Below are 144,179 nucleotides of genomic sequence, written 5' to 3'. Positions count from 1 at the left end.
CATAGAGGCAACTATTTTAAAGATTACATTTCAGATTTAAGGTGTACTTGTGCCTGGAGGTCACGTCATCTCTTCAAATACATCCTAACATGAACAGATTTTCAAATTCTCGGTGTCAGCCCTTAAATAACACTTTTCATTTTGTGCTGCATGTGTTGGTCTAGAATGAATGATTCTAATGATTTATTAGACTTGAAAAGGTGCAATTTCATAAAATAAACTTCATTTGGCTACAGAACAGTAATTACACTGTCTTGTAATCTGTGCTGTTCTTGTGAGAGTGATTATATACAGTTTGTGCATTAGGGTTTGCCGTGTCCCCCAGTCTGCTAGACTCTGGCTTTAGTAGCCAAATTTAGAGATGAAGGAGCATGGAAAAAGGTCATTAGGGTAACAGCAACTTGAAGCATGCACACAGGCAACTTGCTTTCCTGCTTCTCACTACTTATTTAACCACTGAAATGGTAAGGGAGGCTTTAGGTATGTGGGAAGATCCTGCAAGAGGCAAAGTGCATAACCCTAGAAACAGACAATGAGCTGGAAGGGATGCAGCTGGAGACTCTGAAACTATGGGTTCTTTGAGGGAAGGAGCCATCTTTTTCTCTGATGTTGTACAACACAAACACTGTCAAAATTAGGATAACAATAATAATGATATACTCATTATTTCACCACATTTTGCTCTTTCAAACTGCAAGCTAGATTTAATCCAGTGACAGTAACTCCCACACTGCTGAAATAAGCGCAGAACAGTCGTTTAAATAAAGAAAACCAAAGGGAAAAAAACAAAGAAACCTCACATCAGAAACAGGACTATAATATTGCCAAATACAAAAAAACTCTATTTCTTTCCAGATATATACTAAGTATAAGAGGTATTTTCTAAACTCTGCTTAAGGCAGCACTTGTGTAACTTGTTTGACGACGCCAGGTAGGTTTGTGCAAACCAATCTTTGTAAAAGCCTAGCTGGTGCCAGGATGTGGAAAGTATTAAAAAAATCAGCTGCAGAGGGAAGACATTGTGGTTCCATTTTCTGTGAATGGTGAGAATTTGATCCTTCAAATCACGCTGATTTAACACTTTCACTGTCTTCCGTGGTAACAACAGTGAAAAACCCTGTAATCATTTCCAGAGACCTGATGGGAACTCCACTGCTTAAGCCATCACATGCAGTTGCAGAGCTTTGAGCTGAGAAAGTTTTCACGGTTTTGCCCTTGACTTTGACCTTTGGGGACTGTAGTAAAACCAGGTTTGTCTGAATTTTTAACTCATACAAAGACGCATTTGAAGATATTACGAATTATCATGTCAGTATTTGAGACCTTTTGAAATATAAATGCTACATAGTTTTGAGATGGAAGAACAGTTGTCAAAATATCTTGACTGCCCACCTGCTGTGTTAATTGAATTCAGAGGATGGGGAATATAGCATTATTTCCAGAGCATTATTAAATTGCCCTTTCAAATAAGAGTATATCAAGCAAACAGATATTAGAAGGCAGATTGTCAGTGATGTCATATAGCTTTCTAGATAATATATATCTCTCTGCAATAGTCAGGAATATGCATCATTTCTGTCCACAAATGGAGGGGCTTGCAACATGCTGGAACACATGGCAGAAAATGTAAGTGAACATGAGCCTGTTCATAAAAACATTTTCAAAGCTTCAAGGATTAGAATACATCAAAACGATTTTTAAAATATAAAATAAATACACACAAAGATTATTTGGAATTGCAAAGATTATCAGGTCTCAAGTTTCATTTTGTTTAGAGAAGTTTGATGGAACTCCAGGTTATAGCACAGGGTGACTGACAGAAGCACCTATAGGAGTTTGGGACTGCAGTGAATTTCTTGTGCTTCAGACTTGCAACTTTCAAATTCTGGAGAACATTAATTCCAGTATATGAGCAATGAATTGCACATGTTTACTAAGTTGTAAAGAAGCCATGATGGGGGAATTCCTCAGCAGACCCTCTTTCCAAACTTCTTTTGTTCTCATTTCCCACAGTCAACCCCATCTGACAATTTTGTGGTACCCATAAAAACTTCAGCTGTTTCATCTTCTTGAATAACTGAATTCTCAGTCACTGTGATCAAAGTTAGCTGTTAATCATCTCGGGACTCTAATACCCTATGCCTGCAGCCTGGCCACCAGCCCAACCAGTGTGCTTCTTGTTCTCATGTAAAATCTGAAATCTTATGAAAATCTCACAATACTTCTTCAGCAGGTGGTATCCATATTCAGTCCTCATGACTTCCCTGTGGTAAACTTTATTGTAAGTTTTATTGCATAATATTTTCTCTAGCCATACTTCCGTTGTAATTCTTACAATCAAGAAAAAAATAGAAGAAAATCTTGGCTTCACTCAAAAATACTTGGCTTTTTCTTTTCTGCCTCTACTGGTAAAGTCTATTTACTGAGAAGTTTTTGTTCTGTTTCTTGTAAAACAGCCTATGTGTATTTATACTGCTTGTGGGGTAAAGTTCTGATATATGCTCTTTTTAAAAATGCTGCAACAAAACACTGATTTCTCCAAACTTTTTCTCATAATAAATGGGGCTTGTGTTAAGCATAAACTTTAAAAAAAACTGTGAACGGGAATAGTGTCTGTTTTCAATTTCTAGAAAACAACATCTTTTAGTAGACACACTGGAGTGCAAATAATGCACTCTACCAAACTATGCCATTTTCTTTTAAAAAAAAAAATTTAATTCCCTGTTCCATCTTGTGAAACCACGGAGAGGGAGAACTCTACTTGAGGCAGGGTGCTCCTGGGCACAGGGGAAGGGGGCCCATGGTTGTGCATGGAGGAAATGTGGGGCAGCCAAGGCCATGCCATGCTGGCATGTGTTCCCATGCATGGGAAGCATGGGAAGACCCATCCTCGTGCAGGAAACACAGGCTGCAGTGTTGCTGGACAGATGGAGGATCAGAAGATGAAAATTAGTGTGTTTTACCTTCCATGGATCTTTAAGCTTCAGAGGAAATAAAAACGGGAAAGCAATTGCAAGCATCATTAACTGTGCTGGCATTGCAGTCACTGAAATGTGCTTTCCTCAGTGTTTTCTTTCTGTGGGATGCAAATTTTGCATTGTAGAGGGTCTTATAAAGAGCAAATAAAAATCTCTTTTTTCATATTCTGACATTTTTGCTGTATTGTGAATATAAAGGATTTTTAAAGAGATGTTATTATTGGTGTATATCCACATAGAGTTTGCAGCAACTTGCCTCCTTCTCTCTCCTCCATGTATCAGACATTCTGAAGAAAGCCAGAGAAAAAAGAGAGGGAGACAGAGCATCTTTAAAATTCTTGTAATCTAAGTGCTGAGTTTTTATGTGATGGTATTAGTATGCTTGGTAGCTTGCACTGAGTAGAAAACCAATGCCTATTAAAACATGCCGGAGAGAGAAGAAGTGTCTACAATTTTTCATCCACGTGAGCACTGTGTGTTTTGCCAGTGCTTGTTAAGTTGCATCTGGCCTTACTGGAGGAAGTTATATGAGAATATGCCTTCTGCAGATTTGGGGTTTTTTTGAGAAAGAAAATTAGTACTTGCTTTTGCATATAAGATTTCTTATCTTATGAAGCATATAAAATCTTCATTCTCTGAAAAGGAAGATTTTATACAACACAACTTTTGTTGTGTTGACATATAAGATATGTCAAGAGTTTATTTTTCTTCCTCATTATCCTCTGTCTTTTGTCTGCACCCTGGCCTGTACACAACCTGCAGACCCATCTCATCTCCCCATCTCTGCCTTCCCTTCCCCACACTATGATTTAGGAGAGATCCAGTTGCAAATCAGTTGGGGAAAACTGCACCAGGAGATGTGAGGGTACAATACAAATTGCAGCCTGACCCAAATGAGCAAGTCACACCTTGCCAGCAAGCATTCACTGGTTCTCTGACCTTGCAAAGCCACAAGCACACCCAAAGGTCTCAGGCTGCTGAGTCCGGCCTCTTGTGAAGGGGAAGCATTTGTAGGGAGCAATCTGCATGATAGAGCAGTGTACCATTATTTGAGAATAACTGTATCCTTTACCTTCAAAATCAGAAAACATGAGTCTAACCTTCAGCAAGTTTATAAAATGCACAGCAAAGACCTCAAGCTCAGAGAAGCAGCCTGAAATTCTCACATTTCATAAGTCTGTCAATGCACACTGTGGTTGCTGCCATGATCAAGATAAAGACACACGCTGGGGGCTGGTGATAAAAATATGAACTCCAGTTTCTGCTGCAAAATGTGGATGAGACCAAATAGAGCCATCAGGTAGAAGCAAGGCAAGTTCTTCCTTCAGAAAGAAACTGTAAAAGTTGCAAGTATATTACTTTGATACTCTCTAGGAGAAAGTCACCTTCTGTTTCAAAATTATTTCAGTTAGAAACTTTATGTAATCCTTTACAGAAAGTACAAAAGGTGAAAGATGTACAAAACTTTTAAAGCTAATATATTTCAATTCATGATGTTTTAAAATTCCTTCATCAATTCACTGGGTTTTGGATGGAGGGGAACTTATCTTTAATAAGAAATAAATTCTATATGAGGCAGGTGGGCCTGTGCTGCAGGATGATCCTTGGGAACAGAGCCAGGCAAGTTTAAAACTGAGAGATCCTTAAAAGAGAAAGTGGGGCTTTGCAGCTTACATTCAAAGGCAGGACTGGCATTTTATGGGGCTGGCTGCTGGACGTAGGTGCTGACCTGAAAAATTCACTCCTCTAGGAGGGCTGGTAAGCAGAACTGTGAAAGACAGCTCATACACTGAGGTAGATGGAGATGTCTGTCCATCTGTCTGTTGCCTCAGCACATCCTGTACAATATCAAAACCATTAGCTGTGTGATTGGCATTCACCATATTTTGGATGAAAGACCAGTAGGTTAACCCAAGGTTTTAGCAGTGTGCTGGGCAATCTTCTTTCTAACCTTAGCACACTTGCAGGGCCACCATGGGGGGAGGTAAATCCCCGTTTCCAGAGCCTGCAGTGCAGACCCAGCCTGCTTGGATCAGATCACCCTGAGTGTGAATCAGCACACTCTGACTGATGCCCACAGCCACAGCAGCTTATTCAGATCAAGGTCTGCTTCTTTTAATCCAGCATCTGCTGGCCTAGATAGACATGTGCATCAATGGTTCACCACAGGGCTTGGGGTGGCACTGCAAACCAGCAAGTCAGGGGAATGCAAATGGTCTCCAGAAGCAAAGGCATCCCAGAGAAGTTTTGATTTATTTTTGATAAGAGAATCTGTTAAAATTTGAGAGTCTTAGAGAGACTAACAGAGAACTAAGCTTGAGAGCATTTTGTTTATCAGCTACATTGCTGCACTGGTAACTTGGGTAACCTGGGCACTGGGGAGAGCCTCCTCTCCCCTTCCTGCTCCATCAAAATAGTTCTGTGCTAGCACTTGTTCATCTCTGCTGCTGGCGTGTGCCCTTCTAAGACACCCATAAGAAATGACAGGTCCTTGTCCTGTCCGGGGTCACTGGAAATGCTCACGGCAGACACAGCCCCTAAGTACCCCTTGGTCTTCAAAGATGCCAGGCACTGGTCACACTTGGGCTCGTGGGTCTGGCTGGTTGTGCACAGAACACCCGTGCTGAAGGCGTCTGTGCACCTCTGCTGGGAGCAGGCACCACAGAGCCTCCGCCAGCCACAGCCGCTGCTGAATCACGTAGCAAACCCCAGCGAGGGCGGCAGCAGCTCACACTTCTTGGAAGTCCTCGCCTCAGTTCAGGGGAAGTCTTAAAGAGGAATCACAGGCCAGCCACTGCCTCTGCACTGGGGTGGGGATGTGAAGCTTGCCAGCAGCCCAGAGCTGAGCCCTAGCCACGTATGGACAGCAGTGCCTGGCCTTTGCCCACTCCCTCTGAGGCTGCCCTGGTTTTGGGGGCTGCGTGGGGGCTTGGCACCCATCCTGCAGCGCACTCTGTGCCAGACATCCTCCCCATGCTCTGCTCCCTGGCCCCTCAGCATCACATCTTGCTGTGGAGGCTGCTGTGGAGGTAGTAGCAAGTTTGCAAAGGCTTTTGGTGTGAGTGGGCATGAGCCTCATACAGGCTGATGTATTCTAATTTTCATACATCCATGCATCCTCCAGTTTGGCTACATGTGGGGAAAAAGTTTCCCCTTTTGGTTGTAATTGGCCTCCTGCTGAAAATCTTCACAGAGCTGTTCTTGGGACTTGAACCCATCAGGGGGGTGAAGGGAGGGTGTTGGTGCTCTTCACTTTTCCAGAGTCAGAGAAGCATTGGGGGTTATTTTCCTTCTTTTAAATGTGCATAGGCCTTCCTCCTGGGGAGGAGCACACAGTGCTGCTCTGTGCCACGGGTGATGATCACAGGGCTCCAACAGGCAGCTGAGCATGTTCCAGAGAGAGTAAGAGGTACCACCAGGGGTGGTGGGAGAATGCATCTAAGCAGGTACAGCCATGGCCCTCGCCCATCCCGTGCACACCTGGAAACCCAGGCTGTGCCACAGCCTATGTCAGCAGGGAGCTGTGCAGCACAGCCTCCAAGTTTCCCTGTGAACCAGGCTCTTCAATAAGCAGAGCGTGAAGAACCCCATCACCAAGGGTCCTCTGCCACACTAAGCGTGGGCCAGGCCGTGCCCTGTGGGCTGCCAGTGCCCCACAGCACAATGAATCTGCACTGACCTGAAACAGCATTAAAAATAGATCCCAAGATACAAGGCTGGGGAGAGCGGAAAGGCAAAGCATGAGCTCATGCTTTTGCTGCTGCTGGCTTTTGCATTTGAAAAGATTTTCTTAAGCAGTAAAGAAGCAGCTAACATCTGGTTAGACTTTTGTTATGGAGTCCATGTTTTAGCACCATAATTACTGTTGCATTCAGAGTTTTCCTGATTTCCCTTATTTTACATCTCATGTAGCTTAATGAAAGTGGCTAAGAGATTGAGCTGAAAATGCTTGTGCAATATTGATTAGGAAGATAATTTTAGGAAGGCTTGGTAACTAGAACATTTCATTAAAAGAACTCCTTTTTCTAAAAAATGTTACATAGTGTCTTGTGATTTTGTGACCTACCTTCTCAGCTAAAGATTAAACATGATTTTTTTCAAACTAAAGGTGTTGGAGAGTAAAAGAAACTAACTGTACCATGATAATAATGAGGAGAGGCTGTGAGAGCAGTGTGAAGGCTGTTGACTTCTAGTTGCCTCGAAACAGATTTACAAACAGCTCAAAGAATAAATTTAAGTACACATGAATAACAAGTGCATTAGTCACATTAGGGCTTAATGAAGTGTTTATGAAAAGCCGCCTTGTAGCACTGTCCTTCAGAAGTAATTCACTAAGATGGGTCTGATAACATGTTCTGGATTTAATTTGTCCAGTGTTAAGGTCTATTAGGAAGGGAGACAAGGATAGGATACCCAACATTGTTTCAGGATTAACAATCAATTGGAGAAAGTCAGAAATTCTCTGGGAGTGTCTGTGCTTTATCACATTGAACTTCATGTGTTGTAAGTTCATAGACGCCATTAAAATCAAGAGCAGAACCTACACCGAGCTCTGATTTTCACAGAGCTCTTGGTAGGAACAGGGCAAGAAATGGGGAGTTGAAGAGAGATTCTGTTCACAACAAAAAGAGGCTGCCAATCACCATTTAATTGCCTCAGTGCAAGGCAAAGCACTGCCTTTTCTGCCCCACCTTGGACACTTGCCCATGCTGGTTTTGTCCTGGGGATGACCTGTGGCCAGGGAGTCTGAGATTGTAATGCTGCCATCTATGCCATAACCTCTGTGGTCCTTATGGAAACAGGGAACTTGCTGTGCTCCCACTGCAGCTGCAGCAAGTTCCTCCAGCTACCCCAGGGTCATACAGGAATTGAGGAGTCAAGTGCTTCTCCTTGGCTGTTGTAGAAGCCCAGTGTGACAGCTCATCAGCAAACCTGGTGTCTGAATTCACAGACAGTGTCAGAGACACAGCAAGCCAGAGCAGGAGCTGGTTTGTCTTTGGTTTTGGTGTCATTATGACCCCATGTAGTCTGCAAGGGTGGAGCAGGCTCTGCATAGGATGCTGAGGTGGGACCAGAGTTAGCATTTGAATGAATTAGCTGCCTCAATACCACCGAAGTGGATATTTAGATTTAATAGTTGAAGTGCTTTGCTGCTTCTGAAAATACTGACAGCAGCTTTAAAGTCTTGTCTGAGCTGTTCTGTATGCCCTTTTCCAAGCTCTGGAGGGTATAAATATAGCTCTTCCCTAATATTGTAACGAATACATGAAAACTGGTGTCCTCTGCTGCTGAGGTAATGGGAAGACCCTGCTTTACTTCAGACTGAGTAGGTCTATTGATTACAGCATTTCTGAGAACTATAAACTCAGAAAAGAAAGAAGAGTAGTTGGCTGCAGAGGTTAAGTCCAAGGGTACTATAGATCTATCACTAGTGTCACATACTTCTTTGTATTAATGCAAAAAAAAAAAAAAACCTGCAATGGCCTGGACGCTGAGAGCATCAAGGATCTGCTCTGGTTTGATTTTCTAGGGAATTCAGGATTAAGGCCATGTTTGAAGAATAGCTTGGATCAAATAGGTACGTGCAACAGAAGTAATCAGATGAGACTGTGTTTGCTACACTGAAAGAAAGCTGCTGCCCCAAAAAATCATTCTGTGACTTCAATAACTCTCAGGGCATGGAAATATTGACTGATAGATGCATGACTTCTCCTGAATTATCACTTGCCTATGTGTACTAATGTAGAAAATACAGACAGTGCCTATTCTTTGCCAATGACTGGAAAAATAATTCATGCTCTAGGTTACCTTTGTGGTTTTCAACAATAAAGGTTGGACGAGCTTTATGCTTTCATTAAGGAATAAATCCAGCACAGACAAAAAAGGGTGTTGGATACGTCAGCCCCTGCACTGTTACGTGCCAATTTAGCCAATATCATGTAGTGCAATCTCTCTGCAGCATGAGAAAATGAAAGAATTTAGAGCAGGTTCTTTTCCTCAGAGTCTTTCACAAAGTACATTTCCAAATCTTTGCTATTCGACCTATTATGAAGAAAAAGAAGAAGTAATTATGTGTTTATGTGGTTTATTCTTGCAGGTTGTTTATTATTTTTACATAAAAGTGCTGAACTTTATTTGAATTCAGTAGTTCATTTAATTTATGGGAGAGGAAGGTTCCTGGGGAAAAAAATTAGTTGTAGAAGTCTGAGCAGAACAAATATGGTATGCTTCATGTTTGAATCTGGAAACCAAGACTTCTCCTTTTAGAAAGTGTGGGAAAGAATACCAATGAACCCTCACACGTGGGATGACTTTAAATAATCTTTCTTCATCTGGGAAGCTCTAACATTAACAGAGGACCTAGTATCTTTGGGGAGCATAAGCAGGCCTTTATGGAAGGATGAAGGCACTTTGGACAAGGATGACCTGTCCAAGATCAAAAACCAAACATTGGTTTGAAACATTTTGGCAGTTGCTGAATTTTAACTTGTTCCCTTTGTATGTAATGAAAACCATCATTAAAACAATAAATAACCAGCTTGGAATGTTTATCTGGCCTTAAATAAGATTTTACTATCATGGTATTTGAAAGTCACCATGGTCATAGAGAGGAACTGTTCCTTAAGTTTTGCTTTGGAAAGGAAATCCCTCAGTGTGCCTTTGGTAAAGTAAGTTTTAAGAAGCAAAGACCTTACTGTAAGATGCTGACATTTCCAAGCTGGTCTTTTACAATGATTTTCCTCCATATCTGAACATCTTAGGGAGTGAGATCCCTAATGGACCTCCCTATCTCCTCTTACCTGTCTTCTTACAGTAAAAGACAGAACTCAGCACTGGGCATAAATATTACTCTGTTGGCACTGATTTACACTTCTTTTGTGGAGTGGGAGGAATGGGAAGACACCTTTTATGATGGAGAGGAATTTTCCTGGCGTTGCTGTAGTTCTTAGAGAAGAGAGCTGTGTCCAAGAGCATCAACGAAAACATCCTTTGAGGATCAGGGCTGGAGTTTACCTCACCCTTAGATATCTGTTTTGAAGCTCCAAACTATGAAAATGGAATTGCAATTAACATACTGTTTTTCCCAATTCTTTTCTTCAATATCTTCATTGTTTTTATTGTTATTAGTGTCTCTTACAAAATACCCAGTGTGACTACTAAGGGTTGAATGAAGCCCTTGCCTTGCAGATCATATGATAAATAACACAGATCAGGGTACTTTTAGTGGAGAAAATGTCACCTGCTCACAGTGTCCTTCAGGAAGCGGGGAGATGTTCTTGCATGTTATCTTTCTGTATTTCCTGTAAGGCTCAGCCTGCTGGTTGGAGTAAACAAGGGTACACCCAGATCAGTGCTGCAGGTTGTTATGGGTTGAAATGGCAGGTAGCTCATGTTACTTGTGTACAAAGTTTCAGTTCTTTAATATCATTGCAAATCTTGAAGCTAGGCTTACACACTTCTGTGGTACGTGGGAAGAATGCCTGTTTCTCTAGGCTTTGATTATAAATTCTGTACATTGAATAATTTATGTTAACCAGGATCCTCAAATAAAACCAGTGAAAATGCAAATAATGCTTCTTCCTTTTTATGAGAGAACTTCTAAGAGCATATAAATATTTTGTTAGAAGCTCCATTTCAGCTAGCAGACCTCCAGAAATTAGGGCACTGAGCTGTAAACTTCACATCCTGTTTTTTCCTTAATACCATCTGGGGAAAATAATGGAATCTAGGCTTTACTGTCTTTCCACAGACCCTACACAAGCAAAAAGGCTATCGCTTGCTCTGTTGTGTTGAGACTGTCACCATTCATGTGAAGCCTAAACCTCAGATTAATCTCTGAACCATGATGGCTTTCTTTTCAAAGCAGCAAGCTTGACTTAAAAGCTCTGTGTGACTTGTGGCTCTGGCTGCCCGAGGCTGCTCTGGTCTCTAGGTCTCCTTTTAGTGGCCATATCTCATATCCAACTCCTCCCTAAAAGGTGTTAACACTGACTCACTGCCCTGGGAGGAGAAACAGAGTTGGAAAACTGACTCTTGATTTTCTCCTTCCCCAACATTGAATTTTTTTTTTTTTTTTTTTTTTAGATCTTTTGTAGATCTTGTGTGTGTTTTATTGATAAGTAGGGATATTTCATCTAGACTCTCCTCAGATTATCAACAGCCAGCAGCCAAGGAGCTGCATTTCCCAACCTCTGCAATACAGTCATTGCAGCATTGTCACAGAAAGAGGAGACCCATCAAGGCTCTTCTTGCCACAAAGGATCTAGATTTCATGCTGAGGAAACAGCAATCCTGTCTGTTTTGTTGCCTAATTCTTCACCCTTCAGAAAGAAAAAGAACTTCTGGTTCTTTCAAAAATTCGGCAAAGTGATTCATGATCTCCATCTTGATCTGTGTTTTCAGAAGCCTCCCAGATGATTCCTGTTAAGGACCTGAGTCTTCTTTCTTACATTTAATGTAACAGGAATAATATTAATGGGGTTTGGGTGTTTGTTTGCTCATTAAGCAGTCAGCAGGAGCTCACTTAATGGAGCTCAAACTCACAGTTATTATATTATCACTTAGTTATTCAGCACTGACATCACTGCATCTTCGCAGCAGGCAGCTGCACAACTTGAAAAGGGGTGTGTTTCACTTCAGCCTTGTACATCTTGATGAAAACAGGGTAACAGGAGTGGCTGGAGGCAGCTCTGTGCCAGACTGGTCCTGCCTTACTTCATGCAGCCTTTCAAGCAAACCAGGCCCTCATCACAGAGCAAAAGCCATGGGAAGTTATTCTGAAATAGGGCAGCTACAGGGAAGAGTAATCAGAGGAAAGGAGCTGCCAGTAAAAATGTCACATTGCTGTACAACTGTGCTTGCTGAAATATTTTTGGGTTGTTTAACAGAGAGGAAGGGGATGGATGGATGCTTCTGCAGTGGTTAAAAGTGTTCACCTAAGTTTCCTGAAATCTCAATTCCTTAGTAATCCATGGGTGAAACAAATTTAACACCATGAAGCTTCTGTTTCTCTGTGAGTTAATTTCTGGTGCAGACTTCCCTGTAGTCCTTGAGGAGTTAATTGTTTCTTGTGTCTTTCCCAAACACAATCTAGACAATTGGCCAGGCAATACAAGCTAAGATTATCCCACCACTCCACAAAGCTGTGTTACAGGGGGATGCTGTAGAGTTTTTGTTCTCATGGTGGTGTTTTAATCACTTTTCTTGCAAACATACAGCTCAGCAAAGGCCAGATGCCAGGCAGTGTAAGGTCTCAGCTGAGTCTCTTTGTACAACAGCTACACTGCCAGAGTCAGTCATTGTTCAGGTGGCAAAACTGGGGTGAGTCAATGGTGCTCAGCTTTGCAAGGCCATGCACCAGCTCACCACAGAAAGTGTGGAAAAGCAGCAAGGAAAAGAGGCAGGAATACTCTGCAAAAGGGCTTGTGGGGTTTTTTCATTGTTCTGTGCAGAAGAATATGTTCTCTTAGTGCTTTCTCAGGGGAAAAGAAAAATCTCTCTGGGCAGAATTGTCTCTAACAAAAATGATTGGCAGACTCATGCAGAAGCACATTCCTGCAGATAAGTGATTGCTTCTTATATAAGGGAACATCTTTTTCAGGAAGTCCTGAATGCACAACTTTTGAACATCTTGTATTCAGTGTTGAGAACACGTGACACAGGAATTTGTATTCACCACAGTGAGAGACCTGTGAAGTTTCTGGCAATGGCTTTATAGATTATGTTTGTTGCTGTGTCATTCTGAGATTTAGAGGTGATTTTAAAGGGTGATGTGCAAAGGCAGAAATGGTTTTGTTCCACTGGCATTATAAAGGTGCCTACCTTTTTGTTGAGTCTGTGGATCAGGGTCTGGGAATATGCAGCCACAGTGGGATCTCTTCAACCCATTCCCTTCTTTGTTTAATTTTGTGTCTGTTACTTTGTTTTTAGCAAGACAAAACAAAGGAAAAATTCTTAAAGTCTTGGTTTGTTTAGCAGAAATTACTAATTTTCTATTACCAGAAAATTCCCTGAGGAGAGGAAGCCAAGAATGTTGAGGGGAAATACAGACAAACTACAGGTAACACCTGAGGCTTAAGGAAATGGCTCAAATGACCTGTGGAATATTGAATATTAGAGAGGAGTAATCCCATATCTGTAGATATAGTTTAATATCTACCTGCTGAAGTGGTTACTGTCTGGTATGATTTCACTAACTGAGTTTTTTGGATCTTTGGGGTGTTTTGAGTAGACTTTAGAAACGTTTTCAGTGTCTCACTACATGGATGCATACACAGGAGGTATATAAAGTCACTGATATATTACTGTATAGTCTGCATATTTTTCTATGGAAAGCTTATGGAATTTTCATGAGGAAAATGTCCTCTGTATGCAATACAGGAAAGGCAGCAGGTCTGGCAGAAGCTGGGCGGCAGAAGCTGGGCAGCAGGAGCCCTGAAGTCTGCTGCATGCAGATGGGGTTATGAACCCCACAGAAGTTTTCTTCAAAGAGATGCCTTTGTTGTATGTTTAACCTAGGTAATGGCATTTGTGAGTAAGCATCCCCCAAACAGACAAATATAAGTAAATTCCAGTGTAAGGAACTGAACTGGCAAACTAGAATGCAGGCTGGAATCACATTCAGTCTTTTGGGGCTTAGAGCATTCTGCAGCCACAGTATCATTTTAACATTGAACAAATGACTCAAAGTCATCCTGTGACTTCTTTTCCTGCCCCTACAATGTTGCAGGGAGAGTTGACAAAATTCTTCAGCCACATAGGCAAAGCATGATCCTAATTCAATTATTTATTCAATAAAAATTTTCTGACTTTCAGTCTATAGCTTTGTTCCAGTGGAAAATAGCTATAAACATCCAAGGATAGTGACAATTTGAACTAGTGTCTGGCATCAAGACAAATCTATTTTTGAGAGAAAAAGGAGGTGCCTAATAAACCCAGGACTTACTTGGACAGTCCCTGTGGCCAGGTGCCCATTACCTTGAGAAGTCTGAGAAGCTGCAGCCCTAGAAGGGCTTTGCCAGCTCTGCTCTGCTCCAAGGAGGCCAGGTTTCCCAGACATCAGGTGTTAGCTGTGCCGCAGCAGGATAGACCTACAGACAAAAGGTTCAGCAACACCTCAGTGTTTCTGATGCTGATGCAGTTCAGGAGTCTGTATGTGTTACCCGTGTCAGGGAAGCCAGCTACAAGGAGAACAGTGTTTAAAAATGAAAGTGCAAGAGTGACACCAGGAGAGGTATTTTTCTGACTTTCAAGTCTCCCAGAATAAGAAGAATACCTCTGGTTCATGCTTTATTTTTGTCACTTCACTCTGCCTTCCACCTAAAAAGTGAACTTTTTATTCTCCCTTTGTTTGTTTTGCTGTGCTGTCAGTCCGAGTAGTGACTTTAAGGGCTGTGACCAGTGTTTCCTGACTGTACATTAGCCCAAGATAGTTCATGCATTGTTTGACAGCAGAGAGATGAAACAAGTAGCAGTAAGTTAATTGCAAACATGACTCTTGCAAGCTCTGCCTTGGAAGCACTCTACCTTGGGAATTCATCTGCTTCTTTAACTTGATACAGAGAAAGTCTCGTCCTCAATTCTTAGAAGTGTGCAAAGAGATGGCTAATTGAGCTGTTGTCATCTTTGCTGCAAATGAGACCAGCATGCTGGAGCTGAAGTCTCAAGAGCACTATTAATCATCTTAGAGTGTCCTTTTTTCTGCAAGCCCAGAGTAATGTAGATTGATTAAGGAGCTGGGGGAGAAATGTGTGAAAACAATGCATGTGACAGATGTGCCTATGGCCACTGGATTAAGGAGGAAGGAAAACTTGCTTTCTCTGGATTTGTATTTAGAGCTATTAAATGTTTAAAGAAAATAATGTAGCTACCTAAAGTATTCAAATGCAAGTAGCTCCCCTCAGATAGATGGAGCTGCCTCTAAAATACCCCTGTGAATTGGAGCAGGGACGTCCAGGATGGTGGCCCTTCCTCCTGAAGAATGAAGTGCAGCCCACTCTGATGTTCTCACTGTTTCTCCTTGCTTTGTCCCTCTAATTTATTCCTGAGAGGCTGGGGCTAACAGGGGAGTGATAATTATGTGCTGACTGCTCTTGTGAACCTTCAGTGACCTACTCCTGTTGCTTTGCTGGCAGGAGCCCCCCTCCCCACATTAGAGGGAAGTGACAGAGGTGCTGCTGGTGCCCCAGTGGGTGGCTGCAGTCTCACACCTGAGTGCAGCCATCTGTGCTCCCTGTCGATCCAACACGTGTAAAATACAGCATTAACATGATGAAGGCATCTGGGGGCAGGTTAATGTGAAGCTGGAGAGAGACTTTTTCATCCCCTGTTCTTTTATTCTACTACATTGTTTCACCATGATCCTTTAAAGGGTTTTTATCTGCTGGATATTGATGTTTCTGAAAAGTTCTCAGCTGCTTGCTGAGAAAGCTCTGCAAGATGTGACTCTTCAGGGTATTTAATTTTGATCTCATGTATGCCAATCTACAAAGGTATTACTAACAGGAATTACTGCATCGTGGTTCTCATCATCTGCACTTCTAGAGAGTCTGGGATGAATCCCACAGAGAATTTAGGAGCTGCTTTCCAAATAGTTATGGCTGGAACAGAGAAGCAAGGAGCTGCCAGCATGGCTGGCACTTCCCATTTCAGCAGAGAAAGGACAAGGTACATCCCTCGTCTCCACCAAAGGATGCCCTTCGGAGTCCACTGGCAAAGGGCTGGTCCTGATCTTTGCCCTAAGGAGGAAAAGCACAGTTCAGATGCCCTGCTAGGCAGAAGAGGTGGGTGCTGCAATCTGTTCCCAGCCTTTTGTGGCATCTGTGGGGAAAGCAAGGACATTATATCTTTTTCCTTCAATCTCCTACAACAATTGCTGTCATGACCAGCTAGATCACTTTTTTCATGCCTTTTGTTTTCTGCACAGAAGCCTTTCCACATGAAACCAGGCAGGATTAATCATTACAAGCTCTCAGTGGTTGCTTTAGCTTTCAACTCCCTTTTGCCCTGCCTGAGTTGATTGTCCATAAAAGATGGTTTTATTTATTGAGCTTCCACTCAAGCCATGACGTGAGGGTGCATCTGGACAGCACAGCGCAGTGCAGAGTCCTTCCAGCCTTGCACCAAGCAGATCATGTCCATGGCTGGAAGCAGGACATAATTACCAGGGCTAGCTTCTCCTCTCTCCCAAAAATATCCCTGAGATTGCCAGCTGAGCGCCAGGAAGCAGCACACTCCCAGCAGATGTGCAGTAACAAGGAGCAATTTAAACAATGTTCTTGGCTGTGCTGTTCAGGACCCTCAGTACATTGTGGGACCTGCACAGGAATGTGCAGGAAGGTGGCAGCTTATCCTCAAGAGTGCCTCTGTTGAACACTTGCATTCTGCTCATGAATTGTCTTTGGATATGTAGTATATGATAGAGATAATTCATGATTTGTAGCTGTTTAAAAATTATAAAGATCCAACCATGCCTCTGACCCCCATGGCCACAAACAGGGCTTTCCCTTCTATTCAAAAGATATCCCGGACTCGCCCAGATAAAATCATGGCTATTAACAAATGAATGAGTCCTTCCTGGGTGATCATCGACCATTTCTCAGGAATGTCCAGAACATTCACAGAATGTACCTGGAAGAGATTACATCGAGGAACGAGGAACCGGGTGAAGTCCTGGCTACAGCTGAAAGGAAGACAATTTCGAGGAGCCCAGACAGCCATCCAAACCTATGGACTGACTTTTGTCCAGGACTGCATCTGTATAGTTCCCAATATACATATGTAGGAACTTACAGAAATCTTAGGTCATTTCTGCTCCAGGCAAAATAAACTGTATATAAGCTGGCTACCTGGAGCAGTTGGTGTGACACTCTGGGGAGATGCTGACACTATGTCAGTCTGTCCCAAGTTCACCCAGCGTCAAAGTCCGGGGCTGACGCTGTCTTGGCTGTGGCGGTTTTATAATATCCTATTTTTTGGTTGTTGATCTAATAAGTTTATAAAAAAATTTTTATAAATGGCTGCCGATTTGATCATTTGCAACAGATACATATGATGGTTTACATTAAGTCATTTTCTTACATGATTGGCCATATTAACTGAATTCACCAGTCTTGTTCCCACCAACACATGTGTTTGCTGCACTTGAATCGCAAACTTTGGGGGTCTCAGCAAAGGATGCTGAGTTACATTTACAAATTGGCACAGAAAAAGAGTAGTTTTATCTCCAAGCAGGATTTTACTTCCAGGAGGGTTAGTGAGTGAGTGTATTGGGAATTCATTTTTTTGAGTCTTTGTTTCTTCTGTTTATTTTGATATCCACATTTTTATTTTCAGCAGAGCAGGGATGCACTTAGTCAACTTGGCTGTCTCTTCATGGGATCCACTTCTAAAAAGGAAAAAAAAAAAGATCCATAGAAATGCAATCTGGAGCTGCTTTCATAACACAGATAATCCCACCATATCCCCAAACCCCAGATTACTAATTTTGCTCAGCCATGAGGCACAGAGAAGAGAAGAAAGATAAAGGTATCTTTGACAGGGAACTTGAAGCAAACAGGGACTAAAAAATGAATTAATAACTCAGTTTACTCTTATTTAAGCAACGTTGGCAGGAGTCCTTTGACTGACCTCCACAAAGCTTTGCTGAAGCATCCTTTTATACTCTTCTAGAAGATTAAAGCTACCTTTCTTAGCCTTAAATCTCCTCTTTCATAGATGCCATATGTTATCATCCTTGATATGCATAAAAGAGAGCTGATTAGAGAGCCACCTTGAAGACATGACTTTACATCCAATGCTGGAGACACATAAATTGTTGCTGGTTTTTGGGCATTTCTCCTGAAAGGGTGAATGAACTGATTAAGCTGGAGCTGTTGTTGGCTTTTTCTTGCCCAAAGAACCAGGCACTGCCTCTAGTGAGATGACAGAGAAGAAATGCTGCGGGCAGCTATTTCAACAGCTCTTTACCAAACAGATTATGCACAATTTGTCTGGCATTGAATCACTGGCTTGTGTAAACACCAGATGCAAGTGAAATGCAATGTCTTAACTAAAATGCTGTGTTTTAGCCTGTGAAAGCAATAGATTATTAAAGTTAATGCTACGGTTACCTATGTTTATTATGTGATACATTGTGTGATTTTATTATCCTCCCTGTCTCCCTGACTGTGCCAGGGGCTGCTCTCACACGCAGAAGCTGCCAGGAAAGGGTGAGACCCCCATGTGTGCTTTGCACTTGGGGTGGGCTCAGAGGGAATGTTTCCTGATGCCTCCAGAAATCAAGTCTTGCTGTTTGATGCCCTGAAGAAGGACCTGAGCAACCTTCCTGCTCTTGTTCCAGTGCCTGCACCTCTGTCCCTAGGGGCGTGCTGAATCTAAGATCCCCAGGGAGGGGCAGGCACAGAACCTTTTCCTGGCCAGAGGGAAGATGGGACCATAGCCTGCTGGGGTAAATGTGGGGGAAGAGACATCTGCAAACATTTAAACTGCATAGACACAGCCCATGGGGTTGATGCCTGCCTTTCTGTCCTCCAATGGCTCCAAGAAAATCTGCACAGAGATGCAGGGAAAGCACTGTTGTCACGGGTCTCCTGCCTTCCCAGCCCAGTCTCCTCTGCAGCAGTGCTGGCCACGGTTCCAGGGAGTGTGTCCAGGTAAGTGCAGGACAAGGGTCTGTGCAGCAGAGCTCTTGCTGGGTGCTCAAAGGAGCTGGAGGTAGGTGTCCCACCTGAAGGGCACTCCTGGGACATCTCCCCACAGCCCTCCACAAACATGCATCTCATCGAGCAGCACGTGTGCAGATGTAGTGGTTCAGGGTGCTCAGCCCTGAAACAGCAAAGCATTCAAGTGCTGAGTGGCAAACATGGAGCCAGCAGGGTTTTGTAGCTGTTTATATAAACACAGCCCTGGGGATGAAGAGGATATCCATGAAGATGATATATATTCATGTGTGTACATGTACACACACAGTCTACACCCCACCAAACTTTTCATAGTCTCACAGCAACCACGTTCCTGAACCTAGAACCACACCTGCTCTTGCAAGACCTTGCCTTGAATTTTATTTTCTAGGTGGGCAACAAAACATTTGATTTCCTTCCTTTCAGCTCTGAGAAGAACTGCATTATCAAAGCTGCCTACAGATCTGGAGAAGAGAATGGGGAAAGCTGTATGCAAAAGGACAGCCAATGATGGTAGTTCACTGCATATCTGCTGTGATGGGGGGATCCAAGGCTGCCAATAAGAGTTGCTGGTTTACCTGAATGGTGTGGCCAACTGAGCAACAGCAGAATTAATCAATACAGTTTGCTTTACAAACAAACAATTACATAACTACATAGCATATATTCAAGTATGAAGGCTGGTGTTACAAGCATTAGGTGGTGCAGAGGCTGAACTGGCAGGGCATTAATGATATATGACAGACTGAGGAATTTAATCACAGACACAAAGAGACTTCTGGAAACTGATCTAGTTCTGCATCTTACATAGTGCCTGGCTAGGGTGGAGTATCTTGTCCTGTCCAGCTCTGCAGTTACCACAGCCAGCGAGGCAGTGGGGGACTTCTTGGTTTCTCCTTCCAGTGGCCAGATGTGGCTCCTCAGCTGGCAGGGAAGGAGGAGGAGTAGCTCATGCTCAGCATTATGCCTGCTTTGTGCACAAAGTAGCAATTGAGGACAAGGTCTGAGGTTTTCCAGTACTGTTCTGCCATAAGAAAAATAATTCAATTATCTGACAAAAAATATGACTTAGAGGTGCTGAAATGTGTTCCTTCTTGGTGAAAACACATAATTATGGAAAGTCATTAACCTTGCTACAGAAGAGCTGTATCTTGATGCTTCAGTAATCCAAAGACAAAATGTGAAGTACCTGTTTCAAGTTCTCAGCTTTACTTAAGCCATCTGGGATCTGCACAAGCCATCTGATAACAGGTTTGCACCACTGGTCTGTTAAATGAACTTCATTAACCTCCCACTCTATAACAGTGCATAGCTTTGTGCAGCTTTCTTTTTCTGTCCTGCAATTCATCGAATTACCAAATATCCCAGAAAACCAGCATTCTCTGGGGCTGGGAATGGACAGAAACTATAGTTTTGATCACAGTGATCTTGGGTCTGAACTTCTTAAATCAATCCCCTGTTCCTTCTGACCTCTTTACCAGCAAAAGGTTTGCAACCTTCTTTTTTATTGCTGTGGCACCACATAGCGAGGAGTGAGCTAGCTTTTCCATTACAAAGCACTTTTTCATTTCTCAGCATGCTGAAGCCTGGCACACAATGCTAACCCAAGATGCAGCAAGGTTTTTCAGCAGCTTAAAGTGAATTAAGTTGTCTTTGAGTTTTGGGAGCAAACAGGGTTGTTTGTTTCTGAGAGGAAAAACTGGGTGGTTTTAGCTGGCAAAATTGTGCACAAATAGAGCCAGGAAAACCAAGTTGTTTCTCAGGCTCTAAATATACTCTCTCCCCTTACTCTGACAGAGATTTTATTTTTAAAAACAGACAAGATTCCAGCAATCTTAGTTCTTGCTTTGAATAAGTTCCCTCTTTCGTTCATGTAATGCGATTGCCTTTTTTTGTTTTCCTTATTTTGCCTTGCCAGTCCAACACTGAATAGAGCCATCCCCTGTCCTAGATTTATCTGCACAGGAAATCCATCCTGTTTCCACTGCAAGCAGCTTCTTTGGGTCACCCTTAGCACAACACTCTGTGGGCAAGGTGATCACAAACAACATACACATCTCATCCCTGCATGCTTTCCGGGCAATGCAGAGAAGGCTCAGGCTGGTCTTGCAGTAACTTTACCAAAACACAATCCTGGCCTGAGAAACAATGTCAGTGTGATGAACATGCAGGGCAAGTATTGACGAGTCCAGTTTCCTTCTTAGATCCCCCCCAACTTGAGATGTAGCTCTCATTCCCCAAAGAGGGAGTAGGCTTTTCTCTCCTCCATCACTTCTGTTGAGAAAATGTTAATAACACCTCTGGTAATATCATGTGCTTTACAGTCAGTTGCCTCTGTTTTATTTGTAAAGTATTCTGAGATGCTTGAATAAGTCCAAAATACCCTCCAGCCATAAGCCATGCCAGAGGAAAATTGATTGAGTAAGCTGAAGTCATTAGAGGAAGTAAACAGTGTTAAGCAAGATACATGAATGTATACATCTACACTGCTGCTTTGTCCACTTGAAGATCACTGTGTAGTATAGATCTCTGATCTCTAGATTAATTTTGACTTTACTTGGTTTCCGACTGTATTGGATGTTATTTTCTTACTAAAATTATGTTTTACAAAGAACTGGATTTTAAAAGCCGGTGTCCATCTAGTTCCCCTTAAATCACACACAACATCTGCAGAGACATGGGTTGTTTTCACTTTTATAACACCAGTACAATAGAAGAAATGTCCAGTGTGTGCTGCCATTTATGTTCTGCCTCGTCCTAAAGGCAAAATTGTCTGTGTGGCTATGTGCAGTGAGCATGATGAACACTCTCCTAATGTAGATCCACCCTCAAAAACTAATCTGAGACAAAATCTAAATGGAAAACTATTAAAAATAAACATCCCTTCTCACTAAAACTACAACACGGAAAAAAAGTCACCCTTCTATAAAGTTAAGCCTTTTGTGCTCCTTGGAGCCTGTAGCTCCCAAAGTTATGTGCCCAGGGGGAGTTTTCATCAGTATGTCCTTCATCCTCCTGTAGCAGAGGGAGGAAGCTGATGGAGCCAGTCTGTTTCACTTTTGAGGCAGAGAGCTAAGGAAGCTGATTTGCCCGGCGTAATTTGACGCGCTGAACGACAGCGCCAGGAAGGGAGCTCAGGTCTCGTGTGTGCACCACTCTGCTCTCACTGCCTGAGATCAAAGCAGCCCCTTTCCTTTGGTGCATCTGTCACAGACAAGGAGCTACATAAATAGCCTTGCAGCAGCGCTTGTGCTCTGACAAGCACATGATTCAATCCCTCAGAAGAAAGCGATGCTGAGCGTAGTTACGGTTGTAGTTAGTGGAAATGTCCCATAGGAGAAATAGTGTCCAGGGCACAACTTCCCAATTTTCAGTCCCAAAAACTTTAAGCTTCAGTACCATTCTTTTGGCTAATGGCACCATATTTCCTACATGAAGAACCTCTTGTGACATCACTTCTGACTCTTGTCAATAGTGCTTGTGTCCCTAAAACCACATTGAGCATACAACAGCAACAGAAAAATAAGTGTGTGGGGGTTTTTTCCCTAATTTTTATGACCAGACTTTCTTTTTGGTGCAAACAGAAAGCTTTCCATTGGGGCCATAGCACAGAAGTCAGGTAGAAGTCACATTGTGCCATTGCCTCTCTTGGTGGCAGCCAGCTTTGCTGGGACACCACCTCTATGAGCTATCTGCTGTATGCATCTCTAAAAGAAATTTAGCTGAATGCTGTGGAGGTGGTGAAAGAAAGGACTTGAATAAAACCTTAAAAAAAACCCTATAAAGCTGGTTTCTCATTTTAATAAAAGCTGTAATTCTCTTTCCTTATTACATGAAGTAACTTTCTAGCTCTAACAGCCAAGGAAAGAAACCAAATTAAATAAAAACCACTTTAATTGTATGATACAGGGAATGGAATAATTTTAATGTCCTTAACAGTTTCAAATTCCCATTTAATAAATGAACAAGAAACAATGGTGTGCTTTGGTATATTACCCATTGTAGCATTCAGGCTTGCAGACATAGCAAAAAAAATAAAGCCCAATCTTTGAGTCAAGGCACCTGCTAGAAATTAGTTCAATAGATCCAGGTACAAGGATCCAAATGAAAACAGTATGTGAATTCATAGTGAAAATTCTCCAAATTAATTTCATCCAAATATTCCCTGCCTAATGGGATCCCTGAACACCAGTTTAGCACTGACCTGAACTTTCCTTTAATTTTCCTTTTTCAGTATTGGCAGCCCATGCTCAGAGACCCTTTATAGGGCACGGTGTACCCCATGTCATATTGATGGAGATTTTAAAGAACAGTATCAAGTGGGGATGACAGATACCTGCCTCAAACAAGCTAAGGGTGATCTGCAACATGGTACAAAATTCACCAAAACCCAAATGTACTGTGATATTTCAGACTTGCTCTTGTTGTAGCCCAAGTCTTGTTGTTACCTATTACCTCATGTGAGTTTTTTTTCCCTGTGTACTTCTCCAAAGTGGTGAAATCCTTGTGCAGAGCTGGCACTTGTCCACCGAGGAGAAGGGGCTCTGCAGCAGACTCTGCTCCAGCCTGACAGCTTGAGAACTGCAGTGGTGAAAGATCAGGCTGGGAAGTACAACAGAGAAAGCAGCCATCCTTGCTCCAAGCAAGAGGATTTTTCCCACAAAAGCAGGAGTTAACAAAGATAAGCTTTTTACCAGTGAGGTCAGGCTGTGCAGAGAGGAAGACAGAGGCATCTCTGTGGCCACATCCTCAGGACACCCAGAGCCAGCAGAGGAAAGGAGCTGAGCCAGTGAAAAGAGGTGAAACCCAGCCACACCAAGGTGTTACACACCCTTTTCTCAGAGAAGATGACCAGGCATCCTAATCAGACTAAGCACAAGAAAAATCTCCTTCTGGCTGCTACAGATGCCTCCATTTTCAGAGGCCCCTAGAGCCATCAGAAGGACACATAGGTTTGGTCACTCCATGGGCACAGTTTTGTCCTGCCTGCAGGAAGTCACCTCTGAACTTGCCTAGAGCTTGCTTAGACCAGGGACATCAGCATTTCCTCACCACTGAGGACTGAGGGGCTCCTTCTTGTAGGGACAGAGGAATGCTCAGTCCTCCAGGACTTCTGAGCTCACTGGGAATTCTGCAGGCGAAACAATGCCATTTGAGAATTGTGTTTAAAAAAAACCAAAAAAGCCTCCTCCACATCCTGCTTATTAAAGCCTTAAGGCTGGCAAAAGTCATCAGATGAGCTTTCCCTACCTCTTCCTCCAGTGACATTTATCCTCTTGTCAGGCCTTCTTGTATCCAAACAATAACAAATATGCCAGCAGTTTAAAGCTCATTTCCCCAGCCTGCCTAGGAACCACTCCAAGTCCTGACATTTACCCAACCCAGAAACTGTTTTATTTTGCCAAGGTTTCTCCAGACCCCACACGCCACATTCAAAACCTTTTCTTCTCAACTTGCACCATACCTAGATAGTAGCTGCTATTCTTAAAGGCAAACTCGTCAAGGCACAGCAGGTATTAATAAACAGCTGCTGCTTTTCTTCTCAAGGAAAGCAATGAGAAGCTGCTGAAAATCTGTTTACATGATTCTTAAAAAGCAAAGTTCTTCTTTCTCCCCAGAAGCATTATTGATTTAATTGAAGAACTCCCCTGGGGGAGGGGGTTGCCTGCAGAAAGGTTACAGCCTGTTAAGAAAAAATTATCTCCATCAATTGTCAGCTCTTTAACCTAATGATGACAATCTTGAATAGCTTGCTCTACTCTGCAAAATTACATACAGCACTTAATTAGATTAATTAGCAAAATAGAGTTATCATAAAGAGTCTGTCTCTCTATTTCAGTGCCAGAAAGGAAGGAGGGGGAAAAAAGGCATAAAAAAATGCACCTTGGTCTGAATGAAACCTGTCAGTCATTAAATACTAACTGGTAACTGCTGTGGTTTGATCGCTGAAAATTTGTTTTCATGTCTATTCTGAAATCAGAAAAATAAGCTTTAAAAACTTCTCCTTTTCTGATGGATACTTGCAATGAATGCAGCTTAGGATTGCTTGTTGCTGTCCTTCCAAAGGATAGTGTTTCAGAGGAATGCCTCCATCCTTAAACAAGCAGAGATGTGCTGTAAAAGGAGGTAGCATGGGGCAATGAGGGGGCTCTGACAGCTTTCTCAGCATCATAGCCCTGTGCCAGCAGAAGCTTTACCGATTTCTTCAGAAAACACATTCTTCAAAAAATGAAAGAAGTGCATGAATTGGTGGTCTTTGCCAAGCCTGAGACGTGTGAGACTCAAAGAATAATGTCTTGTGGGTTTGCAGTACACACCAAAGTGAGTCAATGTTATGTTTCATATTTCCTGCTGGGGAGCATCAACACTCACATGATGTTCTGCAGCAAAACCCAAGCCCTGGTCTGTGCTCTGTTTATTGAGCATAAACTCCTGTTCCACACTGAAGATGCCATCTGCTCTCACTGTGCCAATCGATGTTTCTGAGTCGTACAACATTACTTCAACCAAATGTTTATTACTAAAGGAGTGGTACCCTTTAGGTAAGAAGGATGGATTTGGATCTCTTTCTTCGTGTAGAAATATTACAAGAATTGTTCAGAAACTTTCTGAACATTTAACTTTGTTTCTGACTAAGTGTGGTAAGCTGAGGAAGTTCCCAGGAGCAAAAAGCCAGAAGACCTGTAGTACTCCAAAGGAGTAAACATAGAAATTTTCATTATCTGGGCCTTCATGGAAAAAAACATAATGTGTTATTTATGTTGGACAGCTGGGTAGGGGTAGAGAGGGGCAATCAAAGAGCGACAACTTACTAGATTTCAATTAAAGTTATCTTATCAAGCAAAATGCCAAGTAAGCTTTCCTTCTTCTTTGATACAATTTTCACTTGGTAATTTTGTACTATGCTCCATGCCATGCCTGATATCTTCAATTTTAAAATAATTCAAACTATCTGAAATTAGTTTAATGATATTGATGTGTAATTAGCTTCAAATGGCTAGACACCACCCAGGAGTGTGTGTGGATGAGTGCCATGTAGCGCCTGATGGCTGCTTTCAGTTTCTATATACTGATTTGAAAAAAAATAAAATCAAATATTCAATTTACAGAGAAGACATATAACTGTGTAAATAAGTGTAAATGGAAGTGAGGTGAAATCCTTTGTACAGATGGATTTGCATCACTTGACTACATGACACCACTAAACACATCTAGGAAAGGAAAAACCTTGTGACCAGTAATGGAAGCTCATGTGAGATATCACTGGCAGGGATCATGACTCTGTCGTTCCTGAAAACATTTTCATGGTGTCAACACCAAAATTTATGCTGAGAGGTCAAAAAGGATACATAATGAGAGCAAAAGAGTAACTTGAGGCATTGACAATGCACTTCAGTGAGATGCTTCAATCTGACATAATACATGTTCCATCATGGTTAGACTACAGGAAAGATTTTGGATTATAGGGGGATGTGTGGTCTTGGTGGATGAGTGAAAGCTCAAGGCAGAAAAACTCAATCTCAAAGTTATACCATGAGAAAAACTAGCCTTTGAAAAACATAACCTACAAAAATTCTTTAGGTTTTACTTTTAATCACTTCAGAGCTCTGAGCAAGGAAGGGATGTAGATTTAAAAACTGCTGCAGGTGAAGAATCTAGGCAGGAGAACTAGGTGAACTGGCATTTATATGTGGTGTTAGGCAGACTAAATCACCTGAAATGTTTCAACCTTAATTTCTGAATACCTCTTTTTCTCATGTATTGAAAGGATATTTGCCAGAAATTTTCAGAAAGTGGGTGTGAGACCAACTTAAGCCTGCACAGTGGCATCCCCCATGCTGAGGAGATGGAGCTGTGATGTTTTCTTTCCTTTTCTGCAGAGGTGCAGAGTAAACAGTGGCTGGTCAGATCATAAATTTAGCTGTATGGCAACTTTCAGGAAAGGAGGCAAGAGTGTATAAATAGGGGCAGGCAAACCAACTGAGATAAATTTAGAAATAACCTCAGCCTGGACTACAGACTAATATTTACACAAAATGTGTGGTAAAATTGGAATATAAATAGCTGTCAGTGGCTAAAGTCAGGATGTTTTACATGAATGAAGCACCCCAGGGAAGACAGCTAATGGCTATTTGCATCATGATTTGACAATTTCAAAGATGGGGTCCCAGAAGTGTAGCCCCACAAACCCTGATTTTCAGTGGTGCTTCTCCATTTGGATAATTTTTGGTCTGTGTGCAGCCATTCCCAACAGCAGTGATGACATCTATCTGGCCCAGCTTTTGCTCACCTTGAGCTGAGCTCCTTCTAAATAGCACATGAGATGTCTCAGTGAGTGAGGAACTTGTTTCGTTTTGTTAAGTATGCTCAGGGAGACAATCCTGAGAATTGTCTGCCAAAGGGTAGCCATAAATAGATTGTGGTGTGCCCCAAGTAACATGTTACACATAAATCATACACAGCCTTCCTGCCACATGCCAGGATGCCAGCACACCTATACTCAGTCCACAGACACTCAGTCATGTGTTCAGCTGGGCTCAACAACACAGTACGGTTTAAGGTCTACAAATATATATTTCTTTCTCAAAATATTCTGGGCCAGACCAGCCTCAGCTCAGTCTCCAAACACCCCTGAGGTCTCATTTCTCCTCTCAATTACAGGCACTAAACAACTCTTTCTCTACGTGTGACTGGCTTCCTCAGGGAAGCAATCTGGAGGCTGAGCTCGGCAAGCACAAAATTTACACTACTTGGAAAAAGATGAAATTCTGTTTCTTAGAAGGGTGTTGGCCACTCTTTATGAGACAAAGCCATTTGATTTCAGAGTTTTCCTGGCTCAGTAACAGGACAAGCAATAAACCACTGCAAGCATTTGAAGGTCTCTGGAGACAGACAGCTCTGCAATGAGCTGGCACACACGGAAGCTAGGAAAAGCCCATAGTGGATTTCACCTGAAAATGTCTCTGATATGTGCAAGACCCATGCATGAGGTTTGCCCACACCCTGTTGCAGTTCTGGATGATGACAATTTTAGACTTTCTGTGCTGACAGACTCCCAGGAGAGCACTGCATTTGACCTGAGGCTGTGGAAAAGGCTTCCAAAATTGATTGACAGCTCTGGCATTATGGGTGTATCATTTGATTGGAGTATGTAATATCGCAGGCTGGAAAACTTGGAGTTTAAGGTTTTAGAACACAGCAATACATATGGGGCAAGATGGAGGTTTTAGGGTGGTGGCTGGTTGCTCTTCTTCACCTTCTTCTTCATGGGTTTAGGTGGCATTTTGTAATTGGACAAAAAAGTCTGCATTGTGGGCTTTGGGTTATTGGGTTAAAAGGGAAAATAATTTAGGTGTCATTTCTTAATTGGATAGTTTAGCCTTGAAAGGCCTTGAAGAGAAAGATTGTTAGCCATTTTGCAGCTTGTTAGTAGAATGTTGGAGAACTCATGACTTGTAATATAGATAAGAAATAATAAACATCTAAGCCTGAACACGAAATAACCATCTCAAGTGCCTTCAATCCTGACCTTGACAGAGACAAGAAAAAGAAGCTGAAAACAGGGAATACCCATCTCATGTTCTTATATATTTGCACATATTTATATATTAGAAGCTTCTTTAATTAGGGTCAGGCCTCCCTAATGCTCCAGCAAGACTCAACATCCTCTCCTTCATCAGTGCTGCGTGCCAGCATCCAGCTTGGCAGAGCAAACACAAGGAAAGCACCCAAATAACAAAGACAACCACGAAAGCACCCAAATAACAAAGCCAACCATTGCTGTGACTCTTTTGAATTCATTGCACTTTCTATTAACTGCTCCTCCTTTACTGGGTCCTCTCTGTAAGGCTGCAAGGTTGAGGTGCAGCACAGGAGGGATGAGGTGGTTGGTCACAGTCCTCCCTGCCTAAGAGCCTAGAAGCCCTGGTGGAAGACAAGCCATGCACGTGAGTTGCTGACAGCACTAAGCCAAAGGCTGTGGGCTTGGTGGGGAGTGTGTTCACACCTCATGTGTGGAGCCAGAGAGAGAACAGTGACTTGCAAAGTGCCCAATCCCTTTCCCCTACCAAAGGGGAAACCTGACCACTCTCCTGCCCTGTTCTGCCCTCTCTCCGTGCACGTGTGGGATGCAGAGGCAGCTGCTGTGCTGGGGCTGGGCTTTGGGTTCCTTGCCCACCTGCCCACTGCTGTGACATTGGAATTTGAAGCACTGCAGGGAAAGCAGTTAATAAAATCAGTCCACTCTGTTTCTCAGTCGTTTAAACTATTTTCATATGTGTCAGGTTTCATTTCACAAACCCCTCATGTTGTGCCTGAAACCAGTTGGCAGTTTGAAGCTTTTGAGAACAGTTTCACAATGGATCATATAGTATGTGGTAATATGGCTTTATGGTACCAAGTGTTTTGTATTTCTGCCCTTTAGGCCTTCCAGCTGAATGTAAATTTAACTTCGTTTTCAGCATAAGCATCCTTCCAACTCCAGATCACCTCAGCATGCTTCAAACCTCTGGAGAAGCCTGAGCTTTCAGCTTATGTTTGCAGTTCAGCTGACTACAACAATTTGCATGAGAAACAGTTGGCAATCCATCCTATTTTGTCATCTTCCCTGCTTCGTCTGCAATGTCTTTGGCTCTTTCAGTCCTAGAAGAGCTGCGTGCATGAGAAGAGCAAAGTCCTACTGATGAGATATTTAAATGCCATAAAATGTCACTACATCAGATAAACTTCAAGATCTTAAAAAAGGATTAAAAGAGAGTTTATTGGATGCTGACATGCAGTTAATAGCACTTTTGCATGCAATGACTTCACACACTGTTTCTATGAAGTTTTAAATGTCATGTAAGTGTATAAATTCCATTCAAATATAACCTTTATTATGAGGCCATCAATAACAGAAAAATCTAATTAAAGAATGAAAGGCTTGCTGGAAACATAACCTTTTTCATATCGAATTGGTAATGAATTCTTAGAGCTCAATGAAGGATATTATTTCAGAGGAGACTGACAAGCACAGAGAAAACCCTGCTTTCCACCACATGGTTTAGTGGAAGTTCCTCTCTCTCCAGCAGCCCATCCTCTCCCTTTGTAATCCTGAGTGAATTATTATTCAAAATGGCTGCATCAAAATGCATTAAAACAGCAGCTGCACCTTTGAAATCTCCCTGTTTTTTTCGGCTCAAATTATCTGCACTGGGACACTTGTCACCTTGCCACAGTCTATTACACCCAAGCCTTTGGCTGATGAATTACAGCTCTGTGAATCATCCTGCTTAGCAAATTGCCAGCATATGAGAAGGAACCAAATATCACTACCAGCATTGCAGAACACCATGGACAATGGAATGGCAGCCTATATTTCCCTTGGTCAGTGCTTACCCCAGAAAAGTAGGCCATGGTGTCCTTCAAACCATAATGAGAATTACTATATAGAGGACTGTCAATCCACATAACAGAAGAAATGAGGCTTGACAGTTCAGAAAATTGGGGATAAGTACAGTAGCAGAACCAATTACTGCAAAAGGATTCGTTATTTTCTCCATGCTCAGTCTAAAACAGCTAGAAATTACCCAGGCCAAAGTTGTTGCCTGATTTTCACAAAACATGCTTATCTGTTTCTAGCTATTGATTTTGCCTGGAAAAACAGAATACGATAAAGTTCTGTTTATGGTCTGTATCTCCCCAAACCATAGGTAAGTCCAAGCTATGAACGTGCCACATCACACTGCAAATGTATGAACAGGATTCCTCTCATCCCTTTCTGGTTTTTTTATTATATCCTTATAGGAACATCATAAATATAAATATGGAGATATATAAAATAATTTTTATTTTGTTCTTTGCATTGCCAAACATCACTTGTTTTTCTTCTGTACTGATTATTCAAAAATTATTACTCTTCCCTCCAGATTAACAAAGATATCACAAGCCACTCGATCCATGCTGTAGACTGACACTGAGAAGAAGGTTCAGAAGGGCATCTGAAGAGCACTAGACTTCATGTGCCTTTCTCTCTGACCCTCTGCTCCCTCATACTGCAGGGTACCCTCACTCCTGTCTCAGAAGTGCTTTCAATGTCAGTCCCCAGCCCCTTTCTTTCTCAGGTCTAGCAGAACAGTCCATCCTGCAGAACCTTTGGGGTTGAATGGGACCTCTAGTCCAACACCCCTGCTAAGCAGGTTCACCTAGAGCACTTTGGACAGGATCATGTTGAGATAGCTTTTGAATATCTCCAGAGGAGGAGATTCCACAGCCTCTACTGCCAGTCTGTCCCAGTGCACCATTACCTTCACAAGAAAGAAATCCTTCCTTATGTTCAGATGGAATTTTCCATGTTCCAGTTTGTGCCCATTGTGCCTTGTCCTATCAGAGGAACCGCTGCAGAGATGACATCCAGGACGAGCAGCTCCATCACCTTTCCAGGGATTGAGGTGAAGTGACTGGCCTGAAGTTTTCTTTGTCCTTCTTACTCTTTTTGAAGACTGGGCTGGCACTGCTTTTCCTCCAGCCCTCAGGCATTTCTCCAGTTCTCCATGAGCCCTCAAAGGTGAAGGACAGCAGTTTAACAATAACATCTAGCTTCCTTAGCACTCATGTGTGCATCCCATCAGGGTCCCATGGATTTGTGAGATCAAGTTTGCCTGAATGATCTCTAATCTAATCCTCCTCAACCAAGGAAAAGTCCTCCTTTCTCCAGATTTTCTCTCTTGCCTCCAGGGCCTTGGGATAAAGCTGCAGTTGCTGGGCCCCGCAGTTTGGCAGCAGCTCATAAAAAAAGAAAAAACATAGTTCATCTCTGCAACTCAAAAACTGCTCTACCCTGCCTCAAAACTGCTCTGCAGAGTGTTTTGAGCTCTGCTGCAGCCAACTCCAGGTCAGTGGTAGTTGCTGGAGGAAGGAACAGTAACCACAATGGAAACGGCAGCTTTGGAAGCTGCTGGTACTGGGGAAAATAAGAATGTGACCAAGTTGTGTTTCTGAGCTCCCTGAGAAGAGTCTGTAAAGCACAGAGCAGCCATCAGCAGCCCTACCAAGCTAAAGATGTCTTGATGTCAGGTCTTTCACAGATGCTTTGCTACACCACTGGGAAACTCACTTAGATACACAACCTGGTCTCCGAATTCCAATGTACAGGCAGGGCTCCTGGGACTGAGTGTGATCATGTGCTTCTGAAAAGATCTGAAACCTGTGGGAACTCCCACCTACTGTCACTAATGCTGGAGGAGGGACCCTTGTTTTCAACATGTTTATGGTACAATAATTGCAAGTTATGTGCCCTAAACGTGACGCAGAAATACCTTTACGGAAAACAGAAGATCTCCTGCAGGGGATCTGGCTGGCATTGGCCCTTGATTTGTACCAGTTGATTCAGTAGATAGCCTAAAGTTCTCTCCAAGATGATGAAATAGAGATTGTTTAAGGCCCTGTTGCATGACATCTAATCATTCTTTATTTAGTGCAACACACTATAACTCTGTTATTCTGTATAAATTGCGTGGTATCCTTGTTGAGCTTGCTAAGCCTCAATGAAATCCTGTGGCTTGTGACTACCAGCTACTATGGAGAAATCCTTTATGGATTTCAGCATTTTGCAGCCTTTTATTTCATTAACATGTTTCACCATTTACTTACTTTATCTGTATCTGCAACAGCTCAGTAGAACCTATGAAACAGCAATATTGAATATCAAATACAGCAATTCTTACAGCGTTATAGGTACTATTACTTGCAGCACAAATCATAAGATAATTTTAATCTGGCTCCCTTAATGAACAGTTTGTGAACAGAATCTTAAATGTGAGGGTCTAATTTTCAGAGATTCAGCACTTGGGGGAATTGCACCAATGTCATTTGCATATTATACACTCAGGCAATTTACAAAAGCTGCAATTCCAGCTTTCTTATTACAGTGTTATTTATTAACTATTTTCTAGTTTGTGACTATACATGGAAGTAAGTACATGGTAAATATGGCACTGCTGGAAACTGGGTTGAGGTTGGCTTTTTCTGTGTGGATTATGAAAACTGTGGAGGTGATAGATTTTAGAGTATATAGTGCTCCCACCTATCACGTGCATCTCCACCATTATAGGTGCAAGTTTTCTTTTCAGGGTCCTACTCTTGGATCATTCTTCTTTTGGTAATGTAGCTATGGTAGGCAAAGTACATCACTGATTAGCTTGAAACACTCTGTTCATATTTAATCATTGTTCTTGTAGTTTTCCTCTGGGCTTTGAGCTGTGGCAGATCTTTTATGTAGGTAGAAAATGCCATTTTTCTTTTGCTAGAATTCTTCTGGGGAGATGCTGTCAGAGTGCTCCATCACATGTGACAGATCATCACTTACAGAGAATTATCTCCAATACAAAATTGAGTTTTTATCTTGAACTGTCGTGTCTGAGAAGTCTTGGCTGTGACACGGGGTAGTGGAAGGAGCTGAATTTAGTAGCTGATTCCTCTTCCAGGACTGAACACGTCCTATCTCTCATAGCCAGTTCTCTCCTTAATCTCATAACAGCTGCCACCTCCCCCTCATGGGCCAACAGGTCTCCTCAGTTAATACTATCTCCAGTGCAGCCTCCCTGAGCTTTAGACTGTGCTCACATTAGAGTGACCAGATTTTCAGTCCAGAACTATCTGTTGTCACAGTGTTGACATCACCAGCGCTCTTCATGCACTCTGGCTCTCACTATTTATAAGCTATTAGCTGTTAAAATCATGTTGGATATAGTGGTGTAAAAATAGTTAGCAAATCAATCCGACATTCTCCAAGCAAATAAACTTTAAATACTGGCTCAAAAAAAAAAAAAAAAGAGTGAGGTGTATGCTTCTGTACAACTGTGTGCCCATAAATGTAAGCACAATATATTGTACTCTAGAGATTGATGTTTGTGAAATTCTGTTTCCAGTCCTGCTTGCTGATTGCTCCTTGCCAGAGCCATGGGGCTCTGAACTGCAGCAGCAGCCATCACTCTCCTGGGAAATTTGCTACTCACCTCCACAATTACAGATTCCTGGTCTAAGATGGGATCTTTATTTCTCCATCCAACAAAATTGCTTTTTTTCAGTAATCCTGGCACAAGTGACAGCATCAGTAATAGAAAAAATATTTGAGCATTTTGTTAAATATTAATAGTTGAAAAATTTAATCATTATTTGGCTGAGAACATACCCAATTCACAGCAGTTCTCAAATTCAGAACAGAGAAAGAGACAGCTGAATCCTAAGGCTTTTTCTAAGATTTTTGTGAGGTTTTGGGTTTTTCTAATCTGGAGGATAACACATCTGAGAATAAAAGAAGTGCTCATGCCGTGAGCCACAGCATCAAGTCTGTATTATAAGGGTAAAACAAATTCTTTTTTACTCTCTTATTAGACAGGAAAAATATTGGAACTCTCCAGGACCTGGGATCCCACACAGACTTGTAATCAACTGATAGGATTTGTATTTCAAAACCCTCTTCACCAATCAGTAGCACGTTTAAGAATGCCATGGAACAGCTGGGTAGGCACTAGAGCACTCTGTTAGCCAGGATCTAGGAAAACCTGGTGTACAAGGCATTCCAACACAGAGCGCTGCCTTCCCGCCAAGCACTTATTTATATGTCAGTTTATTTCGCTCCCAGCCACCTCCTGAGGGGGTTGGGGTTTTTTTCTGCCATTACACTGTACGTTTCTCCTGCTACTTTAAAAAGTGGTAGATGTCATTTCCTCCAATTTATCGATGGAGGAAGCCAAGGGCCGGAGAACAAAGCGCAGGGCTTTGAGTTCCCGCATTGTTTCCTGGCTGTGCTGCTTGCCTCTCCCAAACAGTCCCCAACGCACAGGCCAAGGCTGCAGCCAGCCAAGAAGAGCCTCTGCTCCCCCACATTTATCTCCATGGAAAAGAGGTAACTAATTAAACACCCAAGCTTACTCAGAAAGCTCTTTCACAGACTGCAGACAGCTTAAGGAGGCCGGATTGCTCTTGACAAACAGGAGAGGTTCATGGCAGCTGAATCACTCTGGTTGTGCTACTCCCCCTCCAGCTCAAGCTGCCTCCTTTCATACCACCCTCCCATGCCACCTCTTGAACACTCTTCCCCTGCTCACAGACACACACATCCTCCTGCCTCTCAACTCTGCTGTGCCCAAGTGGCGCTCAGTGATAAGTCCTACGAGCTCAAGTGGCCAAAGTATGAACCTCAAAAGCAGTGCATGCATCTAGGCTCAAAAAGAGAAATTAACAGTTTGGTGTTTGTACCTGACCACTCTCCCAGCATCACTGCTGTCCTTACCACACTAGATGATACTGTAAAAGGAAGAAACACTATCTTTTGTCTCAAAGTACCAGTAAACAATGGGAAACATTAAGGATCCATCAGGATGGCACTGGGACCACACCATCCTCTGGCTACCCACACTTCTGGGCTAACTTTTGTTTTAATATCCAATTCTGCTTGTTTTTCTCTTCCTCAACGCTGCCTTTCAATTCTTAAGTGCCATTCAGCTTGGTTGACTACAATGGATGCTCCCCCAAGCCTGTGAGGACTTGTTGTTTTCTTGTATACTAGGTCCTCTTTCTAATCTTTCTGCTGTACTCCTTTTTGCTACCCTGTGTTTCCTCAGCCACCCACAGAAGAGGTGATGAGTCAGAAAGGGAAGCTTAATAGGGTCCTAAAACAGAAATAACCAGAAAACCTCAGGAGTTTTACTTAGGCAGTTTACTGCCTTTTTCTTATTGAGAGCAAACAAGTTGTAATGACTAAAGAACATCACACAGATTAGTTTTGAAAACTCTCAGACTGATCTGTCCCACATAAGCTGCTTTCATAATACTGAGAGCAACAGGAATCAGGGAGTGTTCAGAGTGGTGGAGGGTTTGATTGAAGTATTTACAGGAGCTCAAAAGACTGAAGGTCCTTATAGGATACATGCAGATCTGTTAATCTTTAAACCAAGTTCTTAGATTCTCCATTTAGAAAGTTTAATTGGTCAGAATAAGTAGGTGTGAATAGAGAAAAAAGATGTGGTAAAGTCCTCCACGCATTACCGTCAAAAGAAGCTAGCTGGGGACATCACCAGTACCAGAATTCTGCTCATGGTATCAAAACCCCATGGGCTCATCATCCTTCAGCAGCAGCACTCCAGCTTTTGGCTAAATAAGCATAAAATGATTTCACAGTGAAGAACATGCCTTTGCAAGGGCACATGATTATGGCTGTATGATTACCTTTCTTGCAAATATCACTCTTTGTATTAGTTTTTACCCTTCAATTAACACAAATGCAAACCTAGGTAGGCTAAAACTAATTTGAAGATTATTACACTGTGCACAGGACACTCAGGTGCTTCCTTGATCTGTGCAGCAAATTAATATAGCAAGAAGAAATCAGCATTACTTTTAAAATCCATGCCAGGGAAAACTCTATCAGGAAATCATATAAATGGAAGGGATACTCAATCACTGAAAGAGCAAAGGATTGGGTCCTTTCAGATTAGTTTATTTGATTAGTAGACCAGTGTTAAAATTTTTGAAACTCACTTCCATTTTTCATGCTGGCAACTCTGAATCATCTCTCTCTGCTGTTTCAACTTCAAAACAGGAGAAAGTGAATACAGTAACCGGCCATGGAGCCTTATAAAATTATTGTTGTGTTGTACAAAGTAGCTGAAAAAATGGTTGACTCAGACAGCACCTTCACCATGCCTGTATGGCTTGTGAAATTGTGCAGGACACCATTCTAGCACTCTTTGCTGCAGCTACAGAACAACATGAAGGTATAAAAGGAAAGGACCAGAGAAAAAGGGGAAATTTTGCAGCACTGCACTTAAATCCCAGTCCTACTGACTTGAGGAGAAGACTACCATTGACACCAGAAAGGCCACAGCTTCAACAGTGCAGCCTGGCCCTCACCTCTGCCTTGAGGGTTTTGCTGTTTTGGTGGCTTCACTAGGCTCAGGAGTGCCCCTTGGTAACTGCTGCTGGGGGAATTCCTGGAGAACAGAGTGCCTGCTAGAGCTGGCTAGTGCATCCAGAGGATGTAAGGCATGGTCCTGGCTCTGTGGTTGAATGTATGCTATGTACCACACCAAGCAAAACCAATGAGGAAGGGAGGAAGAATGCAGATGAGGTTTAGAGGTGCTCCTTTTTTCAAACAGGCACTGTTTAAACTTTTTCTTGTCTTCAAAAAAAAAGAATTAACAGTTAGTGTCTATATGGTTAATCTGTATGTGAAATTTTCCTTTCCCAATTACCCTTTAATTCTAAATTGAGCAATATATTGACATATACCTGTACTCACTCAAAGATTACTGGAGCCAAAGAAAAGCTAAAAAGGCAGACAGATAAGCAGTCACTCATATTTTGGATCAATCTTCCACAGTTAAAGACTATGTAAACAGTTAACTGCATTATAGCACATTTAAGAAAATTAAGGCCCCAAAAAAAAGCAAAGTCAACCTGTGATTAATTTTATTTTGAATATTTTTCAGGGTCTTGGGTGCATCTTTTTATATAACCTAAAATAAATAATGTAAAAAAAAGGACTAATAATATGGATGCAAAGAATGCTTTAAGAAAATACAACTGAAAAAATAGACTAATACATTTGAAAATCATCATCACTGGGCTGACAACAGAGCCAGATACTTTGCTCACAAGTGGTTATCCTCAACTCTTTTAACATGCAACATGCAAACTTCCTGAAGCATTTTTAGCTACACATCATCTTTCAGAGTGAAAGATGATGACTCAGCTAATTTTAAGACTTTATGGTACATATAGTTTTAGACCGAGCATGAATAATGCAGAAAAGTGACTTCCATTTTAAGGAATCAGCACTAAAATCAGATGCTAGCATATTTAAAGTGTCAGCTAGCTAAATGCACGTATTTTAACTTTTTTAAAAGATATATTATGTATCTATATTACTCAAAAAATATTATCTTCCTTTTTAACAAAGTAGAACAGGATCAGTTCTGTAACCAACAATTCCATATATTGTAAGAGTGGATCATGTGAAATCTCTCAGGCCTAGTCTATGTGATCATCAATTTTCACTTACTTTTTTTTTGCCTTAAAACAAAGGAAAAACCATTAAACTGTGTGGAACCCTTTCAACGTTCCCTCACCTCTGTTCAGGTTGTAATGTGCTAAACAGAAATACATAAATGCTAAGAATGCCCAAGGCATCAGTTCTGATAACCTGGTTGGAGGAAAAGACTCTACGGAAATGCTTCATTTGTGATATAAATCATGTTGCTCTGTGCCATGCAAACAGTGCTGGGGCAGGACTGCAAAAGGAGCCTTACTGGCTTTTAGGTCTCTCTGAAGCATAATGCGAACAGTGATGACATTTTCCCACAGCCTACATCTTTCAATTAGGACTAAAAGTCAGAAATAAAATTCCAGCAGCCTAAGTTTTGGGATTTCTGATAAAGTGAACCTGATCTTGCATATTTATGGTGCAGATGGATCTTGATCTAACACAGTTGTTTTGCTGCAGATAAATTTAAATCTAACTCTAAATCAGATTTAGATGTGACAGATTTGACCCTGGAAGACTAATTTCACAGTGGCTCAGAATGCAGTTAACAACATGAGTTTCAAGTCGCTTCCCATCCACTTCAGGTTCCATCAGGAGACTTTCAGCTGCCAACACAGAAAAGGAGTGCCTAAAAAGCAACACTCTCAGGTGTTTACCACAGCTTAAATGCTTCATTTTGTACAACACAGAATAGAACTCACTCCTAGCAAGATCCTAACAGTAGGGCACACAGTCTGTAACTAGACACTGAAAGAGCTTAGCACCTTCTAAAACTGCACCTAACCCATGAAGTTTGACATTTAAAAGGGCAAGCTCAAGATGTGACATTTGCTATGCAAACTGTTTTTATCCTGCCCCATCCCCACTTTGATTTTATAATGCCTAGCAAACAAATTAAGTCCCTAATAATGCAATGAAGTGCAAGTGTAACGGCGTCCTTGTTCAGAGCTCTATTGACTTTTACGGGATGTTCTACGTACATAGATTTCATTGTCCTCAGTGCAGAAAGAGCATCTTGAACTGGTTAAAACAAAAATCCATGTAGAATGCATGTCTTGAAGACTTAAAACAATGCTTTTCCACAGCCATCCCCGTCTTCTCTATTTCCCCGCAACGGAACAAAAAGCACATTTTGATCTCTGGAGGATTTCACTTGTTTTTCTTCAAATTTATTAGCTTCTGTAATTATATAGTCCATTTTATTGTTAAATCAGAAACAGTAAGAGAACACTCTAGGTTGGTATAGTCATTTTACAATGAGCATATCAGCTACAATATCTTTACCTAATGTTGTCAGAAAACCAAAAAAGATCAGAACAGCAATTGATTTATTTTTTTGACAAACCTGCTTATTGAGATATCACCTATTCTGTAAGGAAGAAAATACTCAAAAAATAAAAAAGTTAAAATTTAGTTAAAAGCTTTACTTGTTTGGGAGCAATCTCATAAAACTCTTTTTAATATGAGCACTTCACTTCACAAAATGAAAAACTATTTACACCGTTTTGCTTGCGGTTTGGTCACATTATCTACACACATTTGCAGAAGATCTTAGGCAAAATAGGTATGTATCTTCTTCTGACATAGGCTATCAGATTGATTGCACATTTTCCTTTTACATAATGGCTCTCCTATAGTGCACTGAAGTCAGTGATCACTGTCTAATTACATTCTCATTTTAATTTATGGCTCAACAATAAAATCAATACCACTTCAAACCCAAATATCCAAGCGGCTGAACTACATATAGTGTAAAACATGTGGATTCCACTTTTTTAGACCTGATTTTCAAAAGAATGATATATCTCACCAGCACAATCAACAAACTGTGCAAAGAAAGAAACAACCTTTGCATCAAATTGGTTTGAAAATCAAGGCATCTTGCCAAATTCTGTCAACTGATTTCCTGCTAGTTACATCTCATTTAAAAAATGTTCATTTCCCGATGGCACTACAATGAACTTTTCAGCACGCAGTTACTGAATTACAGTATCTTTTACATACATATGCTATATTTAGGCCAATAATGTAATTTCCATGTTGCACAAAATCATTGCCTTCACAAGCAGAGTTGCTACATACATTCACAGTTTCAATAGATTGTAATTAGCTTCTCCAGTTGTGCTTTAAAAATTCCGAATATTTTCCAACAGTAAGTGCAAAGCAAATGTCCTATGCAGCTACAATTGGTCACAGAGTTATAAACTCCAAAATTACGAGAAGAGCCTTCTCTCATTCTCCGTTTTCATCACCTGCTTTTTCAGGTATGACCTCCAGACTTCTACGAGGCTTTGAGATTTCTGCATTTTCAGTGCCTGGCTTATTAAGTCCACATGAAAGAGTGGCATAATGGATTTGCTTCAGATTCTCCAGTGCTTCATTTTTAGCATATTTGAGAAGATCAGCTTGTCCCTGTAAGGAAAAAAAATGCAGTTAGAATACACATTTGATAACAGCATTCTCTTCTCTTTTACCCTTCTGCTTGTTTTGGATTAAAAATATAGCTGTCCTGATAAAAACAAAATCCAAAATAACCAAAAGAGAGACCAAAAAACAAACCAACCAATGAAGCAAACAAAAAACTCCTCAAAAACCATAACAAAACTCAAATACAGATTATTTAGTGTTAGAAAGAATCAAGCTCTTTGCTTTCTCTTTAGCCAATCAGTGGCATCAACAATGGGGTAGGAGTAATTTCTGCCTAACAGTTTTCAAGCAAGTAATCTGTGCTGTATTTTTAATCCATGGGGACTATAAATGTTTCTGCATAATAAAAACTGTGAGGATTGATTTTAATACCTCAGGGAGCCGTTTAAAACTTTCCTGGTTTTTTGGTTCCTCAGGATTTTTTCCTTAGCAATGTGATTCACTCAATAGCAGGACGGTAAAGGACCAATGCTTGTCAATGCGTGAAATATGAAAACACAGACTGGTGAGCAACACATAAAAAGGACAGTGATGACAAAGACTTCACAGGGCTGTCTGCAGTTCAGCACCATCACTGTCCCTCCTCAGAATTACAGAACCATTTAGGTTGAAAAAACCCTTTAAGACCATCAGGTCCAACCATTAACCTAACACTGCCAAGTCCACCACTAAAGCACGTCCTTAAGAGCCACATCAATCTTCCTCTTCATAGCAATTAAGTTATAAGCAAAGCTGGAAGAGAAATTGTCCCAGGCTTAGGTCATTTGGCTCTTGTTCTACAGTCCTCCATCTCTCTGTATTGATTAAAGCCCTCCAACAGCAACAGCTCTTACTGGGAGACTGTGGACAGCCTTCCCTGCAGCCTGGTTTTTGCCTACCCTGCCCACTTGCAGCAAATGAGCAAGGCTGTAGCACATGGAGAGCATGTCTCTCTTACTGCTGGGCACAGAGAAGTTCAAAAACAAGAGCAGCAAGTCCGCAAGGGCCAAAGGGATTGCGCTGTGCTTGCCTTCCTGAGGTGGAACTGCTCCACAGCTCACAGGAAAATACCTGAAGGAGACAAATTCATACCTGGAGGGGGGAAATACACACAGACACACACACAAAATCCAGGCACTGAAGTTCCCTGAGACTGCCAGTAGCAATGTCCAATGAGGTATGAACACTGACTGCACCTTCTCCTGCCATGTCTGTCCATCCTGGGTAAATTCTGTCTCCTGACAGACATTTTTCTTGAAGACATACTAGTATCTCTTCCAAAGATAACATGTTGCCTCTCCTCTGCCAAATAAGTTTGAAATGCATCTTTACCTCTGGATTTTAAAAATGCAGGAGTAGAGAGAATAGCAGTCAGACAAAAATGTGTGCACTCATGGAGTGATACTTCTGATGCTTCTTTAGCAACTCAGAACATAAATACTATCCAATTAAGTGAGCAGACTTATGTCTTTGAGACCCACAAATTGAAAACAAATTTTACTTTCTTCAAAGAAACAATTTCCCCCCCCATCCCTGCCACGCAAGACGATAATAGTTAAAGTCTTTTTTCTGATCACCAGAAAGGAAAAAATCTAGAATGTCATCAATCACAGCACAAGCTTCAGTAATATTTTCTTCTAAAGGGCTACTTTTTATAAAAATCACATACTTTGTTCCAAACTAACAAACAACTAAAAGCTAATTTAAAACACTCCAGCACACTAAATGAGTCATATCTGGAGTGCATCTGTTTCTAGCCCAAGTTCTGTTTTACATGGATAAGTAGAATATAGTTCTGGAATTTTAATCAAGTTGTTTATTATAGGCAGAGCTGCTAGCAAGCAGTCTATTAATAAGATTGCCCAAAACTTCTCAGTTAAAAAAACACCCCTGCTTTCAGTTACTTATATGCTTGCCAAACTTTAACTACTTAAGCTGATACTTTCCTTGCAGGATTTTTGCCATTGGCAGATTTTATTATTATTATTTCTGTTTAATATTATTCTTTAACCTCATCCATATGGTTCATTCAGTCCTGAGAATAAAGATGGGGAAATGCCATCAGAAGTTTGCTAACAATCGTCTATACTTCCTGCCCTACTCTCACTTAGGGTAGGGACTGGTAATTGGAATGACTACAGGGCAGTAGATCCAAGTCATGAGCTTTTAATAAACAAAAATCAGATTTTGAATGTGGTTAGTACAATCACTGAGGATTCCACTCTTGATCGTCCTTCATCTCTTGACAGCTCCAGCAATGTGGTAAGAGAATGTGTATTCCATTCCCACAGAATAATGAATGTGCAATAGGAAAAAAGTTGGGTTTTTTCCTGGATGGCTTCTCCAAGCCACCAACATTGGGTTGCCAAGGCAAGCAGGCCAAAAGCCAGACTAGAAGGGAGGAAGGAAGAGCCTGAGACAAACTCTGGAGAAGAGGTAGATGGGGAAAAGGAGGGTGCAAGAGCAATCTCTGGGACTGACCTGGCAAGAAGCCTAGGGCTGCTGAAAGGGAAGCCAGAGTGCATTATACAAGGTGGATGCTAGACCTTACTGCAAGAGGAGATGGTGAAACACAAACACAGTGCAACAGCAATAACTTTGGATCTGACAGGTGAGCAGAGAAAGGGAAAGACTGAGTCAACATTTGGGAGTGGAATACAGAAAGAAAACAGATCGACAAAATTCACCACATTGAAAGAAGACTGAAAATTATATACAAGTAGAACTAACAACTCAAAAAGAGTGAGAGATTGGGAATGAGAATAAAAGCTGGTGAGAAAGAAAAACAAAAACACTGAGCAGGGAGAAGACTGCTGAATGCAATAAATCGGGTAAGGTGATGAGAAAATGAAAATTAACACTCATTGGGAAGGATCTCTAGAGGTGGCAAGGAGGAAGAAGAAAATATTAGGCACTAAGTGGGAACAGAATAGTGGATGTAGGAAAGCAGGAAAGAAGAAATCAGGGGTTAGCAGGAATGGCTGGTTTTCAGCAGGGAACTGTGAGTGTCTGGACAATTCCAATAAGGGAAGATGAACTTTGATGACAAAAGAGGATCTAGGATAAAGCCTGGATTATTGCAGACACTGTGTTCAGACTTAACACATTTGACCAAGTGGCAACATGTTCAGACCAGGGCGAAATAGAAAAATGCATCAGTGCTCCTTACTCTTCTCCAGTGCTCAGAATTTATTTCTGAATCCCATTGAACTCAGAAAAATGTTTGTGAAACCATCTGTGTTGCCATTATCTGCTGGTATGTCTTGATCTCAAGATAAAACAAGAGCTAACCACAACTACCAAAAATGCCATGAGCTCAAGTGAGAGAGCTCTGCACAATTCATGTGAAGTGCCTATTTCTGTTGATATTCCATCATGAAGATGTAGGCTGGGGAAATGAAAGAGCATGCACCTCAAAGATTCAAGCTGTAGACACAGTGAACACCATTGAAAAGTAATACAACACATCAGAAAAGCAGAAAACTTAACAGTTCATCCAGATCTGGAAAAAAACTTCCATCACACTCTCAATTAAACAATCGCAAAGACTTTCTTTCTAGTTAGGTATCAAATGTCTCTCCTCCAAGGGCTCTCAAGGTTCAGTTTCAATTCTTTTTATTTTATGCATCCTGATTTTCACAGTAGGTGCTGTTGACTTAAAAGCAAAGTCAGTTGACTGCAAGCTGGAACATGGGAATCTCTCAGATCTGTGGACAGGGGTCTTCCACCTTCTTAGCAGATCCAAATGACTGTAGCAACTTGCTCTGATAAAAATGCATATTATAAAGTCAATAAAAGAGACCTACCAATAACTCAAAGTTTAGGCAAGCAGATTTATCCTGAGTCCCAAAAAACCCACATTCCAAGAAATAAGTTGGTTTGCACAGAGAACTCAATGCTAGGATCTGAAGCAGTTATAGAAGCAAACCAGTGTGTTTCTTGCTCTGTGGAAGGGCTGTCTTCATCAGGCTTTCATCTCAGATTAAGTCAAAATGTCCTTAATTTAGTCCTTAGTGTTGTCTGGCAACTGTGGTTAACAGGCAGCTTATGGTAATTCCCAATTGGGAGCAGGATGGATCTAGGCCTTGCAGAGCACTGGGAGAGCACTCTCTTCTCAGCAGCACAAGGCAGCCACTGCTCCCTTTCCTTGACCATTGTTTAAATTCACTTACAGAACTGTGTAACTTGAATATTTCATGTTTACAGGCTTCAGAAAAAGTTGTTTTCTAGGTAGATGTGAAAAAAGAACAAAACGGATATTCATTCAAAAGCTTTTAGTAAACAGTAGCAATAAAGAATATGGATTAATTTGGAAGCCCAATTCAGAGCCCTTTAAACCTCTCTGGCCCAATATGTCCATGTCATCTAGTCTGATTTATTTTTTCTTAAATCAGTGTTAAAAACATTCTGCTTGTTTTGAAACTTTTGGCTAATGGGCAGTGTTTTTATATCATAGTACCATAACAGTAACAGAAAACAAACCCAAAATGCTTCCTATCAGTTCTTGTACATCCAAAATGAGGCACCATTTCAGAGTCAGTCAGATTTAGAATCAACTAGAATGTCTCAGCACAGCTACCTTCATAAGCTGTTATGTATTTACTTATGATATTTGATTAACTGGTTCTTGAACCTGAAAGTAAAATTGTACAGATGACATTTAAAATAACTGCATGAGCACCCTTTCCCAAAAAAATCCCAAGAAACTCTATCATTAATGACTGGTCTTTAGCTCAGGATCTGGAACCCAAAGCTCCTATCAGGCAATGCAAGAAGCCACAATCCCTTCTCAAAGTGCTCCTCAGAGTACAACAGAACATTGCTTTGAGCACCCTGCTGGAGAGGGAGGTGTCCCTGCCAATGGCAGCAGGGTTGAAACTGCTGATCTTTAAGGATCTTTCCAACCCCAGCCATTCTATTATTCTGTGACACATGACAATGTTCCGTGCTCTGAGTGAAGTTTTGGAATCAGGACAAAAGGCCTTAACTTCCTAACTTCTAAATAAGGGGTTAATTAGGAGACAAAATCCCATCAGTCCAGCAACATCAAGAGACTAGTAGCTTCAGATATTTAAATTGAACTGGAATGTCTTCTGAGGACCTTTAGGACCAGGCAGCAACTATCAGAGGCTTTATGAATGCTCCGTGGCTGCTGGAATTCACTTGGAGATTTGGTTGAAAAAGTTCAGATTATTTAAAAAGAAGTAAGAAGCTGCAGTCCTGTAAGTGCCTTGAATGTTCCATTTATAAATACGTTTTTAAAATACTGTAGGTGCAGAACTAATGCTATTACAGAGATAACAGATGCCAAGGACAGCATGCCTTGCAAGAGAAAGTAATTAATATCATATAATGTGACATGCCTAAAAGCTCATAGCCAACAAGAAACATCCAACAAATGCTGAAGACTTAGGAGTCCCACCTTCATTCCAAATATTTCCATTGACCTCTCCCTTTGTCTTTAGAACAGCTCTTCTTTAGAACTTTAGAACAGCTCTTCTTTAGAACTGTATATTGCCAAGACTAATTTACAGTTGCTCTTATGTTCTTCCTGTGGGCATCTCAAATTCTGAGCCTTATAGAGGGTTTTTCTCAAAGTTTTTCTATGCCAGACAAGTCCACAAATTTTTACAATAGATTGTAGGATTCTGCTGCAACAGCCCTTAAGAGTGTTTTTCCTTCTTCAACAGTGTACTTTGAGCAGCAAATGTCATTATCTCTGTTTAGAAAATATGAATTCTATCAGCCTGAGTAGCAACAATAAATAAATTACTAGCAAATAACTGTCTATTTGAAAGAGATTAATATTCTAGCAGTTTACAATCTCTGAATCAGGCAAAAGACCAAATTTACTCCAAGTGGTGTTGTGAAGTTAAATCCCTGTGTACATATACAGGGTGAATAAGAATGGGCATGTGTGCATATACACAAGCACAAATTGGATGGAATTTCACCTGAATTCAAACATACTATACAACTAATAAATTTGGCCACATGGCTTCAAATTAAGAAAAATTAAATCCTTTAAACCAGAAACTGTAATGCATGTGCATGCAAAACACATAGATATACTTAATAACTGCATCAGACGTTCTAAACAAAGTTTCCCTAGAATTAAGCTGTCAGTTTAGCTATTTTATCAAACTTTCCATTGCATCAACTGCAGTCAAAATGTCCCAACTGAAAGAGAACAATCAATATGTATCTTGAGGGTAAAATGCAGCTTGATCAGTTTGGAAAATACATTAGCCACACCATGTGAGCATGCCACGAGTCCTCTGTGCAGGAGCTGAGGATGGCACTCATGTAGCATTATTTAGTAAGGCTTTTCAGAGCCCCACAATAATTCCTGTATCATAGCTAAGAGTCCACATATTTATTGTGTATTTCCATGTTCATTTTTGTACTGTTTGAGAAGGAAGTTAATTTGAAGAATGCAGGGAATTCAACACATAAAATAAATTCTTTTTCTCCAGACAGGAAAGGTAGTGTCTCAGAAACTGTTTAACTTCTGTTTAATGATATGATATGAAAGTATGGTTATAGCCCACAGTTAAAAGAGTTTGGAGTGGAAAACCTCAGGGTGTCGCTTCAAACAAATCTCAGCCTTTAACTTTCTGTACATCTAAATGTGAGCAACAGCACTTAGCAGATGCCTGTCTGAACTGCAGTACCTGTAAATGACTTTAAAGATGTTCTGTAATGCCTCCTGTTAAAGTTTCAACAACAGGCTGATTAAAATCTCACAATTTTTTTTTCTAACTGAAGTATTAATTATGGGACAAATTGTACCTTCCAAAAGAAAGGATCTTATTCTCTGACTAGAAAAATACCACCCAATCAATGTCAAAGAGATTTTCTCAATGATCTCTTCAAAAAAGAAGGAATTTTAACTTCACAACTATGTTATAATCCTAAGGACATGTACACAAGCCTTTCAGTGCTCCTCGGAGCCAGACCTACCATGTGGCTCCTCCAATTCCTGGCGAACGCAGAAATCACGACTTCACATTTCAGTCACTCACCAACTGCAAACCTCCCCCCCACCAACCCTTATGTTAAGAATGTAAAGCAGAGATGAAGCAAAGGTACTGCAGTTTCAGGAAGCATAAAAATAGATTTGCCTATCCAAGCTGGAATCTGACACCTTTGACAGAAAAAAAGGGATAGGAATTTATTTCTTTGACATTCACCCAAAGCCACTGAACTAACTCTATCCTCTCGGAAGCACAGGACTGATACATTACACATCCCATACCCTGTCTTTAGGAAACTCTGTTCTGATACAGGAAATGTGATATTCTGGTCCTTTACCTATAAGCATGCATATTTTTAGGATGCATTAACTGTACATGCTGTAGCAATTTTCACCACTTTTTGCTTCTCCTCCGCATTGAATTTGTGCAGTGTAACACAAGAGGGACTGGAGCACCCAGCGACCTCATGAAAAGCTGAACAGTTCAAACCAGCATGGAAATTTGGAGAAATACATATGCATTACTGCTTTGCTGTCATAGTTCACTGTAAGAAGAGGCGGTATGAAACTGTATTTTCAAGAAGAACTAAAAATAAAACTAGGTGGGAGAAAATAATTTTCTTTATAATTAAAACAGACTTTATAGTTTAATGTAGTGAAGAAGTATTTGATTGAGTGGGAGAGAAGAACCCATTAGTGGATGTAAACACCAAACTTGAATAGTTTGAGCTAGAGTCAAGGGAATAAATTAAGGGAGGCAGTTTTGCTATCTCTACAAATTTTGATATACTCTGCTGAGATCAAAGATCGCCAATAGGAAACATGAACTGTTCCACATTCTAGTTTCCTGAGGGTCTCTGGCTGAAAGGTTTTCTTATACTTCACCATTTAGCCTTTTGTCAAAATGTAAGCAAATGTGCTCGACAAAATGTAAAGAGAGTCTCCAGCTCATACACTCAATTTATCCCAGCCTGGATTACGAACACAATTTGCTTCTACCATTAATCACCATGCATCACCAACTGCAGCAGTAACAGCTTCCCTTTTGTTTTTCAGTAACTGCATTAACCTGAACACTTATTCCCCTTCAAATCACAAAACAGCTTTTAAACAATGGCATAGCTGCCTTCCAGCCTGAGCCACTTTGCAGAAGCCAAGAGTCATTGTTTCAGCCAGGTATTAAAGGATCCAGCCAGTGTTAAAAGATTTCAAGAAGAAAATGTCAGACAAACTAAATGAAATAAGCTTCCATAACACTACATGAGAATAAAAAGTCACATTGAGACTCTGCTGTGTTTCAGGTTAAATAAATCAAACTGACTATGATTATAGAAGTGAATAAAGCCAGTTGAACTGTGACACAGAGTAATGACCAGTAACAATATCAGAATGACAGCTTTGAACAAAAAAATACAGTAACTAACCAAAGGAAAACACATTACCTTTAAAATTGTAATGTTCCACGTAAAACTTTCTACTGATTTTTGCAGCTTTCTTTCTTTTAGGCCTTCTCTTGCTCCTATGTTGTGCAGGTTTTCATGAAACTCCATTGCTGTAGAGAATAAAAGAGGGAAAAAATATAGTATCTTTTTAGTGCATTTTTGTGATCAAAGAGATAGCAGCTTGAAACGAATAAGGCAAAAAGACAGTAAAAAAGCTTCAGAAATTTTATTCTTCAAGCACAAATCTATCTGATGTAGTAAGATGCAATGTTATACAACATGCCAATATATACAAATCTCTATAAGTCAAAATCCATGGGAGCACCTGTTAGGTCATTGCTATACAAAGATGGAGCCCAGCAATTATATCACTTAGAAATATGATCTCTAAGCACAACTGAATGTGTAGCACCACATGTAACAACCTTTTTGTAGTTGCTATAGGATGGAAATAGTAATTTCATTAACTACTCTAGCCCAATAAATTTATTTTGTGCCTTGCTCTTTTATGCATTTACATCACAGTTGTCTACCTTACAGATTATACGGTGGAGTCTGCTCAGAAAATAAACACTTTACCTTATCCCTGAGCATAACGGAGTGACTGTGAAGGAGGAATGCCAAGTGAACTTGCCAAGGAATGCCAAGGATATTTTACCACACCATGTAAACTACTGTGTCCACAAAACCTGCATCTAACAAACTCCAAATCAAAATTTTTTTGGTAAAATTTAGATTAGCTTGATCTAAGCACAGAACCGACCAAACAAAGTTGTTTTAACACTGCACAGACAGCAGAAACATAATTTGCTTTCCATGCTGCTGTTACAAGCCATATAAAAATAAAATAAATAAAAATGTTATATATATATATATATATATATATATTCACACGGAAGAAGTCAAATGTTCTTCCATGGCTACACAGAGCCACTAACATGGATTACAGCTACACTCCTATGAAGGTCATAGCTCAGTTGTGCTCTCAGGACCTCCATCTAATAACGTACAGAGTATTTTGAGGTCAAAAGTTGTCAAGTGGTTGTGACATACACCTATGAACATAATAGTTAAAGCACAAATTACACTTTTAACTATGTTGGTTGCAATCTTCTATTTGCCCAGTGAGTGTGTGTACTTCAAAATTCACATGTATTTATTACCATGAATAAGCACATGAACTTGGGTTGGCTGTCAATCTGAGAGAAGACTGACTTTTAAGGACATTATCTCTTCTTCATAATTTCTTTATCCTACACTCATGTCTCATTAAAAGAAAGAGAGATGACTGAATGTTTCCATTGTACACTCCCTTACCTTACTCCCACATACACACACACATATTTTAAAAAGTATTCATAGATTCATTTGAAAGGCAAAATTGTTCTTTCTACCTTTTCTCACCATTTTAAATTTTGCAACAAGAAAAATAAATGGCAAATATTTTCCCTGAATTAACATAGTGTATCATTTTTATTTCAATCACTTCTCTATAGCTCTGCCTCTGCTGTCTCAAATATAATGTTTATCTTATATTTCCCCAAAACAGATTCCTAAACAGGTGAGAAATTTAAGTTCATAAACCCATCATTGTTCTAAGTATCCATTTCCCATTCATATCAACTAAAATAATAAACTCCCAATATGATTATGAAAAGATTATACACAGACCCCTATTTACAATATTACACTTCTAGAGCCATCACAACAGTACAGATTTTCTGATCTCTGCCATGAATTCTGAGACATACTGGCAAACTTTTGAAGTTCTGCACCTCATTTCCATCTTAACAATTATTGCTTTTTAAGTCAGCGGACAGCAGCAATCGATAATAACTTGAACTGAAACCACTCAAAAGATATTAAGAATAATGCTGACCACCTGCATGTTAAAAGTGGAATTGTTGCTTTGTAGATTTCAAATTATTTTGATGTATACAAAGTTCCTGATATCACAGACATGGACACAATGGTGACTATGTATTCTGCCAGCCAGAAAAGCTCCTTCATGTTCACCAACAACCTTCTGTGGTGATTGATGCTCTTCCCAGTCTACACTCATACTATGATACATTTCTGACCTGCCAAAGCCATTCCACCCCAGCTAAGTACACTTGGAAGTTGCCAGGAACATCATCACCCTTCTTTGGAAAACGAAGCAGTCAGATCATCCTACCAGGGCACACACATGTAAACTCCCAGCTAACAGGTCCCTCCTGCTTAAATAGCACTGACACTGATACACTGATACTGATAGGGGCATCCTCAACATCTCTCACAGACTGGGCAACTTCTCATCATCATGCTACACACTAAACCTAAACACACAAGCAGGAACAAGCAGATTTGAATTTTACTTCCGCTCCCATTACTAGCTCTTGCCCGATTAATTGAAACAAATTATTTCATCTCTTTGTCTCAGTTTTTCCATCTGCTGAAAGGAATGAATTGTATTTGCTACACAAATAGAAATACAAATATAGGGATAATTAAATTTTAGAGCATGAATGCAGCACAACATTTAACTATTGACTGTGTCTCTCTTGGCATTCATCTCGTATGTTCTCCCTTGGTTTTCTTGCACTTTGCCTTGGAATTATTTCACGCTTTAACTATGACAAAGGAATAACACAAGTGGTAAATCCCAAAATTAAACTTATTACAAGATAACAGAAAAAGGAAAAAAGAGGAAAGACATTCTCATTTACAGCTAAATTAATAAAATAATTTACACGTCCGTACAAATCCATGTAAACATGCCTTTAGGATGTGCTTACAAAGAAAACTCAAGGTTAAATTACTTTTTTGTATAAACAATTTTCTGTCTACTTGCAAATAAAAATTCAGCTCTCACTCTCATTAAGATATAATAAACAAGTCACTTTTATGAGACTTAATTACTTCTAGATTTATTAATCAATTAGTCATTTTGAACTGCCTGAGAGCTCTTGAATGATAACAGGCATACCATTAACCTGATGTATCACCCATTATATTTTTGCACATACCACCTCAATCAGAGAAAGAACAAGTTAGTCATATTTTCCATTTATTGTGGCAGATGTTAAGGAAGATATAATTCACAACTTTCTGAGAGACCACGAAGAATATATAGGATGTGTGCTCCTCTGTTTGGATTGTATTTTCTGTGGTTTAATTTTTGCCCACTGCAAAAATTTATTTATCTACAATGAAATTATTACTGGTTGTTGCCTTGAGCCAGAAAGCTCAAATCTAAAAAGCTCTTTTGACTGGAAACTCTTTACTAAAATCCTTATTTGCATGGAATCACTGAGGTTAAAAGGCAGCTCTGGTCCAACCCCATTGCTCAAAACCAGGATCAGAGAGAACAGGTGGCCCAGGACGGTGCTGAAGTGGCTGTTCAATATCACCAAGGATATTCCCCGCTTTGTGGGATTGAAGTGAGGCTGACTGGCTTAGTCCTACTTTCTAGCTTTCTTTAACTTGTTTGCCTACTGCTTATAACAGTGTGATGAGGTTTCAAACATCACTATTTGGTCTCCTTCTGAGTTTCTGCTAGGGGGTTCTGAGGGCTCTTAGTTTGCATAACCTGCATTAAGAAGGTTGGTCATTGCTGCATAAGTAAGGGTGAGCTGACAGAAGCCATACAATTTCCTAAGCATTTGCAAAATGAAAATGGATTCAAGTATTTCACATTAAAAAGAGCAGCCTTCCAGTGAAACATTCACCCCAACTATTGCAAGGCATGTAAATACACTGTAATATATGTAACAAAACAGCAATGGCTTGAGTCAACAGCAGGTTTGTAGAGTGAACAAAAAACTGCTGACAAATTTTCCTAATCATAACCAGCGATTTCACAGCATATTCTTCTCCTCTGCAGTACACTTGCTTATTCTAAAGCATTCTCATAAGCAGTCTTTCAGTACTTCCAAATAATATTTTCCCCATCAGTGCTGAATCTCTTTCTGGCTCCCCAGTGAATGTGGGTTGGTTTAAATTTCATGATTGTCTCAGCTTTTCCCTCTCTCTCAGACCCATTCCCACAGCCTTGGAATGCATTAGATGGCTTTAACTTTTTCATTCCTCCAGGAATACCTTACAGTCAAGATGCTACTCTGAAATTTTACACACAATCCTCTTCTCCCATTTTCAATAACCTAAAGGGCACGAAGAAAAGAGAAACACTATAAGGCTACTTGATGCAGTAGGAACCATGTATCATTGAGGAGACTAGCAAAAATTTGCTTGGCTAGTCTTGCAAAAAGGAAACCAAAAGAGGAGCAATTGCTCTCTAAATACTCTAGAGCAGTCAGGTAAGACCTCAGACCTCAAAGGATCACTGCAGCTAAAGGACAATATTAGGATGGATGTCGACCAGCAAAATCAGAACTTAAGTAAAATTTATTACCATTGCAGATGTGGGTCTGTGATCAGTTTTAAAAAGAGAAAATTACTCAGATTAAAAACTTATATTCAATTTAAAATACAGCTTGACATGATCAATTTTCAGAGGTGTACTGGGAGGCAGACTTAAAGACCCTACAGCCCTGTGTTTCCTCAGCCAGCTGCAGGATGACCTACAGGGTTACATGCATAGGATGTCAAACCTGTATTAACCCATGCTTGCCATATTCTGATGGAACATTTATGTTTATAATCTCAACAAGAACTAAATGACAGTAGAGAGAGCAATGTGTCTTATTGCTATGACATGCTTTAATAACAAGAATTTTTCCCAAAAAAAGCATACAAGGCAATATAATTGTCTTGACAGGACGATAATTTTGAGTCATCCCCTGTCAGAATAGCTTCCAGACTGGAGTTCAGCTTTGCTTATTTGGATTCTTAGTGTTTAATTTTTCACAAATATGTTCAGTAGATACAAAACCATTCAGTACTTTCAACATTCATATGAGCTTAAAATGTGTGATATTGTTCTACTGATGCTTGAAATGCTAGAACAAAGATGCCCTGCATGTTGCTGTAATCCCAACATTGTATTTTCAGTGATATACCTCAAAAGCAACATTTGTGATACTAATAAAACACACTCATCTTCAACTGTATTTAGCTTGAAAAAATACTTCCTTCCTTTCTTTAAAATGAAGCTACTTCAAATGAAATTTATTGTCTTTAATTACTAAGTAGAAACGACACCTGTTGGAAGCTGGTTAGCAATTCCTCCCACTACTGGGCTCTCACTATAATTCCAAAGTACCATATTTAAGATATTAATTAAAATGTGCTATATAAAGCAGCATAAGTGATTCTGCTATTTTTAAACTAGCTAAGAAGCATATATTAAAAACTAAAATGGCCTTAGGTCACTGAGCTGCATGTAACTGTGGTTTTACATACAATAGATGTATATTTGTTTGAACTGTCTGATGATAATTGCACTTTAATAAAAATCAAGATGTGAAAAGAAACTGAAACATGGAAAACTGCATGGTACAAGTACAGGGACGTTTGGAACTCTGAGATTTGTTTGCTTTTGTAAGAGCTCCTATCACAAAGCCCTGGCACACAATCTCAGTTTATAGCAAAAAGATTCACACCTTTTCTTTAACTGAGACTCAAGATACTAATTTTTCAAGGAATCTTTAGCAAAACAGCCAGCACAACACTTACTTAGCTGTATTTCTAAAGCCAAGTCTTTCCCTGACATGCTCATTTGTTTTCTTTGATGAAAGCTTTCTTGCCAAGAGATGATTTACAACCTAGCTGAGACATGACTACACAGCAGGTGGGCTCATCCTGCTGTTTTTCCTCTTAACAAAGAACTTTATCAGTGAAACAGGACAGCAGTGAAACTCTGGCAATAAATGCATTTCACTGCCTAATGTGAAATGAGTAACAAACAAAATTTGACTGTGTCTATATGAAATAAACACTGGTAATACTCCAGGTATGAAGCACTTAAATTCAGTCAAGCCAAATATAGTTTATTTCATTTTTGGTAGAGCTCCTTGATTTAAAATCAAATTAAATACTTTTCAAAAGAGTTATAAATACAAAATAAATGTCAATAAACATTAAAAATTTTTAAATGTAAAGAAAATACCTCACAACTTTTGATTAGATTACCACATCTTGCAGGTCTACCACTATGCAGATTCAACTCAAACATGTACAAAGATGCTATGAATAATTTGCATACACAGATTTCTTCTTTACAAAAATAAAAATCCAATAAATCAGTTTATATATTCAAATATTTCTTCCTCCACTGTGTAGACTAAATGGTAATAAAGGAAATGAAAAATTCTAGGAAAGTATTTAGGCTGTAAGTATTCATTTCCACATATAAATATTTAATTTGCTTATACAGCTGTTACTCTTGGCCACATCTTTGAAAGCGACAGCTTTAATTTTTTACAGCATTAAATATGTTCCTAATGTTTTTATTTTAGATTAGATTCCTTAAACAGTCAGCTATTTCAGCCTCACAAACAATTTCCTCTCAAAATTAATTTTATCAGAAAAAGAGATTGGGAAAAGAGTCTGGCTACCAGACCATACCAACAATAAATCAAATCCATCATGTTAGAGAAGCAGTAGAAGTCACCATACTTGTAAATTCTCATATATTTTGCTTACAAAACACTCTTCACACAAAGATTTATAATGAACCTTCATAAACTAATGCTTAGCATACCTCTGTATTTTTTAAAAGTCATTACTAACTGCAAAAATGTTCTTAGCAGGAGCAAAGATTAGATGCTGAAGTACTTCCAAACACTTAGCTCCCACTGAAGACACTGAAAAAATGTTATGCCATAACTAGAGAATCACAATTTCTTGGCAGATTCAAAAAATATTTTGATTTAAGATGCTCACAGCATGAATTATTTGCATTCAATACATTCAGAAAATAACCTGACAAAATAATACAGTACCTTAATAAGTTGTTTAGTATTTTTTAATTAATTTTTTAATTTCAACTTCTTTGGCACTGTGCAGTACCTCTGTAGCAAGTGGAAATGTTCCTCAGACACAGACAGACATGTAGGTACTGCCTCAACTTAGGTGGGTAAAAACTCTTTTGGTGCCCAGTGCCCTATTATTCTTGAAAAACAGTAAAGACAAATTGCATGCTTAAGAGAACTTTCTTATTCCAGCATCCCAAACAACAGTGGCATCACAGCCTGCTGAGCACCATCCTTTCCTTTAAATTAGTATTTAGTCTTCTAGTCCAGACTCACACAGTCCCGTGTGCAATCACAGTAATCCAGTTCTCCATAGAAGAAACTTTCTTGAATGCTGGGGAGCCACTGAGGACTTTAAGATGCTCACTAAATTTTTTAAGAAACACCACCAGAACAGATTCAAAGTAGTTGCAGTACCAAGCTTATGCTGGTAAGAAGATGAAAAGAGGAAATGTGTATATGTCTATGCTACAACTTCCGAGGGTTAAGTAACCAGTTCCACCCTTCCAAACACTTTCAAGAACAATCCTATGTAAAATTACCCTTCTAGACACCAAAGTCAACAAAAAGAATATCAACTGACAAAACTCATAAAACCCACACCAACACTTTTTCTCTTCCTCCAAAACAACACTTCTACAAAATTCACAGAGAAACAGACCTTGACATAATAAAACAGTTGTTCTGGAAAACTGACTCATGGTATTCCACCCCCGATGTACAGAAAACTTTATCCCACAAATACATTCCTCTGTGAAGACAGACAAGATTTCTGAATGGGGGTCAAGTTCAGCCACTACATGTATGAGAATAATTAAGACTGTCAATAAAGGGCATAAACACAAGAGAGGTACAAAGGAGAGTGTTTTTTTTCCACAGACTGCTGTTTCCATCTCTTTTTTATCAGTCTTGATACTCAAGAGAGACCAATGGGATTTTATTGAAAAGTTTCTGATCTTATTAGATGTTAGAATGCAGACTTAATAAAGATACTGATTTATGGCACACTGTAATTTTTCCCAGTGTTCAGATCAGGCTGAGCCTACATTGTTTCACTGGCAATAGTCATCAATCTCTTACACTTCCACAGAAATCTAACTTCTTTCTTTTCTGGCATTACATTTACAGGAGGGGGAAAGAAGGCTTCATGTGAAGGGGCAAACTCAAGAGAGTAATGCAAAAGTCTGTGCTGGTCAAGTACCAATGAGTGAGATCATTAAGAAGTATATGAGATGTCTCCTAGGAATCATCCACCCATTTGCAAAATATATCAGATTCACAAAAAAGCCCAATACCATCCAAGGTATTACAGGGAGCTATATATGAGAAGTAATACAGGAAAAATGTGGTGCATGACTGCTGTGAATAACTATGGTGACAAACATGTGAGCATAAAGAAAAATGACTCATCACCTATTCACTAATACTATTTAAGTTGATCTAAGTGCAATTCTTCACTTCCCCTCCTCCCCAGTAGAATGTGCTTTCAAGAATATTCAAGGCACAGGAGAAGAACAGGTTTACAGAGCCAGGGAGTACAAGCAAAGACAGTACAATCTCAGCTGCTGTGAGCTGTACCTGGAGAGAGAGGCTTAGTGGAGTTATTTGGAGAGGAAGGACAAACAGGAAGAAAAAAAGAAAAAAAAAAAAGAAGACAGGATGAAGAGCAAACAAGGAAAAAAAAAACAGGTAGAAATGATAGAATACAGAAAATTTAGAAACATAAATAAAGGGAATAACTTGAAAACACATTTTTTTCCCTTAACTATCAGCAAAAGCCTATTGTGCCAATACACATTGAAAATTATGTTGTGACAAGTGTAGAGGAAGGAATTAAAACGATGAAACATAGCAAAAACAAGGAAGAGCAGGTATTTAAAAAGCATGCAGACTGGCTGAGAGGGGTCTCCAAATACTGTTATAGCCATAGCAGGTGGTGTTGGAGTTTATGTGATGGTGATAAGTATTATAGGCAGCCTTCTTTTGACAGTGAACCTCATGAAAAATACAGTAATGGATCCAATTCTAAGATGCAACTTAAAGATCAGCATGTCCTACTGATGGCAGCCAAAAAAGTGAAACATTCTCAGGTGCAAAGTCCAATGATAACAGACAGAGCAGCATTCCTTCACTCCCTAGTTACAAAACAGTAGTTTAAATGCAATGGCTTCAAACCAAGAGTCAAAACCTGCTGATGATGGGCAGTATTTCAGAAGACATGGATTAACATGTTCTGCTGAACTCCACAGTACCCAAACCATAAAAACCATAAATTCTCTTTCAAGTCAGAGATAACTGCAGAAATATTGGGAACCTAGTCATTGCCTTTCACACTTTAAATAAAAACTCAATTGCCCACCTATATACCAAGTCAAAAGTGCTCCTCAGTAGTTAAGTATATAAATTTCTCTTGTTCTGTATCTAATCTGCCTGAATATTACTTTTCCTTACATGTTTTATTTTGGTGAACCTGAGTCAAAAAACAACTTAGAATACAAATAACCTGAACAAACAGTAAAGGAAAAAAGTTCAGCAGCTCAGAGGAAGTGTCATTTTGCTGGAAAGCTTAAGTAGTAACATTGGGGAAGTAAGAGTTCCAACTATTCAAACAAAATTGATTTTATTCCTTTAATTTTCAACTACCAGAAGCATTTGAAGTGTTTGTATGGCCATCATCCTAGCATTTCTCTGCATGCAGCTCAGATTAACCTTTTCCCAACAGATACTGTGTACTGTGTTTATCTTTAAGGGCATCCAGAGTGGCTGGATACTTCCTTTCCTGAAACCATATCCTGTTACTGATGCTGCTGAAGGGCTGCTTTGAAGTACACGTTAGAAAATACACTCCTTCTATGTCCTTCATTACTTGCATTATTAAATAAAGTCAGTCACTGCATGGATGGGATAAATAAGGCAGACTCTGCTCCAACAACTCAGAATCAAAGTATGAGGAAGAAAGAGAACAGATGGATACTGGAAGAGTGGGGAGTACAATGAAAACTATTTTGGTTAAGGTGGTAGGAGGACATGTGTCAATCTAGCTATAATTGTGGGATAATTTTAAAAACAAATTCAAAGGAAGTAGCCTGGTAGATGTTTACAGAGAGCCTGTGGGACAACAGGACAAGGACTGAAAATGCAGCAGGCAGTGGAAACTCTTGCTACCAAATGAGCAAACAAAAGAAAAGTGAAATCAGCTCAGTCCTGACGCAAAATGAGGAAAAAAAACCATAAAAATCCATCCAGGGACAGACATCATCAAAACGACAGCCAGGAAAATGACGTGCATACGGCAAAACTAGGATGGTCAAATGGAGAGGAAGATTAGTGTAGCTGAGAGCCCAGAAAATAGGAATCTGAAAAAGAATTCTGGCTGCACATATGCCTAGGGAAGGCTATGCTTATAAAAAAAACATATGGAAAGAAATATGTATGTTTTTTATGAATCTGAATTCTTAAAAATGGATTCATCCTTAGTTTGAGCAAACAGTGCTGAAATACACATTGATGCATCATATTAACACTAAATTGACACTGCTAGAACTCTATACAATAACTTCATTTACTGAATTAGAACAGAAACCTCAGAGACCATTCCTTGCTGGTATTGTCAAGGTAAGATTTTCCCCAACACTCATAAATTTACCCTTACTGATTTTATATTTCCCAAGATTATAGAATCAGACAGTGGTTTGAGGTTCAAAGGGACCTTAAAGATCATCTACATCCAAACCCTCTGCCAGGTGAAGGAACACCTTCAACCACACCAGGTTACTCAAAAATACTCCATTCATATTTGCATTTGATCAAGTCCAGTATTCTTTGTCACCAGCAAGCCGTGTTTAGCAATTATCACTCCCCATAATTTAATGAATATTTGGAACATCCTTCTGAGCTTCCATTGCTGAACACCAAAATGAATTCCTAAGTCATGATTCTCTCTTTTAACCAGGGATGAGCTCAGACAGTGTTTGAATTATAAAGCAAAACATGCAACAGAAGATTCAAAAGAGGAGTTCAGGAATTATGTGATTTGAGTACAAAGGAGGCTATAAATAAAGGGGTGGGGTGACCTGGACATTCAAATTCTTTACTCTAGCAAAGCTACAGGAGCATTTTAGGACTCTAAGAGATTCAGAGAATGGACCAGATTATTTTCAAATTCCCTTTAGCACCTAGATTCTATTTTCTTCTAGCATCTTTAACTGGCTTAATAACAACGAAACAAATGGCTCTGCAGTCATCTTGAAGTTATGTGGATTTTATTTAATTCTGAAAAGAATAGAAGTACACTGGGAAGCAAAGCAATATCATGTTCCCATATCTTTTCATTATTCATGTATCTAAAATACTTTCAGTAGCTACTTAACTAATAACAATGTGTTGAGCTAAAATTAATATGTTGATATGAAGAAAACAGAGAGGTTTTTAATATGATTTTATTTTAAAGAACCAAAATGAGGAGAGGTGTTTATAGTTAAATGTTGTTGTGGTTTGAGAGAATACTAATAGAAAAAAACCTGAATTCTGAAAATAGCCATCTCAGTAATTGTATCTTTGCTTATCCAGAAGGCTATCAACCAAGGAAATAATACTGCATTTATTTCCAAATGAGGTCTGAATTCTATAGGAGGCCAAAAGTCCTATTATTAAACTTAAGATAGAAAACAGTTCAACAGAGTTTTTGCCTATTTAACAAAATTCTTTTATAAGCCTGGTTATGACAACAAAAATTTACTGCTTATTGGCAGTTCATGTACTTCTTATTTTAGCAGCTTTTTCATTCTTTGAGCCACAGAAGAAAAAAGGCCAGACAAAGGCATGATTTTGTTTTCTCCTTATCCAGAAACTACCTAGGAAAATGTATAATCTTTTACTCGTAATTCAAGTAGCATCTACTGAGATCATGAGATCAATAAGATAATCTTCCAAACCCATTGATACTAAAAGTTAATTCAGTTCAGTTCATTCATCTTAAAAAAATGCCTCGACCCTGCAGGGCTAAAGCTGCCCTAAATAGCAGGATCTATTACATAATCCATACTCAGGCTTATGTCACCACACTGGAGGGCTCTCATTTGAAGGAGATCAAAGTCTCCACTGTTTAGCAGAGACTTTAAGTCTTTAGCACCTTAAGCAAAGGATTCCTGGACTCAACTGTCCCTCATGTAAAATAAGGCAGTAAGACTCAAGAAAGTCAGATATATGGAAGTTTACAAGAATCCACATAAGTAAGTAGAAAGCAATCTTTTCTGAAGAGCAACAATTCTAAAATAAAAAAAAAATCAGGCAACCAGCTTTTGCCTTGTCTCTAACCAAGGATCTAAACTGCTTAAGACACTGGTGACACTAAAAATTTTAAGCACACTATCACCACATAATTGGGAGATGATTTAAGAAGCAAGCACACATGTCTGCCAGGCCACAGTGTCCTTAGGACAGCACAATACAGTTTGTGTTTGGTACTGCAGTGGTTTAACCCCAGCCAGCAACCAAGTGCTGCACATTTGCTTACTCCAGCTGGGTGGGATGGGGGAGGGAAGCAGAAGAGTAAAAGTGAGAAAACTTGTGGGTTGTGATAAAGACACTTTAATGGGTAAAGCAAAAGCCGTGCACACAAGCAAAGCAAAACATCATCCTGTGCAAGCACTGCTCAGCAGCAACAAAAAACATCTCTGCATTATCAGCCCCATTTTAAAGCACTCTGTAACACAGTACCATACCTGCTACTAGGAAGAAAAATAACTATCCCAGCCAAAACCACCACAGTATTTAAGATAAATCTCGGTATCCATCAATAAGATATGTGAAGCAATATTTTGTCACTCATGGTATTTATGTTTGACAACTTCAAGTAAATTGGGCAACTTGAAATTTTCAGGTATTTTGACAGTCCTACGGTTTGACTAAAATTCACAGTGTCTGAGGAGTACATGCTGTGAATCAAGGGGAGAGCTAGAAATTCCAAGTGGGTAAGCCTTCCTTGCTGCTGACATGAAAGCCACTGTTAATAGGAGGGAGTTTGTAAGGGAAGGCTGAGGGTGTAAGAGCATTATTTTTTTCTTTTTGGGAAAAAGGAACAAAACAAAGCAACTGGAATTTGTAGGAGAGCAGAGAAGCAAATCAAAGAATGGAACAAAATCATGGAAGATAACAGGAGCTACAAGATGCTAAATATCAGGCAGATAAAAATGTATTTGTATATAAAAAGCTTTTGTTTTAATTGAGTCATGCAAAACATGTCTGTAAATGCTTTGGCTGAGTCTTTGGCAGCATTCCTGTTTCTGATGCATCACTTTGGGCAAATTTGTAACATTATTTATAAAACAGTTAAAAGTTCAAAAGAAAACAAGCACATTTAAACAACAAGGTCAAACATGCTATCAAAACAAGCAGGAAACCTTCAAAACTCAGTTGTGCCCAAATGGCAAAACTGTTACAAAATATCATATTAAAAAAGGGTCAGTTTGTGAAGGGGTCAAGATGTACTTGTACCATCTATTTCAAATATATATCAGACCCAGGCAACATTTCAGAGAACTTGTGGGAACAACACAGAACCAGAGGGCATCCACCCAACAGACCTAAAGAAATACAGGAGCCAAACATCTGAACTACTGTCACAAAACTATCAGAAGGCAATGTTCTCCTGATAATTCAAGTCTGACCAAGGCTCTTGAAGACACTGGGCTACCCCATCAAAAGAAGAAAAGTTCTCATATAGAGAAAGAGCAGGAAATGGTTAAAAAATTTCAGTGTGAAGGAAGATCATTCTCTTTGTTTCCTGTAACCTTGGTGTTTGCATTTGTGGAAATGACTATAATGGCAACCTACTGTCCATGTATAAAATACCTGTAATTTCCAAATTCAAGATGTAATTCTATGAATCTTTGCTTCCTATGATTTGAAATGTCTTTTCACTCTTAGGATGTGCCTATATTACAGTAATCTTTTTTTGTATTTTTGGGTTTTTGTTCTTTCGTTGTTGGTTTTTGCTTGTTGGGGAGGTTTTTTGCTACAGTTGAATATTGTTATAAGTTTTGGAAAATACAAAAAAATTGCAGCAAGTTCTGTATAGTATTTTTAAAAGCAGCTTGTACTTACCTGCTTTCTGACACTGCACTATCTTCTCATATAAGCTATCTGTGTTTTCAACCAGAGTCCTGATGGTGTGAATCATCTGTAGAGAAAATAAATTGAAATATACAGAATATCAGTAAAATTAAATTTTTACTTACAATTTTTTATCTGTAAATGATGCTTAAAATAGAACTCAAATTGATTAACTAATACTTATTGTTAACATAGTGAATACAGTCCTTTTCCTGGTCATAATGAAGCAGCAAAGTGCCCTAGATGTAGGGCATAAAGGCATGAAAAATACAACCATTTTGGGCTGGGATCTGTGAATACTGAAGCAAAATGTCTACTCCATAGTTCACTGCCTATCAAAGCAACTGGAAGTGATAGAACCAGGCAATTCACTTTTGGTGGGTTGGTAGAGATAACCAGGATGCAATTTTCCTCACCCTTGTACACTCCAAAATTCAGGATGATGATCACTCATGACCCAGTGCATCCTTTTTCCTAGGCATCATTCCACTGCTTTCCAGATTTTTCCCTCTACATTTTCCCTTTTGTGCCTAGACCTGCACTTATGTATGAGACAATGCTTCGTGGAAGAAAACAAACTACTTGAGGCTGGTAGTGCAGGATAAGAAAAATAAATTATTCCCTTAGCTGATCTTTCTAAACAAAAAGCCTTTCAGGGAATCCCAGCTGAATGCTCCAAGATGGAACCATGCAGAATTTTCAGCCTAGGGCATGTACTGAGAAGTAACAATTTTGCTTCACACCTTCCCCACTGACGTCTCTGGTTTCCACTCAAGCAGACAATTTTCTCTCCACTAAAACAATGACTAAATTTTTGACATCTTACTTATGTGGGTGTTCATGTGGAACTTGCTTTTCCTTAGGAGACCACAATTTGCTTTTATGAGGAGGAACATTCCTCCTCATAAAAGCATGTTACAGGGAAAAAGGAATGTTACAGGGGGAAAAAAAAGCCCAAACCTTTCTAACACTGTTCCTCAGAGAAAAATTACTGTGAGAGGCATGACTCCCTCACACATATTAGAAGGAGCCTTCTCCAGCTGAATGATATTGAGGCTGTTTTTCTGAACATTGCTCCAAGTAAGGCATAAATCAGTTTTGAGAAGCAGGCAAGCAAGTCTCAGATTTTTGATTGTGACAAGTGTGCAAGCAAGTGAGGAGGAAAAACACCTGCACAGACAAACTACTCTACAGGCTTCTGTAACTGTCAGCTGCACAAAAATCTGGTTTAAACAAATGACTAAGCATTTTAAAATAATTCTAGTTCTATTTCTATTATTTCGGTTTGAGCCAATAAAGAAGATGATGCAAACCCTGAATTTTTACTTGCTACACACAAACAGCATGTGAAAAAGCAACTTCAGAGTATGTGGAGGTCATCATACTGGATAATTTAATTTAATCCTCACATCCCAATTAATCTCTATTTAAAGTATCTACTTAGCCTGATTTATATTATGCCAGTTGTTGGGCTTGCTTTAAATAAACATAAATTATAATATATGAAGTAAAAATAACTTGATCAGGTTGCTAAGCTGCAAATGAAAAACTTTAGCTTACCACAGTTTAAACTGGATTGTGCTTTGAATATAAATATCAATTTTCACTCAAGCAAAAACTACCCATAATTAGAATTATGCTGATTACTATCCAAGTGTAACAAATTGAAGACAATTTAAGTAAGAGAATACCATATTTCACCCACATAGGAAGAGCTGCAAACTGACTATTCCTAATCAGTCAAGGAGAAAGCCCCATTTCACTGTGCTTCATTACTATTCAGTCTCTAAAACAGAATTCACAAATTGAAATAAGATCACTGTAAATTTGCTTGACAGGCAAGGATTTACCTGTTTCAATATGTATGTCACATAATAAATTTGTTTTTGCAAAGAACTTGAATGGAGAGAACCAAAACACAGCTGATGGCAGCTGTATACTTCCAATAGCTGATGTTATTTTGCTTAACAGCTGAAAGGAAACTGTAAAGCAGGTTTTTCTGAATTGAAAATCACCTTGAAAAATGAAATGCTGAGCACATATGACTCTTGGGCTTTTCTGGGACGCTCACACACAATACTAAGGACTAGAGAGGGATCCCTATCAATATGAGTCCTTTCACCCAAGCACTCTTTTGACTGGAGTTCATAAAAAAAAGAGAACAACTCTGCTGCTCATTCAAGGTATTTGTCTTGAAGGAATTGTAAGAAATATAACAACTGCCCTACTCTGTTTTCCTGACCCCATGTGTTTAATAACATAATTTCTAAGTCATCTCAGTTAGGTCCTCTCCCAGACTCAGAACATATCTATCTGCTCTGCTTCCTTCATACAACCTACATGAACATCAGATAATTTAGAAGCAGTGGAGAACAAGTCTCAGCTGATTAGAAAACTTACTCTGAGACACTGCACTGATTTTCAGAAATAAGAGAACTCTAAGAAGAATAAAAATGCTTACATTACTGCTTTTTCTGTTTACTTTCTGTATTGACAAATGAAGAAAGTTTTACTAGTTCTGCAGATGACAGGAAAAGAAACTAATCGCTGTATTAGTGTCCTTTCATCATGGTCAGGCTAACGCTGAACAATTTATAATAACATGCCAATTTCATATTTCACAGTTCCAGAATGGAAAGCTGCTTCAGATCAAAAGGAATACCCTCTTTGTAACTTCTGAAGAAAAATGGCAATGCATTTCATGTGGCAGAAATTATTCTAATATCCACTTTTATATTCTCAAGACCAGTAACAGTTACTTTCATTATCTTTGGTCTCTAAAATACACACAAAGCTGTATTTAAGATAAACAGCACTGCAGAGCAAAACTGGCTGAGCTAGCAATAATTCAGGGGTTGACTGCCACTACCATTCAATCACTATTATGGAACATCCCAATTTTCAAATATCCTTCCCTAAGAATGTAATGGAGCAGTATGCTGTGTGCATGACTAGGTGTCACCTTCTAGTTGTGCTTGATTAATAAAGTAATACTATTAGTTCATTATCATTTTATTCTTACATTGCTCTTCACCACACAGTCATCTTTTAGTATGGATTCAGCTATTTTTTTAAATCACTCTTGTGGAGTGTTTGAACGTATGAATTCTTTCAAGTGTTCAAGCCAAAGTTTTAACCTCATGAAAGCACTCATATAGACATTCACAGAGACTGAAAGACTTTTGGCAGACACAGCATATGGAACAACTATGTATAAATGCCTATATTTAAACAGAAAATTAGCCCAATCCAAATGATACTGGCATGTATTTGTGTGATTGATATAAAAAATGAAATAGAAAATGATGAGTAAGGAGGAGCTTCAGTGTGGAAAACACTATGTCTGCAGCAGAGTAAGACATGGAAATCTCAAGGCATATTAGTTGTGGAAATTGAGGAGAAAGACCAGGTAGAATCTGCTCTACACCAAACTATATTGAACAAGACAATCTATAGGCAGATGTTTTCTAACCACATCCAACTTCTAGAATATAATCAGTGACAAATCTGGAAAGAGAAATGGAAACAAATGTAATAGGGAACAACCAGTTGCCACCTGATCATTAGAAATGTATTGCAAATTACCCATGCATATTCAAGAAAAGAACACATGCTAGTAAGTAAGCTATATTTTCTAGCAAGCCTCAATACTGATTCACATTTTAACCTATGTTGCTTTTTTTTTCTGGAAGCAAAGATTCAAAATATCAAAAAAATTATTTTAAATATAGAACTTATTAGATATAATGTCGAAATTGTTTCAACTCTCCCTTCAATTCCCACACCACCACCACACCCTAATCTCAGCATGAGCAGATAATTCCTCAGGTGCTCATTTCAGACTGGACCATTCTACTTGTGTTGTTGGTCAGTGGAAAATGGGAAATGCAGAATAGTATGCTTTATGTGCCTTGAATCATCACATTTTTGCAGAAGGCCAGGTTAATAATTTGATCTATTTGTTGTATTCTTCAAACTACTGGTTAAATCATGCAAGCATTTTACTTAGTTATTCTAACAAATGGATGAATGTCAAGAAAGATGTTTTAAAAATTCAATAATAATAGTAGTTGTTGTTATTGTTATTATTGTTCAGAAATAAATGGTAAATGATTAGTACAGAATTCTCAATGACGACTGGAGACCTGCATTATTATATACACTATTCCTACCTTAAAAAGCCAATGATGATGGTTAGAAATCACAATTGTTGCTTCAAACAGATGGAACTGCATTGCTAACAGATCATCCCTTACATGATGCTGTCCTCACAAACCAAATGAAAAACTCTTATACTGAAAAAAATCTATCCTCCTTCTCAGCAAAACACAACTCTCTCATTAAGATGGTTACCTAAGATTATATATATAAATGTCTAGATTACCCTTTAGGACAGTTTTTTTATATTTCAAAGTTTGTTGTCTAATTTGTTGTTTTATGAAAGAGTTAAGTGCTATGAACTGACACCATGTAGATCAATGCAAGTGCTCACATGTATGTACACATGAATGTATTTGAAACCATTTCTTTAATTTTAGCTGAATTTGCACAAGATCTATTTCTACTAGGCTCACACAGCCAGGTCTTCTGATAGAAGATAAAACATTCTGTTTATGCCCTCAGCTTGTGGAAAGTATGTAACTGAACTCAACTGTAAATATTTAAAATATCACATTTAACATAGGCCTTATAGGCCTTGGGGAAGAAATCTTTCAAAACCCCCAGGATTAATCCAACCCTCCAATGTGGAACTGGTTGGTAGCACACAAGAAGACATCAGCTGTATTTTAAAATGGAAAAATCAAACAATTATAAACTGTGTCTGGCTGATGAAATTCAGTGAGAGAAAACACCTTCCCTGACACAATTGCAACTCCAAGGATGAATGTTATTTTTAGCAAGAAAAACACACCACACATGTTAAATTTCGACATCTGTAAATGTGTTGCCAATACTGCTAGATCTACATTCCAACAGCAAACCTGAAACCATACTTACAGTAGGTATAAACCAAATCTTCATTGAAATAGCACTCACATTCTACTTTCACCCAAACCTCTGCGTATTAGATATATTTCTGAAATCACAAACTACATCATTTCTAATAAATGTATGTATCTTTAGTATTCAGGAGCCAAACTGGAGCTCTTAACAGCAGTAATAAACGTGTCATTTGCATTTTCCAGACATGTTATTAAGCCCAGGATGGTACAAATAGCACCATTATCAAACAGCACTTCACAAAAATAGGAAACCAAACACAGGGCATCCCAAACTGCTAATAGCATCTGCACCACTTCAAAAGATGTGTTACACAGTGAGGATCAGAAGCTGCTACCATTGCCCCAAGCAGTAACAGCAAGGAAAGGAACTCTGGTAGGAACTCCTTATAAACTCTTTGCCCTCAAGAACCATTATAGGTACCGGGACCTCAAACAAAACATGGTCAGCTCTACTTTAATGTCTGTATAAATTGTACCCAAGCAGTCCAGCATTCAATGTCAATGCACCAGAAGGCAACTTTGTTGTGGCACTGGAACAAGCAGAAGAAGTGTTCTTAGTCCTTTCAGTGACAACTGCCATGGTCAGCTTGCTCTGCAGCTGCATAAGGAGTTGTTTTAAACTATATGTGCTGCCTTTTATTTTCTGCTGGAGAAGAATGGTGTTATAGCAAATAAGAAAAGAAATTGCTGTAAAATCAGATTGCAAATCTCACAACTCAAATGCATTGTGTTCTAAATGTTCCTACAGTGTAGACACCGCACTGAAAGAATTCTGAAACATCCAACTTCTAACAGGACCACCATAAACAAGAGAAGTCAACTTTTACAATGGAAAAAACATTCACAGGTTTCCTCTGCTCTGCCAAGACTGCCACCACGTTGCAGAAGGCCACACACTGGCTAAGCCTGATTTCCCTTTTGTACACCCATGCTGAGTTTTTCCCATCTCCTTCTTGTGAGACCACGGCTGGAGCATTCATCCCAGTTTGGGGTTTTTCAGTACAAGAAATAAATGGAATACTGTCCAGCACAAAGGCACAGAGATTTAAGGAACTGGAGCATCTTTTGTATGAGGAGAGGCTGAGAGGGCTGGGACTGGTCAGCCTGGAGCAGAGAAGGCTCAGGGGGGAATCTCAGGTGGTCAAACACTGGAAGAGGTTTCCCAGATTGACTGTGGAGTCTCCACCCTTGGTAATATTCAACAGCCAACTAGACAGTCCTGGGGAAGCTGCTCTGTCTGATCCTGCTTTGAGCAAGGTTTGGGGTTAGATGATCTCCAGAGGAGCCTTCCAACCTAAATGACTCTAAGTACAAAAGAACTAGAGTAAAGTTGACATCTCCACTCAAAAGAACTGAGCTTTCTGGCTCATGACAACAATCAATAACAACCTCTTTATAGATAGAAATCAGGTGTGGTTTTGCACAAAAAGTTCAAAGCTCTATAAACAAAAGGTGATCTTTCTCCTATTTGAATACAGTCCAAAGGACCAAGGTAAGAAAACCAAGCTGCTAGCTGCTACTTCTCTATACACAGAGGACTCATCACATCAAACCAAATTTCCTTCAAAGCAGTACGGTTTTTAGCAAATACATTGTCTTAAGTTAGAAAGTATTTCCTCAGCTGTACAAGAAAATAAATTTAGCACAGAAGCAGAGAGTTATTGAAGCTAGAAGGGACCTCAGAAGGTCCCATCTGATCCAAACCCCCTTGCTCATGCAGGGCCACTTACCATGGCTGGCTGCCATGAGTAGATGGCTTTTGAGTATCTCCAAAGCTGGAGACTCCACAATCTCTCTGGGCAACCTCTTCCAATGTTCAGTTTCAGTCACCCTTACAGTCAAAAAGTGTTACCTGATGTTCTGACAGAGCCTCCTGGCTTTCATTTCATGCCTTTTCTCCTGTTACTGGGCACCAATGGAAGTGGCCTATCTCTGGCCTCTTTGCACCCTCTCCTCAGGAATTTATACACATTGATAAGATCCCCCTCAGCCCTCTTTTCCCCAGACTAAACAGTCCCAGCTCTCCCAGCCTTTCTGTGTAGGAGATGCTCCATCACCTTAGTGGCCCTCTGTTGGACTCTTCAGCACATCCATGCCTCCCTGGCACTGGGGAGCCCAGGACAGGACACAGCACTGCAGGTATGGCCTCAGCAGCACTGAATAGAGGGGAAGGATGGCCTCCCCTCAAGTACAACTTATGTTATGATATAATCAAGTAATATGTTTCTCTTTAGACTTTAAACCACTGCCAAAAAAAAAAAAAACCCACTTAAAAAGCAGATGGAATTTCCATTATGCTTACTGAATTCACTGGCATATTATGATAAAAATGTAATGCTGTACCTGACAGTGGCAGTTTATCCATTTAAGCGGAAAAAACATAGGAAAAGACTCATGGTTTTTTTCAGCCTACCTTTCCTCTCTCCCGCCTCTTTTTGAAATACTTTATATTCTAGAAAACACATACATGGAAAACATTTTTTTTTTCTTCAGAAAGAAACAAGACAAGATTATGCCATAATACTTTGCAGGATGAAAAGATATGAAATCCACTTACCAAAACTAATTCTTGTAAGTCTGAGAAAAAATAGGACATAATCTGTTCTTAATTCTGCATCATCCCAAAATGAATTAATTTCCCCCAATTTTTAGCTTTTTAAGAAAATCTACCAAAGGAACAAACAGTCCACAAGTCCTCCATTAAAGAGAACTATTTGTTCTTAATTCCTCATCAGTCAAGTATATGAGAAAGACTAGGCTGAAGACAGAGTAAATATAATAATCAGCAGCTCTCTTTCAAACTATGTACCCAAGGACAATAAACCTCTTTAAAATCCAATAGTCACTGCTTTTCACTTTTCTGACAATCTGGCTTTTGTAGCAAAATTATTTTCATAATTTTAAAACTAAAGCTGATAGAATGAAAAAACCTGTGAAAAGTGGACAATAAGTAAGGACATGTATATGAAATGAAAATATCCTCTATCTGTAAAAGAAGCAAAAATTGATTATCTGTGTGAAAAAATTAATAGGTAGTTAATAGGTTATTTCTGAAATGAGGACCATCAGTAGCAGCTCTAATAGCCACAATTTCTTTTTCACACAGATGGAATCAAAAAGACAAACACCAAATTTAAAATTTATTGAGAAAGACAACCCCTATTGGAAATATGTAATACATATGAGAAGTTGCTAAGCATCTGACCTATTTTTATGCTCTTCCATAAACATTTCATTGGACTACATTAAAACAGGACAGAAAGCTACATGCACTCCTCTTCCTGAGTAGCTGTATTATTTTATGCTCTCATGAATACTGGGAGTCGGCCATTAGACATAATGGGATTAGTGAGAGGATGCAAAAAGCTTCACCATCCATGCTCTCAACAAGAAATGCAGAAATCTTGACTTCACAGAAGCATTAAATTGTCATTATCAGAGCTTTTCAATCAATGCAAAGCAGCTCGTACTTTACAACATTTGGCACCGGAGTCTTGAGTGCCCAAAATTAGACATTTGCTTTGTAGACTGAAAAAGCCCAGCATAGGCTAAGGTTATCATCTGCAGCTCTGTTTTTGGAAGCATAATTACAACCTTCATGTTGTTATAAAACAGGAAAATAAAAACTGATAATAAGCAGCACAACTCTTTCTGAAGAAACTGTCCAAGCTATTCACTACATTTTCCATGAATGCTTTGTTTCCAGTTTTTATGACAGACTAATAGCTACACAATCAGTAACTATTTCAATTCATCTCAAAAACCAGGATCTACAATTACTATAATTTATTAAACATGGCAAAAACCATTACCTGGGCTATTTGCAATATTAAATTGCAATGAATGATGTATGTTTTCTCTTAGATCTCTTCACCACCAAACAATATCTATTTATTACTTAAATAAAGACAGTTCTATTCTGCAGAGACTGATAATGAAAGTAAGCAATACTGTAGAAAGCCAGAGGCAAATATGGAAACAGTGAGACACTCTGTGTTAACACAATTTAAATACTGCATTTGTGTTGCCAACTCTGAAATTTACTGTTTTAACACATGTTATAACAATCTACCACTTAAGACTGAGAAAACTGTTGGAAGCCTAAGCAGCTACATACCTCACACCTTGATGATCTTGGCAAATCTGGGGGCAGCATTAATTCAAGCAGCTTCCAGAGTGCTTAGCTACTTGAGCTAGATCAAAGTTGCAGGGGCTATACCTACTATCTCTAATCCACTTACTGGAAAAACACATCCTTAATGCAAAAATCAACACAAGCAACTGTCTTTAACAGTTCTTTTCCTGCTGGAGCACCAGGTTGAGTCCAACATGCACTTCAGCTATCAGAAAAGATCTAATAACTTTAAAAGTCTAAAAATTTGATGGTAACTTTATTTTAATATGAGCATTTGAAAGGAAACTTTGTCAAATGCTTTGGAAAATCTACCCAGACTGATCTGCTGTGTCTACATGCTTTTCAACATCAAAGGACTCCAAGGGATTAATGAGCCCTTCATTTTATAAAAGCTGTATTGACTCTTCCCCAACATGACACATTTCTCCATGTTTCCTCTCATTTTCTTCTTCAAAACAGTTTCTACCCATTTTCACAGTACAGATGTCAGCCTGTCTGATCTGTAATTTCATCATCTTCCCTGGAAATCTCTTAAAACACTGGTACCACACTAACAACTTTGATAGTCAGTTTCAAGTGAGAGAATACACACAACAATTAGCAGTTTTGATACATCAACTCTTGAGATCTTTCAGAACTCTTAAATGAGTATCTCCTCTTTCTGGGGTATTATTTTCCCAGTCTTTTGCCTTTCCTATGTAATATCTTCAGTAAGCATTTCACTTACAGATGAATTCTGCAATTAGCCTTTCATAAAGAAGCATTTCATGTGAAACCTTGATCTCTACAGGTATGTGGATGCAAGAGCTAATTAAGTGTTGTGGCTTTGCCTCTTGAGCTGGGGCTTTCTTTTAAACATTGATCAGCTAGTGAACTTACATAATCTTTGACTGACTACTGCTTTTTCAGAAAAGAGGTTACTGTTATTTTTAAGTCTGTGCAGATCATTTTTGGAATTCTTCACTGTCAGTTCTTTTTATTTCTTATTTAGCCCTGGCAGGGTTAAATATGGATCCTGTCTTCCCCATTTGCAAATGACTTCAGCTATTTGGAAGATGCCTTATTTTCATGAGAAAACCTCCTCTATTTTGTTCTCCCCAAGCGTTTTTTGATAAGTGGTACATATTTATTTCAAACTCCCCAGGTGGTATCTTTGGTGTCTGTGATGTCTGTTCTTTTGACTACTTCTTTTATCTTTTTGTTTTGTTTTATGTAGTTATGCTCTCAAGTATAAAAGCAAGGAATAATAGCTTTTCAACCTTCTGAGCAAAGCATTAAATTCTCTTCTTCATAAGCCAGATAATGCTAAGAGGTAAATTGTAACATGGAAAACTCATGGAGCTCGACTTCAAAGTCATGGGCTCAAGGACAATATTGTGAACCAACTGGGCTCAGAACACAGCTATCATGGTCTATTCCAGTCACATATTCCTCAGGAAATGTACCATATGGATAAATCTGAATTTCCTTCAAGTGCACAATGCAAGTGGTGAGCAGATGTTGTCACATGATTTAAAATCATGTGATATCCAAAGATTGGGTTCTACTGCAGGAGATTGGTGACACTGAACTCAGCCTCCCCTGACACAGTCAGAAACTTAATTATTTTGGCCTGTGCACAAGTTGAAGCTCACTCAGTTTTAGGAGTGAATTATCAGCACTGGATACAGCATTTTTTTGCTTGCCCCAGAAGTTTGCAACCTCAAAGGGTAATTTGGGGAACAAAGGCTTCTCAGCTGAATAACCCTGACACATTAGTAGGCTGAGCTGAAATAGAAAAGTCTTGCTCTACTTGTTTCTCAAGATAAAAATCTATAATCACAGCATAACCATAATCCTCCTTATTGTATTTGCACAGTAACCATAACCAAGGACCTATATCAACAACAGGAAACTAATACAGATTTTATGAGCTAAATATAAATCAAAACAGATCTGCTAATCACTCTTCCTTAGGCCCTGTGAAAGAGGCAATGGATATACCCTTGGCTTCCTTCAGAATTATGGAATTCAATCCAACATGCCCAATAAAACTCTGCTCAATTAATCTATATTAATATCAAGATGAGCTTTAAAAGTGAAGAATATTTAAAATTTTAAGCAGTAGCTGAAGTTTGAGAGGATTACTACCAAACCTTGACAATCAGTCCTTTTCAGATAGGCTTTTAATAAGCCCTATTAGTATCAGTTCAGTCTGTAACTTTAGCGGGTATGGAGTCAAATTATCTGCTTTCCAGTTCAAGTTCAAAATACAGCCTATCTTATTTAGTTTCTGTCATTGCTGAAATTTCCAGCTCTGTAACACGAAGTTAACTTCTGCATGAGTGCACCTGCAATCTGCTGTATTGAGTCAGTAGCTGGAAAGAGCCAAATCTAAGGTAACCGGATTTAGGCTTACTACAGCACTGCTCATCCCCAGTGATATGGTGTTTTCCAATCTAATAGTGTCACTCTCTTTTAATACCTCTCATTTTCATGATCTCACAACCCCCACCAGCAATAAACACAACCTGCTTTCAAGTCCTTCCCTAGGGTGTATATACAAAATCTATTCATCTTGTTTGATTTCATTTAAATCAAATACAGACTTATACCACATTCTGTAGACATTCTGAATTACAAAATCGAAATTTAAAAAAAAAATTTAAAAACCACCCCAAAAACTGAAAAAATGGAACTAGCAGCATTATCTAATTAGGATTTAATAACATCTAATCCTAATTACTATAGCAGCACTACTGATTTTTCACACAGGTACAGTTATCCACCTGTTCTGTATTAGTTTTTCTCTTAGAAGTAAATGCCAGATTGCAAAGTTCAGAGAACCCTATCCTCAGCAAAGGGGACACTTCATCCTCTACTAAAGGCAACCAGAGACAGTCAAGTTCTCAACAGTATCTGGCTTTATTTGTATGGTACTCTAGCATATCTCTGAAGTGTTCTTATACTCATCACTGAATAATGCTGCAGACTGAGGGTAAGATAATTTATTTTTTCTCTTGCCATAGTATAACTTTTAAGGTTTACTTACTGTTCATCTTAAAGGTTATAAGACATTTTTTAAAACATGCAATGGTGTGGAAGAGGCACTTGCCTTAACTCCAAGCTTCAGTCTGCAGCACTGATCAGTGATGGGTGTGATGACACCAACAGAGTGCATGCTGAAGTATCACATAAAGGAAGCTGAAGTTCATGAACAAGAGGGAAAAATAAAACATTGTTAAGCAGTGAAAAGATGGTAGGGTGAAAAATACTCAGGAGCATGGAGAAGTTAAAGAAAAATACACCTGCAATTTTTGCCTTTCTCAAAAATTCCTAGATATATTTGGTTTTTATTATCCAGAAATGATACTTCAGTTCCTATAACATGGGTTTTTCAATCCATGACTAGTACTAGCCTTGATCACTTAACAGCTCCTCCATTAAGTGAATGCAGATAATTTAACAAATCTATTTGTTTAACTATGTGCTATTTGTTTAAAGATAAAACCCCCAAATATCTAGTGGCACACTATTTTATTATCATTTACCTCATTGTTTCTTCTAAAAAACCTACATTGCACTGAAGATACTCTTTCCTTTCCATGTGCCCCTGCAGTATTGCACTTATTTGCAATTATTTCAAGGTGGACTGACTGTCCTGCTGTTCAGGTCTTGCATCCTTTCCCACTTGACACAGCAGCAATGAGTTCTTCAAGCCCTCCCAATGTAAACAAATTCTGAATAACTAAAATCTTAAATATTACCTTCTATGTTTATTATCACTTTATAGAAAAGAGAGTATTTCTGACACATAAGAATCCCTTCATTAACTAAAAAAATCACAAACCTGAAACAATCACACTTTGAGAATGCCATTACATGTGCCACATTGAGAGGGCACACAAGATAGTGACAGCCTATGCATACATTTATGATACACCAATGCAGGTTTGTTTCATAAACATTGAACTCTATCTTTGTTATCCACATGACTTCATACAGCACCTGGCACCCTGCAAGTACAGAGTTACATCATTCTGACCTGCACTGAGGCATAAGCCAGCAGAAAGTATGACAAGAGGGTAATCATTACTTTGTCAGTACATCTACCCTTTCTCAATTTGGCATGAAGAACTCTCATTATTAAGCAGAATTTTACACCCACGTATTAACTAATCGTGACAAAAATACCCCAAGTCAAAACTAATGAGGTAAAATTTGTCAAACACACACAAAATCATAGAACCCCCCCCCAACCATAAATCTGTCAGACTCTGAACATCTGCCACTACAGCAAATACCCATATATGAACTAAACACCATCACATTTCTTCTTCTGTCTTTGAAGAAAAGATGATACAGATATCACCCACCATTTCACAATGTGCTTTCAGAAATAAGAGCACAGGAATATGTCTCCAATGGCTAACTTAATTTTCCAGCATACCCTACAGATTTTCATTGCCTAAAATCTTTTGTCAAACTGAACAGAGCATTGGCAAAAGCCAAATGTCACAAATTTAAATGCATCTCATTATTTTAACTTATAACTGATATTTGATTAAAATAACCTTAAATTTACTTATCTTCAATACCATTTAGAGCTAGAAGCACTATCATACTCTTTCTTTGAAATTGAGTATTTATATTTCAGGGACAAGAAGATGGGAAAATGCTTTTTTTGCCAGCAAATAAATGTTCTATTACTTTTACATGTATAAGTGAAGTGTAGATTTCTCAAGTACAGAAATATTCGTGTATAGAGTATAATATGTGTGGGGGAAAAAACATATGTGAGAGCCAAAGAGCAAAGCAAACTTAGATAATAAAGATTATAAAGATTATAAAGATTTCTGGAGTCACAAGTCACCTTTGTCTAAGTGATATTAAAAAAAAAAATGTATTCCAGATTTAGAACCAAGATTTTAAGTACCTAGAATAGCTTAGTCACTAACACGCAGCATCACCACATCAGAACAAACTGCAGGTAGAGACATGTCCAGCAAGAAAACAGAACTTCTTTACTTGTTGCAGCTGTAATCCCAACAGCCAAGCTTGTTTACATCCTAATTACAGCGATATCCTCTAAGCCACCACTAAGAGGATATACACTATCTTCTTGTAGCTCTGCTGTCATTCCAACCAGATTTTGTCACATCTATGCACCACTGAACTAGACAAACTCTGCCCACATTGCTAATTATCACTGAGTGGTTTTTTTCACTTTGGTATAGAATAATTATAAAGCTACCTTTTCTTTAGAAAGCGGTTTACAAGATATATATGAAACTGGGATACTGGTTCATTTTTGTCCTTTTTTTTTTCCTGGCAAGTGACCTGATGCTGCCAGGTGAGGTTTCTCACTTTAGCACACAAAATTATTGTGAAATTATCATCACGTGAAAGAAAACATTAAATAAATGAATAAATAAACAGTTACATTCTGCCAGATTACTTCTGTGGAAATAAGGAGGACATATCAAATGACACACTTCTGGATCTTTTTTCCACATTTCAAATTAATGCAATTCAGATGTAAATCAGTATTTATTGGTGTGTTAGTTCTTCCTTCTTTTTTTCCTGCAACATGTTTAATTTCCAGTCTCTAAAGACACAATTTATGTATTTACCGAAACATAATGTCTGAAGTTAATGTTACAGCTGCTTATATGTGTAAAAATGGCTACTCAAATGACATCTGTAAGAATGACAGAGAAAAGGAAAATAAAAGAGCATGTGTAGAATTTGCATGCCAAGGTGCTTATTAAACTACAACGCCTAAAAGCAGTGCCTGACATTTTTGTACTCGATGTTGAGCCAAAGCCAAAATAAACCAAGGTCCCCCAAGTGGAAAATGTAAAGTAGTAAGAGGCTTATAGATACAAAGTAAGTTTCAAACTACTGAAAAACAGGTAAATCAATACATCCTCTTCTTCATGGTAAATCCTCTTGACAAAACCACTTTACCTTCTGAAGTGTACAAGCACGTGTTTGCATGCTGTATATCAATAATCTCTATGTTTTACTCTGCATGAAAACACTACCACTGTTGTACATCCATGGGAATAACTTCCAAGCACAAGTAATGAAGCACAGGTTAAAATTACTTTTAAAACAAGCATGGTACAGTATATTAAATATACATTTAAAAAGTCTTTTAGACAGACAATATAAGACAACCACAAAAAAACTACTCACCATTTCATATGCTGTTACAATCTTTTTCAAGACCTCTGGAACAATCCCTTGGAGCTCCATAGTTGGATACTGATCATTGAGATTCACTACTACCAAGGGTGTATTATCAGGCCCAACCAAGTGCATAGACACTGCCAAAATGCACTGCATAAGATTTGCTACAGGAGAGAGGCCACATAATTCTTTGAATGAAACTACTGCATTCTGCAAAAAGGAAAGAAAGAGTTTCCTTTACAGTTAAATATGAAATTTAAAGTCTTGTTATTTCAGGATAAAATACTTCACTGTTATACTTGAGCTACAACGGTTGGGCTACAATTACCACAGCTTTTCCCTGAAGAACTGGCATTTTCAAAACCAACCAGTATTACACATATATTTTACAAAAATGTTAAAAATTCAAGGAATGCAGTACATGCCACAGAAAAAAACATCTATTTAGAACAAGCACATCTCCTCTCTATCATGGCTAACATTAACTATGGAAATAAACAGATTATAAAACACAGCAGTTATATACCTTGAAAATTTTCAAGACATTTTTTTAAATGCCAAGAGTAAAAAAAATTAGATGCTGAATGTCCCAATTAAGCAAAGTGAAGCAGAAGGAGGAATTCAGCACATTTGTAACTTTAAACATACCTGAACTACAGTCCAGACGTGCTGTGGATCTGCAGGCTCCCATTTGGTGAGATTGACAAACCCAGCACTCCACTATTGAAGTATTCCTATCATAGAGCCACAATTAAGTGAATTTTTTAAGGTACCTTAACTTAAATACTGATTCTGTACCTTTCCCTAAGACTTTTTATGCAATATTTTATATCCAGCGTGGTAGAATATAAAGCCATAAGTTTAAACTTGAAGAAAGTTTACAGCATTACAAATACAGTGTGACTCCAAGTAGCCACTGACATTCCATGATGGGAATATTGTCAGCACTGTACAGAATTTAGGAGTACCAAATGGGAACTGGTGATCTATGGCAGGTCTGGAGTTTGTGTTCCTGCAGGAAAAAAACACAAAAATATGGTATATTTAAGTTTCAAATGTGCTCAGTGCTCCTTTCTCTCATGTTGCATCCAGGCAGAGTATGTGATACAAATTTCCACTTTAATCCAAATCACTTTCCATCTTGCTGGCATGGTAAGACTCATTTGTGGACATGTCCCTAGGAAGACATAATGCCGACCTTAACTCAAACAGGAATGTGAAATGTGAAATATTTTGCTGCTCCTTTATCAGATGACATACCAAAGCAGACTTCCAAATATGTATGTGCAGCACATTCATGCAAAATTATGTGAACACAAAACTGCACCTACCCAGTCACTTAAAAGTGTACTTTTAGTAAATGTCCAGGAAACAGAAACGTCTTTTATCAACTGATGTACACTTCAATGACACAATAATCACACAGCTCAAGAGACAGATATTGGGAAATCCATTCAAACAGATTTTGCTTGAGATAAGTACATGTCTTTTTGGCTTGAGATAAGCCATTATGAACAACCATTATACAGAGAGGTTAATGAGGACCCAGGGATTGTATATATTCATTAATGACAGGCAGGACAGGACTAATATGTACTACTACTGTAACTCCTGCCTTTGGACTTCCAATTCTATATCCAGAGACTATTCCTCATACCATTAAGTAACTTCAACATGTAACATCACCCCAGTTCAATCACCCATATTATACTTTCATCAATATATAAGAAGTTATGACATCAGCTTTTGTCATGGTAATATAGAAACAAAAAGAGCTATTCTTATACAGATTCATAGAAAATATTAAATTTGCGGCTGCACATTTTCTTTTCTCCTCTTATTCCATCTTATATTAAAAAAATCAAACTAACCAACTTTGCCCTTTATAATCTGGCTTCTGAGGATATATTGGTCATAAAAACCATTACAATTTATAACACAAAATTTCAGTAATACAAAAATTAAATAAATCTCACATTCCCTGGCATAAATTGATACTTATTTTAATGGAGTGGTTTATTTGCTTTTATTAGCTGTAAAAACTTAGTTACATGGAGTTTAAATGGTGCACATTACATAGTCTGTTAGCAAAGTTAAGAAAAATTAATCTTCCCTCATGTGCTTAAAATATCTTCTTGATAGCATTTTGAGATAATGATAAATTTAGTTGATAGCACATCTTTCAAACTGACAGAATAAAATACATAAAATATCTTTTAATATCTCATGTTCAAAGAAACCCCACTGTAGAGTCTGTTTTCAATTATATCATTATACTGTGCACACTGCAGCATGCACATTCAAGAGTTTAATGTAGCTACACAAAATTCTATGTTTTCACTGCTTCCTCAACTCAGTTTTTCCTTGAAAAGTATCTTAAAATACAGTACTCTTCATTCTACAGAATTCTGGCCTTCAGTAGGTTAACTACAGGTAAAGTTCATTTTACATGCAGCCTGTAATTTGAAACATTTATGAGTCAAAGTATCATCCCTGTAGTTTTTAAATTATCTTTTAAAAGAGCAAATTTATATACCAAGTGGAATGGGAGAGCTGCATAATGATGTACTAATTTCTTCTTTCATAAAAAATTAGCTTTAAAATTGTATTACTATTAGAATATTTTTAATTTAAGATTATTCATTAAGGAAATTTATATACACTGATGTGCCTTTAAAATCCAGAATCAGGTCTCAGATGTTTCCTTTAATCTCTTTTCCTTTAACACTGTATAGCACCAAGAGGATTTGATAGGTCAGTCCATTTGAAATGACGATTCGTAATTTTGTTCATCAATACTAGCATTCCATCAGAAGTTAATAAATACAGTTTTATTTAATGAAATGTAACTTTAAAACTCAATTTGAACACATTTCTAAAAGGAGTTATGCACCTGGAATCTCCAAGTAACACATGTTTTTAAATGACATCTCTTGGCTCCCACAAAACAAAGCACTTCAGACTGCACTTTTTCCCTAAATTCAACATGTTTACTAATATGACATCTAAAGTAGGACAACTTCTTCTAGAAGATGCCTTCCAACACCTCAGTGCTAATGCCATGTATTTCTAACATAACTAGGAAGAATCATGGAAAGCAAACGGATCTTTCTTGAAAGTACTGCCTTCTATTTGGGACTAAAGGAAAAACATAACTTAGGTGAAACTATGCTAAAGATTCTTAGACATACAAATAAGGTCTCTGATAAGCATTAAAAGTCTCCCTTTTCTATCTGTTGTATAGTCTTCCCACATTTCTACTTAATTTTTCAAAACTAAAATATTGCCATACTTTCTTTTAGTGTATCTCTAATATTCCTATGTAGGAATATTAGATATAGGATTAGGGTTGAGTTCTAACACTGGAGTCATATTTCCACTTCACATTCAACAAAATACACGTGTGCATTCGAGGTTGCATCAGTAGAGAGTTCACCAAAAAGGCTGCTCAGACATGATCCATTCTTAGAGCTGTTCAGAATTAGACTCAAATAGCTCAACATACAAGACATTTTAAAAAAGCAGGTATTCCATATGCATCATAATACAAAGGCACACACATGAACCAATAAATTGATTATAAAACTGTACCTGCATATTTTCTCTCAAATCCGTAGCATCCCGAATAGGTTGGAGGGCATTCTTGAATACTTCATCTACTGTTTTAATCCATAATGTTCTCATAGAAGCATATTCCCTTGATTTCTTGCCCTTCCTCACAGAGAGGCCCCTCTTATGAGGTTTCCCACCACCCCTTCGATTAGTAATGGCCACATGCACGAACAAGGAAGCATGAGCTAAACTTTCACCAGTCAATGACTGCAGAGGAACGTGCCGATAACCAGTCTGGAGACACTCAAAGGGAATAGTGTACTGCCCAATAAACTCGTCCCCAATGTAATCATCATCCAGTACTACAAAACGCACCATAGCTAGCTCTGGTAAATTTATTTGAAATTCAAAGCTTTCATCAAAAATTGGATTATCCCCGTTCTGATGCATAGTTTTCGTCCTTTGCTCAGCACAGTCAGCAGGGATTCCATGTATTTCGACATAGACATAAGGATCCACAACATCACCTTTGGCACCTGATCCTTTGGGTTTAGGGAAGTTTTGCCCACTAATGATTTTAATATGAAGCAGCTGAGGTGAAACTCCAGGCACGGTGTCTTTTGTATTCGCGCTAAAGAAGGAAACTTCTTCTCTCATGATAGCAGGACGAAGGACGTAGCCACAGTTTCCATTTTGTCGAAACCAACCAATGTTAAGGTCCATCATTAAGCCAGGTGTTTGAAAGTTCATTGCTACTATCTGACAACCACATTTCCAAAAGTCCTGGGGATTCATATTACTAGAGTCAATCCTCATAGGACTGGGGAAAACCCTGGCGAGAAAACGTTTGTTATAATTTACAAAGTCTCCTGGGTTTTCGTTGGCATATTTGCTAGCAAGCACTTCGTTAAAAGAGCACACTTCCCAGTATTTCTGGAGCTGAAATGAAACTTGAAACTCTTTGAACTGAACTGATTTACATATGCTTACCAGCTCAGAGAGATCTTTGCAGAGCTGGAATCGTTTCCCTGTCATTGAGTTTTGCTGCTCTACCCCCTCTTTCGCCACTCTCTGTGACATTTCTGCTCCTTCATCTTCATCTGTAACATCTCCCTCTAGTCCAGAACAATTGGCAGAAAGCTTCTTTGCTTTAATTAGTATTTTCCCTTTAAGTGATTCCGGTGATGGTAGATAAGACTCTTCAATGTTTGGAGACTGCGTATGCAGTTTGTCCCCCAAAATTTTCTTCATGTGCTGTACCATCACTTTCTGCTGCTTAATAGAACAATGATTCTCTAAACACAAAATAAGAGGGTATTCTGAAGCAAAAAAGGCATACTTGTTAATAATGTCAATCACACTACGGAAGACAATTTGCGATGTCATTGTATGCCCTGTGTAAATCACGGGCTCATTATCTGGACCATCCCATACGTCCAGTTCAACACTTCGACAACCCATTTTTAGAGCGCGAATGTAACCCGTGATGTCAGAAGGCCCTCGAAACTGATCCTCTATCAAGTATGTATTATGAGATGAATTTATAAAATAATGAGATAAAGGTTGTTTCATATCTTGACAAACTTTTTTATGCTCTGGATCAAATATGTGGCAGTCTGGTGAAGTAAGGTAATTCGTAAACCCATCTATAGAAAGACAACCCTTTTCCTGGCCCTCTTTGGCTGGCTCGTATTTCTGAATAATTTCAAGGCTTATTTCTTCTGTGACCTGTGCCATACCCTGCTCTGCTTCCAAAAACATCATGAGGTCCTTGGTATCTAGAAATTCTTTATTGCTTGAAAACTGAACTAACAGGAAATAGATTTCAGGTCTGGTACAAAGCTCATGAAAGACTTCAATAAATTCTTCTTTTGTTACTTCAGTACCAGCTTTTTCCCTGGATCTATGTAACTCCTTGAATTTTAATTCAATTTTATTCGTTTTTAAACCAGGGTTTAAGTCTTTTATAAATTGCACAGCATTACATAGGGGTATATGTCCCAAATTATCTACATCTGATTCACTGAACATTTGTGAAAGCCACGAAGTCCGCATATTATCTTGAGTAGTTCCTAACATATCTAGAGTATGTTTTCCATAGGAAATTAGGTATCTTAAGCCAGTAACCCAAATATTTGCAACGTCTGCTGAGTTAGCAACGAGATCTAGCGACTCATAATTTTCTCCATATATAATTGAAAACGCACAATCTTCCGATATCTGGTCATATATTCCATTGCTGCGAAAGATATCCGTATTTTTTCCTGTTCTCACTTCTTTGATTGACTTGATATCAATCTTTGCTTTCTCAGAATCCTTTTTGGAAGGCTCCCAGCGCAGAGACTGCATGTCAGCATCCAGGAGGAAATACCGGTGGTACACCCTGGAGTTGGATCGGACCTTCTTGAGCTCGGAGCCTTCCACCATGGCGTTGATGCAGTCGCTGGCGCTGCTGATCTTCTTCTCCGTGGGCATGCTGCTGAACGACACAGTCTTCTTCCTTTCTCGCTTCTGTTTCGTACCATCCTGGTAAACAAGGAGGGGGGAGGGAGAAAAAAATAATGTGTCAGTGTGATTTTGCTCAACATTGAAATAGGTTTCAACTTAAAGCTGGAAGTTCATCAAGAGGTTCAATAAAGTCTGTGTGATGACCAGAAAGATGGAAATGCTTACTGGCACCATCACAAAATACTAATAATGCCTTAATATTTGCTCTTGCTTCTATAAGTAATCCTTCAGAGTTAATTTTTAGTACTTTTGATGGACACAAAATTTAAAAATATTAGTTTTGAATGCTAACAAAATAATAATGCTGTATTATTGCATACATGTATGTGCATTTTATTTTATGAGTTGTACTCTACTTAGAGAGAGAACAGGTTCTAAAATCAAGGCAGTAGGAAGCAAGCTTTTCTCTGAGTCCTTATACAGTCCTATAGATACTTGCCAAACTTGTCAGTACAGAATATAATGCTTTAATACCATGCTGACAGGGTCCTTGGGCCACAGAAACATTAATACACAATTAACTACATAAAATCCATAGGACACGGTCCTAACTACATAAAATCCATAGGACATGGCCCTAATCTAAGCATACAAGACTTAGGAAGCACTTTATGCAAAGCTCCCTTCACCAGAGCACCCATCCATGTTCTTCCCACAGGTTGCCCACAGCATTCACACATCCCTCCCTTTAGCAGGAAAATACCCACAGCAGTCTAAAGAAGCTGCACTGAAACACAAGGAACTGGACTGGAGTAGATGCAGCTTTGCAATTTCTGAGCTTCAGAAAATACAGCAGTGACTCAGAAGGGAACTTCTGAGACAGTTTAACTGTTTCCAAAGAACCTTCATGTCACTAGAAAGAACTTGAATAGATGACCTGGTCAGGAAGGGAAGCAAAAGTGATTCACCATTGCTCTTAAAGCAATTAGATAACCCAGAGATCTTACTTTACTAGAGACAGCTTGGGTATATAAGGATACATAAGCATAAAAAAGGGGGGGAAAGGTAATTTAGCTCCCTTTATTGTACCTATTTGTATTCATTAAAGCAAGTGCAAATAAATCAGCAACACATGACTTAAGTACTATCAATTTCATAAGAACTGAATTTTAGAAATAATGTGTGCTTTCATTATCTGCATTTTCTGAGACTGAAAAGTGCTAGGATTTTTCTTCTGAAAGCAGCGTGTCTTGAGGAGCTAATTTTTAGTCTGAAATAACACTTACACTAAAATATTTTTATATTAGATACCTTAATTAGAAGTGTTCTTATAAACTAGCACAGTGCAAAGAATTACTTTTCTAGCTTTACTAAAAAAAAATTATATTCCCTAAAACAGTTTTCCATTTGAAGTATGTTCCAGTGCAAAGCAGCATTGCTTAAATGGCAGAAAGGAAAGTGAAAGAAAACTTTTAACGATTGCCATGCTGAACAGATGTTCAAATAAAAACCACCCATTACAAAACGCATTTCCAGCTCAGTACACACATGCTGTATGTTTAATTTCACTAAATTAAAAATGCAGAGTCCTGGTTTTGTAATTTCATTTATAAGCATCTGAGAAGTCTTTCACTGAAAACAATGATTAGTAAAGTGAGCAGCCTTAATATTTGATGTTCTGTGTTTGAGAAAATTAATCAACCATACTATTCTCGCACCTTTAATGACAGCAGAATTTGCTTTGTTCAAGTTCTCAAGAGACCAGTAAAAGTGAATAACCCTGCAGAGGACTGTTTTATTTCCAACTGCAGATCAAACACCTGCAATGGATACTGCACAGGGTTGACTCTCAGAATCTCATTACATGTAGTTTAGGCATAAGGACTGTTTCCAAACAACAGCAAATTTCCTTAACATAAAAAAAAAAATCAAATGTGTTTTTTGCTTACAGAGATTTTTGTTCTATTCTAAGCCTAGCTTGTTAGTCTACCTATTTATATCTCCTAACCTGAAAAAGTGGCAAAGGACAGTCCCACATAAGTGAACAATGACATTCCTGCCTGATAGTTCAGGGCTTGGAATTAAGCATTTTGAAACTCCTAAATGCTCCAGATTTTTCAGTCACAGACCTGAGAGAGGAATACTGTTGATTGAGAGACAGCTGACACCAGAACCATCAAGGCCTGGCAAGTATTATCTTACCTGACCAAAGTCAGAAGAAAGGTCTACACCTTTCTCTATGATCAGGGCTGTATCTGATCCAAGTCACTGAACCACAAAGGAAAAAAAAAATATTTCCTATTTCTGGATGCCATCTGATGTAAAGAAGCCCATCTCCAGGCAGTTCCATTGCCAGCTCTGAAAGCTTGGAGTTCATGCATGTGGATCAGAGGAGCAATTCAATATATCACCTGCAGAATTATTTCTCCTGCCTGCCAGATGAATTCGCAGCCAGTTCAGCAGTACTCTTCATTTTTGTAAGGTAGAATCTAGCCACTCAGACTATTTATATAAAGCCAGCACCACAGTGTGAATTGCTGTGAAAACATTCTGAGCTCCAGAGCACCCTCCATAAGTTTTTGCTTCTCCAGAGATCAATAATTCTGAACTACCAGATTGCAAGTGCAAGTCCCCATCCTGACAGACATGGAAGCCACGATCAATCTCCATGTGATCAGAGTAACTTCAAGGATATTTTAATCAAAGACACTGCTGAGAAGAATTCACCAGTCTGAATTACCCACCTGTCTGAAAAGACACAGAAAAGAAACTCTCACTCCACAAGCTGAGAATGGAATTGCATAGAGCATGCACAAACTGTGTGTGAAACTCATTTGTGAGCCTTGGCAATATAGTCAGGCACGGAGGAGACAGATTTATTCTGCTCTAAGATGTGGAGGATTTTGTCCCAAAAGTGAGGTGGTATTCATGAACTGGGTCAAGTCTCTCACAGCCTTAGGTCTGCCTTGAATCAAAAAGAATGGCACATCAGAAAACTGCATCTGAACAAACACAGGAGTGATTCCTTGGCATTCATAAGACTTACAGGGTTCTTGCTGTTCAACATGCTGGAAGTGACACTGACTCTACAGTGCAGATGCATAATTCAGTCCAAGGCAGCAGCTACACTTTTTGTGCTGAAACAACTTTCAGTCTTTCTAGGATCTCTCACACAAGGAAGAACAATGTCTATCTACAGTTTGTAGCACGTCCTGTCATCATTACAGGATTTCCCCTAAAGACTGTCAGTGCTTCATAAGGCCTAATCACTGCAACCAGAACAACACCACCTCATCAACACATTTCCTAATACTATTCATGCTCCAAGGTCACCTGCAAGATGTTTTGAGGAATAGAGGAGACCACAGATAAAACTGTTTTGAAACATTGCTCATAACCACTACAAGCGACTACACAAAGAGTCTAGTTTATCCAGAAGTTCCTAGCAACAGAAAGCAAAGCATCTAGCAGTTTAAAAAACAGAAATTATCCCAGCTGTCACTTGGGGCACTTAAGAGACAGAGACAGCTGGAGAAAATGGATTAAAAACACAAGGAGGGAAGAATATATCCATGATAACTTTTTTTTATTCCTCTCAAGGTACCAACAAAGAAATAGCTGTGTGACTAAGACAGCACTATCTACAAAATAGAATTCTGGAGACAACAGAGAATCTTGAATCAGACATTGAGAGAGATGCACCTCATTCCTGAACAGCAATGCTTTTAATTTATGCAACTTTATGATAAAATTACTTAAAAGGCATCTCCAATAACCACTGGTACTGATAGGGGCAGAGTTCAAACAGAGATCTGATAATGTAACAGATCAGGATGATAGAGGAAATGATGTAGTAGTGTATGGTTTGTAAAAATCTCCCAGAGGAAAGGAGCAGAGAGAGAACTTTATGACCTGTAAATGCCCAAATGAATCATGCCCCAGAAGCAGTACTTAAAATATATTTAAACACTAAGTTGCCAAGATGTTTAGGTACCACTAGGTTGAGTGGAATTAAGAACACAGCCCAGGGCAGGGGCTTGCCAACCCCCTCAAAGTGGCAAGTGTGGGGCAGCAGCTGGAGCACAGTGCTGGACACTCCTTCCCCCTGCCAATACAGAATGGTCCTCACACTGGCTCATGCAAACTTTGGAGATGGATGCCTGTGATCCTGCCTCTCTCCATGACTAAAGACACCTGCTCTTTTCAGAACAGAGGACTTCAAACAGAAAAGACAACAGTAACAAGAGGAAGTGACACAGTGACAGATTTTCAGAGTGCTCATCTGGGAAGTGAAAGTCCCTGATGTCACAAAACATAAACATTTCACTTGGTGACCCTGAATGCAAAATTGGGTTCACGCAGCAGGGACCTGAACACTGGATTTTTTTCCTCTCAATACACACCTCCCCAGGTGACAGGCCCTGCTGCTACTTGTTTATGCTCTAACCATAAAGAATTTCCATTCATTTTTGTACCAGAGGTTCACCAAAGCATGGAAGGCAGCTGGCTGAGCACTGCAAGATGCCCAGGCAGAGGGGACAGAGCCCACGAGCAGCTGAGTGCTCTGCCAGCCAAGCGATCACATAACAAACAAGAACACAAAATAAGAACACAGCACAAGAACACAAAACACACCCCCTGAAGTGCAGCACCTCACTGCAGGATTTTTGACTGCCAAGGGCTGAGCTTTGACAACCTCTGAGAAAACTCACACACCTTGAGGCAATGATGGTGCACAGTCCGTAGGAGCTACGGCCCCAAAAATGCCTACTTAGTTCATCCCAAGCAGGTTTAGAAACAAGATAAACCTGAACCATTCAGCCTAGAAAAGTCTGCACAGAGGTGTAGTAGTAAGACTGTTATAATACACATCATCTCAAGAGCTTTCAATTTAGCTTTTTTTGCATACAAGTTCTGAATTGAGTGGCAATTGTGAACCTGGAGGCCAGTGGTGTGCCAATACTCTGAGCAATTACAGGTGAGTAGGTGAGAAGAAAGGCCAGACCCAAGTTTGGTAGTTTTCATTTTTATCAAATTGCACCATTATTTCATATAATACAGGGTGAAAGCTATTTTGGATGCAATTTAATGTACATTTGTAGCCAACAGTTTCAGTAAAATCCAATACTTTATGATGAGAACAGGCAGCCTGATGATTACCTAATGAACACAGAGTGCACTACTCTTCAGACACTTTGCAACTCATTGATGACTTTTTTTTGTATAGATGTAATACTAAGGTAGCCAATTTGAGTACAAGACCTGCCTGTTTTCATCAAATGCAATTCAGCAGTAATTGCAAAATCACCTAGCTTGAAGACATGATGGATAACAAGCCTATTTCAGGAAGTGGTAAGTTAAAAAACCCACAATTGATGCTTTGTTTATTTAATTAAGATTCTTAAACATTTTTCTTCAAAACAAAAAACCTTGAAATTTATAGATTTTCTTCATACTTAAGGAAGCATGTCTATACATTATTAAGTCTACTTAAAGGAAAAAAGAACCTCTTTAGTTAGTACTTTAAAATATTAATTTTTTAACACATTTTGTTAAAAGCATTATAGTATCAGTAACTTGTTCTTTAACTTATTCTTTTCCAAGGTTCCACCTGTGGTTTAGAGATATAAATGCTAGTGTACATGAGCAAATGAGCTACAAAAGCAATGTCAATATCATATCATCTTTATAAATATTTATAGCACAAAAATTTTTAGGGTTTTCTTTGAAAAAAAAACCACCTGTAACTGAAACAGCAATGATGAACAGGACCACTTGTTTTTGGCAACATGTACAAAAAAATAAATCATATAATGTATAGTTTAACTATGTGCAGCTGCCAACTCATTCTGCAACATAGAATGCAGCATTATAAAAGAAGGTAAGCAAGTTTTTGTGTAAAAGAGGCAATAGGAAAAAAGGCAGGAAAATATCAGGTAACTGAATTTAGCACTGACTTCAAAAGTTACCTGCAGTTAAAGGCAGAGTGAGAATTCTGTTTGGAAGAATGCAGGGAAAAAGGGAGAAAAGAGCTGAGAGGAGGAAGGAGAGAGGTGGTGGTGGGGAAAAGGCACTTCACCATCCTTGTCCTCCATGCCCCCTCTTCCAGCCTAATTCTCCTGGAATCAACAACTCAGCAGAAGGATCTGCTGACAGCCACCACTCAGCCCCTCTCTTCCAGCCAAGCATCCTCTCTTCCTAGTCAGCACCTTTCCATTAGCCATGACCAGGAGGTTCTTACTAACCCAGAGACCCAGATTCAGCAAAAGGCACATCCTTTTCAATGCTGTTCCACAGCTGCCCAAAGCTTCCAGAGCACATGGAAACCAGAACAAGAAAAACTCTCCAAGCAATCAGCAGCTCAGCTGACAGGATCCCAAACACTTCAGAAATGGCACCTGTTAAATCAGCCTGTGTCCAACAGGCTCAGCAGCCACTGTTGAACTGCACACAGCTCCCAGCAGTTGTAGGTGAAACAAAGCAGAGTCCTCGACTGAAACAACAACTATCTGAGGAGAGACAAACACATCAGCTATTCAGAAAACACAAGTCGTCCCACTTGCTGTGAATCACTGTATTTGTGCTCAGCATTTAAATGTTTCCCCAAAAACTGGCACTCATGACATATCTGGTGTTTGCAGAAATCTTTGAAGAGGAACTTATTTCTCTAATGTGTGGTGGGTTGACCCCAGCCAGAGCCAGTTACACCATGTTATAAATAACAATGAGGAACAAAACTATTATTAGTTGAATAAGTAACAATTCTGGGTTGATCTTCTGTTGTTGTTGGAGTTTTTTTGTTTGGTTTCTTGGTGTTGTTTGTTTGTGTTTGGGTTTGTAGTTTTTTTAGTAAATGAATTCTGTGATTAAAGGAATATGGACACAGGTGCTCAATATTCAAACAAAAATTACCTGTATTATTTCAGATGAGCAAACTACATGGTTCATGATAGAGTTAAACCAATTCTCTCTTCAGCCCCTCTTCAAAACATTCATTTTCTGCCCTGTCTCTTCCTCCTCCTGCCCCAGTTGCATTCTCCCTTCTCCCCAGTTCAGCTCCTCAGGCCCTCATTAGCAGCTGTCTAACACACAGTAAGTTAATTTACCTCACTACCTCAGGAAACAAAAAATCTATTTTCTTCCAAATTAGTTTTCTGCAATTTTAGTGAGCTGAAACAACTGTCCATGTGACCAGCTAAGTATCAGAGCTGGTTCAAATTAACCACTAGAAGCAAGGAACCAATTAAAAACTGGAGGAAAGAACAGCATCACTCACTTTTCTCAAGAAATTAATTCAATTAAAATCAATGTAGTTGAAATTCTTCCCTTGAAATCTGATGCTACATGAACTGACAGTAGTTTTATGTCATTAGGTTCTGTGGTCGGCTCAATAACCTTAAAGGTCTTTTCCAACATAATTCTGTTAGGGAAAACAAAATCTCTCATTTTGGTCCACCTCACAGAGTACAGCCACAATTTCACAAATATATAAAACATAAAGGCAAGCTATAAGAAAGAACTGCCAACATCATAAAATAACAGAATTGAGGTTCTCAGGCTCTTGGGCTCATTTTGTTCTGCCTCATTTGAAGAAAACAGGACACCAGAAAATTTATGATTCAATGACATGAGAGAGATCACTTTCACACTACCTATCAGAAAGAGCAGAGAAAAACAGTAGCCTGTGCTGGCCTTGTTGCTGTTATAGCAGCAATTTAACTCAAAAGACTGTGACTCCAACAAGCCAGGAAATAACAGGATATGGTTTTACAAACAGTCGAGACCAAAGGCTTTCTCTGCAAAACTTCCTACAGAAGAGCTTATTTAGTCATTTGATCAGCTTACCAAAAGTAAAGAAACCATCTTTTAATATGTTTTTTATGTTGCTGTCTCAAGTATCCTCAGGTTTTTCATTATTCAAGTGCTCTCACAGGATGTCACAGGGGAGCCTTCCATGTGCTCCATGGCACAGATACAGATTCACAGAATATTCTGAGCTGGAAGGGACCCACAAGGATCATCAAGCCCAAGGCAGACACTTCCTCCACAAATATTCCAAAGACATCCACAGACATGAAGCTGTTGCTCCCTTCTCACTCAGCTCCAACATAAATCCACTCCATATTCTTTTGAAGAGAAACTAAACAATCTGATACTGCCTACTCTGCTGAAAATAAAGGACCTGGAGCTACTTTTACTATGTTTGACTTTGACCTAAATTTTAAAAAGTCTATGGCAACTAAGACTTCCACGTTCTGCAGTTCCATGATGTCATTTATGTTTGCATTCTAGCAGCAATTACTAGGATACACCATTCTAGGATTCTATTATTTTATAACATAATTTATTAATGTATTTATATTTAATGTGTGACATTATCATTCTGTAATTGATATATTATACAAATAATATTATATCTGAGCATTAAAATGCTCAGTAGCAAAATCAAAATTCAAACACCATTGAGGCATTCTTTCTTGTATGAGTTCATCTGTATATTTATGAAATTAAAATGAAGGGTCATTTGGTTTCAGGGGTTAATTTCCAATACAGATAAGCAGGGCAAAGGGGAAAAAAAGTCTGATCTGAAAAGAAAATAAATAAGAAGCATTTAAGGAAACTCCCCAGACTGCTGTGAGCACTGAGAGAGCCAAAGCCTGAGTTATGCTTGGCATGAGTGTCCCAGCTCTCAGTGTTACTGAGCCTGTTGCAGTTCAGCCTTCTGGGGAGCATTTCCAACAGAGCAAAAGAGGTATCCCATTTTCACAAACTTGAAAAAAGCAAAACATGCATACTTCAGATCCAAACAACCAACATCTTAACCAAAGCTATATACACTGCAGTAATTATTTATGAAAAACAGCAGTTACTAAGTCCTGAGTCTTAAACTGAGGTAACTGCGCTGACAGAAAGTTATTGAAAACTGCTTGATGGCATGAAGAGTTTTAACCCTAGGCAAGTAAGAAGAGAGCTTTTAGATTTCTAATTTCTCACATCCTAAGAAACCATATTTAAACTATGACAAACAGGTAATTTTAACTACTGCAGAGAAACTTACATTTATTATAACCATTTATTTTTCTGCCATCAATTATCAGAAAAAGTGATAGAAGGTACAGATGCTTTTGCTTGAATAATAACTGAAGATGTCAAATCTGATGCTGTATGTAAAGGTACTAAAGGATTTGAAACTGGCTCAACAAAAAGGTTCAACAGGTTTCAGCACAGCTCAGGAGGGAAGAGGGCTCTGAGTTTTCACATTTATCCCTAAAACCAGCAAGATGCTCTTTCTGCACACATGCACACCTATTTAAACCCTGAGCATTTTCATTCTCAGGTCTTTAAAACCATTTTAAGTACCCAATCATTATAGCTAAGATACACTTCCAGGGGTATTCTAATCAAGACATATCTACAAGATTTAATATGCAGCAGTCTGAAGCTGAGTATCAGATTCCTTTCAAGAATTCATAGCTGCATGTTAGTTCCACTGGCAGAAAGCATGGCTTTTTTCCATTTCTTGTTTCAGTCATAAACAGCAATTTGATCGAATTGGCAAAATACACAGCACAGCTGTCAGCCTTTAAAGCAAAAGTACAGCATGTGGGTGACTCTGAAATATAACAGAGTAACTATGTTTAAGGTTTCTGTAATTTCAGATGCAGTCTCTGCAGAAAGCTGCTTCACCTCTCCCTCTGCTGCTGCCCTTCAGCATTCTAGAGGAAGGGAAGCCAACAGCATCTCCAGCAAGAGGTGAGACAGAGCACTGGCTCAAAACCCCCAACCCATTTCCACTCGTGGGAAAGCCTTCTCAGCAGCTTTTCCAGATCTTCCCACAGACAGAAGTGCTGGCTTTGGTTTACTTGGTTTACCTTCCACAAAGTTACTTTGGTTTACTTTCCTGCATAGCAGGCTGAGACTCTATCCTACCTGACACAAAACAAACCAGGACAAAACCAGCTGACATAAACAAGCTTGTGGAGTGTGCATCTTAGGATGCCACTGCAGGTATGGACTCCATGAAATTACATAAATTTAAATACATTAAAAAAACACTAATATGGAAGACAAAACCTTACTCCATGCAGACAAGATTCTTATTTTCAATGCTGCATATGCAGCCAACAAATGAAAATAATTGTGTTTGTTATGATTGAAAAACTTAGTCAGAAAGCAGAAAAGTACCTTATCTCTCTCTCTCCTTTACTGTAAGAGGAAGTCTGCATGATATTCCCTTAACTGTCAGCATCTCTTGCTCACAAAAAATGTACAGCAGATTGACCACAAATGTGTTGTCTGATTTACAGGAATAGTTCTTTCACACATCCTTACAGGCCAATGTTATGGCTAAATCATGCATTTTTACTTTCCCTGATGTGGCAAAATGTTCCCTTCCACCTGTGCTGTCAACTTGTGTATTCTGTCCAAATTTCAATCCAAATGTCATCTGTTCTCTTGGAAAGCTCCTAGTGTTTTTGTGTGCTTTCCTGTAGCTGAGTGTTTTCCAGGGAACAACTCAGAAGTAAAACTATCACTTATAGGCTATTTATTTCAAGTCAGACATTCAGGCTACAGAGTAATAAAATGTAAATTTTTTTTTCATTCTAAAAAACTATCATTACCTCTGCCCTGCAGCTTTCAATTCATCAACTGATTTTCTTCACTCTGGTGATTGATGAATGGTGTCTTCAGACTTGCTTTTGGACTAATTTTAACTGGACTAGTAAATTTCACAAGATGGCTTTAAAGAAAGAAAGGGAACTTCACAGATGGAGTTGTTCTCCTTGCGTGGTTTGAGATAAGTTCCTTTTTGTCAATTAGAAGAGTGACTATTACCAATATTAACTCTTCAATGCTACAAAGAGTTCATTCAAACAATTCAGAATTGAATTAAATACAAAAGTTGGAACATCTAGGAACTTACAGCTCGCTAAACAAATGTTATCTTGCAAATTCTTGAGCTGCTACTTCAGCCTTATTACTTTGGTGGCAACAGTAATTAAACAGTGATAACTAGCTGCTGATTTTTAAGGACAATTCTTATGACATAGATACAAAATACTTCCCAGGTTATCACACCTAGTAAGACAAGACATGAGTACCCAAACGCCTTTCCTAACCACAGAAGGCTGTTTCTGACTTGTTTTCTTTGTTGATTTTTAGGTGTATGTCATTTAGAGTTGTCAAAAAATTGCAGGAAATTCTCATGCTGAATGCTACATCAATGCCCTTCTCCCCCCCTTAACTCAGTTCTTTAATTATTCATAGCAGTTACAGGCACTTAGGAAAGAACAGTGAACTATAAATATTTAATATGAGATGCCTGTAACAGAAAGACATGAGAGAGACTACAAAAATCAAATAAAATATTTGTTTATCCTAAGCAAAATAAAAAGCAAGGCAGGAGCTCTTTATATTTATATAAATGTTCATAGCTTTGACAAACCAAACCTAATAAGTCACCAGCATGCTTTACCAAATAATTACAACTAAACAAATAAAAAGTGGCAGGTATACCAGTTTCTTCAGACTTTTAGTATTTTAAAGGGATCTATTTTGATTGCTTGCTACAAGTTTCCTTGAGAGAAATGCTGAAGAAGTATAAGTATCACTACAGGACATTACAGTTCCAAGATATTAAAGGATGCAAGAGTCAAGAGCAAATACACCAAAGACAATTTTTAAATACTCATCTACTACAACAGCAGCATCTTAGCAAGTAGCTGCTGAGAAATTCTCAATATAAATTAGAATTATAAGAGTTGGGGTGGTAAAAAAGTATGAGAAAGAACTTTAAAATATTGTCAAATACAGTTTGTAACCCTTCTAATTGTGGAGGAACACTAAGGATACAGTGTGCACTCAAACTTCAGTATAATATGGCAGGCAAAAAAATCCCAACTTTTAATTTTCAGAACTCACTGTACTTAGTACTTGGTACAGGCAATAACAAAAATATGTTAATACTATAACTGTCTTCTGCGGAGGAAAAAAAAATTATTAGGAAAACAAGACTCCTTTTTTAAACCACTAAGTCATACAAGGGAAATATCATTAATCTTTCATTACTAAGTTCACATACCATATCTCAGTACCCTGTATGCGGCTTTCTAAATTTCCTACACACCACATATACTCAAAAAGTCACAGTGTAGAGCACAAAAAATGAACTCCCTTGATATCCAAAACTAAAACCAATCACAGAAGCAAAACAATGTTCTCCTCCGTTTTCTTCCAATTCAATTACTTTCTGCTCACTCTGAAACCAAAGCCCCCACTGATTCTGCTGACAGCTATCCCTGTCCTCTGAAATCAGCTCAGGGTCCCACCATGAAGGCTCCCCTGCCTAAACCAACAGGAAAAAATGTGCATGCCTGGGGTGGGCAAGAAAAGGCTGAAGCAGGAAAGTTTAAATAATCCTTAGAAACTACATTAATTTTCCTCATCTCAACATTATAGCCACCCAGCATGAAAACTCACACTGATTCAATGATTTCATGGGGAGAAGTTTTATTCTTGTTCGATGCAAGAGAGAGACAGAAACTAGAACTGTTCCCTTCCAGTCAACACCCTCACTCTCCCAACTTCCTACTTCCAACTTCTCTTTTGTTATAACTACTGGTCAAACAACACTTTCCAAACATATTATTTTAATAGTTCATATTTTCTTGTTTTAAAATGTTTTGAACATTCATCTTCAACATGGAAATCTTTGTTAAAAAAATGTTTTCTTTTCCTAAAACTGTTTCTCAGAACTGAAAATGTATCACAGGAGTCACTTGTGTACCAAAAGAATGCTGATAGTTTAATCAACATGTGGTGGAGAGTATATTTAGATTGTACTTGAAAGTTTGCCTGTACAGTGGACAGTAATGTAAAGAAAATCCCAGCTGTAAATGACACCAGTGTACCAGAAAAAGTACTAGAACAGACACAATTATATCTGCAAATGTGTCTTTTGGTTACCTGCCTTACTCCTCCCAGTAGATGAATTATGCCAGAAAAAAAAAGCCTGCTGTTAGAATTTGGGTGGTCCTTAAAAATGGAGCTGGCCCTTGTGTCACCTACACCAATAAACCTAGTCAAAAGCAGACAATGTGTTCAGTATTGATACTTACACTTGAACCCTGAAAATAAAGGCGAGCATCCAAATGCCATAATGAAATCTGAAGGAACAGCATTTTTTACATTTAAGAACTCTCAGAATAGTTTAACAGATAAAAAGACTAAAAAAAAAAAAAAAAAAAAAGCACTGACACTGACATTCAAAACTTTTGGGGTTTGATTTTTTTTTTTTTGTTTAGAAATAGATTGCATATAAAACATTTTAAAAGCATGTCTTTTTACCAATTTCCACATGTTTCTGTAAATTCATACTGCAACATGACTTGCCCCGTTGGACTCAACAGAACTGAAGTTTAAGATGACAGAGGGGCAAAAGGGAAGCATGAGAAGTGAGAGGAAGCAGATGTGCCATTAAAGGAATGCTGCTTTGGAAGATTTAGATTTTTGTACTAAGAACAGAAAGAATACATCCAAAGGAAAATCATTTGCTGGACTAACTTGATGCAGTGGCTAACTGAAAAGTTAACCAAAATATGAATTATTTGAATACTACATTTTGTACACATACACACACGTAAATATAGGATTCAGTATTTATTTTCCACTTTGAATCCTGAACTAAAAACAGTCACATTATCATTGAAAATGCTATAAATCAACCAATTCTCTGAGACACAAAGTTACCTGAACACAGCAAAAATATTCTGGCAGTATTAACAGTATTGTCTATTCATGTTTGCAGCAACTTGTTGCCGGCCAATTTTTCCTTATCACTGGATTTTAACTGTCAGTATAGTGCAGTAGGAAAGAACAAACAATAACTGGTATAACTATTTCACACTGACATTTGATAACTTGTCATTCGATGTATGTTGAATGCTTATTTCAGCACCTTGTTTTATGCTGCAACTCTATCTCAATCTTCCAACCAAGTGCAAATTAGCTATTTAAACCTGTAGAAATAGGACACAAATTTAGAAAATTAACAACAGTTTGGTCCCAGCCTGTTACACTGCATTATTTACTTTAACATTTTTTAAGAACAGTTCTAGTTGCACACATTACATAAAAAAGAATAAATTTTGGCCTCAGAAATTTATTATAAATACCCTTCTTCTAAATACCCATCATCTTCTGCCTGTGCTCATCCAGCATTCCAGAAGGTTAAGGAACTGAACCTTCAGATACCTCTGTTAAATGATCTGTTCTCAAATACAGCAGAAATGCCTCCGTTTATACAGAATCTTTTCCCTACCACAGTATTTGCACACTTCTCACAATGGCATTTAGTTACAATAAAAACTATTTCTTAAAAGATTTATGAGAAGGAAGGAAATCGTGGCAGAGTAAGCTTCGTGATGATTAAAGTCATTGAGACAGAAGCAGGCTGTTTCCAGGGCTACCAATGAACCATATATTATGTTTTAGATGGTTTCCTAGGAAAATAATCCTAGGGATCACATCATTTAAGAATGCATAAGAGACACACATTCTCCTAACTTTAAAAATGTATTCCTTTATTTTAAATAAATCTGATAAAAGAGGAGATTTAAAGATGATCTAAAGTCCATAGACTTGCCAAAACCAGGCAGTTGGGAATAAAAAAAGAATCAGCAAAATTCAGATTATTTAAAAAAGCATAGATCAAAAGTTCACACCTCCTTCAATCCCTAAGTCAACCCACACGACACAATCCCACTGTAGCTGGTGTGTCACCTGATGCTTTCCACGATGTAAAATTTTTACATCAAAACTGTTCTTTCCAAATAACAATTTTTTCCCTTCATTTTTTTTTTTCATTCTGGCTTCACTTAAATGGAACAGATATATAATGCTGAGATCTAAACATCTGAACTCTTTACTGCCTCTCCCTGAGATTTCCTTAGCAGCCATTCCAGCACAGCTGAGAACTCCCCAGGGCTGGATAAGAAAAACAAAAGCTTGTTGTTTAACGTTATCAATCAAACCCTACTCCAAGAAGGGCAGGTGTAGAGTACCTGCCTCTTTAAAGACAACATTCTCTGCTACTACACAGACTAAGATTCCTTATCTCTTCTAGGCAAGAGAGACTTATCTCATCAGAGCATGACCTGCTGTCTTCCCACAGAAGTTCCCAGCAATTTTGAAAGGAAACAGGAAAGGTTTCAGAAGAGATCGTAACCTGAGTCAAAATCCCCACTGCAGTAAACAATTTTTTTTTTCAATGTAGGAAATTCATGTATTGCCTGAAGTGCTTAAAACCAGCACTGTACTCTTCACCTTCTTTTTCTACCAAGAGAGTTGCAAATTGCATCTGACCAAAACCAGCCATCCCTGTGCCCTTAGCAGATACTGACAGGTGACAGATACACACAAGAAAGTCATGAAACTTCCTTGTATTAACACGTTTTCATCTGTGTTGGAACACCTGAATTAAACTGTAAAATTTCAGAAATTGCTCCTGCCCAGATTACCCTAATCTCAAATGATTTCTTTTCTTCAGGGAGATCAGAGCTTCGTACAAGGGTGACTGGAGCAGCCTTCTGCAGACATTGCTCCTCAGGGGCAGTGGGCTTTGAGCTTCCCACAGGTCAGTAACCTCAGGATAACTCAGAATCACATTTACTGATAACTGATGCTTGAAACAATTCAGTGCACATCTGTTCAAAGGATTACAGTAACTGGAGAACTCTTTACACGTGGATAGATAATCCTGCATCATTTTTGCCTCAAATATACCAAGAGCACTTAGTAATTGATAAATTAAGCTGACATCTCCCTAGACCTGCTGACAGCACTTCACCCAACACGTACAGGATACTGTTGGCCCTCTTTGCAGTGAGGATGAATTATTGACCAAGTGTCAGATTCTCATCCAGCAGGGCCCTAAGGTCCTCCTCAGTAAAATATGAACATTTTTCATAGATAGGGCTTAAAAATGTCTAAAGGACTGTCAATAGGAAAAAGAAAAGTTAACATGCTAGTGATATATGTACCATTGGTAATTTTTATCACAACTAAGAACTTTTTCTGTGTAATTTGTTTCTTTTAAACACAGTCCATTGTAGGAGGTTTGGTCCTAAAGATAGTGTTGCCAATGGCATAAACTGAATGAAAATCCATTATGCAGAGGGTTCACATTGGCTGCAAGCTATTATAATTTCAGTATAATTCAGCAGTTACTTGTGTTCTCAACAAAGTGCCAATGTTGGCCATGGTTTCTTTATCCATTGTTAGGAAACCCCTAGCTTATTATTTAATATCTTGTTTCACTAATCATTATCAGCCTCACCAGTGCAGGGGGACAATCACTGCCCTGGTCCTGCTGGCCACACCACTGCTGATACAGGCCAGGATGCCATTGGCCACTTGGGATTGCTCCTGGCTCACGTTCAGCTGCTGTTGACCAGCACGCCCAGGTCCTTTTCTGCTGGGCAGCTTTCCAGCCACTTTGCCCCAGCCTGCAGCACTGCCTGGGGATGATGTGACCCAAGTGCAGGACCTGCCACTTGGCCTTGTTGAACCTCAGACCATTGGCCTCAGCCCATTGATCTGCAGAGCCTTCCCACCTTCCAGAAGATCAACACTCCTGCCCAACTTGGCATCACCTGCAAACTTATTGAGGGTGCACTCCATCCCCCATCCAGATCAGTGATAAAGATATTAAACAGGGCTGGCCCTTACTCAGCCCTGGGCAATGCCACTTGAGACCAGCCACCAGATGGATATAATTCCATTCATCACCACCCTTCAGACCTGTCCAATGATCAGCTAACTCACATATTTGTCTATATTCTGTATATTAGAGAAAAGATACCATTTGAGCACACAGCCTACCCACTGGTTAGTTAGAAAACACCAAAAGACACAGTGTTGAAAAATCTTTAAAATCCATATTTTACATACCACAGTTTACTGATTAGCTTCTTAATGATGATTATAAACATTCAGAAAACTTCAAGAGAATATCTTCTATGCTCTTCAAGACTTATGACTTACAGTCTATGTTTTTCCCAAAGTTTCTGGTTAATTTCTAAGCAATACAGAAAACACAAAGCAAGCACAACATCAGAAACTTTCCCTAGTATAACACTACTAGGTAACTCTGGATGTCCATAAACTAGACAAGACTAAAATACACTTATAAACCCATGACAAAGTTCCAAAATGTTATTGTTATTACATAGCTCCAAACTTTCTGGAACAGCTATTTTGGAGTTCAACTTTCAGCTCTTCCAGCAAACCTTTTTAAATGATCCATTTTCCTGCCCCTAGCAATAATCAGTCAGTCTTTTAAGGAACCCCAAAATGAACAGTCCAACATCATCACCAGTTTATGCATGTTCAACTTCAAGGAAGCCTTACAGGGCTGTAATCCTTTTTCAGTTCCTAGCTGACTAATAGTTGGTGAAGGAACATCAGACCAACAGTATTATATTTCAAGATGCATGAAAACATATCCAAAAATTTTCTCCTCCATTTAGCTGTTCACTGCACTTTGTGTGAATGTATCACAGCTACAGAATTATAATTCTAGTTGTGTTCCCATATGCCAGATTGAACAAATGTTATGCAGAGAAAATAGATACATTTTATGGATGTATGCAAGTATATTATTCACTGATTTATAAGACTGGTGCCTAACAAGAAATGGTTACACAGGCAACCTTCCTAAAATTCTATGTTGTATGGTAATAGGACTGCAATTCTGCCTGAGATTAGAAGTAAATTACTGTATCCAAAACCACACTCCAGGTATAAAGATAACTTTATGAATAGCAAGTCTGCCATACATACCATTTTGTCGTGGACATAACTGAACAACATGCACACTAGCAATGCAAGACTCCTCAAGAAAAACTGGCAGACTTGTCACAGCTCTGGATCCAGCAGTGTGTGGAAAACTCATAAAAACGTGTGAGTGGAAGGCAGCAAGTGCTGCTGGTGAGACTGCACACACATCCGCTGGCTGGGTCCAGAAACAAACTGAACAGCTGAACCCAAAGGCTAAACAACAGCAAAGCTTTTGCATCCTTCTCATCCTAACACTTCAACCAGTTTCAGGAAAATGTTCCAAATTCAGACTGCAACTATGCCTCACTGTGTAAGGTTCACTTGTTTTGACTAACTTTAGATGTTACAAATGCAGCCAAAGTCTGAGGAAAATGGACAGGGTCACTTGTTGTCATCAGACGAAGAATGATAAAGAAGAAAAATATAAAGAAAGAACAAAGATTCACGAACATGAAAGGCAAGGGGTTTGATCAAATATTCCTCACAGTCATCTCCCTAATATATAGCAACAGACATGAATAGTACTTTTGTATATGTTTTTCTTTGGCTTATTTCCAGCAGGCCAGTATTTATAGAATCAGTAACATTGTGAAGCTTGTTTGATACAGTCATAACATTCACCCAGTAAGCTTTTTAAAATTCATTTAAAGACAGTATTTATAAATTACTTCTGTAACCACAAACTAGTTTAAAGAATATCACATTGATTCCCTTTGAAAAATAAATCAGCACTTCCTTCAGGAGTGGACCACTCTCACTCTACTACAAAATGCAAAAAACATATCAGTTGCATACACTTTTTCACCCTTTGATATTTTAACATTGTTTTTCAATTATTTTATTCACCATCCAATAACTGTCAGCAATGCACACTTTTCTGGTTTTCTTATTTTATTTAGATTACAGTAGAACTAGTCTAAATTCTTGTTTTACTAAGGAAATTCCATTGAGGTATGTTTTGAAACCAAGCTGTACAGTGACTAAATTTAAATCCTCACCACATGTCAAGATTTAAGTAAGGATTCAGAAGTCCCACTTTTTCTTACATGGAACAAACTAGACTTCTTTCTACCATTTTTATTTATAGCTCGCCATGAAAAACCAAAAGAAAAAAAAAAAAAAAAAAAAGGAAAAAGTGTTTTAGAAGCCAAGGTAAGTCTGAGAGAGCAAGCATTCTGTGACTTAGGCAATACTGTGCACCTTCCTACTAAAAGCTGGTACTAACACAGCTCAATCTTCCTCTGAACTGCATAAACAAATGCAAGGTGCCAACACTGCTATGTCAGTTTGTGCTCCAGGTCCTCAGCTAAGAGAGTGGGAGGTAAAGAAAGGGAAGAAATGCTTAAAATTATGAGATTTATTCTGTAAGATGAAGAGAGTTTGAACATTCCACCATTGCATAACCGTTTTCTACAGAAGCTTTTATAAAAGAAGCCCTTAAGGTAGCACTATTTTTGTCTCCCAGTTAAAAAATTGTATCCTCTTGGCTTCCTTCTTTTAGAGACCTACAGTATTGAAGTACTTTAATCCACACATCTCCCTTTTATGTCATATGAAGGCAGAATTCATTCTTCTAATAAATACTACATGAATTCAATTTTTTAGTTATGTTATTAAAGTAGAAGGGCATCATCAAATAATGGTTCATCATTTGGGAGAGTGCTCATGATGCATTTTTAGGAATTTTTAAACCACATAACTTCAAAGCGCATGCAATCTTTTTTATTTTATATTTGGGGAAGTCTGCTACCAAAGACACCTTGATAACCAGTATTAAATATAAACATAATTACTCAATATTTTTAGACATTGCATTGGCATGTAGACCTTGAGACATTTTTCAAGTGTATTTTCAGAGGCTCCTGGGACACCAGTTACCAGGGCAACCTCTGAGGTCACACGAGCTCCTGTAAATTACAGAAGTTTCAAGAGACTCCAATTCATGTTAAAATTGCATGTACCATGCATGACTGCAACCCACTGCACCGCATCGAACCCATGCAGCTGCTGCAGCCCTACAAGACAGCCAAAAGGCTATTCAGGGAGAATTCCTGTCACCCAAAGTGACAGAGGGGAACATGGGGAGGAAAACAGCAATTCTTAGCCTCAACACCCCTGACCATGCCTGAGCCATGCCTTCTCACATCCCCAGATTCCACAGCGGTCTCATGCCTCGTGTTCGATCACATTCCTGATTTTCCCAAGTGTGCTCACTCCTCTCCACTCACCCCTTCCCATCTTGTATGGCCCCCTCCCAATTCCACCAATGCTCCTGACCAAGCTCATGCAAATCCTCATGCTTTCCTTTGTTGGCATGGCTTGCAGGACAGCCAAGAGACAGCACATGTTGCAGCTCATTTGGAAGAACACCTGGGCTGGAAGGCCTGGCAATGCAGACCTGGCACCTGCTCAGTAAGGCAGTGCTAACAGAGCAGATAGTCACTGCACTTTCCCCAAGTTACTGCCATGAAAAACAAATACTGCCTCTTTGGGATTTTTTTTTTTTTTTTTTCCCCAGCTAAGTAAGGAGATCTGTCTGAACCTCTGGATCATTAAAGGGAAAACACATTTATGGCAAACATATTGTCTGAGCACTTCTAACAGGAAGCACACACAAAAGATCTGTCTCCTGCTGGCTTTACAAAAAACAGATATCTTTTATAGAAAAGACTGCAGACTTGGAGAAAACACAGTAAAACCTGTGTGTTTTCTCATTTATCAAAAATGTTTCCATTCACATACAGTAAGTCATGCTGCCATACAGAACTTTCTGATCTGTTTACTTTACTATAGCCATTCTTACATTTTAAACTAATTTGCACTATTTTCTGAAAGAATCACAGCTTTTTATTTAGTTTAGTTTATAAATCTTTTGCTACAATTTTTAATCAGCAATTCAGAGGAGTATCTGCTCTTTATTATGTTCTGGTTTTGGAAGGAGACTAGACAAGCCAGCCTGTAGTATACAAAAAAACCCTCATTTGTAGAAGAGGCCATCAGTCAGTAGAAAAGCCAGTGAACCTCCATTATCTATAGATTCTTTCAACAAAACACATTCACATGATCAGCAAGAGTTTTGGCATCATCCTCCAAGCTCAGGACTCCAGAAAAAATGAAGCACAGCTTTCAAAGCAGCTGTCCCTATTCTCTTCAGCATACTGGTAACAGAGGAAAAACTGATCAGCACACACTCCAAACCTGATACTAAAATAAAAAAAGAAACAAACAAACAAAAAACTAAACAAAGACACCCCCATAACAACCAAACTCCACAATATATTAAGAATTAAAAGCCAATACAAAAATTTTGAAGATTCTCAGAGTTTTTTCATCTGTCCCAAAAAGAAAAAGCAATATGCTTTTCAGAAATCAAAAAAATAAGAGGACTAACTATTTTGGCTTTATTGTACATTTTATTTTCAATATTAAAATAATGTCTTATATAAATCTTATTTTCTAGAGTTAAAAAACACTTCACAGTAAAGGTTCAAATTTCTGAAAAAGGACCTGTTTTTTCCAGTGGAATCAAGCCATGATTTCCAAGCACTGCACACCATGTGCTCTAATAAATGAATGTACAAGTGTAACAAAACAGCAGTGAGTCTACCTGGAAGGGGAGAGAAATTTAGGGGATATTGGGTGTGTACCTATAAATACATGTAAACACAAAAAGTCAAACAGAATGGGGAAATAGCCACCTTCGAGTCTCATACAGTTACTACTTTGAAAAGAAGCACAAGGCCCCACATTCCATGGAATTTTGCTACCTGTAATACACATATTCTGTCCTATGTGCTTTGATTGAACCAGAATGTTTCTATACCATTTGTCATATGCAGAAGCGCCCCCATTTCAGAGCAACAAGCTTTCAAAACTTAATCAAACAACTCAGTTCAACCTGACTTTTCAGTGCTTTTCAATTAGTAAGAATTGTCCAGATCCATAAATTATGGGGGAGTGCATTTAATAAATTATATAGATAAGCACTGGAAAAAAATGTTTACAAGAGTTTCTAAAAACAATGTGCTTTCTTTCCAATTAAAAATGTAATTTGAATTACAAGGTTCACCCACAACATCTGAGGCCCAAATGATGCCTAAAATACTGCACGCACTATATAAGTGGGAAAGAGAAAACAATAGCTGGTATTCATTCTGAAAGCTCAGTGAAATGTACCAAAAAGGAATGAAAATGAAAACAGAATTATAAATGTTTATTTAGATTGGTCTCCAACTATTACCCAAACATACTCTCTACATCTTTGCATCTGTACAGTACATTCTCCACATTTTATAACAATGCAAGTATGTAATATTGTTCTCAGGAATATGAGACAGAAAACTTTCCCAGACATTTCCTTAGTTCTAAATACACAGCCGAGTGATCATACCTATAGCACAAGAAAGCAGACGCTCCCTTGCTATTGCAAAAAGTGACATTCTCAACATTCTCAAAGTCTTGAAATTCCCCCCAGAGAGTGCTAGCCCTTCACATTTCAATGCAAATATTTTAAGACATATTCAATTACTATCGAGCGAGTAGTGAATTACTCCCAAAGGAATGTCCCGTGCTTTCAGAACAAACGTTTTGAAGGGTATTAGCTACATATTCTGAGTGGAAAGAGGGGAGAATCTCTTGATCCATGTACTTCTGAATCACAATTGTTTTCTAATCTCCTCTAGAAACATCTGCATTCAAAAAGCCACACCATATACAAACACATACATAAGGGACTGATCTGGAACGTCTGTGATACAGATAATTTTTGAATTCTTTATGTCTGCTTGGGTAACACATGACTCCATAGGTTTAACTTGAATGAACTTTGAACTTCTGAACTTTTTTTGCCAAACTGGCAAAACTGAAAACTTAGAGATGACTAAAAATAAGTTTATCCAGTTCAGACAAAGCAGACGATGCCAGCGAATGAAGATCATGTCTGCTCTGCAACCCATCCTTGCAACTGATTCTAAACCTGTAAAGTCAACATCCACAAATTAGCACAAAATACAGTGGAGTAAGAAACATTCATTTTTATAAGAATGACTATATGTGACAAAAATTACCTCTTATAAGGCAAAAAATAAAGGTTTCACTTCTAATCAAATACACTATCACATTTTCATACGAATCAAACAACAGTCTCTTCCCTTCTTCTTACTACACATATTATTTGCCTTTGACTGAATTTCTTCAGTAAATCCTAGCAATTTGCAAAAGGCCTTCCAGAAGTTGGTGAAAAGCACAGGAAACAATGTTATAAAAAAACTTCAGGCAAAAACTAAAAAAATTAAAGAGAAATTAGAAAACAAGAGAAAAAAAATTACAATGCTATTTTAAATAAGAATTTTCTGTTCCAAAATTGATGACCCTGTCTCTAATTTCCCCAAGAGAAACTTTCTCAGCTCAGGCACTCTCTAACTGCTACCTGCAGAACAGCAAACAGATTTCCCCTTATTGACCTGCTTTGAAACCAAATGTTAAAATCAAGTATTCTGATTTTGCAGTGCAGCGCAACTAAGCAGAATTTGACTCCACAGCCTTAAAATCACACTAGAACTAGCTTGTTCTGGACATTTTTAGAACATGACTGGTGATCCTATTGTTCACAGACTCCACTGACTTCCTTATATAACTTTGTAGGAAATTTATTTTAGTATGCACAAGTTTTAGTTCATGTGTGGGTTTTTCCCCTTGCAGACACTACAAAAATGTTCATAGCATGCATTCCAACAACAATAATCAGGATAGAGAAAGTCAAAATTACTCATCATTTCCTAAACCTGGTACTGTTTGTTTTGTGAAATGCCAAAATTCTGTATTTTTCAGTATTGTAAACAATTCAAATTGTTCCTAGGCAGCTAAAAAGACAAGAAAGGGTGAAACAAATTTTGTATTAATACAGTGATAAGATAAAGTTAGAAAGCAATTTCTTTAGTTAACAGCAAAAAATGTGTTTTTTCATCTGATAATGCTACTTTAGATTACCAGAAAGATTATCACCCATTTTGCAAATACTAACAAGTGTTTTTAATTTAGAATTATTTGCCAAGTCCCCAACCACAAGATCCTCTAACTACTGCTCACAAGGCCACTGACTGTACCACAAACATTAATTAATCAACCACTGCAATAAAAAAAGAAAAGAAAAGAAAAATTAACCCACACACACAAAAAAAAAAAAAAAAAAAAAAAAAAAGAAAGAAAAAGAAAAGCTTTTGAAACATGTATTTTAATTTTATAGGCTTAATACATGTTAACTAAAATTAGCTTGGTAAAGCACTGGGCCAAAAAGTTTAGGTACATTTTATTCTCTTTCCTGGTGCCTCTGTTTTAGGAATAACTGAGAAGTTCCCCTACCCCCCTTTCAGGCTGTAGGGTTCAAATGACAGAGTAACCTGGCATCAGGAGTTAGAGAGGATGCTGCAGATTGAAGGAATGCAACATGTACTCAACTGGGAAGCTTCTTCAGCCAGGCTACAGTTACAAACTACAGTACATGAAAAAATTATACAGCATGAGAAGTACCAGAGTTATATTACAATCAACTATCAATAGCAAAAAGCTCCCCTAAAAAAAAAAAGCCAGTTCTTACAGAAGAATGTCAGGCAGGAAGTTTATGACAGACTGACAACTGCAGCACAAGAGAAGTCACATAAGGTCTTGGCATTCTTCCAAAGACAGGGGATTTTATCCTTATTGATGCAATTAAGTGTCTTCCTTTAGACACAGGTAAGTCTACATTTTAAACTAACTTTCTCTAAGAACACACAGATCATCAGTAAATACTTTAAATGTTCACCTAGCTGTCTGTCTCCTCCTTTTGTAGTCCCCTAACTAGAGCTTTCAAATGTATTAGCCTATGTTAAAGAAATCTGAAAATGGAAACAGATATCCCAACATTTTTTTATTGCAGTGGTTTTCCTAAAAGTTGGTGTGAGAAAGAGGGAGAAAAAGTGGGCAAAAGTAAGATGCCCATGAGAAGCCATCACCCAACTGGCCAATCTATATCTATACAGCTGCCTCTTCAAGAATGGGGCTTAACACGAGAACTTCACCATCATGTTCATGAAGCTCTTCATTTCCTGAAGACATCTACCAAACTTTACAATTATTTTTCTAAAGCCTCATTTCTTCAACTAACTGTAAAGCACCTTGTGCTCCCAAACAGCGAGATGTACAAGTATTCAAGAATCTCAAGATCTGCACCAAATCAGACATCTCAGAATTTCAAACAAAGGCATACCTTGCACTCATCTTCAGCTCCTTTAGACAGCAAAACTGTAGCTGCTGATTTGGCAAACTCCTACAACATCATTTTGGCCAGTGTCTCACCTTTAGACCCAAGTGATTACATTTCCAGTTTCATCTTCCCCGAAATGGAAAAGTGGCATTCAAGAAATAAAAATCTGAGTTTTGACTGAAAAACTGTTACATTACCACTGATTTCCAACAACCAAGCTTCTTTTCCTGTAGACAAAGGCTCAGACACCCTACTCAAGGAGATTTTACATAGTCTACCACTGCTGATAAACAGCCTACAGCTGGATTTAAGATCTTAAGGTCTTGGTACACACAGCTAATCCACTCTGAAACTTGAGTAGTTGCAGCAGATGGTAATCAGAAATCTCTCATCAGCCCCAGAATATCCTCATGGTATATCATCCTATAAATAAGGCATACATACCCCTGTCCCCCAGGCTGTACAACTGATTCTGGAACATCGGAAGTTTCTTTGGATTACAGAATGCTCAGAAAGATACGATGCTGCCAAAGCTTATATCTCAAATTTTTGGAGTGAAGTATTTTTATGACAAATTTAATGTAGTTTGGAAAAATGTCTGATTCATTTGTAGCTTATGCAGTTGCAATTTTAAACTAGAATTTCTCAATTTACTAATGCAGTTTTTAAAGCATCTTTTGTCTTACTACTGCTATTACGGGCATATTTTGAGTTTTACATAATTGCAGTCAGCTAAGAATAAAAATAATGAAAACTGATGACCTAATTTGGTTTTTAGAATAAATTAGCTCTATACTTTTAAAAGCTAGTGCTACTTATTCAAAGCAGAAAATTGTACATCCGAGGTTTGATCACTGTTGGTAGGTAATGAGATATATTAAAAACAAGACATCTTCAAGAACAATTCATCATGAGTCCCTCAAAGAATCCTGACTTTAATCTCAGGGGAATAACAAGTAGGGGGTGGGTATAAGCTGACTCCAAAGATAAAACCAGTCATTTCACTGACTATAGCTTTTACATGTTTTCTATTCCTTTCTATCTCTTCCCATGCACATATAAATGTATAGAAATCTTATACATATCCAGTGCTTCTAAAAAATAGAACCTAAACCACACATCACACCACTTTGAAATGCTCTTTCAACTTTACTTTCCAAAAATCAAAAAGTAATATTTGTTTCTTTCCTTTAAATATTATTTGCCAACAAGAACACCAAGTTCTGAAAATGTAGCAAAATAGTTATTTTCAATTACTTCCTGAATGTGGCAAAGTCAACAGCTGTTGTTACCTCTTCTTGCAGCAAGTTGCAAGGTCTGGGCTTTCCTTGGCTGCATGGTCAAAATGAAACTTTATTTTCACCTACTCTTACATGGGGTTGTAAAAGTTCACCAATTAAGAACCACATCAGCATCAAGATTTCTGGTTAGCAGGAACCCTATTAATTCAAATGTAAAGAAAATGCAGACTCATCTTTTGGACCTTGTTTATATTCACAAAAAATATTCCTCAGGCAACCCAGTCCATCGAGATTCAAATGTTGCAGCAGAATGGAATCTCTACCAGGACAATCATGTGAAATACTTCAGAATATCTCTGAAAGACTTTAGAACCCAGTGAACCCTAATATGACACCCTTAACTTCCACGGATTTTATAGCAATTTCAATAACATCTACATTAGCAATTAATTTATATAATGTTTCTCAAAGATCTCTTCACACACATATTTGTCTACACAGAATGTCAACAGATTTAGCTATTATGAAAGTTCTGATTGCATCAGCAGCACAGTCAAGTACCCAGATAAATATAAGTAATTGAAAGTAATAATGTTTATTAAGCAATCAGCTCTTCACACACTTCACTTTCAGTATTACATCCCCAATTTACAGTGACACAAGGGTTGCAGACACAATCAATGCATGAAAACAACTACATGGTTCTTCTAATGATATAGATCAAAATGATCTGATAAACAAAAAATTATTCTGTATCAAACAAGTCTTTCAGATATTGGGGCAATTCAGGGAACTTTCAACACCAAATGTGGAATTGCTTTGGCTGGGAGGGTTACTTCCTGTGACCACTGACAAACACACCAAAAAAAAAAAAAATCCTCCTGCTTCTCAATAAAGCAGTGAGGAATGTGCCTGAACTCTGCATTTACTAAGTATATGTCACAACATGATATAAATGGTTAGGTGTACCCCAGTATGCCTTAGAATATCAACACTAGTCACAAAATAATTTTCAAGTTCTGATTTCTAATTAAGCTATTTAAACACCTGTATTGATTTGGAAGTTTACTATCCAGGCCTTAATAACAATGGGCAGCATTGATTTACCTTTGTTCCTTATACCTGGGAACTTGAAAGCCAATATCTTACCCATTTTTCTGTCATCACACTGTACTTGTCATTACACTGTCATCACACATCACCTTGCCAAATTCAAGCTCTTATTACTATTACCTTGTGATCTATAGTGCTAGCATTCTCTACCCACAAGGTCTTCAGTGAAAGAGGACATTCTATATGAATAGCAAGAGTAGCTTTCAAAACACTGTCTTATCCATTATCTCACTTGAACTTCTGTTTAAACCACACATACACTGAAATAAATACCAGGAAACTGTGATGTCAGTAGGGCCAATATAAATATTTTTAAGCTTTACTGAATTAAAAAATCTGGATAGTGTACTTATGTATACATGTCACAAAAACAGGCTGCTAATGTCAGCGCTGCACTCTACACCTATCATTATTTACAACTGGTAGAAGCTGCTGCTTTGTAATTAACTAATTTCTGTTAGTTGCATACTCACATTTCTAACTGCCATACCATAAAATCTAAGCAAACACTCACAGCTACTGCAAGCCTACTAACTACAGACTTCTCCCAGGAAATTTATTCTGCTCTTGGGTGAGAGATTACAAATGTTTGCACACATTTCACTAATTTCTGAAGGCCAGCAGTAGGAAGAGACATAACCTCTACACTGACCTCCAAAGTTTGAACAGAAGTGGATGCAAAACTATGTCAGTTAAACAATTACTACAGAATGTTGTGATAATGCCCAGAGGCACAGTTAGGAAAGGCACCTGAGTATAGTTTAGACACTGCCAGCTTCAGAGTTTACAGAAATATATCAAGAGTCCATTGGTTTTGCTCTGCAGTCTATAAACTGCTAAACAACAAGGCTGAATGTGTCATTACAAGATCAGGAATTTTTTCATACACTGAGCTACCAGCTCCTTCAGTATTAAATCTTGTGCAGGTGCACTCCCTTTCACTGCTGACAGGGCACACAGAAGGAACAGCACAGAGGGAAGAAGACAGCATTTGCAATTAGCAAGGAAGGGTCCTTGAGGGTGTCCCACTGGGATAAAACTAGGGAACGAGGATAACACCAGGCAGAACCTAAGGAAAGCACAAATAAAAGGAAAGTGATGCACAGAGAAGCGAGGGAAGCAACAAGGTATTGCATCACTATAGAAAGCAGCACAATGAGGGCAACCAGAGGAAAACAATCAGCACTGGTGAAGAAGAAGGCAAAAGCCACATTACTTCTGTATGGTTTTTGTTTGATTGATTTTAAGAAATTAAGACTGGATTTTGTGCCAGTTGATAAAGTTCTGCTTGACCCACAAGATCATGAAACTCAAGGAAAAGGCAAAGGCAGGCTGAAGAAACCTCGCAAGGAAAAGAGGGTAAGGAGGAAAGGAAGTGGTGACTTGTGAGCAACGTTTCACATGGTGACTAATCTATCACCTTTGGGCCACTTTCCACTGAAAAACACTGCAGCAGTGGAAAGAAAACTCAATCCCAAGAAACTGTGTCCTCAGGACAGAGATAATACTCCTTCCCCAGCACACAAGTCCCTTGCAAGGTAAATGCACTAGCCTCAGAATGGTGGGCAGGCACATTTAGACAGGACAATACAGAGCTATTTTCATTCTTACTCCTTGGAATAAGAATATGAACTATTACTAATAGCATTAAAAGACATTATCATTAATAATCAGTAGTTTTAAACATCTGCATCTTAACTGAGTATGTCTCCAACTAAAGAGTCCTTTCTTACTCCTTTCAAAAGGTATATTTATACTGTGACCAAGATCAGATAATAATAGGCAGACTCAATTAGGCTGCTGTGGCCTGCTACTGTCTCTGCAAATCTTTATACTAAAAGATTCTGAAAGTGGTCATTCCATTTGTGTATTTCTGCAATCTTGTCTTTATTAATTATATCCAAGCAACCTAAGAATCAACTATCTATTTTCAAGCTTGCATGATTCTGCTTTCATTTTACTGTGTTTTAACATACTGCTCCTTGTCTAAATATTACAAGCAGTCTGATAAAAGTTGACAAGAAATGGAAAAGTTATATTTTTAATTTCAGGTATGTTCAAACTATATACTCCTGCAACTCAGAGAAATGGTTTTGGTCATGCAATTTTTTTTTAAACAAAGTACTAAAGCTTATCTGCAATTTTTTTATTGTTTCTGACTACAAGTCAAAAAAGCAGTGCTGTTCAGCTGACCTCAGAATCTAGAGAAAAGGTTCCTTCCTTGAGTAAGCTGAATGAAGTAGGGGGGAAGCCAGCTACTCACAGTCACACCTTTGGAAGCAATGCATGAAAGTGTGATGATTAGCTCATTGTTTAAAATTAGCAAAGACTACCTTTTTGGTCAGATCTTATTTTCAGAACAGCACAAGCAAAAATTCTCATACACCACAGCAGAAGTTAATTTTTTGCTTTTACTGGTATGACCCTTGCACTAATATGTTTAACATTGAGCCATATAACAGCTGCTTACTTTTGCTTTAGTGAGTGCAAAGTGCAATATAAGTAAGGCTTGTCTTCATTACAGCACTCCACCAAAAAAACCACAGCTGGCTGTGTAACATGCAACAACACCTCACAAATCCTTTATACCGTCATCTGTTAAATGTAATCTTTTTCTACTTTTAAGCTTCCAAGCATTTTTAAAAACCCAACACTGTTCTATACTTCAAAGACTAAAAACATAGTAACACATCTAAGTATTAGAATCCAGAAAAAATATTAGATTCTGCAAAGTGAATTTTTCCCCCACTGCTGCTCCGTAGCTTCTAAATGGATGCTAATTAGGAACCATGCTCTTCCCACAGCCTTTAACTTTGGCAAGTTTTATATGTTAAATTACAACAACTAAGGAGTGACTGTAAAAATGCCAAGGAAATACATTTTAAAAATATCAACTTCAAAGTATTGTTTTTAACAGTGTAATGTCCTTGGTTCCAGCATTAACAATGCTGCTCTGTTCCCAAATCTTAAAACAATCTCACTCCAGTTCAAAGATACCAAGTCTAGTAGAACCCACATGCCTTAGCTTAGTAGGACTGATGAACTTTTCCTAACAATGCACAAACAAAAAACCCAACAATCTGTCATTTTAGAGACAGCTGATCTAAACTTGTATGAGAGCTCAGCACTCCTCTCTCTGCAGCTTCTGCATGGTGTGAATGAAACACAGTCCTCATCTCACACTCTGTCCTTCCACCACTACTGCAGCAAGACAGAAAATTGGCCGGAGGATAAATCCAACACTGTCTCGGCACTGCTTTCTCCTGCTTCCAGTATTACTGTGCTTCTTTTTAACCTTTCCTCCCTAAAGTTTCAGACAGAGCATTCACAGATATTTTTGGCTGTTACAGGCTCAGGAATGCACTTTTCCATGGGTACCAGCTCAGTGTCCTGCTGCCTTCCCAGCAGTCTGCTCCTCAAGCCTCCCAATGAGCTGTTTCAGCTCATCACCCATTCAGCAAAGCCAGGGCACTGCACAGCAAACCAAAGTGAAAGATGATCAGGCAAAAGGGCTTTCCCATTCCTCCACTTGTGCTGCACAAGACCACAAGAAGAGCCTGAGATGCTAAGGACACTCACACATTGAGCTCTGTAACAATACAGGGGTAAAATTAGCACTGCCTTGTTTTGTAAAATATTCAAAGAAACATTAGGCAGAGAGTGTACAATATGCATTCACATGGCCACCAAAAAGCATTTTAGCTGGAAATATTCTGATGGCTACAGAAAATAGTAATAGATGTATGCCAATTCAATTAATGCTAATTTAGCACTTGGTGTATCTCTCATTTCATTCAAAAACATTCATGTATAAAATTGCACCTATTTGTGTCAATGTAGTTAAGTTACAGGAAAAAACTTCAAGTCAAGCCTTGCATTTTCTCTAAGCACATCATACTTTCATAAAAACCTATACAGGCTGAAGAATAACTAAGAGAATCAGAAATCATTAGCTATTTTTACACAAAGATAATAACTTTCAGTTTTAACTACAGGTTATATTAAGTCATCCATCTAAATCAAACTTTTATGCAAACTAAAATACACAAAGGCATTCAGTACCAGTCAACTTAAGGTTCTGTTGTAAATATCTACACACAGAAAAAGAAGAATAGGAGATACAAAATCCAGGACCCATTTCTCTAACTCCTGCTAAGCTGTATAATAATAATAGAGGATAAAAATCAGCCTGGACAATGGAACAATAGCTATGATAATTTCTCTACTGTTTCTGTGTAACAGTTTTTATGTAAAAGATAAGCTTACTTTTCCCAAATATAAGTACTTTAGATTACAAGGCATAGCACTTCCTCTTAGAATTCAAGACAAATTTTTATAGTTCAGAAGCAATTGTTTTACAATGTTATTAAAGTATTATCTTATCAGACTTTTTGACCTACATTCCTAAAAACTGACATATGATTTCTGAAGTTATAAGGAAGTTTGATGAACTAGACAGATTGTGAAATGAAACAGAAAATTGATCAAAGTCTTCCCTTGTTGTATTATTAAAATTAGCACTTTGAAAATCCATGAAGATTTTAGCTCCCTGGCACTGAAAGGAGTGAAACTACCCCTTTCCCAATGACCAACATCTGCCTTTTTTTTCTTGTTAAGGCTGAAAATACACGACAGACTCAAGATTTTTTTATGAATGCCACTCTCTTGAACTGGCAAAATGACAGAGAGATTCATCTAGGACTGCAGAAGAGACAGAAAATAGTATTAGCAGCAGCCAGGGCAGTTTGAGGACAGCATTATAATGCCAGGCTTGATGGGCTGCACACTGTGCCAGCTTTGCAATGATTCAATCTCTATGACAGACTGAGTCAAAATTTTTAATTAATGTATGTAATACTTAAAAAATTAAGTACTCTGAGGAGCTGTTGAGCATTTACATGCAATAACTTTTCCAAGCCATAGTAGCTGTACAAAGGTTTCTGATCACAAATCCATCATACTCCTTGCACTCATCAACATCAAACCACCAGAAGAGATTTATTTAAAAGACATCAGCGTACCAAACTGAATATGCAGAGAAAAAATAAATACATGATTGTATGGTCTGGAGTTTAAGGACTTGTTTTACTCTGATGATTCCACTCTGGCACATGGCAAACCCATGGTCTGGCTGACAGTGTTGATCTTCTCCACAGACTCCATGGAGCTGTGTTTTGGACCTGTGTGTAAAAGGGTGTGGATAAGAGCAATCTTTGGCTGCTGCTGGACAGTGCTTACACAGTGGTAGGGCTCCCTTTTCACCCCCTCACTCTGGCCCCATTCCAGCAAATGGGCGAGGGGTGGACAAGAAACTGGGAGGGAAAAGAGCCAGAAGAAATGACCTGAGCTGGTCAAAGGGATATTACACACTGTATAACCTCATGCTCAGCCAAAAAACTCAGGCAGCAGAAAGGAAAGGTCTGACTGCTGAGAGCCACCAAGATGCTTGTGGGAGGTAAAAAGTAATTTCCTTTGCATCACTTGTTTTTCCTTCCTCTTTTTTTCACTTGCTACACTGTCTTTATCTTAAACCAGTAGGTTTTTTGCTTTTGTAGCCATGGGACAGGCAGGCAAGTGAGCAACTGTGTGGGTGCTTGGCTGCCCTCCAAGGTCAACCAACTCACTGCACGTGGTGAGTTTAAGATCCTTTCTAACCCTGTCTTCTGCTAAAAGGATCATCACTGGCATCGTTCTTCATTAATAACACTCTCCTCTTGTATTTAAAATACCAATATATAGAGGAGAAAAAACAGCCAAGAAAAATGCTGCAGAGAAATAACAAAATGGGTAACTATCTGACTAAGAAAACTTACCAATTCAATTTCTTCCATATATTCTCATTACTTTGATACTAAACCTTTATATATTTCTGTAAGTCAGGGAAATAATTTTAGATCCTTAAGTTAGAAGGAGTCATTTTACCATGTCGTTCAACAGCTGTGTTGCCAAAGCATTTCCATTTTTTTTCTCAGTATCACAGAAACTACCATTTGTTTAATCTAACCAGTCACAGTCCAGATTGCTTTTTCTAGATCCTTCTTCCAAATTATCCCTGGTCTCTAGTACTCTAGACAGAAAACATGTCCAACAATCTTCTGATGAATTATCCATTCTCTGTATTTCCCTTGGGAGAAAAGGAGGGCTCTCCCAAAGTTCTTGACATAGACTGGGCTTCAAAGCATCCAACTAGTATCAAAAGTAACAAAAATATTCTCACTTGAAAACAAGGCTGTAACTCCTAAGAATCCTCCAGGCAGAAACTGTCATTATAAGCAATCAGATTGACAAGGTCATCTTACAGTTCTGGGGTTTGTGTTTAATTCTGTGTTTTAACTTACATTTACAATTAAAAATAAAAAATACTGGTTTTAAAAAAGCACAAAAATACTTTCTCTTCTTTTGTTCACTCAATAATAAATACATGGCAGTGATAAAGCCTGAATCCTTATCAGGAGTTGTGGAAGAAAACCTCTCTTGCAGCCTCAATTTTTAGGGATGAACACTGGACTGTCACCTCTGGAGAATATTCTTCAGTTCCAAATAATTCAGATTGACCTGCTAAGGACCCTTCAAATCAACTGGATTTTATCAATTCCCATCAGTATATTGCTAAACACTATGGACAACCACCAAAGATTTTCTGCTCATTTTCCTCTCTCGTACTCACCACATTTCCCACTTCTGCTGAGTGTGAAGGAATAATTTCAGAACCACCATGAGCTTGTCACAGGTACCTTAAGTTCAATGCAAGAACTTTGCTAATGGATTCAAGCAGCAAGCAATTTCTGTTAACAAAAGGCCAGCTTGAACTCCTCAGAGAGAGAAAAAGGCATCAAGAATGAAGAAAATAACTTTCCTCTCTCCCACACACAGAAGTCATCAAATTGTTCCAATCATTTTCAGAGCTAAGGGCTTTTTTCTTACATGGGTGAAGGAGGTGAATGGAAGGGGAGGAGAATAAGTAATATAGCATCTCCTGAGAGAGGCCAATTCTGGGAAGAATAATTTCAAGTAGATTTGCAGAAATGGGAAAAAAGAGAGTAAGCACATGCTAGAAGAAGGCTTTCTCTAAACCAAAAAAGAACAGTGTCAGTGATTTAATTCAATACTTCCCTGTGACCTTTAAAATTTTAATATCTGAGAAAAGCTGTGAAGGATTCGATAGCTCACAGTTTATGAATCCTTTGTGGAATAACCACACTAACACTATATACTCAAATAAGACAGAGGACAGAAAGTGACTTCACTTCAATAGAGACAGAAGATAAAACAGAACAGAGACATTTAAATAATGCAGACAAACAAGATGGAGAAACAGGAATGCCAAACCTTAAATGAGGATGTTGATGTGACAGATGTTTCAGAAACTCCAGCTAATGAAGGCTATCACTGGGAAATTATTGCCAGCACAAAAGTTCATCAAGTCAAAATAAGTTGTTAGTGTAGAGGGTTCTGCTATCCATGGAAGGAGCCTTACAGTTAAATCAGATAAACGAACTCTATCAAAACATATCACAAGATCCATATGCATTGAGATTTCAATCTACTTTCACATACTGAGGAAAAAGGGGCTGAGGGACACAGCACATTATTAATAAAATATTTCAATTCCTCCCAAGTATATGGGACAGCCGTTATGTTTCAAATAAGATGCCAAAGTCCTAAGAAATCTTTTAATCTATATATCATATCTGACTACTTTATGGGAGAGCAAACGTAACATCAGAATACAAAGCAAAACAAAGAACAATAAGGAATGATTTCTCACCATCTTACCCTATAAAGAGAATAAAGACACATCAAATGAAATTAGCAAGCAGTAGATTCAAAATAAAGAAGAGTGGGTACCTATTCCTCACCAGGACATCCAAGATACAAAACTCTGAGCCACAGGTTGTGCTACAGATGACAAAGTGTACAGGAAAAGTGAAAAAGAAACTGGGGGAAAAGTGGGAGCAAAACCTATCCTTTAAATTAGATACTAAATATGAGAATACCATTGCTCACTTCAAGAACCCTTGAGCAATAGGTCACTGAAAACTACTAGGTCAATATTGAGGGACAGTAATACAGGTTAGTTCATCCTTGCACTTCTCCCTGCAAAAAGCAGGGCAGGGGGAAGCAATGAATTTTAATTATGAAAAGTCAAAGCACTTCACTGCCTGTCTCCTCTTTTGTGCACTCTGAGGCTTCTGATACAACAGGGGCTGCTGTCCTTGCTTCCACACATGGCTGAGCTTGAGAGGTTGTTACAGCACCTGGGCACCTCCCTGAGGCCTCTTACCCTGCACACAGGTGATGAGGCTGCACAGCTGGATGCTTGGCTGCCTGGTGCAGCTCTCACCCAGCATCCCTGTGCCAGCAGCCTTGGCTGCAGTCAGCAGCTCCAGGACTAAACAGCCCAGGAGGCAAAGGCAGCAGTGAGGGACAGCTGCACTGGCCCCAGTGTGACCACATCCTCCAGGTGACCCCACTGGGAAGCACCTGGGTGGCCAGAGGGGCTCCAATGTGATGCTCTGTTACCTTGTCCTTCCCAGTGCTAGAATCCAGCCCGTGCTTGTGGCTCAGGGACAGCGAAGCCTGGACATTCAGCACTGAGTTACCTTCCTCAGTTATTGAGAGTTCAGCCTTTATCAAACCATGCATCCACATTCCCTGTACCCTTCTGAGCAGAGTTTCCCCATCTAGTATCTGTTTAGTGGGCACACACATCAGTTGATTCTGTCTTATTGCTTATCCTTTGCCTAGACAACCTTCAGCTTTGCCCTCCTTGCATGCTGCTCAGAGCCCACATTCAAGCACTCCTCTGCAGGCCCACTGGAGACAGGATAATGGGCTAGCTGCAAAAAGGCCATTCTTAACAGAAGATTTCACACAGCTTATGAAAACATGTGTATTTAGGAATTTGTTTATTTGTGTGTTTGACTTTAATTTATATTCCAGCTTTTAATGTATTCTCTGATCCATTTCAGACTATGGAGATTGTTGACCCTCCATGCCTGCTTTACAGTTCATCAATGAACAGATCAGCTCATGACTACCAGTTCAGGAACTTCCAACACCCACCTTTTGTTTTCCAAGAGTAACACAAGCTGGATGGAAGTGTTTTACTGAGGAACTTGCACAGACAGCCTTTGCAGCAAACAACAATCCTACTTCCACCTTTGTGGATGGCCCCAGGAGGAATATATAATCACAGAATGGCTGACAATGGAAGAGACCCTAAAGACCACCTAGTTGCAATCCTCCCTTTCCCCATTATGGGCAGGGATGCCACCCACTAGACCAGGTTGCTCAAAGACCCATCCAGACTGGCCTTGAACACTTCTGGGAATGAGGCATCCACAATTTCTCTGGGCAAGCCATCCCAGTGCCTCACCACCTTCAAAATAAAGAACTTCTTCCTAACATCTTATCTACATCTCTTCTTTTTTAGTTTAAAACCACTCCCCTTTGTAGCTCAAGGGTAGTTTTGAGATACTTTCCATTTCCTTTACCCTTGGCTGTTTGAAAGTGCAAAGAAAAATGAAATTTTAAAGAACTTGAGCACAAAAGATGTGAAATTCAGTATTCTGTAATTTTCTCTCTTTCCTTTAAATTAGCACTCTCCCTTAAGGCTGTGACCTGCTTTGTTGCATGGTTTTTTAACAATACAAACTTACTGGAACAACAAACTGGTATCACAGTGGACCAGATGCTGCTTGGCCCATTAGGAACACCACAGCAATACAATATTTTCTTCCCCTGTACTTAATAAGCCCCAAGCCATGAAATAAACCCCAAAAGTAACTATTTTTAATTAGTCTCAAATTAAATAAGGAATAGTTCAAATATCTCTGCTTTTAAGCTTATATTGACAATTTTAAATGCAAGGGAATTCTGTTTTATTCCCACATCTGGCTCTTCAATGAACCCTATGAAGCAGGAAAAAATATACTGAAAACTACAATTCTGATCCACTCATACTAAACTGAGTATTTTGTCTTCATGGTAAATTTATCTTCCCTTTTATATATATACAAATATATATCCACCAAACTAAAACTAATCTATTCAATTAATCCTGCACATCACATTAAATAGGATAAGCTTGTAAGTTTGACACAAGAAAATAACACCACCTTTAAAGAAAAAAGAAAATGTTTCAAAAACATGGGGTGATACACAGTGAATATGCACGTTACAAAATCAAGAACCACATAAAATGAAAAAATGCTGTAGTAGAGATAAATAAAATTATTTTTTTTGTTGTTCTTTGCTGACCAACACAGGTCAACTACTAGAACCCACATAACACTCAGGCCAGACAAGAGATCTCCCAGTCTCACACACAAAAAAAAAACCCAAAAAACAGAAAACCCCAAAATCACAAAAAACACAAAAGGGTAACATGGACAGAATTAAAAGTGAAGGTTTTACATTATGCCACCTTAAAAGTCAGATTTCTGCATCATTTGCTTCTTTCCTCTGTTTGGAAAACTGCCACGTTTCTTCCCGAAGCATTTGTTAGGAAAGATTTTCTTAATGACGCTTCTGCCCCTTACATAAATTTCTGAGATCTTGTTTCTCTGTGATACACAAGTGAAAAACAAATGTCTCAGACTTGAGAGGCTTTGCAATAACTAAAGGAAATCAGATTATGACAGCTAAGTATAACAAGTAAATTCAACAAAGAATTCCAAAAAATTTGGGCAATGAACTAGAGAAAAGGCACCTGTCAACTCTGAAATTTTTTAAGTTACAGCTTAAAATGTGGGGGTTATGTTTTGGGGAGGAGGGAGGGGGTGGACCTAAATTTTTGCATGTAAGCAAAACAGTGTTATAAAATCCTAGCAGGTGTCACCTTCTCCCAGTCATCTATTGTGAATACTGAAAGAAAAGGCATCATGTGAAATAAGTACAATTTTCAGTAACAGTTTGGTTCAAAGTCTCCTAGAGTTTTAGCACATTTCTTATTGTGTTTTACAGTAACAAATTACATTAAAACAAAGATTTCCTGGAGGCAAGAAGAAATGGCTTTTCATTGCTTATTGCAAACAAATAATGAGTTTGGCAAGCTACAAAGACAACAGAGATGGAAGTGAAGTTTTAAGCAGCACAATTTCTGCCTCACAGAACTGCAGCTAATGTGAGGCACAGAATGACCACAGACATAGTGAAGAGAGTTCTCCTGTATGATCTCAACACAGCTGGATGAGAACATTTCTTAGCAGTAATATAATGCAAGCTACAAGTTCAAACATTTTTTATTTTCTCTGAAGTGTTGCCTCTCTCCCTTTCCTCAATACAGCAGGTGCAAGAATGGCAGTCTTGTTTTGTTTTCCCACTGGAAGAAGCCTGCTCCCTGAGATGACCATAACTTTTAATAAAAGCAGGGTAGTAACAAAACAAAAATATTAGACATAAATTTTATTCTGTCTATATTTAAAAAGAAATTGTATAAACTATGAACCATCATTAAAAGAACCATATTTCCAGAAAGAGGGTTAAGACATGTCACATTCATTTCATACACTGGAGTGCTGCAAGATGATTTGACAAGCCACAGAGGGATTTTGCTGCTGCTCAACAGAACCTTTCACAATAAGATCTCCCAAAACACTTTCCAGCAAGAAATTAACTTATATTCCACAAAAAAAAAAAAAAAAAAAAAAAAAACCACTGCAAAATACTAGTTAATGAAAGCTTTCCACAATGCTGTATGGTGCTGAAATCTGTGAAAACTATGAGCTACTAAAGTTGTAGGAAAAGGACTTGAAAATATTTTGCCTCCTTCAATCATGTTATTCTTTCCATAAAACTCATCCTGACCTACAACCAAAAATCTTTTTTTCACCAGCCTTCAAAAACTGCCCTACTTAGCAACAAGGAACAAATTCCACACCTAATGTACCTCCTTCTGTTTGTTATCATATAGAATATTACATTTTCCACGTAACTCCTTTAAGCACTGTGACTATGATAGATACGTCAGCTGTCTGTGAAATCATTGCATTTCCCTGCAACCTGCTTGCATTCTCGTGCCTCTAGTTTCAGAAACCTTGGACTCAGATTTAAATTCCTGCCAAGTTGTTGGCCTGAAATAATACAGAGCTTTTGTTCATCCTTTCTAGTATAACAAATTGAGAGCTTTGAATTGAGGCCTTGCTCTTTTTTCTGAAGTTTTGTCGTCATCAACTGCATTTCAAGAATCTTTAACTGTAGAAGCACCTGATCATTGCAAGACCAGTACAGTTTACATTGTCCTGCAAGGACTCACAGAAGTTTGGTAACAAAGTCTCCTAAGCAAGTAAAAAGAGGAAGTTTTATGCAACTACATTGTTAACAATTACATAAGATTTCTTGGACCTAGAGTTCAGTCTGTATTATATTTTTGAAAAATCCTGGAATAGAGAAGCAAACACAAAAGCCCACCTGGCTGATGATAAAAGCAGCCACCAGAAGTTTTCAGCAGAAGCCCATGACTTATTCCCATTAACAATTGTAAGTAGTGCTGATGAGACATTTAAAGTAAGAAAAGGTTATAATGTGTATATTTCTAGAATACAGAGCTGTATTCTAAATATTTTCAATAGTAAGGAAAAAGAAAAGTAGGGAGTAGCTTTTACCACAATTCATTTTGATTCTTTCAAAATGCAGTGACATGGCAGCTAGGAGTAAGGCTCTGAACCAAACAGGAAAAACCATAATAGTGCTCTTCATTTGTCTTTTATACTAAAAAAGTTTTATTTATTTATTTCCCACAAAAACTTCCTAAGCATTTATCAGCTATGCTGTATTTTAAAAGAATGCATCAGAAAATATCTTTCTCCATCACCTCAGCCAAAGGCACCATTTGATAAAGTACACTGAGCAGATTTACATAAAGCCTCTGTGATGGTGGATAATCAGGCACTAGGTTAAATCACCAGGTGACAGGTTGCTCCCAGAAAAAGATACATTTAGTTGATGGTATCCGTTAATGCAATTTTATTAAATTCACCAGAAAAAGTGAGAAAGACCTAAAATGAATTCAGTAATTCAATAAATTCACTTCAGAATACTTCCAACACAGGAAGAAACAGTTTGCAGACCATATTATAAATCTAAACATTAAAATCCTTTTTTTTAAATAAAATTAATTCAAAATTCTTGGGTACGTGGCAAGTGGTTAATCTTGTAAATCATTTTTATTGGCCAAAGCTTTAATCACAAGGCACTCAAATGATTATAGTGAACTTTATATATCCACTAAGGACTGAGTTGAATTTGGCATTAGATGTAGAAGAAAAAAATATGTATTTTCTGCAGCTGAACCCACTGAAAGTATACACTTGAGCTATGATTTCCAACTAATATAAAAATTCATCAGCAATTCTCAGGACAAAAAATGGTGAAATTTCTCCCAGCAGGGCAAGAACTCCTAAACTACTATTTTTGGAGGTTAAGCTCAATATTTATGGAAAGAAATATTAATTTCCACATGCAAAATAATGAAAATCCATGTCATGTTCTATTCTTGCTACTCCGAGTTTATGTCACTTACAGAAGAAAAATAACACATAATTAGACATTTTAGAACAAGCAGGAGAATTACCTGAAGCTTTGAGACTTAATTGCATAAAGATAATGCTGCTGACAGAGATGCTCAGAAATTATGAGTCAGACATTGGACTCCTGTCACAAAATGGTCACACAAAAGCATGAGGATTCATGAATCCTCAGGAATTCAGGAATGAACAAGGTATGTGTCAACAGAGCAGCCCAGCTGAGAAGGAGCAGGCTAATAGGGATTGCTTTCCTTCTCAGTAGTGAGAAAGTAAAGAAGAACAAAAAGAAAAACCAGTTTCCTTCCTCAAAGGAGAAAGACAGACAAGAATCAGTGTTGGGATTTCCTTCCAAGATAATGCTGTTGTATCAATCTTGTGGGACAGAGAAACTTCTAGTTATCTTTGTCCTTGGTTGCTTACTGTATTTAATAATCTTTTTAATCCTCAGTTGAATAATTCTCTGAAGTGAAACTTTAGATGTTCTATTTTCAGATCTCATTGTTATACTTTGTGTGAGTTTTCTGAAGAAAAAAAAAATCCATTAAGGTGAGTGCTGGACAAGAACCTTGGAAGACAAGCACAGGTAGAAGCTGGATGTGCTAATCAGCAATGGTGTCACCAGCACCATGGAAAGACTTGGTAACATGCTAAAAGACTTCCAGCAGAGCAGCTGTCTTCTGCAAAGATATTAATGGCAGCCACTTCCAACAGAAGTATCATCAGCAGCCTTGCCCTTCTTACACAGTTCTTTAAAAAGGAGGTTTTAAATATTTAGCAAAAGGTTTTAACAGCACTCTCCCACTGCCAATTAGCAGCAGTGATACCACTTAAATATTTGATGATGACAACACTAAAAATAAATAAATTAAAGTCCAATTTAGTATCACAATATTGCTAAACTTTCATTATGTTACAGTGGATCTACACATTTGACTGGCACACATTTGGAATACCATTTTAGTCCTGCACTGCAAAAAATTAATAAAATGGAAGGAAAAAGAGATATAAAAGAGCACCAGAATTAAAAAAAGCTTCAATAGGTGGAACAACTAAAACATTAAGATTTTTTAGCCCAGGAAAAGAAAATACATAAAGCAAATGTGAGGAACTCCCATTTGAGGAGCTCCTTTGTGGAAAAGATAAAGTTCTGTTCTAACATAAGAACCAGGGGATACCAGGTAAACAAGAAAATAGCTGCCTAGTAGAACCATGCAAAGAAAAAAGAAGAAAAAAAAAAAAAGGAGGAAAAAAGGGCTTCTTCACACAACATTTAGTTAAGAAACTGCCATAGGATGTTAAAAGCTTCCAAAAGTCAAACTGGCCTTTGACACTTAATGGGGGAGAAAATCCACCTGTAAGGATTAAATGTGCCTCAGCTCCAGATCACTTAAGGCTGGAAGCAGATGTCAGGAAAGGAGGCTTTTTGCATTCTTCCTGTTGGAAGCAACATCATGAGCCAAATGGACTTTTCAGCCTGACCCCAGCAGCCATCCTTAAAATTCACAAGGGCTGGGAGAGCTTTTGAAGGCTGAGGGAAACAGATGCATTTACCCCAAGCTGTGCAGCCAAGCTTTCATCACAGACCGGTTCAAGCCCCAAAGCCTGTGGGACTCCAAGCCAGTGTGAAGGCTGAGCACCCTGCACTGGGCTCTGCATTCCCCTTTCATCATCCTTTGCTGGGGACTCACAGGCAGACACCAAGGACTGCACAGAGCACACGGAGTTCCAGCCCTTTGCTGGGAATAAAAGGCTCTCCACCAGCTGTTCCAAGCAAAAAGCAGAGTGTGGCCAGGCTGTTACTGCTGAAGAGGAAGGCCAAGCTGCATGAAGGATGCAGAGAGAGCCAAGAAGAGGAGGGACAAGCAGGCAGGGTGACACAGACACAAACCGGATCCAGGCCAAACAGGCTAGTGAAAGACCAGTGCTATCAATTCCACAGCATCTTCCTAAACCTACAAAATACCACAAGATAATGCTTATAGCAACTGAAAGCATTTGGTGCCTTCACACTACAGCACCATTCTCAGAGCAGATTCAGACCAGGCTGGCTGCTCCCTGAAGAAGGAGCAAGCATGAGGCACACATTATTTAAGCTGAGAAGTGCTAACCTCAAACAATGCTTGTGAAACACATCTCTGCAACTACCACAACTGGGAAGAACAAGGAGAAGTTAAAGGACACTTGGGTTTAACAAATGTAGTACATCCAATAAGCCATGTAAAGTTCTTGGCGGGGGGGGGGAGGTCTTCAAAACCAAGGAAACCTATTACTACAGGGACTCAAACTACTCATGTCTGATCTACCTTTCTCCACTATGTGGTAGTAATGTGCCATGACTAAATACATTCTCATTTCACATAAATATTAACCTTGAACTCTAGAATTAACACTGGCTTTTTGCAACAAACTGCCATCAACATATCTCAAAAAAACCCATTATTTAGGGACCATTCTCTGTAAACCACAAAATACATTTCAGTTGATTCAAGCCATTTCCTGAAGTGATTTATTTCCAACTATTATTGAATTTTTTTTCTGCCTTATGTAGAAAAAAATTATTTATTTACATTGTAAACGTGAATATTACAATGATGTAAGTATTATTTCAGCAACTCAGATACTAACATTTGCTACTATACCTACATGAAAGAGATCCATTCTGCTTTAAATTTACTAAACAAAGAAGCATGGTAGAGTATACAAAGTCACTGTCTTGCCTTTTTGTTTGTGTTCCTGTACTGTTCACAGGAGTTACTTAAAATCAATAAATAGCTGCCTATCCTAAAACCCCCAACAATAGGACAGAAAACATTCTTAACAAAAGCTTCAACACAAGCTGAATTCCTTTCCTTTTAGTCCAAGCTACACTTTGGTAATACAAAGCAATGAAATTATATTTTTCTAAATAAGAACCATTTACATTTAATTTTATGGAACGCAGCTAGAGCAAAGAGTTGGCAACAGCAAACTCTTTTATCACAAGGAACTAGGTAATTAAATATATAAAGCATCCATGGATTTCCATCATAAGAGGTACTTCACAAAACAAAACCCATGCAGACCGTTTTGCTGCTGCAGAATTTCACAATCATTCTTCGTCTCCTATCCTACACTAAAAAGGGCAGTAAAGGATGGGGATACATTCACAGATGCAAAAACATCGAAGCACACACAGAGCTGCACAATGCTCTGGGTTTTTTTAGTGTAAGCAAAATAATAATGCTGGTAAGAAGAAAAAAAACAAATATAAGAAAATAGCAGGGAAAAGTTATAATCACAGAAACTCAGCCATAAAAGGATCTTGAAAATTCTGTGCATGTGTTTTTTACCAAAAAAAAGCAGCAGTATTTTGCAACACTGATTATCTCATAATTTAAAGGAAATATCAAACCATTTAAATCAATTCTAGCAAAGGCATTAGGACAGTCATTACACTAATAGGCATAATACCAATTATCTGCTATATACTTGTAAAGTACCCATTTCTTACACCAAAATGAAACACCTATATAAGTTTCTTTTGTTAAAGATTTTTTAGAGTAAATTTTGAAATCCCGCTTAATGTCTTGCTATTTTTTATTGTTCATTTGATCAAACTGTCAGCTGCTATTCTGAAAAGGAGCTGGTTTGTTTGTTTAAAGATACTTCCTCTCTGCCTGCACTTATTTCCAGAATGTGAATATTTGGTATCTGAAAAGATCCCTGAGCATGGTATACAATCTGAAGTACTCAGGGATATTTTATTACTTACTCCAAAAGGCCAAATGACATTAAAAGGATTCCCAAGAGAGGCACAAATAAATCACAGCTATTTTACTTTCACAAGGTAACACTGTGAGCCTCAGTACTGCCCATTTCCAGTCACTCACTATAATGCACCCTTCAGTGTTTTGACCATTCATGTTTTGTAGTCTAGGAGGGAACAGGTGAGTGAATCAGGGACGTTCCTCTTCAGAAACGAGGGACAGGTGAGTCTGTACAGACAGCTCTGGAAAAGAAGCCACTTAAGTAGATATTAAGAGATGTACTGCAGTCAAGAGGACGGGCAACAATCCTTTCAAGGGACTGCTTCATGCACAGTCCTCTACAACAGGGAAAAGCAAGTGCAGAGTGGCACTGCCCCTTGTTTCAAAGGCACGCCAGATGTGAAGATCAACTGTAAAACAGTAACAATGCTCTTCATAAACACAGCTGCAAAACAGGGAGAGAGGCCACTTGTTACTTACTCTCCTTAAAGACAAACAAACCAGCCCCTTCCAAAGGGCCCTTTTTGTGCCAATGCTGCAATCCAGTAATAATAATAAAAATATCAATTTGTACTTACCAACAATTATTGTAATATATATAGAAGGAAAAATATTTTCTCATAAATTGTATTTTTGAACTAGATTCTGCAACATCATATTGCTCTGTTTAAAGATGGTAAAGAATACATATAACCAATTTTTATATTAACCATGGAATATATAATTTGATCTTGTACCAAAGTCTACCATCACTTAACAACAACAGAAAAAAAAACCAAAAAAAAAAAAATCACATACCACGTATGATAAAATGAGAGCATCATTAAAACAGGATGTTTACCTGAAGGGGGAAGAGCTGCATGTATGTTAGAAGGTAAGTTAAAACTAGAAAGAACCTGGGAAATTGAAGGTATAATCTGAAATAATTAGAATGCAGTTCGTAGGACAAGTACAAGCTTTTTGCAGATGATTGCTTTTGCCCATTACAAAGAGGAACAATCAGGCAGCAGCCTGCATAGAAGGATCATAATGAAGAGGTGATTAAAAGACAAAAGCATCATACTGAAATTTATTAACAGTTGATCCTGTAGCAGAGCAGTGGAGCAGAGTAGACTGACCTCTTGAGGTCTCTTCCAGCCCTATTTTTAAGCCTTTTTCAATACATATACATTGCTGATTTTTATAACATTTTTATAGTTTCCTCTTCTCTGTGTATATTACACATAAATTATGATATACCTTTCCTCCCCCAAAATTGACCTGCTAGTCTGTTTATATCTACACATATAAATTTTGAACATAACCCTACATTTGTGGGAAAAGATAAATAATTTAGAATCCATGAACTAATATTATAATATGTGTTCCAAATTAATTTGGCCCTTAGAGATTGATAACTGGTGAATTCTATAGAAGGGTTTTTCCTAACTGAGTCAGTGCAAATAATACAGGGATTGATGGTAATATCACCCATGGACCAGCAAAGGCTGGGAAACTACACCATTAATTTGCCCTGTCAGTCTCTGTTTAAATTCTTTTAATCTTCCATGAATGTAGTCAAATCATGGGAGCACGGTGTATTATTTGTGAGCCATGGGCAGGACACCACTGCTCTAATTCCCAGTTTAAAAATAGGCTAAACTAGTCGTGTCACTGATCAAGCCTGATAATAGGCATAAGTAAAAATCTCATCAGGTATTCATAATGATTTTTAAATCCATTAATTAATTTTTCACTACCAAACAGACTGAACATGTTTTGTGGATAGTCTAAGGTTTTGCGGGCAGAGGGGTGAAGGAGTTGCTGTTATTCACAAGTATTCATAAGTAGCCAAGCTCTTTACTCAGTCAAGAGAAATAGATAAGCTCTTCCAGAAGAAAACTCAGAGAAGCTAAATTCATCCAAATTAAGAGCCTGCTTCAAGTCAGCTTTTGGAAAAAGTATTTCTCTCTGTGGACTACAGTATATAAGCTAACTAAACCACATAAAGGCAGTATCCCCATGCACACATTTCTACAAAGAACATTTTTTAATAAATTTAATAAAATTTTGATTACTGTGGTCTACAGAAACTACTCATGCAAATAAAATACATTGCACAACATACCCACTCAGTGGCTGTGACACACAGTGTCACAGTTAACAAGTAGGAAACTGCCTGATACATAGGTCTAATGTATCTATGATACTCTATGCAAATACTTGAGGTATACAGCTTTTGTATCACAGAGGATATGCTCTTTATGGTGTTAAATAGTCTTTTAAAAATATTCAATTTTTAAAAAATAGGAAGCCAGTATGAAATCAGTAGTAGAGGATGGAGAAGGAATACAAATATGGATAGGTGCTGGTAACCTTCTATAATCTAGCTGAGGATCCAACAAAACACAGAGACAGCACCCTCTAAAAGACAGCTGCAGGACTCATGGAGCTGCAAGTAGCTATTCAGGTCTCTCATACTGACAAACCGGAGATAAGACAGCTCTGCATTAAAACAAACAGAAAAAGCTAAGAAACAAACAAAAACAAATCCAGAATCTGCCTCTCAGAAAAGCCGACACTTTGGCTGCATAGTTGAATAGCTGTCCAGGGTAAGATGTAGGGGGAGCTCAACTATCACAGCCTTCTTTCCTAAATATATGTGCTTTTTTTGTGCTGTCACTTTTGGTGTCAATTAGCACATGTGCTCTAGGCAAAATACCTTTTACTGCTGGCACATCCATGTCCTTCTTTCAAAGGTCTTCTGTAACCAGAAGGAATTCAGCTGATACTGTCGCATTTTGTTTCCAAGGGGAAAGGCATGAGTAAACCAAATATGTTGTTTTCTTCTTTCCTCTCCATGGCTGTTTTCTTTGAACTTAAGGAACCTTAGCATCTTTGGACCAAATCAAATTTACTTGCATCATTACACAGGCTTCTTTGCAATATGAAAAATGATTGAAAATCAGGTGATTTCATATACTTTAAACTGTGTCCAGCAACCAAATTCCATGATATTCTTTCAGATGGAAGCCAAATATGTATGACCTATTCCTGGGCCTCCAGGAAGACTTGCAAACATTGTGGCTAAGATAATTTCAGACTGCAGAGAACCTAAGTCCTCTGAAAATGCTACATTGGAGCTTACCATGAATGCAAAAGTGTTTATATCAAAGCCTTTAAAACAATCATAGTTGTAGAAAACACTGTCCAACATTTTCCATATTCCATATTGTTTACACCTGATACAAATGGGTTTACAGTATGAACTAGAAATCACAGAAGACTGAACAAGTTAGCAACATATTCTGGCACTCTAACAACAAAGAAGATCTTGATGTACATGCTGTCTAAATCCTCTGTCACAGAAAGACATGGATATGTTTAGTTTCAAAGCAAAGCTCAGCTGAAAATTATACCCTAGAGTATCTACCTGCTAAATTTGGTTCCTCTCTTCTTACAGAATTTGAAAGATAGAAGTTTACAATACTCAGCAAGTACGTGACTACGGAATGAAAGCTTGAGTTTAGACATATAAGCAAAAAAGAAAGATGCAAATTTGTCTGAGTTATCAGCCAAGAAATTTATTGACATTGAGATCAGTATTGGTATATGCAAAAAAACCACCCTGAACTTTGCTTCCACACACATGTTAATAAAAACCCTCCTGCTCACAGAATGCTAAAGCCACCTTTCTCCACGTGTTTCTCACTGCTGCCTTCCCAAATAACTGCAGTCTCTCCTAAGTGTATCTCTTCTCATTTTATTACTGCAACCTGTCTCCTAATAAAGACATATTTATCCCCATGGATCTCTTTTTGTCTAGGTCTATTGCTTTGGGAAACCATGAGGTTCTGTAAGCATTTATTGGACACCCCTGGAAGCAGGCAGCTGTGAGGAAACCAACCCATACACCACAAGTCACTTGCTGCCTGAAAGATTCTCAAACGCCTACCACCTCAAAGTCTCTTTAAGAAAGGCGTGGAGGAACCTCACACAAAAATAAAGCAAGCTCACTGCCAACTGTCAGAGAAGCTAAGAAAAGTTCACAGGATGCTCAAACCCACTTCGAACTGCAAGATGTAAATTAATTTCACAGAATATTATAGGAAATGTTGTAGGAAATTACATAATAGGAAACCACAGCCAGCTGCACCAAGGAAAATATTATGGAAAAACAAAACACTACACACAAACAAGTGGTATATAAATTAGTTCACAAGTCAGGTATCCAAGAGCCTTAATCCCATGGATGCACAATGCATCATCACTATTGCCTCTTGAAAAATCAGAATCTCATAAATACAGAGAATAAGAAATAAAAAGTGAAAAAGTCTCTACAAACACATGTATGTAGTCCCTGGCCCTCAAATTCGGTTCAACAAAGGCAATCAATAAAATAGGTAATTCCATAAAAATTGCTACAAATTCAATACAAATTGCTACAAATTCAATTTAATCCTTTCAGCCTAAACAGAGCTGATACATGAGAGCGAAAGGCCACATAAACTACTATGTATAAAGGCTGCGTTACTTTTTCCAGTAATAGCAGCTGCAGCACCTGTCATCGTCCTAGGTGACACCTCAGCCTCAGAGAGTAAATCATCTCATACCAAACGAGAAAGAAAGAGTCAAAATTAGCAGGTGCACAAAAGAAATAAGACAGAAAAAATATGGAGCTACTGGAAAAAGGGAACAGATACTGCAAGTAAGAAAGGAAAGGGAAAAAGGCAGCAACTGCTCTTCTCAGAGTTATGAAAATAGACAGCCAATGGAAGCACAGACTGAAACCAAAATAAAACATGGATCTGTGCTCCTGATTTTCATGCACAAACATGTGGTTCTAAAGAATTTTATCTGAACTAGAACTATTATTCAAATGTCAATTTTCCGCTTGTAACCCAAGCATCTACACAGTATTTGGCAGACACAACATTTAAGTATTAGATATTCCATAAAGGTGCATTTTACAGATCAACTACAAAGTCATGTTTTGCATGAATGTAGTCCCTGGCCCTCAAATTTGGCTCAACAAAGGCAATCAATCTTTTCATGTTTTGCATGAATACATGAAATCTACATCTGCATGGAGCAGACCCCTTTCTTAAGGTTACTTTGTGTCTTCTTTAAGAGCAGTTATAAACTATTAAAACTCCAGGAACAATTTCCAAAAGCATATTACATCTTACTTTTCCCATTCTTTACAGACTTCTGCTCTACAAGAGCAGGCAAAAAGCATCTTCAGGTTTACTACCCATGCCAGATGTTCCAGTAGGTTTCATAGTGAAAACCAGGCACCAACACACCTGGACTCAAACCACCTGAACTGCTGAACTAAGCAGGAAAAATCATAATCAGAATATATTTAGACAAGTGATTTTTCCCAGAAGTACTAAAACAGTCATATCTAAAATAAATATGGACCACATAACTTTAAATGCAGTGTTGCCACATTTTTCCACCTGAGATAATTATTCAAACAATAAGAGAAAGTTTTAGTAATCAGTTCTTGGCTGCTGCACAGATTACTGCTCACATCTGCAAAACGGTATTCAGCAGCAATAATAGCAGAAAGTTGAATAATTTTGTATTCCAAAGTGCTATCATTGCTGTAGAAACTAAGAACCTTGACTTGGGTATCCATGAAATGTAATTTAAAACCTATTTCCTTATCTCATGCTTCTTGATCTTAATATATCACAAATCCCTAGGTACTGTGACCTTGCTTGGTCCCCAGAGAGGCAGAAGGTTGCAGCATAATTAAATCATACACTACAAAGTAGTAGAACAGCATGGTACACACTGCAAACAACACTACTGTCTTTCTTGGGCTACCACAGAAGAAACAAGAAACTGTTAAGAAGTATCAGACCTGTAAAAAAAAAAAAAATCACTGACAAATCCAGCAAATATGAAATTATTCCAATACCGAGCTCAGCTGCCCCCTGTCCATTGTTATGATTTCTTTAGCACACACACACACACACCCAGCATCACTGCTCAAACAGGAAGGGTGGGTACAGCCTGACAAATGTGTTCCACTGCTCACTGCCCTTGCTCTCCCCTTGGTTTTTACAGCAAGGCCCAGGAGATGGTATTACAACTTTCAATACACTATTGTGTATTGATATTCTTGATATTCTACATGTTTTTCTATCCAACCAACAGAACAACAGAGATAATGGGTAAAACACAGACTAATTGTGTGAAATTTATGTTCTAACTGTGGTGAATTTTGTGTGTTGTGTTTGGTGTTGTGATGGTGCTGGTTTTGATTTTGGCATGGGGAATTTTCTGTTGATGTGACTGACATTTGTGAAGATCATATGATGGATGTGGATTTTACTGATAAGGGGTGAAATGTCTCTTGGATTTGCATGACAAGACTTTGGTAGCAGGGGGGGCTACAAGGGTGGCTTCTGTGAGAAGCTGCCAGTGGCTTCATCTATGACCAACATAACCAATGCCAGCCAGCTCCCAGATGGCCAAGCCAGCCCCACCAGTGACTGTGGTAGTGCCCCTGGGACAACAGACTTAACAGGGGAGGGAAAAAACACTGATCAGAAGCAACTGCAGCCAGACAAAGGGGGGGACAACAGACAAGTGAAATACCACTGAAGACATCAAGGTCAGTGAAGGGGTGGGAGGAGGTGCTCCAGGTGCCAGAGCTGAGATTTCCCTGCAGCCCACAGAGAAGACCAGGGTGAGACAGACTGTCCCCTAGCAGCCCGTGGAGGATTCCATAGCAGAGGAGGTGGATGCCTGAAGAGGGCTGCAGCCCTGTGGGAAACCCAGCCTGGAGAGGGCTCCTGGAAGGATTTGTGACCCCATGATAGAGACACACTGCAGCGGTTCATGAAGAACTACACTCTGTGGGTAAGACTCAGGCTATAGAAGCTCCTGGTCCCTCCCATGGGAGGAGACCCAATGCTGGAGCAGGGTAAAAGTCTGAGGAGTCCTCCCATGAGGAGGAAGGAACTGCAGAAATATGTGATGAACTGACCACAACCCCCATTACACATCCCCCTGCACCACAGGAGAGGGGCACAATGGAGGGAAGGTGCTTTGAAGATTTGCTTTTGGTTTTATTTCTTATTATCCTATACTGATTTGATTAGTAAAAAATTAATTTCCCCAAATTAACTGTAATTAACAAATTAACGTCACGTTTTGTCCTTGACAGTAATTTCTGAGAGATCTCTCCCTGTCCTTATCTCAACCCATGAGCCTTTCAGCCTTTCATTCTACCTCCTGTTCCCTGTCCAGCTGAGGAAGGGAGTGATAGAGTGGCTTTGGTGGGTGTCTGGAATTCAGCCAAGGTCAGCCTGCCACAGCTGATTTTGGAAGCATATAAATATCTAAGAAGACAACACATCTAGCTTTATTTAGATCTAGCTGATCTTGATTAAACTCAGATCTTAAGTACTTGAAGTTGTGCCTCATTTCACAGTTGTTATACCATTGGAGCAATTTCTGTGTTCTCTCAATATTTTCAGTGGAGTTGGGAAAGCTAACCCAACATACATCTCAGGAACTGTGGATTTAAGAAACCAAAACAAGCGTCTTTGTCGAAATCATTGTATTAAAAAAAAAAAAAAATCCCATTCCTTTTTGCCCAAACTACATTCTACCCCTGACGCTCCCCCTGCTTTTCAAGCTGAAACATAAACGTTCAGAATATGCAGAGCTACATACAAAGGTGCTATAAGTGTACTATAGGTGAAGTACAACTCAGCCTACTGCTAAACGAGCTGTCATTTTTAACAAGAAGAATGTTGCCTATTATCTACCTTCTCCCACCCCCAGCCCAATGAGAGCCTGAATCTCTCATCACCTGCTGTGTGCCTGTCACACACACAAGCCAATGGAGCCACTAAATTGCTCTGCACAGGTGCATCCCAAATAACAAGCATACTGGGCAATTCAGGTCTTTCCCTGCCAGGCTGGTGCCCATGTTGTCTAGTCACAAGCCAGCTAGTTTCTCTCACCTTCCTTAACAGGAGTTAGACCCTTCTACTTTAATAAACCTCAAAACACGACGCCCTGCTACCCCCAAGCGTGAATGTATACAAAGCCATCCTCTCACTGTTGCCCACTTCTGACAAAGGAAAAATCAAGTCCCCTCGCCACAGGGGGGAGGGAAAAAAGAGAAAGGAAAAAAAAGCTGCCTGTCCTTTCATCTAGAGCCAATGCTCTGTGAACCCAATGTATTGCCCGCATCTCCCTGTCTCTGTCACAAAGACCCCGATGGGGAGGATCAAGAGCTCTTACCTTAATTATGCTGCTCCTCCGGGGGATGCCGGGCTTGCCTTCTCGCTGTTGACTGGCGGAAAATCCTCTTTCTTTGCTGCTGCTCTCCGGGCTTGCAGGAGGAGCTGATCCCGGCTCCTCACCGGCTCCCGGCTGGGCACAGTCCCCGTTGGAGACCCGGCTGCCCGCACTGTCAAAGCGGGATCTCCCGCCGCCGCCGCCTCCTCCTCCTCCTCCTTCCCCATCTCCTGCCTTGAACGCCACCTTGCCTTGGACCGGCCCCGGGGAGGAGGGCAGCCCCCCGCCGCCGGTGCCGCCACCGCTGCCAAACTCCGCCATCAGCCTCCCTGGCTACGGCAGAAGCACCACCGCTGCCCCCCTCCCCTCCTCCCGCGGCCGCTCGGCGGTGGCTCTCCTTCCGCTTTCTCTCTATTTACGATCGGGGGATTTTGAGCCTAAGTCTCTCCCCCCCGCGCATTTGGCAGCCGAGGCCGCGTAGCTCCAAGCGGGGAGGGGGGACGGACGAAACGTGTCGGTGGCGGCTCGGCGAGCACCAGTCCCGCAGCACCTGGGGAGGGAAAAGGAGACGAAACGTGACAACCGCTCCTCACAAGAGGCGGGGGAGCGTCGCACCGCGGCGCGCTGCCCTGCGCGCACACGCGGACACGCGTGGGAGGAGAGGGGCTGCCCGGGGTCCCCGCCCGCACACGCGACCCGCCGGGGGCACCGAGCGGGGCACCGAGCGCAGCTCCGCCGCGGGGACAGGGACAGGGACCGGCCCGCCCCGGCCGCCACGGGGCGGCGGTGGCTGGAGGGGACAGAAGGAACTGCGCTTTTGGGGCTGATCAGCCGGGAAAAACGAGAGGCGTTGATGGCGGTATTTTCTCACCCTGATACAGCGACACCCACAATCGCTGAAGCAACGAAGCGGGAGCGAAAAGAGAACTTGCAGAACAACACGCCCCAAAGCCTCCGGCCCCGGCCCGGAGGAAAGCCCGTCCCACGCACGGCGTGGACGATCCGCCGCAGCCCCTCTCCGGCCAGGAGCGGCGGCGAGAAGCGGCGGAACACGAGCAGGGTCGCCGCCACCGCCCCGCGGGGCAGCCCCCGGGCGCCCTCGGCAACTTTTCTCCCTTCCCGCTGCCGGCCGACATTCAGCCGCTTTAGAGCGGAGACAGCCCGACCGGAGCAGCGGCACCCCCGCCCCCGCGGCACCCTCGCCAGCAGCCACCCCCCGCCCGCACGCTGCGGCCCCGCTACCCACCTGAGCGGCGAGCGGAGCCCCCGGCTGCCGTTGCTGCAGGAGCCGCTTTTCCCCCTCTCCCCTCCTCCCCGCTATGGTCGCCGCCTCTGCCCGGAGCCGGATACAGAGAGAAACTGATTCATGTGGCTGCTTCCCTCGCTCTCCGCTGCTGCTGCTGCTGCCGCCGCCGCCGCCTTCCCCGGCCCAATGCTCGGCAGCAGTCCCGTGGGGGGAAACGCCGGCAGCTCCGAGGGGAGAGGCAGCTCCGGCCGCCCCCGCGAGGAAACTCTCCGGAGCAGGCTAAACGAGCGCTCGGGGCTCGCCCCCCTGCCGCCGCTGCCGCCAGTCACAGGGCCGGCCCCGCGCGGATTGGCGGCCCCGCCGCCAGCACCCCCTCCGGCAGCTCGGGGGCGCTCCGCCCGAGGGCAGGACCCGCCCGCCCCTTCCCGCGCCCCGCGCTCACCGGAGGATTCCTCCGCACGCTCCCGCCCCGCGCCTCTCGGCCGGGCTCCGGGCCGACACAAAAGAGCCCGCTCCCCGGCCCCCCGCGCCCGGCCGCATCCTCTGCTCCCCTCCGCCCCGGACGGCGGCTCCTCCTGCCCCTCCCGTCGGCGCCCCGGGCCCTTCACCCGCCCTGCCCGCCCGAGGGGCTGCGGCCGCCCGGGCGCGCAGGAAGGGCGGGGGGCGGCGGTGGAACGGCCCTACCGGGCGCTGACAGCCCAATGAGAGCCCAATTAGTCCAATTAGAACCGTTAATTATTAAAGGAACGAATGCGATGGAGTGCTGGAATATTAAAAGCTTAACGGAAACTGCAACTTGATGGTTACCTTCAAGCGTGTTCACAACACAGCATGCTCGGCCGGAGTGCCCTCAAATAACCCATACACTCGTTTAGGTTTGCTATGAGAAAAATAGGAGGGACTTGGAGGAAGAGCAGTAATTTAGAGAGCCACATATTTATTTTTACCTCTTAACACAGCTGCATGTTGCAAGAGCTTGATATTTCACGATTAAGTTGAATAAAGGGAAATGAAATGCCATAGTTGAGGCACTTGGCCATTTGCTTGAAATTCAGAAATTGAGTCAGTTCAGGAGACAATACGTTGAGAACATGAGCAAAATTGGAAATCACAGAAATAAGAGTGCAAAAAGTCACACTGAGCAAAGAGACACCTAAGATAGCCCACACCATCTGACCTTCAGCATTTGGCTGAAGTGCTTAATGCAGGAGCTTGACTCAGATTATAGTCAAATGAAAGGACTACACTTTTAATTTAGGTTCCCTCAGTTGCCCTCAGGAGAACACTGACTGTGCCTAGAACCACTGGCACAGAGATCAGATACCTTTCCTAAATAGCTTGAATAAGGCAGCATAAATATCCCCCTTCAGCATACTGGTGCTGAAAACACTGGATTGAAGGGTACTCTCTCCCAGTTCTAGGACTTTACCATGGACTGCAGATGAGTGCCACCATTCCTTTGTGGCCCATTGCCCTCAGCTGTCTCCAAAAGGAAGGCACCTCCATCTTTTCCTTCAGAACACCAAGGGACATCTCACTCCTCCAAAACATAGAGCCACAGGGATGATGTCTTCTATCTGTTTTTACTGTTTAGATCACTTGGAGCATGAGATTCCTCATTTCAATCTCCTCTTCCTGAAGAGATTGACGTCTGTGTCCCCACAGTCACTAAACAGCCACCATCTTACAGACTGGTGTTGGTGAGAGCATTTTCTTCAATATTCTGTCTGCAATCTGGACAATGGTGCTTGTCACTGCAGCAGAAAAGGAGCCATAAGGTATGATGCAGATTGGAGGAAAGTATGAAGCTCCTTGGAGAATATTACTTACTCAGTATCATTTCTGTTGGGTTAAAGAAGTTCAGAACCTGACTCATATATGGTCCCAATTTAATCAAACTATTAACAAAGCCTAAGGTTAAATGAAAACGTGCACATTTGCAGTATTTAGACTGTAAACACTAGGGACATTAATATTAAACTTAAGTACCAAAGTTTGTGGTTTTCATTAGCTGGTAATACAGTGATTTAACCATTTGCCCTTATGTGAACATCTCTTGCCTGAACATCTTGCCTCACCATTTAACTAGGAAAAGTCTGCCTTGAATATTAAATATTATCCTGTATTGTATCTACAGATGTGGACATCCCAAACCATCCCTACGGGAGACATTTTGTCGTTAGAAGTGTCCCTGTTTCTACTGAAGGATGAAATTTATACGCAACAGGTACAAAATGTTATTAGAACCATTTGTCACAGAGCGTTGCCAGTAAACTGGTGAGGAAGATGTGTGCTTTCTGTCATCTTGCTGCTTAAGATGCACATAGCAGAATACCAGTTCTAAGGCCTTTAGCAAAATTTGATCAGTCCTATCTCAGAGAAAAAAGGATTAAAAAAACCCTTTTCAACTCTGCTTATCTGTCCAACCTGTATAGAAACAAGATAACAACACTGAAAAAGAAATCATTTAACTTTAGCCTTGGCAGTTCTGTAATGAATGATATCAAGACCTGCAGACATTGCCAGACTTTTGACTGCAAAGGTGATGATTGAATTCAAAGGAAGTAGTAAAACTTCTGAATTTAGTCTTAAGGATACATGCAGACAAATCAATACAATAGTATCTGTATTATGCATATTCTAAATATTGAAATTTAATTAGTGATAAAAACATAGTATCAGACACTAAACTAGAAAGGTTATGCCAGCAAGATGGAGGTAGCAAATTCTCCGAATCTGAGATTTCTTCTGATGACCATTCACTGATTTTTCTTATTGTGCCATTCTGTTCTACAGGACTTCTTTAAATTAGCCCAGTGTTTATTCAGATGCATTTTGAATGTTTAAAGTTGAAAAATATTTCCAAATACAAAAGGAGGCATTTCTAAATAAACCAAATAAACCAAATCCCAGATATGGTCACCAAGACTGAGCTAGTCATGGTGACCTTGTTTATCCCTGTCAGCTCAGGTTTCCAAAGTAGTTCATGTGATACTGATGTGAACTATATACTTTCTTTGCCAGAACTTTTTGAAGATCAAGGGGTGAAGAAACTTTTTCATTATCATTATTCAATAGTGGCCTCAGCAGGCTCTATTTGTTTAATTGTTAAATGAAATAAGGATTATAATGGAATCAAAAGATCCTTCTATGACAATATTTAACTCTGAGAACTTGCTGCCATGTGCACATATTAGCTATTTTCATAAAATCCTATTAAATATCAGAGTTCCACAGCTAAGCTAACATTACCCATTGAACTTTTCTAACTCAAATAGTGTGGCAGTAGAAACATGCCAAGAAACAGGATATGCTAAAGCCCCTAACCAGTGACTAAATGACTGGTGTTTAAAGAAGCCAAATACCAGATTATTGCTAATACAGTAAATACTTTTTATTCCAAAAGTGAAAAACTTTAATTAGCAATTATCTTGTTTAAATGTTGCTTTTCTGACACCTCTGCTTGAAATATGCTTTTTCATTATTGTAAGTATCTCTGCAATTCCGGTGATAATTTAAATTGCTTGACTTGATTGTTCAGGTCACAGTCTAGCACATACTTGTTTGTTATACTTGTTTGTAATTAAGTATACATGTTTAAGCACTCCCATTACAGTCAGAATCTGATTCATAATTAATCCAAAGCAAAGTTTATCTATAAATAATGCATTATTGTATAAAACATCTTTAAAGTGCAGGTATGGTACATGCACATAAAATGTGCAGACAGTACAATGTGCACTAAAGGTGGCAAAAAGAGGTAGAAAAATATAAATTGACAGATTTGTCTACTGCAGAGCCTTTATTAACATTATGTAGATGAAAATAATTTTTTTTGCAATTTTAGAAAGTTCATTATACTAACAGTGACTATAGGAGTGAGCTGGGAGTTGGACTTTGATGATCCTTGTTGGCCCTTTCCAACTTAGGATATGCTGTGATTCTGTAACTCTAAGTATGTGGATTTTTTTTTTAATCAAGCAGCTCAACCATTTTAGCCTATTAGATACAGCTTAAGGAGTGTTTGCTTTCTATCCTACCTATAATGCCTTTTAGTTTGGCTACCAGCCTACTCAATATGATGGTTCAGAATTAACAAGAGCTTAACAGTAAATCTACTATTCCTCTACAGACTCTTGAATCCAGGAGGAGTGCTTTTCTAAATCAAGATAATTCAACAGTTCTTCTCTAAACTGTCTGTTCTTAAGGCTACCATGCTGCAGTGGTTAGTTGGTTGCAACATAGGTTTAAATCACATTGCCATGAAAATGAGACTCTTTGTATATATGTTTTAAAAAAGGTCAAGGTTTTTTAAATCTGAAAGAGAGTATTCCCTTCCTGACCATTAAAACAGAAGTCTTTAAGGGAAAGTTAAAGAGCAAACAGGAAGGACTTTCTGAATATCAGAGGCCTCCCTTAAGGCCTCAGTTTGCAGACTAGAAGTTAAGTATTTTTAAAAAGTCTTGACCTAGGCACTAAATCTGAGTAACTCTTTTGGGAATCCTGGAGTTATCATAACAGGAAATTACAGCTTATCTAATTCTAATATCATGTTGTTATTTGCCATTCTTGAAAAGGCTGAAAATCAAATCTTTGTTTGTCTTTAATATCACATTTTGGAAAACTTATTTTGTAGCAATACTATTTGAGGTATTTTTGGATAAAATTTCAGTGGAGCAAAATTTGCATTTTCTTCTACTGGGAAAGGCAGGCACCGTGGAAAAGGCACCCTTGTATAGTGCCCATTTCAGCAGAGGCACTTGCATTTTATCAGAGAGACCACGACAACGAACCTGTTCTTGAAGTGTTTCTGATGCATCCTTAAAAAGAACATACACACAGTGTTTCCCATCTCCTGGCCTTGTACTGTGCCCTCTAAGGAGAAGTTACAAAAAACCAGAAGTTTCAAAAACCAGACCAGAGCCAGGATTCTGCAGAGGATTGGATTTCATTTTTTCCCTCCTCACGTTTGTAAGTACTGGATATATACAGAAGTATTTGACTTGTGAGAAATAAGACATTTCATAAATTGTCTATTTTTGTCATTTGAAACATTGGACTCTATTTTTTACAGGAGCCTGCCAATAAAGTAGCCCACAATGAGCTTTTATAACTTCTTCAAACCCAAACTTTTTTAAACTGACAAAAATTTTAATAATGATCAAAAGCTTTCATTAAATTTGCACAAAGAAAAGGACATAAAACTTTTAATTTGTAATTTCAGCATCATATGCTTTGTGAATTCTCATCATAGGAGAATATGAAACACTTTCACTCCTTTGAGAAAAACTGCATCTTTTCCATCGTAGGTGAGGAGGTAAATAAAATCAGTAGGATTTTTTTGACAGCCTGATTTCCTTCTATAATTGTCTTTATTTTATCATGTCCACGAGGGTAAACACTGGATGTACATGTGCTAAGTAGGAGTTGCAGTGTGTTATGTCTTCACCTTTGAGGGTTTAATGAGAGAGTTAACACATACACACTTCTGCTGATAAACAATTAAATGGTGTCAGCTTGTCTTGTTAGAAATATTGTAACATAATACCACAGAAAGAGGAATATATATGAATAAAAGAGGAATTAAGTGCTTTTATTGAATGGCAGTCAAAATCCACATAATTTCCTTTAGCCTAGCAACTTTTCTGAATTGCAAGGAATCACATTTTATTCTAAGTATATGCCCACAACAGGGGTTGAAAGAGGAGTTGATTAAACTTGTTATACTCCAAGACATAAATGCATTTCTTTTCAGTCATATGAGAAAAATCACACAACACAAATTATTTAAAGCAGGTTTAAAAAGGTCTGGTAACACATGGGGAACACAGCTCTTCATGCTGTTTGACATGGATACTGGTAGACGGCAAGACAACAGCCAGTGAGATTGTATCCTGTCCTAAATCTTGTAATGGAGTTCCTTAATCTCATTATTTTTTATATTGCTCACATTAGAAATTAACATCAGTTCTTGTCCCTTAGAGCTGGTAGATTTTGGCATGTTACACTAACCAGCACAGTTCTTAACAGAAGTCAATTCCACCATTTAATTTTTTATCCAGTATTCCAACTTCTGAAGCTTAAGTCAGCAGGCAGATTTGTTTTCTTCATTTTTAGTTCAAAAAATGTTT

General features: G+C 39.0%; 1 protein-coding gene across 1 annotated transcript; it reads right to left on the bottom strand.

The window, feature by feature from the left end:
- Positions 1-38,835: 38,835 nt before the first annotated feature.
- On the bottom strand, positions 38,836-138,376 carry PLCL2 (phospholipase C like 2). The gene is made up of 7 exons (XM_009086102.4): positions 138,049-138,376; positions 136,806-137,352; positions 81,437-83,923; positions 77,852-78,055; positions 62,525-62,600; positions 48,507-48,616; positions 38,836-40,094 (listed from the first exon to the last, which is right to left on the bottom strand). The coding sequence occupies exons 2-7, from the start codon at positions 137,121-137,123 to the stop codon at positions 39,915-39,917; spliced, it is 3,375 nt and encodes a 1,124-aa protein (XP_009084350.1). The 5' UTR covers positions 137,124-137,352; positions 138,049-138,376; the 3' UTR covers positions 38,836-39,914.
- Positions 138,377-144,179: the final 5,803 nt, after the last annotated feature.

This window comes from Serinus canaria, chromosome 2 (genome assembly GCF_022539315.1).
Source record: "Serinus canaria isolate serCan28SL12 chromosome 2, serCan2020, whole genome shotgun sequence".
NCBI classification, from domain to species: Eukaryota; Metazoa; Chordata; class Aves; order Passeriformes; family Fringillidae; genus Serinus; species Serinus canaria.
The sequence above is the reverse complement of the archived record's forward strand: the minus strand, read 5'-3'. Positions and strand labels throughout refer to the sequence as shown.

Bases quoted from the DNA above. Each gene is read 5' to 3' on its own strand.
- PLCL2 (XM_009086102.4), bottom strand. From the start codon at position 137,123: ATGGCGGAGTTTGGCAGCGGTGGCGGCACCGGCGGCGGGGGGCTGCCC. The intron at 78,056-81,436 runs GTACAGTTTTAT...TCCTTTTTGCAG, and splicing joins ATTTGAGAGAAAATATGCAG to AATGCAGTAGTTTCATTCAA. The intron at 40,095-48,506 runs GTAATGTGTTTT...TTTTCCTTACAG, and splicing joins GGAACATTACAATTTTAAAG to GGACAAGCTGATCTTCTCAA.